This window comes from Pinus tabuliformis, chromosome 1_2 (genome assembly GCF_031772625.1).
Source record: "Pinus tabuliformis cultivar Carrire ecotype Pingquan chromosome 1_2, CPIR1, whole genome shotgun sequence".
Taxonomy (NCBI): domain Eukaryota; kingdom Viridiplantae; phylum Streptophyta; class Pinopsida; order Pinales; family Pinaceae; genus Pinus; species Pinus tabuliformis.
In genome coordinates this window covers 1,007,778,524-1,007,922,702 of record NC_142298.1, presented here as the reverse complement: position 1 = coordinate 1,007,922,702, position 144,179 = coordinate 1,007,778,524, and the positions used below count along the sequence as shown (strand labels likewise).

Below are 144,179 nucleotides of genomic sequence, written 5' to 3'. Positions count from 1 at the left end.
ATCGAAGCTAACGATAATTGACTAAGTTTTTGGTATTCCATATATATATATATATATATATATATATATATATACGGATAAACCCTAATTCCAAGGGAGTATCGCTGGAAAAATATACATGTCGAGATGACCGACACCAACGTGAAGAAAATTGTCAATTACAAGCTTTGAGGACAAATCTTTTGAAGGAAGGGGAAATGTTACGAATATAAATTATATAGAAGTAAATAAATGTAAATACTAAATAATCAAGTAATGATTATGTTAAGTATTTATTAGTTAAGTGAAAAATCATGTCTAAAAGACATGCCCAGTCACGAAAGGACACCGTCTTAGGTATATATGCGGGTCCTCATTGTAACATTCAAATCACTTATACATTTTTATATATAATAAATTATTACTACAAATACATCTTGTGTATTTTTACATTAAAGCCAACAAGCTATAAGTTTTGTTGCTTCAAAATCCTCCACTAGTTGATGAAGTGATTGATCCCAATCCATATTTAGTCAAACCTACTCTCTTTGAACGCGAATCCCATGAGTTCATTACCAACCAACCATTAGCTGAGAAAATGGTTGACTCGATTCCACCTTCATTCAATTTCACTTTTCCCATAGAGAGTGAGGTCGATACCGCTCAGGTTCTTCTCGTATCTTTAGATCCCATTGAATGAGAGAACATTTCTCTCATTCCTACGAAACCACCTCCAATTAATGAGGTAATTTCCTTTCATTGGATTCAATTAACGGAACCTCGTCTCCCTTCTTACATGCCTTTTCATATCATTGTGAAGGCTTGTGATAAAAACATTTGTCGTGCTATTATAGATGAGGGAACTTCTATTAGCATTCTATCCTCGACTACTTGGAAAGCTTTGTGTTCCCCTCAGTTTGTGTCTGTTGCTCCAAATCTATTAACTTTTAATAGAAGAAACAATCAACCATTAGGGATCCTTCCTCAGTTACTTGTTACCTTGGAAGTAAAAACTATATATATATATATATATATATATTGATGTTATGGTATTCATGGGCCCCTTGGATTTCAATTTGTTCATGGGGTGAGACTATATTTATGTTATGAATGTTGTCGTGTTCACACTCTTTCGAGTGATGCGTTTCCTACATAACAGAAAAATGGTGACTATTGATCAGCTTTCATTTGTTGGTCGTGATTTGACTACCAACCATCCAACTTCCCTAAACGTTCCAAATATGCAATTGGTATCTCCCCTGCCACACGTTAATTATGTGGCAACCTGTCCCATGCCCGTATCTACTGATGAAAATGAGCCTTTCACTATTTTCTCAACTTATTTTGACCTAGATCCAGTAGCTGATATGGTGAATCATTTACAGGGGGTGTTGGATTTTGATCTTTCCAATGGATCCCTTTATATATATCCCTTCCAGAGGGTTGTTTTTCGATCTGATGAAAACCTCTTAGTAGCCATGGTCTATAGGGGCCATGATTAAGGTAAACTCTGAGCATAGTTCCTTTGCTTGTGTCAATCTCATTAAAAATTGAAACAAGCTTCCATAAGCATAGTTGCTTTTCTTGTGTCAAGCTCGTTAAAAAATGAAATAAGGCACCCCTCAAGCAGATTTATTTTACTATGTCAAGCTCATTAAAAAATGAAACAAATCCTCTCTTGTTGATTTGACTCTCTTATTATGATCTTGATTTCGATCTCAGAGATGTTAGCTTCATTTGATCTTCCCATAATCCTCTTCCTTCCTTCCTGGAGAACATATTTCTATTAGTAACCAGCGGTATATTTGGTGTCCATGAGAAGAGTTGTTGGAAAAAACGAAATGGCATGCCTCTACCATTATGTTGGGGGAAATGTATTTATCTCAAGCACAGTTTCCCCATATTTCAAGCTTGTGTAAAAATGAAACCACTCTCAAGCATAGTTACCACATGCTTCAAGCTTGTGTAAAAATGAAACCAATTCCAAGCATAGTTTCCACATGTTTCAAGATTGTGTAAAAATGAAACCATATTCAAGTACTCTCAAGCATAGTTTTTCTTTTGTTTCAAGCTTGTATAAAAATGAAACCTATCCCATATTTTACTCTTTGCGATTTCCATTTTTATCATAATATTTCTGCCATATGAGCTTTGGTTTTCTCATGCCATCATCACCATCTTCTTGGTCAATCATACACTTTCACTTGGTTCTTACCCTTGCCTGAGAAACAATTATGATGAGTGGTCTTATTATCATACCTCTTGATCTCAACATGTTTTGAGCAGTTCCATAATGACTAGAACCAGTTTCTACCCTTTTGTTGTAGCGTCTACAACCACCCTCCAAAATTTTGCCTTCGCTTTGTTTTGGAGCCTCCCTCCTCAAAATATTAGTAGCTTGTCTTGCATTGCTCAGGTACTTGGGTTTTCATTTGAATTTATCTTTCGCTTTGCAGCTTGCGTTCGCTCACTTGTTTTATTGACCAACCAGAAGTTGACCCGTGACTTGCTTTACATCCGGTTCTTGCATTGTCTTGGAAAAATGCGCAGTCCTAGAGGGTAGCTTTCCTTTCTCTTAGGAATTGAGAAAAACATCCCAGCAGTCAGCCTTGCTCTCCAAAATTGTGTAGAGCATCCTGGAAGTGAGCTACGGCTCAGAAATTGCGCAGAACCGAGAATTGCGTAGAAGCTTTCCCTTAGTCATTATCTAATGCATGTGTCAGCAAGTTGCCCGATTACCTCCAGATATGTGCAATTTATCCATGCATGCATGGAAGTATTTCCCAAAAAATAAAAAAATAAAAAAAAAAAAACATCCCTAAAAAATAGGGATCTATTTTTAGCATTGGGAGTTACACTCAAGTCAATTTTAGAAACTTCCCGCCACTTGTCGCTTTTTCCTAGATTTTTGGCATGCGCGTCATAAACCCTGAATCTACCAAATATATTTAATGGATGCCCCAGAGCTCATTCTACACATTCGATCTTGGAGCTCTAGAATTCCCGAGGCATCTAGGAACCTTCTCACAACTTTTTTGGGTAAGTTTTGCTTTTCAAGTCTTTTGTTGCTTTTTTTGTCGCTTTTGATTCCTTGGCTTGTGTGAGTGTTGTTTTGCATGTTTTACTGAACGTCGTTGGAATTTTAGTTTTTTTTAACTTGTAGAAGTGTTGTTTTAAGTTTTTCATTGTCTTTCTTAATCTTCCCATGCATAACAATGTTTTTGCACTAACAGTCGTCGTTGCGGCGACTCTTCCTACCAGCTTTGTTATTCGTCTTTTTGACTAATTCTTGCATTAGTTTCGATTGCATGCATGATCATTCACTCCTATCTACACTAAAATTCGCTCATGCATTCATATCTACTCATTTTCAAGTCACCCTTTGGCCATTCTGGGCCGCCTTAGCTCAGATCTAGCTTTTCCCAGCATGCATTGCGCATTCCTGGATCTCAAGGTTATGCCTTGGCTCCAGGAATTACGCAAAAGTTACCTGTCACTAGCCTCCAGATGGGCTCTACGTAGTTCTGGGAGATAGTGCCCAGTCTTTCCCACTGGGATTGTGTAATGCACAGTCCCAGCCAGCAATCAAGCTAGACTGAAATGTGCATTGCACAATTCCAATCCACAGCCAACCTCATTGGATTGTGCTCTATGTAGTTCCAATCAGCAGCACATCTCACTAAAAGCTAGGACTGTGCAATGAGAAGATCAAGTTGACAGTCTTCCTGCCTCTGAGATTCACTACTGTGTAATCTTGCTGAGCAGTCACCCAGCTTGTTGCATGATTGATCCTTGAAGTGATTTGTTTTATTGAGCTAACACTTACTTGTCGTCACTGTCTAATCTATCTCTAGGTACTTCAGTTGGTGAGCGATCTCTCAGAAGTATAGGTTTCATGGTTTCCAAGAGAACTGGATCAAAGGACACTTTACAGAGTAGCACTAGAGATGTGGTTGAACAGCTTCCAATGAACTTTCCCATCTATGAATACACGTAGTTATTCGTAGAGAAGGACATGAAGATCACATGGCAAGAAATATAGGACATATTTTTAAGTATTTTCAAGGAAGATCTAGAAGATCGACAAGTCTATGTCAACATCCACAAGTCAGGCTTGTACAAGGTTGCATGCAGGTACCCTGTCTTCCCATGCAGGGATATCATTCACTGGGTTGTCTCACATACTGATCTCGAGACAATGACATTGAGAAATACCAGTGGGACACAGCTTTCCACCTTCAATTTGGAAAACTACCATCAGATGTATCACTTACGGTAGTTGGTGAACTACATGGATGCATTGTTTTCACTCCGAACAACAATGTAAACACTAGAGATATCAATAAGCATTGGGTAAAAGAGACATCAATGTTTAGGACGACACCCAAATAGGTCTACAAGACGAAGTCACTAAGGAAGGCTTACCAACTCCTGGTCATCTTCAAATGTCACTTGTATGGTCAAGAGAATATGGAGACCTTCCTGCAGAGTTGGGTTGTTATGTTAGATCAGTTGGAAAATGAAGGAAGGCCTTTCAACTAATCGTACATGTTGGATCTTCAACTAAAAGTGCATGTGCCTGATGCCTGGAGTCCACTTAAGGATGAGAAAGAAAGATTCTTTATGTTCGTGTACCTGCTTGATGCAATCTGTGCCCAACAGCAGTTCCCTGGCATGGGTTGGACACAGAAATCAGAGGATGTTGTGAACGTCTATTGCAAGTTGCTCTCTAAGTGCAGCTACCGAGGAGTCATGGCGAGGCTATCTTACCACTTCATTGCCCCACTATACAAGATGATATTCGAATAGGATCCACCTTGCATGTCCTAGGAAGCGATGCAGGAATTGATTAACATTGCAGATCGTATGCCTCACCCAATGGCACCTTCATCGGGATGTTTGGCGCGAAGAAGCCTCCGCATGAGCTACCGAGGTTTGCCACAGACAAGCTAGTCATGCAAGAGATTTCATGCCACGTCTCCACAGGGTTATCAACAAGAATACACAAGAGGAAGAAGGCACCATGGCCCACTCTTCCTTTACAGATTGGGTTGTACAAGATATGTACCTTGAAATATGTGGATGAAAACACCTAATGAATCTCTTTTGCAATTTTGTAATCGCTTCTGTAATCTTGCTTTTCAAATCCCAGAAGATGAAATTGATTGGAAATTTATCAATGAAAGATTTCAGTATCTTCTTCACATATCTAAAAATCCACACATGTTAGAATCATTCGAATCCCTCCCAGCATACCTCGGTGTTAGAGCTTCCAAACCCAAGATGGATAAGGTTTTTGTCACATGTGAACCTTCGTCCTCTCCTCATCAAACATCTCTAGCTCCGCAATGCGAGGTGGGAGAAGTTGTGAACCCATCTGTTGAACCGTCACATCCTCCCACCCCACCTGCTCTGTATATCTACGTAGATTTGTCTTGCAAGCCTATTGGTTGTCACGTGAACTCATTTTCTCAACCTCCGTCCTCTCTTTCTATTGATCCTCCAGATTGTATTATGTTGTTTTCTCCCATTCTGGACTCCACATTCGGTGTTCATGAGGATCATGTTGTTGATGGAGTTGGTGTTGAGCATCCAACCTGCACTGTCATTTTTTATGAGTATGTGTGGGAATTTGAAGAAGAACCTACGGTGAAGGATGACCTCCTTCCGTCCATGCCTCATCTGCTTTTTTCTGACATCTTTTTTTATTCTTCCATTTCTAACTTGTCTTGTGAACATTCATCCTTAGATGTTTCTACTTCCGATCATTCACAGAACACATTGGATGTCAATCTGTCATTGCATTACGGAGAGGACACATATTTCTTTCTGAATCCACCCAATCTATCATCTTTTCTTTCTGAAAACTCAGAGGGTGAATATTCTTGTTTCTCATAAACCCCTTTGTATGATTTGTCAGATCATGAGGATGTGGATGAACATCTCAAATTTTCTAATCTTGGTTGTCATGATCTCTTTACTCCTTCATTCGATCACAATGTTGATTCATTAAATGTTGATATTTCTAATCCACCATATTTGATGATCTACTTGTTGATGAAGTGGAAACCCCTCAAGCTGTCAAGGCACTTCAGCCCGCGCTAATGGTTATGTCAGGTCCTCGTTGTCTTGAGGTCAGTTCCACTTCTGATCAGAAATCTGTTGAAACACCCCAGGATCCTCATCACTCTCCTGTTTTCATTGAAGATCAGTCTGATATACAGATTTTACATCATCCACCATAATCACATGATCCCATTTCTCATGCATTGGAGGAATCATACACAACGAGCACCCTTGTTTAGCAAAAGTTGTCTTCCTTTTTCATTTTTGCTCATTTGTCATGGTCAAAAGAGTGTACATGCTCATTTTTTACAAATAGTGTGTTGCAACACCATGGTACGTCTACAAAGTGTTTGTCTTGCGCTTTTACTCTTTTCTTTTCTATGGATGCATTCAAACTTCAACGTGTTGGTTTTCACTGTCTTATATTTCTTGTGCATTGGTTTACTTGTATATCTTTCCTATCACCCATGCCTTCACAAACATGGGTCAACCAATGCATTGGTGCTTCCATTGGAAATATCACTTCATGTGAGTAGGCCCATGCACTGTTTATTTTAGGAGTAGGAGTAGTGTTTGCTTTCTTGTTTTCTTTGCTTGCATGTTTTTCTTTTATTAATTTTTTGACTTTCATTTTCTTTTGTTCTTTGCTTGTTTGTTTGTTTGCTTGTTATGCTTCCATAGGTTTAGTTTCACATGAATCTTTGTTTGGCTCTTGAGAAAAGCAGGGTGAAGTACAAGAGGACTTGTACAACTATCAACAATTGGTTATTTGTTATCCTCTCTCTTTATGAATATCTTGTTGTCTTCAGTCGATGATACCCTGATGGAAAATACACTATGTTCAGAGTGAGTCTTGGCGAAAACATAATGCTTGCACTTTTAACTAGTACTACCTACTCTAATCGGTTTTTCAATATTCGGTTAACCCCTTTCAGCTCATTCAAGTAGAGTAAGGTGAGGGGGAAACCTTAACAAGTATGTCAGAGGTATATATAACATACTTCTCTGGAGGGATAGCCTCTTTTTCTCTCAATAAGTTGAGATCCCTCTTTCACCTCATGAAATAAATAAGTGCCTATGCACAATTCTCTAAAAATGAAAAATGAAAAATAAAATAAAGGCGAAAGAATAGAAAGGCTTCCTGCACAAAGAGGTGATGCAAGTAACTCTGTCGGGGTGCTAACCAGGATTGCTGGAAATGGAGCGATGCTTGTGTTCCTGCATGACTCCATCATGGTACTATCCAGGCTTGTTGGCAGTGGAGCAACACCAGAGATGAAATTAAAAATCGGACAGTCATTTTACTTGTGCATCAATATACCCTTCATCCCCAATCGAAACAACTCAGTTGACTTGGCTTGGTATGCATGCTGACCAATCAAGAGAATGGCAGGGACTATATCTTTAACTCAGGCTAGTGAGGAAGCCATGATGATCAAAGAATCGAAAAATACTTCTGGAGGAGTTAGACTCTCTTTACACGAAACAAGGTCCATATAGAGAGATAGAGTTCTACTAGTGTCGTTAATGTTTTAGTGTCTACAACCACCCTCCAAAATTTTCCCTTTGCTTTGTTTTGGAGCCTCCCTCCTCAAAATCTTAGCAGTTTGTCTTGCACTACTCAGGTACTTGGGTTTTCATTTGAATTTATCTTTCGCTTTGCAACTTGTGTTTGCTTACTTGTTTTGCTGACCAACCACAAGCTAACCCTGTGACTTGGTTTACATATGGTTCTTGCATTATCTTGGAATACTACCAAGTCGTAGAGGGCAGCTTGCCTTTCTCTAGTGAATTGTGCAGAGTAGCCCGGCAGTCAGCCTTGCTCTCCAAAATTGTGCAGAGCATCCTGATAGTGAGCTACGGCTCAAAAATTGGGCAGACCCAGCTGACAGCTTGTCTTTAGCTGGGAAATTGCGTAGAGAATGAGAGGAAGCTAGAGCCACTAAGTGGAGGAAGTGCACAGAAGCACTCCCTCAGTCATTGTCTGAGGCATGTGCCAGCAAATTGCGCGGTTCCTTCCATAACTGCACAATTTCTCCATTCATGCATGGCAGCCTTTCTTGAAAAAGAAAAACAAAAAAGAAAAAAGAAGAAAAAAACATCCCTAAAAAATAGGGATCTATGTTTAGCATTGGGAGTTACACTCAAGTCAATTTTAGAGACTTCCTGCCACTTGTCGCTTTTTCCTAAATCTTTGGCATGCACGTTTTAAACCTTGAATCTACCAAATATGTTTAATGGACCACCCAGAGCTCATTCTACACATTCGATCTTGGAGCTCTGGCATTTTCGAGGCATCTAGGAACCTTTGGTATAGTCGGCATAGCTTTTCCGAGCAAGTTTTATTTTCAAGTATTTTGTTGCTTTTTCTATCGCTATTGATTCCTTAGCTTGTGTGAGTGTTGTTTTGCATGTTTTATTGAACGTTCACTGGCGTTTTGGTTTGTTTTAACTTGTAAAAGTGTTGTTTGAAGTTTTGAATTGTCTTTCTTAAGTGTAGAATGCATAACATTGTTTTTGCACTAACAATCGTCGTTGTGGCGACTCTCCCCACCAGCTTCGTTGTTCGTCAGTTTGACTAATTCTTGCATTGGTTTTTATTGTACGCACAATCATTCACTCTTATTTGCACCATCCTTCACTCATGCATTCATATCTACTCATTTTCAAGTTGCACTTCGGCCGATCTAGGCTGCCTTTGCTTAGATCTAGCTTTGCCCAGCATGCACTGCGCATTCCTGGATTCCAAGGCTCTGCCTTGGCTCCAAGAATTGTGAAGAAGTTACCTGTCACTAGCCTCCAGTTGTTCTCTATGCAGTTTTTGGAGACAGTGCCCAGTCTTGCCCACTGGGACTACACAATGCGCAGTCCCAACCAGTAATCAAGCTAGACTAAACTATGCATTACGCAGTTCCAATCCACAACTAGCCTCACTAGACTACGCTCTGTGTAGTTCCAGTCAGCAGCACATCTCACTAGAAGTCGTGACTACCCAATGCGTAGATCCAGCTGACAGTCTCCCTACCTCTAAGAGTCACTACTATGCAATCTTGCCCAGCAGTCACCCAACTTGTTGCATGATCGATCCTTGAATTGATTTGTGTTTTTGAGCTGACATTTTTTTTCCATGAGTGTCTGATTTGTCTCCAGGTACATCAATTGTTGAGTAGTTTCTCAGTAGTACAAGCATCATGGTTTCCAAGAGAACTGGATCAAAGGACACTGTACAAAGCAGCACTGGAGACATGGTTGAATAGGTGCCAATGAACTTTCCCATATATGTAGACACGCAGATGTTCATAGAGAAGGACAAGAAGATCACATGGAAAGAAACAAAAGACATATTTATAGGCAATTTCAAGGAAGATCTGGAAGATCGACAAGTCTATGTCAACATTCACAAGTCAGGCTTGTACAGGGTTGCATGCAGGTACCTCGTCTTCCCATGCACGGATACACATTGATCCTGAGATGATGACATTGAGCAATACAAGTGGGACATAGCTCTCCACCTTCAGGTCGAAAAACTACCATCAAATGTATCACTTTCCATAGCAGGTGAACTACATGGACGCATTGTTCTTCACTCCCAACAGAAATGTAAACACTAGAGATATCATGAAGTATTGGGTAAAAGAGTGATAGAAGTTCAGGATGACACCCAATCAGGTCTAAGGGATGAAGTAACTCAGGAAGGCTTACCAACTCTTGGTCATCTTCGCATGTCACTTGTATGGTCAAGAGAGCACAGAGACCTTCTCGCAAAGTTGGAATGTTATGTTAGATCAATTGGAAAATGAAGGAAGGCCTTTCAACTGGTCGGACATGTTGGCTCTTCAGCTAAAAGTGCATGTGTTTAATGCCCGGAGTCTGCCTAAGGATGAGAAAGCAAGATTATTTATGTTTTCGTACCTTCTTGATGCAATTTGTGCCCAACATCAATTCCCTGGCATGGGTTGGACATGGACAACATTAGAGGATGTTGTGAATTTCTATTGCAAGTTTCTCTCTGAGTGCAGCTACCGAGGATTCATGGCGAGGTTGGCTAACCACTTCATCACCCTACTGTATAGGATGATATTCGAACAGGATCCACCTTGCATGTCCCGGGAAGTGATGCAGGAATTTCTTAACATTGCAGATTGGTATGCCTTACCCAGTAGCACCTTCATCAATATGTTTGGTGTGAAGAAGCCTCCACATGAGCTACTAAGGTTTTCCGCAGACAAGATGGTCGTGCAAGAGGTTGCATACCACATCTCCACATGGTTATCAGTGAGACTACATAGGAGGAAGAAGGCACCATGGCCCACTCTTCCTTTGCAGATTGGTTTGTACGAGATTCATACCTTGAAAGATGTGGATGCCAAGGCCGAGGACTTGCAGAAGTTTGGGTTCGTCACTAAGAGCTTCAATCTATATGATCTCCACTGCATATGCAAGAACCACTGTGCAAAGGTGTACTACCCATGGATCCACGGGGCATGTCATTGGCCAGAGGAAGATCCTTAGATGTATTTCTACAACTCCTCTAGGCTCAATGAACCGGTCAGCATGGATGTAGAATGGAAAGCGAAATTGCAGGTAGAAGCACCACAGGAAGCAATAACAACAACAATAGTGAACAGCAAATCCACGCAAGACAAAGGCAAGAGGAAGATTTTCGAGAGCACACAGGCTAAGCAAAGCTACAAGTTCAAAGTAGATACCCTTGTTGAGAAAGTAGCTTTGGAGATAGAGGAGAAGAGGTGACAATGTGAAATGAGAGTAGAGCAAAAGAAGAGAGAGAAGCAAAGGTTAGAAGATACATAGAGGAGATTGCAGGATACAGAGAAGAAGCTAAAATCAGAACAAGAGCTCAGGAGGAGAGAAAGGGAAGAAAGGAATAAACAGGAACAGGAAGAAGGAAAAAGCACACTAACAGAGAAAAATGCACAGATACAATTTGAAGAAGAAGAGCAGCGAGAAGATGAAGATGAGGGTGAGCAAGTACAGATTCGGGAACTTGCTCAGCATGTTGAGAAGTTGGTTGAGGCAACAAACATGGAGATGGAACAAGAGCTACAGGATAAAAACATTGATCTCATGTCGAGGGCATCTGAGGTTGCACCACAATCTCTACTGCCTCTAGAATCACAACCAGTCTTGAGAGAGAAAGGATAATTTGTTCTCCTTGATGATGATTCAGAGACAGATGTGTACAATCTAGAATTTGACAAATCACAACAGAGGATTGTACAGGCACAAAGAAAGCAGCTCCCGGATGATCATACATCACCTAGGCACATAGAAGAAAGGGTGATTGTACCAGATGTTAGAAGACATCTAGTTGTCATGGCCGAGGCTTCTAAGGCTTATACAAAATCCACGAGTTCAACAATCAAGTTCTTAATAATAGATAATGATCAACTAGCGAAGGACTTGCAAGAGGCCAGGCAGAGAACATAGAAGTCTACAGGATCTTCCATGACAGAGATGAAGAAAGCAATAGTGGCAGAGATATCAACTTTGGAGGCCACCATGTGGATAGTGTACAACATATTTGTCACCGTGCACAAAGCAGTTGTCCATCTATACAGATTTCAGCAGCAGTGCATGCAGACATCCCAAACTCTCAAATAAATTCACATTTCTATTGGGCACATGCAAGAATGGAAAATGAGGTACAAGGGAGCCCCACTTTACTTGTAAAAGAGGATGAAGCCAAAGGTTGAGCTAGACAAAGCACGGATTCGAATTTTGATCCTGAACTATAAGCAGCTCCCTCCGCTCATCACTAGCATTGAGGTTTCCTATGCACGGTTGTTCAGGAGTCTGGATGTCATAGTGTGAACACACAAGAACCCTTTCATCGGAACCCTCACCCACGCCATGATGAAAAACAAAGCCATGTTGGATGTCGGCAAGTACATAGAGCATTTAATGTGCAAACCCACCAGTGATGACTTGCAGCTCAGCGCAGAGAACATGCAGAAGTATATCGGTGGTCCTACCACACTCAAGACAATGTTTTGCATGCTTCAGGTTGAGTGGGACAGAGGTTTCAGAACCATGTACCCAGAAGCCATGGAGACAAGAGTCTGCTTCGACAAAGATGTCACTAAATAGTACGGGGACACAATAACGTAGTAACAAGCTTGGTAATAGTTCATCACCGAAGACCATCGTGAGGAGGTTACTAAGTTGGTCTTTCCCCAAGAACCTAAGTGATGTTGTTTATCTTGTCCTGCCGACTCAAGCCTATTTTTGTCCCACATGGGTATATGTGGAAATTGTATTATTGTAAATATGTTGTAAGTGAAATTCCAAGTGTCACTAGTGGAATGTGAACAGTCACAATGTAATGTGAAGATTCATGAGGGTATTCCAAGACTCAAAGGGGAATGTCAAGGGTCACCCCACCCTTTTCTATATATAGAACCTCATAACTCATAGTACAGGCTTTTGGGAGCCAAGATTTTGGCTAGGCATTTCTTAGAGAAGGCTTGAGAGTATTGTGACGAGCCTTAGCTTCTCCATAGTGTAGAGCAAGTACATCTCTTTGGAGGAGCAAGCAGTGTTGATTGTAATGTTCCACTATTGGGGCTAGTGGTTGTCAATGGTGTATGTATGGATGGAACTTTCACTTAATATATATAACAGAGCCAGCACGTTTTCATGCATATGTTGTTATTGTAGTTGGATTATTCTTGTTTCTTTAGCAATATATGTTATTTAACTTATGCATTTGTGTATTAAATTGTATGAATCTTGTTGCAAATGTGTTTTTGGTTTAACCTATCACTTTGGATTGTGGACTATTCTGCTTTCCATCTTGTGATGTCATTCATTTCATGTGTTCCTTTCAGGCTGCATACTATTACAGGCTTCTAAGGGACACACTTCATTTTCCCCTTCGTGTGTTAGAACCTCCCATGCATCTGATTTGACTCACTGCAAGTTCACACACTTGCTTCCGACAAAGATATCACACTTACCTCTGCGCGCTATTGCAGTCAAGGCATTGCTTTACTACCCACTGTTGGGACTCCTACTCCAAACGGTTTGAGGTCTACTTGGGACTTCTTACATTTGGGACTTCTTTCCGAACTGGATAGACTATTTATGAAAAAGGAATAATTTATTTAAACATGGCTAAAAGGTTCTCCTATGTATTGTTTTATGCATTTTTGGGCCCAAGAGACAAATTTACGAAAAGGAACATTTTGGAGTTTTCTTTTTCACCTCTTTTTCAAACTCTCTAAACATGGAAAAGAAGTCGAGTTACACTTCCACTAGACTCAAAAAATTGTTAAACAGTATTGGAATCGTCAAGCATGACAAGGCTGAACCACTCCTTCCCAGGATTCGTTAAAAATACTCATGAGGATTCATCCGAAGGATGAACTTATAGATCAAACATATCATATCCTCCTAAAGCTTGTCAAAAATAAAAAGGTACTTGAAAGAAATGTTTGGGAAATTGGGAAAATAAGGCATCATGCCTATTAATGGAAGTGAGTTGATCTTGAACATGACACTTTTTCACTTCATTTCTGTGACTAATTTTGGTTGGGGAATCTGCTTGCCTCTTTGTTGATCACACCCTAATGAAAGCCTTCATGATGGGGCTTTGAGTCAATGTTTCCAACTCCACATCAATGTCTCCAATATGTTCAAGAAAAATTCCACCCTCAGTTGACATTTTCTAAAATACCCTCAAGCCTTCATGTTTGTCACTCCTAAACCAGCTCTACATCATCATCATTCCATCTCAAATCTTGATACTCGTTTTGTGTCATTGATGGGGGATACACCAAGGCCCTCCTACGATTGGTTTCTTCCTGTCGGCATCAGCATAATATGTAGGAAGTTGACTTGGAAACTCCCTTTTGTGTGTTCGAGTTTGCATACCTCAATGGAAAGTTTCCTCTCTTTCAGAAACAGATTCTCATCATTGGCCTTCGACCAAAATGTTTTGTGTGATGTTCAACTTTAGCTCATTCATTCACATCACATAGATTGTATTGTAGTGCCTTGAGAACCATTATCATTATTGGTGGTTCCTCTTGAGTTTGTGTCAGTAATCATATGGTGTCTATGATGTTCGACTCCAACACATTTATTCACATGGTTAGACTCGTACTATCAAGTGATGAGGTAGAAAATTCTGGATCTAGTTTCATCCATCCAGGATGCAATTTCAGGATTCATATAAGATCACAAAGTATGATGACTATGCTCATTCAGAAATTCATCCAAGCATGGGTCCATCGCCTCTCATTAGCTCTGCTTTAAAAAATGGCCAAGTCGGTTCTGACTCGGCTGAGCCAGACCCCCAGCTGGTTCAGATTGGTAGAGAAAATGGCCTGGCGGTCATTTTTTACCAAACTTGATGAGTCGTTCAATGGCTCGATCGGTTCAGTAACAAACCGGTCGGCTCAGCCGAGCCCAATATAACCCGGCTGGTTCGGATAGTCACACCCACGCATGCCCAACTTGACTTTTTGTGGGGGAAAACGGACCCCTCACTACATTCTAATTGTGTTTTAGGTTTCTTTGAGGTGCATTTACCTCTCCCAAGCCTATAAAAGCTACCCAACCCCCTCACATTTCCTCACAGCTATCTCATTGTATTTGTGTGAGAATTTGTGAGGAGTTTGTGAAGAGTTGTGGAGTTTGTTTTTGGAGCAGCAGTGAGGATTCTTGAGCAATCATTGAAGCAACATTGAGGAGCTTCTTGGGCAGCCATTGGAGCAGCATTGAGGATTTTTTTTGTTGGAGCAGCATTGAGGAGGCGATTTGTGGCAACATTGAGCCTAGAGGTATTTTTTTTTCAATTCTAAAATCTATTTTTGCTACTTGTTCTTTTGTGAAAATCTAGAAATTGAAAAGAGTAATTTTTGTAAAAGAAATGAACATTGAAGCAATGTTATTTTTTTTGTTTTTATTTTCATATTTTTTACTTTCATTTCCTAGTCCAAAAATGGGTCCTAGAGTGAAAGATGTTACTTGGGAATATGCTAAAATGATTGATAATCAAATGCATTGCAAATTTTGTCATAGAAAAATTAAGGAGGGTGGAGGGAGCATTCATAGGTTGAAACAACAGTTCACTGGTATTAGAGGCCAAATTACTCCATGTGAAGCACCATCAGAACAAATTGGGGAGATTAGGAAGGAGATGCTAAATAACTTTGAGAATTTTGAGCAAGAAAAATCTAGGAATAAAGAAATAGAGGTTGAAATTGGAAGGAAGAGGAGTATACAACAAATGATGGCTACGAACCCCAATTTTGATTATGAGGGCTTTTCATCTATCCCTTGCACCAATGCATCCAACCCCTTTCTCTATGTTCCTCCCTCTTTGGAGTCTATGCAAGAAAAGGGTAAGGGTAAAATGAAAAAGAGGGGTGATATCAAAAGTTATTTCACACCCTCCTCTCCATCAGATGCACATGGTCCTCAATCTAGTAGATGTTATATGCAGCCCACTTTAGATGCCCATTGGAAGAAAGAATTGAGAGAGACTTCATGTGATTACATAGCTAGATGGTGGTATGATTCGGATATCCCCTTCAATGCTTCTCATTCTCCATATTATGAACCTATGTTTGATGCCATATTTGTTGTTGGAAAGGGTTTCAAAGGCCCTACTTTGCATGAGTTAAGGGGATCTCTTTTACAAAAAGAAGATTCCTCCATTGATGAATATTTGAAGATTTCAAAAGCTCATGGGAAAAAATAGGATGTACCATCATGTCAGATGGATGGACTGATCAAAGGAATTGTACCATCATAAACTTTCTTATCTTTTTCCCACAGGGAACCATGTTTCTAAAATCAGTTGATGCATCTAATAGCCTGAAAGATGCACACTTGTTTTTTCATCTTTTGAATGAGGTTTTTGAAGAGGTGGGGATGGCTAATTTTGTTCAAATCATCACAAATAATGCCTCTGACTATGTTCTTCCTGTTAAAGTGTTAGAGGAAAAACAACAAAACCATCTTTTGGACCCCATGTGTTGCACATTGCATAGACCTCATGCTTGAGGATATTGGCAAAATAGATTGGGTGAAGGACACTGTAGAGCATGCCAAAATCATAACAAAATATATCTACAATCACTCATGGATTTTGAGCCTAATGAGGAAACAAATAGGGGGCAGGGATATTATTAGGCATGCCATCACTAGATTTGCAACCAATTTTTTGTCATTGCAATATATTCTTTCCCAAAATAGAAACTTGCAAAGGGTGTTTTCCAGTGATGAATGGAATGAATTCCAATGTTCTCACAAACAGGATGGAAAAGATGTGAAAAATAAAGTTAATGAAGAAATATTTTGGAAAAAGGTAGCAGAGATTATGAAGGTTGTTGAGCCACTGGTTAAGGTGTTGTGGTTTGTGGATGGGAAAACATTGGTTATGGGCTTCATTTATGAGGTTTTAGATCAAGAAAAGGAGAAAATAAAGGCAGTATACAAGGAAAGAGTGGCTAAGTATGGGCCCATTTGGGAAAAAATTGATGAAAGATGGAACAATCAACTTCATCGCCCTATACATGTAGCTAGGTATTTTCTGAACCTAAGGTATCATTATAAAGCTTTGGAGGCAGACGCTTTGACTAGGGAGGTTAGAGATCGATTGATTGAATGCATTGACCGCATGATCCATAAGGAGAGAGATCAGATGGAGATACACCGACGAATCACTTGTTTCACAGAGCCACAAGTACCTTTGGAAAGAACCTAGCAAGGATTGCAAGGGAAGCAGATGAGCCAGGTAAACAAAAAATTCAATTTTCAAATTCTTATTTTGTTAAATTGTTTATAATTTGAAAGTTGGATATAATTTTTTTATTTAACTCATTACACTACTATTTTTTTTGCAACACAATGGTGGGAGGGTTTTGGCAGCCATTATCCTCAATTGCAGAAGTTTACAATCCGTATTTTGAGTCAAACTTGCAATGCTACTGGGTGTGAGCGCAATTGGTTTGTCTTTGAGAGGATTCTCACGAAGAAGAGAAACCATTTGGAACAAAAATGGTTAAACGATATAGTCTATGTCTAATACAACCTCTGACTAAGACACAACCAATTTATGAACAAAAGACCTGATACAGATCCCATTATGTTGGAAGATATTGATCCAGCATCAGATTAGGTAGTGGAGAGTCATCTAGCAGAGTTTGATTCTGATGAGGATATTGTCCTTGATTTGGATTTACATATGGAGGCATTAGTTTAACATAATTTTCATTTGAATTTAGATCCAATTGTACCATACCCAGCCCCAAGTCCTTCAGTTGTAGGCACTTCCTCTACTAAGCCACGACAGAAGCACATATCTCATCTATATCAACGTGCAACTACTGCACTTGCTTGTGCTACTACTTCTACAGTTGCAGTTGGAGATGGTGATGAGGAGGAGGAGGAGCCATGGGTTTCCATGTCTGACTATGATTCAGAGTCTGAGCCAAATGATGTTGGCTTCTCTAGCAATAGCCAGTAGTACTGGTGACTAGTGATGTTTTACAATTTACTTTTATTATAGAGGCCATTTAGAGCCTCCTTGGTTATGTGTTTTTGTTTTGATCTCTATATCATGTATGTATTGGACAATGCACTGGGTTCCATTTTGATATAATGGACATATTCATGAGCCTACTTTGATCATATGTTGTCTTTTCTGTTTATTCTAATGCTTTGTGTTTGGAAACATGAATGAAAATCTTTAAAAATATGTTTTTTGATAAATAAAAATATTGTTAATGTATTTTTTACAACGATCGAGTGATTAAAATCAAATCGGTTGAGTCGATACCGCGTCAGAGTTAGATTCAGAGCCAATCCTTGGTCATTTCCAAACCTGAGTCCATTTTTTAAAACATTGGTCATTAGTGGAAGTGGCTTTGATTATTGTACATGTAAATTGGCTTATATGTTGAGTATGGGTATGCCTACCTCAGCAATGATATCATGATGATTATGCGTGATCTCAACCAATCTATTCTTGATCTGAACTTGTCACATGGTAAATAATTTCAATCCTCAGTCACTTCTTTTGACTTTGTACTTTAGGGGGAAATCTGTTACAGGTCATTTTGTCACATCCAATCAAATGCCCTGGAAACTAGATAAATCAAAATCCATTGATACTTTTCATTCATCCCCTTCAAAGCCTAGAACATTCTCTCCAATAAGTCTAATAATTTTGGGTTAAATAGATCAAAATCCTAATTTTTAGCCCCATTGCACTTTCCTTTTGAGAAACCTAGACTAGTGTAGGTTGTACACTAAACAACTGCAATGACCAACACATGTTTCCTATGTTGCAAGAGCGACGGCCTCTAGAACTCATTAAAAATAAAAATAAAAAATCATATATTCTCTTTCCAAAAGCTTCCAAGGTGGTTTTACCCACTTACTATTGATTAAGATCTTGAATGCATACTCTTGAGGTTTTATCTCTTATCCCTATAGCTTATCCTCCCTTATATGTGGATCTAATTCCTAGATTGGTAAATCCCAAACCACCCCATTTACCCATAAATTTACTACCTCCCATGGAGTCTAGATGGCTTTTGGATGTTAGAAAATTATATATTACAGAGAAATGGAACACATAAAATATTGTATAAACACAAACACAGAAAACACATAAAACAAGAAAGACACATATATACGTGTTTCACCCAATTTGGGCTACGTCCATGGAGAAACACAGTCCTTCCTTTATATTATCCAGCAAAATGAAGAAATACAACCTACAAGAGATATGTTGTAATTTCCCCTTCTCTCTCACAAAGTCTCCTCTCTCTTTCTCGCTCAAAATAATAATACACAGTCGCAATAAAATTCCCTCATATAAACTAAGGGTTGCCTTCTAGGGAAAAAAACCTAAATTAACATAACTTCTACCATCAGATCATCTGCCTAATGAATGGCTCATATTAACTACAAAATTACAATATTTTACAAGGCAATTTTCATTTATTTTTAGCTTCGGGGTTGTTTCCCTAGAACCCCTGCCAGTGGGGGGCTTATAAAATCATTGTCGCCCCCCATGGACCCAACTGATGGTGATTAAACAAAAAGAATTGCCACCATATTAGGAACTGGGGTCCAATGCACTGATACCTTTGAATAAAGAAGATAATCAAGCTCCATACCCAATAATCTCCCACTTGGAGACTAATTATTGCAACTCCACCGTTGCTTCATTTGTTGGAAAATTCTTCCACTTTGTACCTTGTTGTTTCTCATCTTCATCATCATACTTGAAGACCAGTTGAAACTGAGCAGAATCTCATTTTCTCCTTGGTTACAACTTTTGCTAACATATCTGAAGGATTCTTGCTAGTGTGTATCTTTTCAACCTTCAACTGTCCATCTTCCAACACTGACTGTATGAAATGGTACTTGAGTTGTATATGTTTAGTCTTGGAATGAAATGTTGATTTCTTTGCAATATGAATGGCACTCTGGCTATCATTATATAACCTGTCCATCTCCTTCTTCTTACCCAATTCATCCGTAAATCTTTGCAACCAAATCATTTCTTTACTAGCCTCTGTAGTAGCAACATATTTTTCTTCTGTTGTTGAAATTGCAATAACACTTTTCATTTTTGAAACCCAACTGACAGTTGTTCCACCTACAGTAAACGCATACCCTATGATTCTCCTTGTGTTATCTCTATCACCTGTCATATCTCCATTAACATATCCCTATAGAGCAATGTTTGAACCATCAAAGCATAATGCTTGATTTGTGGTACTTCTCAAATACCTGAGAATCCATTTCACTGCCATCCAATGTTCTTTTCCTAGATTGTTCATGTACCTACTTACAACTCCCACTACATGTGAAATATCAAACCTTGTGCATACCATTTCATACATTAATTTGTGATTTTTCCTATCTCTAGTTATTCTCATACCAAGGATTTGTTTTGCAGTACCCAAATCCTTCATTGCAAACGAATTTTCCAATTTTCCTCTGAGCACATTTATTTTTTACATGTTAAACCCTACAACAAGCATATCATCTACATACAATAACAATATAATATAGCTGCCATCATTTTTCCTTTTGAGATAGACACAGTGATTAGAGTGACATCTAGTATAGCCTTGTTCAAACATAAACCTGTCAAATTTTAGATACCACTGCCTTGAAGCCTATTTTATGCATAAAATCTCTTCTTCAACTTATACACTAGTTTCTCCTTCCCTTTGACTTCGTACCCTTGTGGTTCTTGCATATAGATCTCTCCTCCAAATCCCCATGGAGAAAAGTTGTCTTTACATCTAACTGCTCAAGATGAAAATCTTCTACTAATACTAGACTTAAAATAGCTTTTATTGAAGTCATTTTAACAACAGGAGAAAATATTTCATCAGATTCTATACCTTTCTTCTGTGCAAACCCCTTAACCATAAGCCTCGATTTATACCTTTTTCTACCTCCATCTTCTTCCTTCAACCTGTAAACCCATTTATTTTGCAATGTTGTTTTACCTACAGGAAACCTGACTAAGTCCCAAGTCTGGTTATGTACCAAGGAGTCTGTCTCTTCTTTCATGGCTAGATCCAACTTCTTCCTGGTTTCTACCTGCATTGCTTCTTCGTAACATTCTGGTTCACCAAAATCAGTCAACAATACATAATATAATGAAGCAGAGTATCATTCAAGGGGTCTACTTATCCTGGTAGATCTTTTGACACCACTTTCAGGTGTTTGAGGTGCATGTTGTTGTTGTGGTAGTTGTTTTTGTTTTGGTTGTTGATCATTAAGATTTTCATACACCTTTACTTTTTTTTGTGATCTCATCAAGCACTCTTTATTCTTTGTTTTCTTCTTCCTGTTTCTTTTCCTACATCTAATTTGTATACAAGACCTTTTAATTGAATATGACATCTTTGCTCCTAATGATTTTGTGATTTTCATAATCATATAAGCGATAACAAAAATCATTAACACCATATCCAATAAAAGTACTTTTCTTTGATTGTTCCTCAATCTTTGTTCTATTTTCTTTAAAAATGAGTAGTTTACCTTTTTACCTGTCCATGCCTTCTCTATAATACCACCATCCAAAGAACTTGAAGGCCCTCTGTTTATTAAATAAACTGCAGTATCTGTGGAATTTGCCCAAAATTGTAAAGGCAATCATGCATGAAATATCATGCACCTTGCGTGCTCCATGATTGTCTTGTTCATCCTTTCTAACACACCATTTTCCTATGGTGTTCCTGGAACTATCTTCTCTCTGTGAATTCCATGCTCTAAACAGTACTTATCAAACTCTTTGATGCAATATTCTCCTCCATTGTTTGATCTGAGACACTTCAACTTATTTCCTGTCTCAATCTCAACCAAAGGTTTTCATTTCTTGAAAGTATCAAATACATCATATTTATTCCTAATACAATAAATCTAGGTTTTCCAAGTTGCATCATCAATAAAGGTAACATAATAGCGAGAGATACTGAGAGATGATTCTTAAGCAGGTACCCATAAATCTATATGCACAAGCTCTAATTTTTTTCTTTTATTTTCTTTCCCAAATCTGAGAAACCTGACTCTCTTATGTTAAATTCCATAAACACAATTTTCACAGAAGTCCAAATCAACATGCTTCAAACCTGGAAACAAATTTCTTGAGTGAAGAATCTACATCCCCTTCTCACTCATGTGCCCGAGCCTATGATGCCACAATGTTTATTTTCTCTTATGGAGGTTAAATCATTAACATAATTAGAAATACCAATGCATAGATACAATGTACCAACCTTTTCTCTGTTTGCAATTACCAGGGCTCCTTTAGTGACCTTCCAAGTTTTATCTGTAAAAATAGTCACACAACCTTCACCACCTAACCGTCCTATTGAAATTATATTTTTCTTTGGATCTATAACATGTCTTACCTCCTTCAATATCCATTGGTTTCCATTCTACTATTTTATAAAAACGTTACCCATTCCAACGATTTTGCAGGGTTTATCATCACCCAGGCAAGCCTGTCCAAAATCTCCTTGAACATTATCATGAAAATATTTCCTATGAGGTGTGGCATGAAATGAGGACTCTGAATCTACCACCCAGGCATCCATAACATTTTCTAATGAAATAATCAAATCATATTGCAACACATCACCTATCACATTCACTTCATAATTGTTTTCTTGTTGTGTGTCTCCTTCTTTTCCCTTCCAAGACTTACGTTATCTCTTCAGGTGTCTTTTCTTCCAGCATTTCCAGCACACTATCCCCAATCTGGACTTGGATCTTCCTTTCCTTGAATTATTGTGATATCTTGGGCTCTTTTCTCTTTCCATTTTTCTTCCCCTAGTCTCTACAGTCAAAGCATTACCTAATGTTTCACCGAAGCTTTTATGTCGCATTTCCTCGCTAACGATGGCACCGAAAACATCATCAAACTTTAAAGTACTACATCCAAAGATAGAGTTACTAATGGCCATAAGTAAATCCTTCCAACTTTATAGAAATGAGAACATAAATAACAAAGCCCTAACTTCATCATCAAAATTTACCCCTACAGAACTTAGTTGGCTAGTAACCATATTAAATTCATTTAAATGATCAGCTAGAGATCCACCTTCTCACATATTCATATTAAATAAACTCTTCATAAGAATTCCTTGGTTTAAGCCGAGGGTTTTTCATATAGTTTGGCCAATTTCATCATTAATCCCTTTGTTTTTGTCTCCTTTGAAATATTAAAGGCTACTGACACTTCCAAGCACAACCATATTGTTCCAAGTGCCTTTCTGTCTAGAATCTCTCATTCTACGTCTTTCATACTCGTCAACTTCTTTTTTTTCTGCTCAATGGTAGGTACAAATCTTTCTAATACAAATAATATTTTATCTACATCTTCCATAGATCGTATTTTTGGCCATTAAATTTCTTGACCCTAAACCTACAATCTTCTGCCATTTCTCCCACTTGAACCAGGAACCCTTCTCTCCTGTAATTTTATCATCCAAATAGACCTTCGGCCCTGATGCCAATTGCTAGAAAAATATATATTACAGAGAAATGGAACACATAAAATATTGTAGAAACACAAACATAGAAAATTCATAAAACAAGAGAGACAGATATACGTGGTTCACCCAATTTGGGCTACATCCACAGAGAAAAATGCAGTCCTTCCTTTATATTATCTATAAAAATGAAGAAATACAACCTACAGCAGATTCGTTATAATTTCCCCTTCTCTCTCACATTGTCTCATCTCTCTTTATTTCTCAGAATAATAATACACATTCGCAATACAATTCCCTCATATAAATTGAGGGTTGTCTTCTAGGGCAAAAAACCCTAAATTAACATAACTTCAACCATCAAATCATACACCTAATGAATGGCTCAGATTGATTGCGAAATTACAATATTTTACAAGGAAATTTTTCATCTATTTTTAGTTTCAAGGGTGCATCCCTCGAACCCCTGCCAGAGGGGGCTCATAAAATCCTTGTCACCCCCCCCCCCCGGACCCCCCCTGACATTGATTAAATAGGCGGCGTTTCCGCCCCATTAGGAATTGGGGTCCAACGTGGCGATACCTCTGAATAAAGAAGATAATCAGTCTCCACACCCAACATTGGAGACACTTCGTTATGCCCTCAAGTTGTTGTGTTGTGCCTAAGGATACATTATCAATCCATGCACTTGAGTTGTGATTTAAGGCTTTCTTTGTGACAAGGAAAGGACATGATAGTTGGGACACATATAAAAATTCAAGATCTGTATAGAGTTGTAATTTCTCCTATATTCATTAATACAAAAAATGCTTTATTTTCCTATACTTATGTCTCATTGATGCATATGTATTACAATGCCTTCTTGACTCATTGTTTAGAGATACTAGTACATGTTATTTGTATGTTGTAGTGCTCTTTCTTGTTCTAGTTGTTTTTCAAGTCCTATTTATAGAATTTGGAGTTGGAGTTCAAGCTTACAAGCAAGGAGAAGAGGAGAACTTGTGTTGGATCCCACGTAAATCCTTCCTCTATGTTCTAATTTCTCTAAGGAAAACATAAGTCTTTTTGTCTATGTTGTTTCTAGATCAAGCCACTAGATATAGGGAGTTCAATTATGTATGCAGGAGAGAATTGTCCGTCAAACACTAATGACTTTCCCAGATATTCTCTACAACATCAACACTCCCTTCAACCAAAGGAAGAATTTGCAATCACTCCAAGCTTGTCCCAGAAGTATGTCAACTGCATCCAAGGATAGATGTTTTATGAGAATGTCAGCAACTAGTTTGATTATAGAGATACATAGGATCCTCACTACTCCTTTCGTACCATGTTATTTTCTTGTCATCACGATCATATCCCACACTTGATCAAGCAATTTTGTGAGTAACTTCTTAAGCAACATTGTTTCATGACTCGCCAAAGAAATTACAATATGCTCTGCTTTAGTAGTGTTTTCATCTTCCTACTCAGCATAGCATACCCCAAGTTGAATCTATGATCCCTATAGTTGTATGATACATGTACCAATCCATATCTAACTATGCTATGTTGGTACCTCAACACATGTTGTGCCCTATGCCTTGGCTCAACCATAAACTGACCAGCTTGAATCCATCACCACAGTTGCTTTCTGATCACCCCGACTAGGTGCTCCCTCTAATATTGAAACAAATTCTACTGATACAATCCAAGGTACTCCCTCTAACACTTAGTTTCATCAAATTAGATGCCATGGGAACGGGCTTGTAATTGTTCTCCATCATCCCAAATCTATGAAGGATCGTAATAATATATTTCCCTTTGACCAAGGAATATCCCACCTGACTTCTACCACACTTCTAATCCAAAGAAGTAATATATCCAACCAAGATCCTTCATCTTAATCCTAGATATCAATTCCCTTTGTCATGATTTCTCCCTCTATAACGAAAGAAAATATTCCTACCATTGTTGCTATCTCTAACAAGTGATTCCTTTTACTCTCATCGGAAACAAGATCAACCAAGATTTCTCAAATATACATACCAAGCCTGAGGTATGTGCAAAGATTTCTCCAGTATGAAGACATGAAATCCCCTCTCATGTACCTCAAATTACAGAGGTTTTTCACTATACACATATTATTCCTGACAACTAGAGCAAATGTCTACTCATAGTCCTCTCCCTCTTCCTCGGAGAATCCTAATTTTGTACTTATATATGTTTTCATCTACCAAATGCTTGATTGTGTAAATCCACTTTGAATTCATCACTAACATTCCATATATCTCAGCAAAATGATATCCTTCAAACTTGTTTTTGTCCCTGCTTCCTCTAAAGTAGGAGCCCTTTCAACATGTTTCTAGATATCAATACAATTTCTCCCTCTTGAACATGAATCACTCCAGGGAGCATCCTCCTGCCACAAACTTTTGCTTTGTTCTTCCAATATTTTCATTTTATCCTAAAGCCTTGGAATCCTTCACGATGTACCCTAAATTATCACTAGGAGGCCATGGAATAAATTATTATAATCCAACAAAAGAAACAAAGACAAGAGGCTAAATAATAGTAAAACAATAATAAACAAGGAAGAGAGATATAAAGTACTTATATTTTGAGGATTGTAGGGAATTTGTCGACCCCCTATTGATCTTAGCTTTCTTGTAGAAATCATTGAAATCCATCTGCAATCTCTTCATCCTCGTCTTCATCATCAAGGTGATGCTTTCCTTTCCTTCATTTCATGTCTAAAAGTTCCTTGTAGATTCAAAATTCTTATGTAATTTGCTAAAACAAAAGACTTGAATCTACTCTACTCATCAGTGGAAAGAAATTAATCAATCATGAAATCAAAACATAAACATGAGACAATATCCAACACACATACACAAAGATATATCTAGGGGAAAGCAACTACTCAAAACCCCTTACTATTTGTATTGTATTAATCAAAGAATCTAGATGAATACAATTTGCTTTGCTCAACCTTGAGCTCCACCTGCACAAGTATTTTCTATCCTCTACCTCACTAGCTGACTCTGGCCAATACTTAGCCAATTATGTTGCTTTCCAAGTTCCTATTTCCTTGCATTGTTTCTCAAGGAATAAGCCCCCTATTAATTAGGGAAATCCCCATCCTGAATTGCACAATCCACCTATAGGTCTTTCTCTGATTGCATGCACCGCATGTACAACTTGGAAAATTGTAAAAATGATAGTACATTGCCCTTGAACTCCAATATCAACTGGGTAAATCGAATTTCATGCATGCATGATTTAATTATAGTTGATTTATCAGTTAACTGGTTGAACACTAAAGTTGCACCCCACTGCTAGACCTCCTACTAGTTCCTCCAACAGTTGGAACTAGTTCAAATGACATTAACTCAGTTTAATTGAATTAAATTATTACAACTCAAATTAAACTCACCCTAGGATCCTAAAATTTAGGAACCACTCTACATGACGTAATTTAGGCCCTCAACTCAAATTAACTGATCTAACTAAGTGAAATTAACTTAACTCGTTCTTATTATCCTGTGAAGTGGAATTACAATTTTCTCCTAATTTAATTCAAGGGAAAATTAAATTAGGATTTTCTTGTTGCCATTTTCAACACTCCCTCTCAACAAGAAATGGATTCACATCTACCTCAATACGGAACTTTTGGAATGTATTGCATGCAAAACTTCTCATTGTTGTTGTTTCTACTGCAACATCTGTAACTGAAAAGCATCCAAATAAATAAAATTAATCATTGAATCAATCTGCAATTGTCTACTAGGAAAAATGTGTTTTTGTTTACTCTTCTAGCAAGGTAATAATCCATGAGACAAAAACACCTCAATGGACCCTGCCCAACTTTCTGTAACTCTTGGGACTATTGCTTCACATTGCCCCACCTCACACCTAGAGGTATGGATGCATGTTCTCCCTCTGCCCACTTAGCTCAAAATTTCCCCCTACTGGAGGTCTCTTCTTGAGTGGATGTTTCCACTCTGTCTCCTCTCTTCTTCTCCAATTGTGGATGCTCCACAACTTGTTGAGGTGGCTTTTGAGGCTCCATTTTGAGAGGTAAAGTATGCTCCCTCTCAACCACCAAGTCTCTAACATTTTCCTTTCTCCTCAAGGCTTTGCATGCATCTTCAACCTCAGGTGCATATAGGTTCTTGACTCACACATTGATCTGCTTCACCTATCCTGTGGCGATGTGTCTAAGGAAAACCTTTCGTTTACTCCTTTACTCAATATCACAGTGTAGCCATGGTCTTCCAATACCGCGACAGAAACAAGATTCTTCTTTATACCCAGAATAAACATCACATCCTTGAGTCTGAGAGGTGATTCAGACTCCCTCTGAAAAGTAACTATATTGATATTAACTATACCTCTCGTTGTCTCCAAACTCAATGTTATGATTGAGGTCTTTCTCCTCCAAGTCACTGAAGAGCTATATATTCACCATCACATGGAACAAGAAACCACTATCGAGATACCACATGCTTCTCATTACCATGCTTTTCATGCATGCAATGAGAGTAAAATCAAGCTCTAATTTTGAATCTAGAGCTTCACCTATTGCTGCTATTGTAGGCTCCTTCTTTCTTTCCTTCTTCTGTGGACATTTCGTGGCGTAGTGCCCTAATTCATGACAGTGAAAGCACTTGATGTTGGACAAGTATTTCTTCTTTCCCTTCTCACCTTGGGACTTCTTTCCCTTGGATTTCTTTCCTTTCCTAACCAATGCAAGGTCCTCTTCCTCTTCTTTGGATGAGGTCTCATCTCGATTGTCCCGCCTTATTTCTTCCTACACTAGATCAAACCATAACTGCTCCCAACTCGGTAGTTTGTCTCTACCATTCAAGGAATCTTGATAATTGTGTCAGCTCTTGGGAAGACCCAACAGAGCTAGAGCTACCAAATCTTCTTCACGGACAGTCAGACTGACCCCGCCAAGTTCATAATGACACTATGTAAACTTGCTCAGGTACTGTGGAATTGTGTCATTATTTTGCATCTTGATGCTATGAAGTTTGTCCTTCAGTTCCAGCTTCTTGTGTTCATTGTTGCTCTCAAACAATTCGTCAACATTTTCCACATTGCGAATGGAGTTTCTTTCCCGCAGATATTCAAGACAATATGATTCTCCTCGCTTTAGCTACATCCTTCTTCCACTGAGCAAGATTTTGGGCATCATTTTTTGGGGATTTAACTACATATGTCTTGATATAATATAGTATCTCGATATCATCTAATACCGCCTCCATATGGATCTTCCATACCACAAAATTTTTGGTTCCTTCCAAATCATACTCGAGCCTGAGTCCAATGGAAGTCATCGTCTCAGTCCTGGAGAAAACCTACAACATTGAACTTGTAATTCGAACCTCCTGCACAAAATTTTAATTCTCTTCTCTTCTGTTGTGATTATTGCTCTTATACCATGTAGAAATCCCTTGTAGATTCAAACTACTTATGTAATTGTCTAAAACAAAAGACTTGAATATATTCTACTCATCAGCGGAAAGCAAATAATCGATCGCTAAATCTCAACATAAACATGAGACAAGATTCAACACACATATACAGAGATATATCTAGGGGAAAGAAACTGCTAAAAACCCCTTACTATTTGTATTGCATTAATCAAAGAATTTGGATGAATACAATATGCTCTACTCAACCTTGAGCTCAACCTGCACAAGTATTTTCCACCCTCTACCTGACTAGTTGACTATGGCCAATACTTATCCAAGTATGTTTCCTACCAAGCTCATAATTTCTTGCGTTGTTTCTCAAGGAATTATCCCCCTATTAATTAGGGAAATCCCCATCCTGAATTGTGGAATCCCTATAAGTCCTTCCTTGACTACATGCACCACTTGTACAACTCAGAAAATTATAGAACTGATAGTACACTGCCCTTGAACTCTAATCTCAATTGGGTAACTCAAATTTCATGCATGCATGAGTTAATTATGGTTGGTTTATTAGTTAAATGGTTGAACACTAAAGTTTCACCCCACTACTAGACCTCCTACTAGTTCCTCCAACAGTTGGAACAAGTTTAACTGACATTAACGCAGTTTAATTGAATTGAATTATTACAACTCAAATTAAACTCACCCTAGGCTCCTAAAATTTAAGAACCACTCTACATGACTCAATTTAGGCCCTCAACTCGAATTAAATGAGCCAACTAAGTGAAATTAACTTAGTTAACTCATTGGTGTTGTCTTATGGTGTGGAATTACAATTTTCTCCTAATTTAATTCAAGGGAAAATTAAATTAGGATTTTCTTGTTTCCATTTTCGAGAGCATGAGCAAGAGTTTCTGTATACAGTGAAATTATTGATCTAGGTCCATCTCTAGGTTTTTTTTCACAAACCCTTGGGGCTTTCCAAGAAGGTCTCATAACAGTAGTGTTATGACTTATTTTTCTCTATGTGTGAGAGCCTTATTTCTCAGTTCTTTCTTGAATCAAATCAAATTCATCATATCTCATATGCTCAACAATAGCCAGAATCGAGAAATGACATGCTAGTACCAGCAACATAACTCATCTAGTACAATCATGATTACATCAGTACACTACAAGGAATACTATGCACACTAGACAAGAGCCTTTATTCATTCATTTAAGATACTTACATAAAAGTACAAGGTATATGGAATTAGTATTCTAGATGCTTAGATCTCTACAACAACATCTTACTACAGGTCTGTACAAAAAATTCAATCAGCATATCACACTTCAAGATGCCAGACTATCCCATCACAAGTGTATGGAACGCATTTGATCTATCCTCCTTAGCAAGAATTATTCTACATTTAGGCCTTATCGAACTTTGAACCATAATCCAAATTCAAAAAACTGAGATGATGTCATTACTACAAGACTATAGAACAATGGTTGTACATACATTAGTTGTGAGGAAGTGATCTTACAACATCTTCTTAAATAGCATTATGCAATATCCTTATTCAAGACATACCTTTCATATCTTCTAGGGTATACAAACCCTAAGTCATCAAATTTGTCATGTGCAAACCATAAGAGGACAAGAATGTGTTATAGAGTCCCATGCCACTGGATCAACATCACATTTGAGGGATCATTGATTTTATATCCATGGAGAACTATCTGACCCTTACAAGGTATGACCTTCAAAACCATTATGAGCTTATACTTATGAATATCCTTGTCTTTCTCAAAGATACAATAGTGATAGGACAACTTCTAGTTCTGAAAATAACTCAATCTTTATAAGGGAACTTTGGTCTCCAAACTTAATGAGGAACTCGACCTCTTCTTTAAGAATGTCCTTTACACTATTATGATATGTGCATGATCAACATCAAAACATGAGACAACAATGAATATAGCCAATGCTCCAAGCTTCTCCTTCTTCAAATAATGATAGGTGTTAATCTGAGAATTAGGAACTAAGCATTAGCTCCCTCTGGAATATTGAATCAAACAAACTTCCAATCCATTATGGCAATAATTAATGACACATTATTGGTACAACTTATTTTCAAAGTATCATTCAATTTCTCTTTTTTGCTACATCTTCATAGGTTTGAAGCATTTTCTCTTATTTTTCCCTTTGAATTGAGGTTACCTTTATCTTCAACCCTCTTACAACTAGGGTTGAGGCTATCAACAAAATCTCGGCTAGAAACTTCAAAATTTCACTTAAACCTTTGAGGCCTTTCAAGCTAAGGCCATTTCTGGCTCAAAACTTCAAAGCATATCTTGAACTTCGTTTTAGTAGATATATCCTTAAACATACAGATCTTAGGCACTTCAACTCTTCATACAACAATATCCAGGTTCCTTTAGGGCTTCTTCCCTGCCACAAAAGATAAGAGCAAGGTCTCAGACTTTCTAGGGCTTCTTGATGAGAAATATAGGGGTAGCAACCTCAGATGATTTCTCTTTCTTTTGATAATTGTTTGTGATATATTTTTACTTAACTTGATTTGCTTCTTATTCTACTTGTTTATTATTAGTGTTTTCTTCATCAAACAATTACCAAACCATAAAAAAACAATAAGACAAAGAACACAAGATATAGGTGATCATCCAAGGCCTAAACCTCTCCAACTGAGAGGAAAACCCACAAGAATTATTCTCTTCTTATAGACCTTCAATTCATGAATCCAAGACCTAGACCCTTAACCAAGACCCCTCCAAGACCAAGTCAAAATTCTTCCCTTTATGATCTTTTCTTCTTCCAAGTCAACGTTAGTCAACCTGACTGCAACACTACTGATTTTGGCTTCTCTTCAATTTTCAGCCTCTTTTCACAGGCCTTCGATTTTCAAACTGCCTGCATTTTTTTAGATTCCACACGTGTGGAATGATTAGGGAAAATTTTCAGGGATTTTATTCTTCGTTGGAGTTTCTATTTCTTCCTTGACAACTCGGCTTGGAAAATTGATCTTAGACACCTGATTTTTTGGCCTCCTGGAGTGACTGCAACTTTGATCTTCGCAGCTACAGAAAGTAGCCCTAACTGCCTTGCACGTGTGAGACAAATGACCCAAAAAAAATCCCTTTTAACCTTTAATTTTCTCCTTTTTGTTGGATTTTCTTGGAATTCTTGAGCTTCAGAATGAACATGATTGATGCCCTAACAAATGAGGTCAAGATCTCTATTTATAGGCTTCATGTCACTGCTTGTGGGTTGAATTGTCACTGTCCCTGGGCCGATTTTTCACTATTTGGTAGGCCGACTTGTTGATTAAATCTTAACAACGTCTTGGAGGGTCCTTTGACTCGAATAAAATTTATTTTACAATATGTAACATGCCCGAAATGGCTATTTCATACATGAAAATGACTTAATGACTTGTAGACTCAATGACAAGCCCTAGAAGCTCTTAATGGGAACTTGACCTATAAAATAAAATTTCTTAAGCATGAAACCCATGCCTCAAGAACAAAAATAATAAATTTATTTTTCTCTTTTCATCAAATACACAAAATCATGATTACATATGTCATTATGAAGACAGAACCTACTTACATATTTCAACACTCCCTCTTAACTAGGGAGGCATTCATAATCCATACAAGGTACTTAGACATTCTCAATCTGAATAATTCTCATAAGAAGGGTCAGATTGGTAACACATCTATTTAGCATTATATCAACCAGCATTGTCACATAGCAAGGCCTTGACTAACATCTATATCTCTCCATAAGATCATATCACAATGTTGTAGAGACCAATGACTGAAAAACGCCATCATCATTGTCTCTCAAGGCACATACCCCACCAAGATGTTCACAGGGTATGTCCTCCCAAGGCTATTCTTATCTTGAATTCCCAACCCTCAAAGAATATTTATCCTCTATGACTACTCTTATCTTGGATTCCCTACCTCATCCTCAAAGAGTATCATATTCCATATACTTACCCAATCCTCGATTCTTTCTTACATAATATGAAGAAAATAATGATGTTTCAATCTCTTCCTCAGGGAAGATATCTCCATTCCTATAAAAGGAATGTACCCAAGCTCCCTCTTAACTAGGTATTTTTCCATTCTCCCTCTTAACCATGGACTTGTTTCCAAGCTCCCACTTAACTAGGGACTTTCTTCCAAGATCCCTCTTAACTAGGGACTTGTTTTCAATAACATCTTTCTACCTTTGGTGGAGATCATGGGACCTTTAGCTGCTTATAGAGCTTCTCCTTTCAATTTCATTAATTTATTCTTAAACATTATGAAGCCTTCATATTTTCTTTGTAGGGCATCATCCATCCATCACTTTCCTTCACGAACCATGTTAGTCATGTCATCTTTTTTCTTCATCGGAAAGTGATATTATAATCCACATCTAGATTTTCTTCATACAACGTCCTCTTCCAAGTCATGTTTCCTCTACGATATTTCAACCAACCACATAAGTTCTAGTTGTGGGTGACATGTACAACTCTATTTCGGTATCCCTATATCAATCCAACCAGATATTGTTCAAAAAATATTAAAGTTACCTTTTTTGATGGCCTTTCATCATGACATCTTGCTTGCAACATCACCATCCTACACATTAATAACCACATCTCCAATAATTTCAATGTCAAGGGTCTCATTTCTTTACAAACCTTATCAGGGTCTCCATGCCTTCATTATGGAGATGTCATGGACAATTTTTTTAGTCATCGGATGTTGATTTCCTTTTCCATGTGACCATAGTTGAACCTTTCACAATCTCTTCTTTCTTTATTCACATATTGCTTCCGAGGAAATTTCATTCATAGTTCTTTCATATTTTTCAACCACCTCGTATTCCATATGAGGACATATTGTTTTGATTTCATCTAGTCAATATGTGAACCATGCCTGTATGCATCTTTCCAAAGGAGGAGATCCCTTTTCTTTGATAATTTTCATGAGATAGAGCATTTACCCATGCAATCATATGACATGACTCAAACAAATACATGCATGCATACCTCTTTTATTCTTTTAGTCATCTAGGCTTCCTTCAACATCTTTCTTTCATTGCTCGAAATTCCTTCAATTATGTTGCATTCTTCTATCATCATACCATCATCCTTCTTAAGCCATGGAACCCGTACGAGATGGAATTCTTAGTGAAACAAATGCTTATCCCAAGCGTGGTGAATCTTCTAATGAATATTCCAATGGAGGATCCCGATTATCCTCATCCTGCAAATGCTCCTTTCTAAGGATGAAGATGTATGATGAAATCTATACTAGATGACTTTGTTCTACCCATATGTATTCCTTATGCTTTCAATGAGGTTACCAAGAGCTACTTCCTGTCTATGATGACTAACTTCTCCTTCAGCTATATTTCAAGATTCTATAATGATGTCATGATCTCTTGCTTGAATTGTATTCCATCCCCTAAGATTATGCATCCTATCATGCTTATAATGTTTCCTACCATGTGATGAGCCTAAGTATTGCAACAAGAATGTTGCAACTCCCAAGGCTACCAACTTAAATGATCAACTCGAGGTTTGTACAAACTTAAGAGGTGTCGGAACTATATGTAGATCATGCAATTTGTCCTTCTTTCATTGGTCTGATGCAATGAAGTGAATATCATGAAATCAAACACTAGCCTAATTGCAAAATGTAAAAGTTGCACTAAAAAGGAAACCTAGTCTATGCAATAGAAATAACAATGTTGGAAATGGAAACCCTAGCTTAATATGTATGAAACAAAACCTAATAATGAAATATTTCTTTGATCACTGCATGCAAAATATATATTTTCAACAAATTTCATAAGGTACTTCATGAAGTACTCATGAAAATCATCATTATGCTCTTCAAGTAATGAATTTGTCCACTAAACATAACTGCAGAGGTGAATTGAAATGGATAAGAAGCAAATGTTGGTCTTAATCAATCATGTTCCAAATCCTATAGGTAATTATTTAAGCCTAAGGGACAAAAACCAAGTTTTTGGAGAAAATCTGGTCAAGTTTACATGTGCTACATGAGTACTAAAGGAAACCTTGTTTTGCTACAAGAGTGAGAAAAATTGTTGAATTCCCAAGTAAGTCAAATGTAAATGGGATGGGAAAAGTTTTTTTATTAATTAGGATGTCTTAAGACTCCATTACAAGTGGAATCACTCCAAAATACCCCAATTAACACGTGCCAAAAAGTAGCAGAAAATTACTACTATAAAAACCAGAAATTCAAGAACTAGTGAGCTAGTTAACCTACAAAATTCCTAACCTAATCAAGTGAAAATGATATGGGGTGAAAAAAATTATTAATTTGAATTTTTTATGACCTAATACATGTAGAATCAACTCAAATGGAGCTCATTAACACGTTCTAAAAAATAGTAGAAAATTACTACTATTTTGATACAAGGGATTTCCAGAAATTTTAGATTTATGAACTAGTAGACCAATCCAAGTAGATCAATGATGAATATGAATTTTAAAAGTTGTTCTAAGGATGAATCATGATTTTTAATTTGTAAATAACCTTCAAAACAACTCATTTCAATCATTTATCCAATGTAACATGCAACAAAATAAGTATGAATAGTAAATGCAGAGATAAGACATGCAAGTGAAAAAGACATTCAAAGGAAATAAATAAATTGTACAAGAGGGGTCTAAGGCTCCTTGAATGGCCAATCCCATGGAAACTAAGAGTCATATGAAGGAAACCAAGCTTTGGAAGTTAAAAATTGCACCAAACTTCATTATTTGAATCAATCCAAGTACATCCCTGCTAGAAATGAAAGTGGAGTTGCTAACTAACACTTTTTCTCCACAAGAAGACTAATAAATACCTTCCCCTAGAGGAAAATATGATCTGGTACTTATACAAATTAATGGGGAATCATTCTCCTTGCAAAGAAGAATATTTCCCCTCGAAAATCCCTCAAATAGTGGATCTAGTTCCCAACACTAAGAATTTGTATTAAATGACAGGGATCGCATTCCTAGATTTTCTCAATCACTGGAGCTCCAAAATTTATCAATAATTTAATGATATTTTGTTCATTTATTATCAAATATTTATCCTCCTATAGCAGGGAGTAAGTCCCTAGATTATCTCCTCCTCCAAATCTTCATAATTTGCCAAATATTCTCACAATATTCTACAAAAATAAATAATATTAGGCACAAATATGTAATTATCTCTAAACCTTCCTAATGAATATATTAAAGTTAAAAATATGTCATCTAATGCAAAAAGAGAGGTTTAATATGTTGAAGGATGGTCATATGGGCCTTAATTTATGTCTAATTTGGAGGCATATCACCACGATAGCTATATTTTACAAAAACTAAAAAGAACTTGGTGGAAGAGATTATCTCAATCATAGTAGAGATCTTTTACTTCCTCCTTTGATTTCTTCTTTTTAGCTTCTTCCACTTCTTAGGTGATATGGGTTTCTTCCCTTCCTCTTTTGTTATTTTCCTTCTTGATTTTAGGATGATTTCTCTTGTAGTGCCCATATTCATGACAACCATAGCATTGGATTTTCAATATATCCTTCTTGTTCTTTTTCTGAAGACCAAACCTTCCAAACTTTCCTTTCCTCCTAGCCATCGCGCAAATGCTTGAACTTGTTCGTTTGATCCTACATCGCTTTTTTCTTTCAACCTAGTTTCTTAAATTTTACATAATGACCAAAGTTCATTGAATTGGGTAGCTTCCTTCTTTCCATAGATGCTTGAGGTAAAATTTCTCCATTCCTCTGGTAGTGCATTGAAAACTATGGTGGTTATCTCTTTATCGGACATTATTTCTCCAAATTCTTGTAGTTGTCTCTTATTTCTGATACCCTCATAAAGTATGAGGTTATTCCATCTTCCTTTGATATCTTCATCTTGTATAGTTCTTATCTTAATGATATCACTTCTCCAGCAGTACTTACGGAGAATAATTCTACTAGCTTCTCTTATATTTCTTTTGATGTCTCCAAATTTGATACATAAGATATGAGGAGATATTTGATGGATTCGATAAGGATCCTTTGATCCCTTACTTCCCCTTTCATGTACTTTCCAAGAGCTTGAGCTTCTTCCTTTGGAGGTTTAGTGATTTAACCCTTAACATGATGATCAATGACTTCATTTTCTATGAGGACCAAATTTGTCCTTAGGTCTCCTTTCTTTATAGATCTTATCAGGGTATTCATGCCTTCTTTATGGAGATGTCATGGACAATTTTTCTAGTCATTAGATGTTGATTTCCTTTTCCATGTGACCATAGTTGCACCTTTCACGATATCTTATTTCTTTCTTCACATATTGCTTCCTAGGAACATTCATTTATAGTTCCTTCATCTTTGTCAATCACCTCATATTCCATATGAGGACATATTATGTTGATTTCATCTAGTCAATGCGTGAGCCATGCCTTTATGCATCTTTCTAAAGGATGAGATCCATTTTCTTTGATCATGTTCATGAGATAGAACATTTACCCGTGTAATCATATGACTTGATTCAACCAAATACATGCATACATACCTCTTTTCTTCTTTTAGTCATCTAGGCTTCCTTCAGCATCTTCCTTTCCTTGCTTGAAATTCCTTCAATTATGTTGTATTCTTTTGTCATCATGCCATCATCCTTATTAAATCATGGACCCATACGAGATGGAATTCTTAGCGAGACACTTCCTTATCCCAAGAGTGGTGAACCTTCTAATGAAGATTCCAATGGAGGATCCTGATTATCCTCATCCTGCAAATGCTCCTTTCTAATGATGATGATGTATGATGAACTCTATGTTATATGACTTTCTTCTACCCATTATTACTCCTTATTCTTTCAATGAGGTTACCAAGAGCTACTTCTTTTCTATGATGATTTCTCTCTACTTCAGCTATCTTTCAAGCTTCTATAATGATGTCATGAGCTCTTGCTTCAATCATATTCCATCCCCTAAGATGATGCATCCTATCATGCTTATAATGTTTCCTACCATGATATCTATATTTTATAAAGACTAAAAATAACTTGGTGAAAGAGATTATCTCAATCATAGTAGAGATCTTTTACTTCCTCCTTTGATTTCTTCTTTACAACTTCTTCCACTTCTTAGGTGATATGGGCTTCTTCCCTTCCTCTTTTGTTATTGTTCTTTTTGAGTTTAGGACAATTTCTCTTGTAGTGCCCATATTCATGACAGCCATAGCATTAGATTTTTGACATATCCTTCTTATTCTCTTTCTGAGGACCAAACCTTCCAAACTTTCTTCTCCTCCTAGCCATGGTAGAAAATGCTTGAACTTGTTCGTTTGATCTGACATCGCTTTTTTCCTTAAACCTGATTTCTTCAATTTTACATAATGACCAAAGTTCGTTGAATTGGGTAGCTTCCTTCTTTCCATAGATGCTTGATGGGAAGTTGCCCCATTCCTATGATAGTGCATTGAGCTCTATGGTGGTCATTTATTTATTGGACATTATTTCTCCCATTTCTTGTAGTTGGTCTCTTGTTTCCGATACCCTCATAAAGTATGAGGCTATTCCATCTTCCTTTTATATCTTCATTTTGTAGAGTTCTTGTCTTAATGATATCACTTCTCTAGCAATACTTACGGAGAATAATTCTACTAGCTTCTCGTATATTTATTTTGATGTATCCAACTTTGATACATAGGGTATGAGGGGATCTTTGATGAATTCTATAAGGATCCTTTGAGCCCTTACTTCCCCTTTCACGTACTTTGAACGAGCTTGAGTTTATTCCTTTGGAGGTTTAGTGATTGAACCCTTAACATGATCAATGACTTCATTTTCTAAGAGGATCAAATCTACCATTGGGTCTCCTTTCTTTACAAACGGTTAAAAACTAAAAGTTCTATGCAGAAATTTAAAAATACTTTGCAGAAACTTGAAAGTTCTATGCAGAAAACTGAATGTACTTTGCAGAAAATTGAATTTTCTATGTTGTTTCAATTACTTAGAATGCATATTTCTTCTTCAAAACTTTTCAGATCAGCAATTTTAGATAGAACCTAAATTTAAGGATCATGTGAAGATATCTAAGCACAAATATAAGAAATAGAGAGTTAAGTCCAATGACTAGGGGAAAACCCAAATGTTTCTTCTACTATTAGATTTCTTCAATTCTTCAGTAGATTATAGAGAGCAAGAGAATAAGAATGAATAAAGTCATCAATGCCTAATCAACTTGTAGCTAAAGTTTTCTCGTTATTTGCTTGAGTATCTCCTTCTCTTGATCATATATTTTCCTTCACACTTGCTCTAGTTATTCCCTTGCTCTTACTCTTCACTTTCTCTCACAATTCTCTTGCACAAACTCAACACTAGCTCTACTTCTTCACAATTAACATGATTCACTCAACTCTCACTTGCTCTTGCTTAAATAGGTGAGAAAGGAGAGGAGTTACAAAATGAATTCATTCCTTGAGCTAATAATAGGAGAATAGAATTCCATGCGAGAGGAGTTACTTGAGGAGGAGTGTAACTCACCCCAAGAATAGAGAGAAAGGTACACTTGTCTTGAGGAGTTACAATTCGAATTAGGGAGAGAGAGAGTTACACTTAAACATGATAGAATATTTGGTGAGAGTTACAAATTGAATTGAATAAGGGAGTTACAAGTGAATTTAATGAGGAGTTACACTTTTGACATAAATTGAATTAGAGAGGGAGAGTTACATTCTCTTAAGTGTGGAGTTACTATTTTATTCCAAGAGAGAGGTTCGATTTTCCGAGTAAGAGAATATCAATTTAATTTACTTATTCCTTGAGAGAAAATGTTTTTATTAATCCATTATAGGTGAATGACTTTAGACTATTTTATAAATAACAGTGTCATAATAATAATAATACTAGTAAGGATAAAAAATGTTAATTATTGACTTGTATAATCATGATTGATTTGATTCTAATGTGGATTCCATATGTCGAGATCACCGTTGATCATTTAGACATGAACTTATATTTTTGGAAAGTCACTTCCAAATTGAGATGTGACTTACTATTTTTGGAAAGTCATATTAGAATTGTTAGAAATGAAATTTTATTATAGGCGGTTCAAACATAACTAAAAGATATGATTTCTTCTAGGAGAAATTCATCCATGGGCTGTCAAATTTTAACATTCCCTCCCAGTTAGGGGGGGATTTCTTTCCGCATCAAAGATATTTGCTTCCTTTGATCTCTTTCATTCATCTCAGTTCAAATTTGTTTTGTAACATCTGTAACCATGACGTCGCAATCTAAAGAAGAATTATCCACTTGAAACAATTTGGAAATGAAAGGATCATCACATGTCACATAGATAAAGATTACACTCAAACAATTTTTATATCAAAAAATTAGTTGATAGAACACATGCATCACATAAACAAGACTCAAACAAGTCACATAGACAAGAATCAAACACAACCAAGTGTCAAGTGGTGTACACCTGCATCCTAGACAATTCACACAAACAAGTCTCCTTATAATCATTGGACAGATAGGTGGCTTTTCCCACATCCCATACTGTGGGTCGGATGTATACTGAGGCCTACTCTTGTGGCACACACTACACAAGAGGTCCCTCATCCTTAATATATTTTTGGCATCATTCCCTAATCATGTGAGCTCTGACAGGGGGGAAGGGCAGTTCAATGTTCTCGAATAGTTGTGACCACTTCCCAAAAGAGTCACGTCCATAAGTCCAAGTTGCTCTCTAAAAAGCAAGAACTTTCCTTTCGGTAAAGGCTTGGTAATAATGTCATCTATCTTATCATCAGTGGAGATGTGATGGAGCCTCAGTGCTCCTCTCTGCACCATATCCCATATATAGTGATACTTTATCTCAATATGCTTGGACTTTTCATGAAACACAGGATTTTCTGTAAGACGAATCCCACTCTTATTGTCACAATATATAATTGGTATGTCTGGAACTTTCTCAAATTGTTCCCCGAAAATATTTCTCAGCCAAACTATCTCACAACTAACCATGCTAATAGCAATGTACTCAGTTTCAGTTATACTCAGTGCAACAGACTTCTTTTTTCTACTCATTCAAGAGATCATGCCAGATCCCAAGATGAAGCAACACCCGGAAGTGCTCTTTCTATCAATAGAGTTACCTTCCAAATCAACATCACTATATCCATGAAATCTTACATTTTTAGCAGTATATTTCAATCCTAGATTGATAGTTCCATGCAATTATATGAGTACATGTTTTGCAACAATCTAGTGGGCATGAAAGGGATCAATCATATGCTGACTTAAAGTGTTTACAACAAAGCATATGTTAGGCCTAGTGTTTACCAAAAACATCAAAGCACCAATGAGTTGTTTATACTCTGTGGGATTTGCTAGACTAGGTCCTGCAGCTTTTCCACATAATTTCTTAAAGTTCATTTCCATAGGAGTATGCATAGACTTACATTCTACCATAGAAAATATTTCAAGAATATTAAAAACATATTTTCCTTGAGAAAGATAAATTTTACCAGGTCTTTGCCAGACCTCTAAACCCAGAAAGTAGTACATCAAACCAAGGTCTTTCATTTCAAATTCAGAAGCCAACTCCCTCTTACACTAGAGTATAAGAGGGTCTCCTCTTGTCAAGAATAAATCATCAACATACAATACCAAAATCAAAGGTATACCTTGGATTGTCTTGAAGTAGAGGTTTGGGTCTGCACTGCTTCTTGTGAAACCAAGCTTTATCAAGTAGTTATCAATGTGAGCATACTAAGCTCTTAGAGCTTTCTTCAGCCCATATAAGGATTTCTTCAATCTTCATATATAAGTTTCCATGTCATTCTCTTCAAAGCCTTGTGGTTGTTCCAAAAATACCTCTTCCTTGAGGAATCCATGCAAGAAATCAGTTTTCACATCCAATTCGTGAAGATTCCATCCTTGGCTTACTGCTAAGGCAACAACAGATCGAATAGTAGTATATTGAGCTACAGGTGCAAAAAGATTATCATAATCTATTCCCTCTTTCTGAGAGAAACATATAGCCTTATATTTTTCTATACTACAATATGCACCATGTTTAATCTTAAACAACCACTTGGAAGTGACAACAGATTTACTTTGAGGTCTAGGAACCACTTCCCAGACATCATTCTAGATGATGGACTCATATTCTTCAGTCATAGCATCTTTCCAGACTTTTTCTTTTGCAACTTCTTCAAAGGTGCATGGTTATGCTTGAATGATGTTTCTCATGGAAATAACATACCCTTGAAACTGACTTGGCTTCTTACCTTCTCTTAACGTTCCTCTTGGGGCAACATGTTCTTCAGCATCTTGCAAGGTATCTTGCAGCCATAGTGGTCTCTTTCTGGTATGAGGATCATGTGGCGGAGCATCTAAAGGATCCATGGAACCCATTGGATTATCAGCAAGCTCATTCTCAGGTTCCAGTTCAGACTCAGATGCAACCCCTTTTTCATTAATAGCTTGTCTTTCAACAATGGTAGGAGGAGGAGAGTCTCTTTCTTTTCTAAAAGTTGCATCTTCATCAAATGTTATGTATTTGTTAAACTCTATATTTCTTTGACCAAGTACATAAATTCTATAAGCTTTTAAATTATCACAATAACAAACAAATGTACCTTTCTTACCTCAAGTTTTCAGCTTGTTCCTCTTCTTTTTTGGCAAATGGAAGTATATAGGACAACCAAATATTCTCAAATGACTCATCTTAGGCCTTTTACCAGTGAATATTTTGTCGAGAGCCTTATTGTTTAAGGCCTGATGAGGATTTATGTTTTGCACATAAACAACAGTATTTGAAGCCTCGCCCCACATAAACTTTGGTAACTTTTGATCATGCAGCATCGCTTTGACCGCTTCCATAATAGTTCTATTCTTCCTCTCAGCGACACCATTTTGTTGTGGATTGTATGGCACAGTGGTTTCTTTCTTTATTCTAGTGTCTTTGCAAAGATCATTAAAATCATTAGAGGTGAACTCTCCCCCATTATCATATTTGAGAGCTTTGATCAACTTTCTAGTTTGATTTTCAATCAAAGCCTTGAAATCTCTGAACATGTCAAATGCTTCCCCTTTCTTTTTCAAAAACAATGTTCATGTCTTGTGAGAAAAATCATCAACAAAAATCATGAAATACAAGTAGCCACCAAGAGAAGTAACAGGCATAGGTCCACATAAATTAGAATGTATGAGCTAAAGTACCTAACTAGTTTTTGTTCTGCTTAAAGGGAATGGTCCCTTTATATGCTTTCCACTTGCACATCCTTGTAAAACTCCTTCATGATCCATTCTAATATCAGGAATTCCAGAAACCATATTCCTTACGTGAGGTAAGGTTTTGTAGTGTAGGTGAGAAAATCTTATGTGTCATAGCTCACATCAAAGATCGGTATCATGGACCAATGCATGAATGGGTTTACCATTGACTTTGTAAATCCCTTCAGATATTGATCCAAGAGTGAAGGATTCTCTGATACTTGAGTTCAAAGGCCTAGTTAGAACCTTTCCATTAATAAAAGAAAATTCCATTCCTTTATCTTCTGGAGAAAATATGGATACAAGATTATTTTTCAAACCAAGTACATACAAAACGTCTTGCAAAAAAATAGATTTTTCATCATCTAATTGAAATGAAACTAAATCATAACCTTTAACTCGGTGAGTAGAATTATCTCTGAGGATAACATTTAAATTAGTCTCCCTCTCAACTAGATTATAGAGTGCTTCTTTGTAACCAGTGAAAAAATTTGAAGCACCATTATCAACTAAACAACTATCAATTGAATCTGCAGAAGAAGAAATGGAAAGAGCAGATAAAAAGAAAATATTATGATTGTGTTTCTGCTACATTATTTCTATATCTTGGATATTTTTTTCTTAGGATGCCATTTTTTTTTTCAGAAGAATCTTTTATATAATCAGATTTGTTTTTTAATCTAGGTGCTCTTCTTTCTTTACATACACGACCAAAGTGACCATGTTTTTCACAATTAAAGAATCTAACTTTTCACATGTCTATATTCCCTTTATTTGATTTGAAAGTAGATTTATTTTTATTACCTTTCTTTCTCTTGTCATAGATTGTAAAAGCAGTAGGTTCTCCTTCTTCATGATGTGAAATTCTTCCTCTAGATATCATGTTGGCCTCCTCTTGGATACACTTTCCCAAGAGCTCATCAAACGTGGGAATAGTGTTGATGGTGGTGTTAAAAGTCTCACAAATAGGAGAAAGGCCTCCAAGCGCAATCAACACCATTTCTTTGTCGAGTACAACTTCAACAACTATTGACAGTTGATTCCTGATTTTAGTCATTCTCGAGAAGTATGCTTCAACTGTCTCTCATCTATTCATCTTGATGTCCTTCAGTTGATTCTTCCAAGCAATAATCTGGTTCAAGTTACTAATTGCAAACATGCCAATTAGTTTGTCATACATTTCTTTAGCTTTCTTCAAACTAAAAACATAAGTAATGAGATGGTCACTAAGAGAATCAAGGATAATATTCCTAGCTTTGATTTCATCGTTTTTATGTTTGGATTTGACAACAACACTTGAATTCTCTGGTGGATTAGATAATGTGCCTTCAACATACTCCAAAACTTCATGTTCTTCAAGAGTGATATCTAGCTTTGCTTTCCATAGACAAAATATTAAAGTATCATTCAGTTTATCCTCTACCTTGAAGTAAGATGAAGTCATCTTGATCAAAAAAAGTTAGGCAGCAAGTGGGGTCTCTTCAGGTGATCTCTAGTGTCCTTGGACTTATCTTCACTAAGGCTCTAATACCATGTTAAAACCTGAAATTTCTATGCAGAAATTTAAAAATTATTTGCATAAACTTGAAAGTTTTATGCATAAAATTGAATGTACTTTGCATAAAACTAAATGTACTTTACATAAATTTGAATGGAACTGAATTTATTTTGCAAAAATTTAAATGTAATTTGCAGAAAACTGAATTTTCTATGTTGTTGCAATTACTTAGAATGCAGATTTCTTCTTAAAAACTTTTCAGATCAGCAATTTTAGATATAACATAAACTTAAGGATCATATGAAGATAGCCAAGCACAAATATAAGACACAGAGAGCTAGATCCAACGACCAGTGGAAAAAACACAGGGGGAAAACCCAAACGATTCTTCTTCTATTAGATTTCTTCAATTGTTCAACAGAGTACAAAGAGAAAGGGAGAGAATGAGAATGAATAAAGTCACCAATGCCTAATCAACTTGAAGTTGAAGTTCTCTTGCTATTTGCTTGAAGATCTCCTCTTTATCAGATATTGTCCTTCAAACTTGCTCTATCGCTTCGCTTGTTCTTACTCTTCAATTTCTCTCATGCTTCTCTTGCACACACTCAACATTAGCTATACTTCTTCACAATGAACATGCTTCACTCAACTCTCACTTACTCTTGCTTAAATAGATGAGAAAGGAGAGGAGTTACAAAATGAATTCATGCCTTGAGCCAATAATAGGAGAATCAAATTCCATGAGGGAAGATTTACTTGAGGAGAAGTGTAACTCATCCCAAGAATAGACAAAGAGGTACATTTGTCTTGAGGAGTTACAATTCGAATTAGAGAGAGAGAGAGTTACACTTAAACATGAGAGAATATTTGGTGAGAGTTACAAACTGAATTGAATGAGGAAGTTACAAGTGCATTTAATGAGGAGTTACACTTTTGCCATACATTGAATTACAGAGGGAGAGTTACATTCTCTTAAGTGTGGAGTTACTATTTTATTCCAAGAGAGAGGTTCGATTTTCCAATTAAGAGATTCTCAATTTATTTTACTTATTCCATTAGAGAATTTGTTTTTATTAATCCATTAAAGGTGAATGACTTTAGACTATTTTATAAATAATAGTATCATAATAATAATAATACTAATAAGGATAAAAATATTAATTCTTGACTTGCATAATCATGACTGATTTGATTCTAAAGTGGATTCCATATGTCGAGATCATCATTTATCATTTAGACATGACTTTTTATTTTTTGAAAGGCACTTCCAAATCTAGATGTGACTCACTGTTTTTGGAAAGTCAAATTAGAATTGTTAGAAATGAAATTTTATTATAGGTTGTTCAAACAGAATTGAAAGATATGATTTATTCTAAGAGAAATGTATCCCTAAGCAGTGAAATTTTAACACAAACTTTATCAGGGTCTTCATGCCTTCTTTATGGATATGTCATGGACAATTTTTCTAGTCATTGGATGTTGGTTTCCTTTTTCCACGTGACCATAGTTGCACCTTTCACAATCTCTTCTTTATTTTTTCACATATTGCTTCCCAATAACTTTCATTCATAGTTACTTCATCTATGTCAACCACCTCATATTCCATATGAGGACATATTATGTTGATTTCATCTAGTCAATATGTGAACCATGCCTTTATGCATATTTCCAAAGGAAGAGATCCCTTTTATTTGATCATGCTCATGAGATAGAGCATTTACCCATGCAACCATATGACATGACTCAACCAAATACATGCATACATACCTCTTTTCTTCTTTTAGTCATCTAGGCTTCCTTCAGAAACTCCCTTTCCTTGCTTGAAATTCCTTCAATTACGCTGCATTATTATGTCATCAAACCATCATCCTTCTTAAACCATGGATCCCATACAATATGTAATTATTAGCGAGACACTTGCTTATCCCAAGAGTGGTGAACCTTCTAATGAATATTCCAACGAAGGATCCTGGTTATCCTCATCCTGCAAATGCTCCTTTCTAATGATGATGATGTATGATTAACTCTATGCTAGATGACTTTCTTCTACCCATAATTACTCCTTATGTTTTCAATGATGTTACCAAGAGCTACTTCTTATCTATGATGATTGCTTTCTACTTCGTCTATCTTTCAAGCATCTATAATGATGTCATGATCTCTTGCTTCAATCGTATGTCATCCCCTAAGATGATGCATCCTATGATGTTTATAATGTTTCCTACCATGATAGCTATATTTTACAAAAACTAAAAAGAAATTGGTGGAAGAGATTATCTCAATCATAGTATAGATCTTTTACTTCCTCCTTTGATTTCTTCTTTTCAACTTCTTCCACTTCTTAGGTGATATGGGCTTCTTCCCTTCCTATTTTGTTATTGTCCTTCTTGGTTTAGGAAAATTTCCCTTGTAGTTCCCATATTCATGGCAGCCATAGTATTGGATTTTCAGCATATCCTTCTTGTTCTTTTTCTGAGGACCAAATCTTCCAAACTCTCCTTTCCTCCTAGCCATGGCAGCAAATGCTTGAACTTGTTCGTTTGATCCTAAATCACTTTTTTCCTTCAACCTAGTTTCTTCAATTTTACATACTGACCAAAGTTCATTGAATTGGTTAGATTTCTTCTTTCCATAAATGCTTGATGTAAATTTACCCCATTCCTCTTGTAGTGCATTGAGCACTATGGTGGTCATTTCTTTATCGAACATTATTTCTCTCAATTCTTATAGTTGGTCTCTCATTTTTTATACCCTCATAAAGTATGAGGCTATTCCATCTTCCTTTGATATCTTCATCTTGTAGAGTTCTTGTATTAATGATATCACTTCTCCAGCAGTACTTATGGAGAATAATTCTACTAGCTTCTCGTATATTTCTTTTGATTTCTCCAACTTTGATACATATGGTATGAATGGATCTTTGATGGATTCTATAAGGATCATTTGAGCCCTTACTTCCCCTTTCATGTACTTTGCAAGATCTTGAGCTTCTTCCTTTGGAGGTTTAGTGATTGAACCCTTAACATGATCAATGATTTCGTTTTCTATGAGGATCAAATATGTCCTCTTCTTCCCTGAAATAAAGTTTGCTGACCCAACCAATTTGTTTCTTTCCTTGCAAAATGAATTCATTTTGATAGATTCATATGTGGACTAAAGATACTTACTTGTGAAGATACTCAACTTTATGTCTTCTTGATTTTGATGATGATGTTGATAATAGAAGATGTCTTGAACTTTTTATGACAATATCTTCAATTTTATGCCTTCTTGATTTTGATGAAGATGTTTGTTGAAATATGTAACTAGGTTCGGTCTTCATAATGGCATATGTAATCAAGATTTTTTGTATTTAATGAAAAGAGAAAAATAAATTTATTAATTTTTTCTTGACGCATGGGTTTCATGCTCAAGGGAAATTTATTTTTAGGTCAAGCACCCATTGAGTGCTTCTAGGTTTGTCATAAATTCAATTGATTCATTGTCATGTATTGAAGACCCATTTGGGCATGTTACATATTGTAAAGAAAAATGTATTGAGCCAAAATAGAGTCAAAAGACTCTCCAAGACCTCGTCATGGCACAAAGATCAAGTCGTCCTACATGAAGGGACAAGTTGGCCTCAAGATAGTTATTCGTACCCCTTACAAGCCTATAAATAAGAAGGAATTCAAACTCATTTGCACACTCACTCAAGCAAGTTTGATCTCCTCAAGATAGAAATTGGAAAAGGACGAAGAAGAAGATCAAGATCGAAGTTTTTGGGCCTCTCTCTCTCTTCCGTTAGGGTCTCTACAGTTTATGGGCTAAATGAAATTCTGAAGCTGCATCGTTGTGAAGTTGCAAGGTCGAAGTTGTGAAGTTGCCTCTAGGTTGAAGTTGTGAATCTTCCTTTAGGTCGAAGTTGTGAAGTTGCCTCTAGGTCGAAGTTGTGAAGCTGCAAGATCGAAGTTGTGAAGTTGCAAGTTCGAAACTATGAAGCTGCAAGAGCGAAGTTGTGAAGTTGCCTCTAGATCGAACTTGTGAAGTTGTTAGGTTGAAAATTCTAAATCTATCAAGGTCGAAGCTGTGAAGTTGCTAGGTCGAAGTTGCTCAAGCTTCTAGGTCAAAGTTGCAGGAATTGTTGTTGGGGTCGAAGTTGTTGGAGAAGTTGTTGGAAGGTCAAAGTTTGTTGTTGAAAGTTGTGTAAGGAAAGCTCATCAAGAAGGAAGGATGACTTGGCCTTGGAGGGTCTTGGGCAAGGATCATAGATCTCGAAATTCGTCAATTGAAGACCTATAAGAAGAGAAGGATTATGGTGGGTTTTCCTCTCAGTTGGAGAGGTTTTGGCCCTGCCTGATCGCTTATATCTTGTCCTATTGTCTCATTGTTCTTTATGATTTGGTAGTTGTTTGATGATATAGAACACTAATAATAATAAAGGAAATCAGTTAATCAAGTAAAGTAAAAATACATCACAAGCAGTTATCAAAGTAAGAGAAAACACTTACACTTGTTGCCCCTTAGATTTCTCAACAATGTCTTCCTTCAAAAGTGATCCTTTAAAGAGAGGGATATCACCTTGGTTCCTTGATGATGATGATGACAACGCCTTTCTCCTAGATTTTATTTAATGTAGATCCTTCAAGATGCTCCATTATGTAGTCATCCTTTCTTTGAGTAGAGGTAGGGTCTGAGGTCTCCTCCTTCTCGAGGTGATGATTGTGTGAGGTTCCCAAGAATGTTTCAAGTGTAGAATCCTTCTTTGAACAAACTGGGGCTTTGAGGTCTTCTTTAGTAACTTCCTTCGATGTGATGATATAATCTTTGTCCTTGTGGAGCCTTTGAGATGAGTAGTCCTTCTTGATGATTGAGGCTATTGATGATAGTCTAGTGCTTCAACCCTTGAGTGTCCTTCTTTAAGATGTATTTCCTTGTCTTGTCACCTTAGCTCTGATACCATGTTGAAGAATCTAGGGGCAACAACCTTAGATGATTCTCTTTCTTTTGATAATTATTTGTGATATTTTTTTACTTAAATTGATTAACTTCTTCTTCCACTTATTTATTATTAGTGTTTTCTTCATCAAATAGTTACTAAACCATAAAGAACAATAAGACAAAGGACACAAGATATAGGCGATCAGCTAGGGCCAAAAACCCTCCAAGAGGAAAAGCCACAAGAATTTTTCTCTTCTTATAAACCTTCAATTAACAAATTCCAAGACATAAACCCTTGATCAAGACCAGGTCAAAATTATTCCCTTGATGAACTTTTCTTCCTCCAAGTCAACATTATTCAAACTGCCTGCAACACTATTGATTTCGGCTTCTCTTCAATTTTCAGCCTCTTATCACAGGCCTGCAATTTTTGGCCTACTTGTAATTTATGAGATTCCACTTGTGCACCGATTAGGGTAGATTTGCAGGGTTTCTCTTCTTCGTTGGAGCTTCTCTACCTTCCTTCACAATTCGACTTGGAAAACTGATCTTAGACGCCTGATTTTTCGACCCCTGAAGTGACTGCAACTTTGATCTTCGCAATTGCATAAAGTATCCCTAATTGTCTTGCACGTGTGAGATAAATGAACCAAAAACAATCCCTTCTAACCTTTAATTTTCTCTGTTTTGTTGGATTTTCTCAAACTTCTTGAGCTTCAAAATGAACTTGATTGACGCCCTAACAAATGAGGTCAATTAGGCTTCATGCCACTGCTTGTGGGTTGACTTGTCACTGTTTGGTAGGCCGACTTGTTGCTTAAATCTTGACAAGGTCTTGGAGGGTCCTTTGACTCTATTTGACTCAGATAAAATTTCTTTTACAATATGTAACATGCCCCAAATGGGTCTTTCATACATGACAATGACTTAATGACCCAATGACAATCCCTAGAAGCTCTAAATGGGAGCTTGACCTATAAAATAAATTTTCTTGAGCATGAAACCCATGCCTCAAGAACAACATTAATAAATTTATTTTTCTGCTTTCATTAAATACATAAAATCATGATTACATATGTCATTATAAATCGATCAGGCCTACTTACATATTTCAATACTTCTACCCTATCACAAAAGATAAAACAAGTAAAAAACTTGAGGTCTTTCAGACTCCTAAAAACAAATAACTATGTGCTTCAAATTTAACTTGAAAACAAGCATGAATCTTACTTCAAATTCTACCCCATATGGTTTCCTTACTCGCACTTGTGAACGGATAGATGGTGATTTGAACTAGAGTAATCACAATCAGAGTTTGGACTAGGGCTTCCTCTAGGGATGATCTTCAAATTTGTGGCAACAAGCTAGCTTCTTCAAGGCTACTCCTTCACCATAGCTCTGATAGCATGTTGATTTTTCATGATTTTCGATACTGGTAATTACTTCCAATGATTTCTTTACTAGTTTATCTTATGTCACAATCATCATTAAGCAAGTATACATAGAAAAAATTTGATATTAAAACCAATGATGAGAATAGGATCATGAAGAGACAGCCAAACAAGAGAGACAAATTGTACCTTGGGAAAACGCTCTTCTAGGGAAAAAGCGAACAACCTTTTCTTAGAGAAATTATCCAATTCAATAAGAGATACACTCTAAAATTTCCAGTCAAAATAAAGTCAAATTGATTAGTAACCAAACTTAGGTCAAACCTGGTCAAACTGAGAAATTTCAGCCTCCTACACTTTCCTCAAAAACTCCAATATGTTTCCCAACGAAAATAATAAGTATGTTGCCTCATTATTCATTCTTCTAAACTCCCACAAGTGAAAAGAATATGTGTATATGTGATTTGAATTGATTGCGCAATGAAATAGGTCTGAATGAGTGTGACTCCATGCTAGGACAACTTGACCTTTGGAGAAGCTAACTTGACTTTTCGAGGTAAAATAAATTCAATTTTAAATTTCAAATATTCTTCTTTTCATTGTTTTTCGAGTCAACTTGACTACCGACCATAGTTATAAAAATTCAACACCTCCTACACTTGAATGGAAGACCTTCATTGTCGAAAATGTGTAATCTGATAGTGCCCTTCCCAATATTCATAGTTTCATGAAACTTCTTCTAGAGGCCTAAACTTACCAAAACCTGAGCCACTGACATGTATTTTGTTTCTTTAAAGGAGTAATCTGCATCCAAGAAACTCCCCAAGCTATTCCCTAGATTTTCAAAGCTTTGAGGGTTCCACATATGGGATGGCAAGCTAGGAAATTGAACCCAAACTAGCACCACATCAAGGTGTTCCCTGCTAGGATTGAATAGTGGTGTCCAAAACTTGAAAATAACAAGGGTGGAATCGATAGCCCATACCTCTTTCACAAGATGGTTTCCATCTCCTACCGCCAACAAACCATAAAGTTGCACTATATCCTTGAAGTTTTGGGGAGCCTCTCTAAACACATTAGGCATGGATCCTCATATACCAAAACCAAGTGTAACATAGCTTAATCCCCTATCACCATGAAATTATCAATGGAAAAATGATACCTTTAAAGAAATTACACCTTGTTTTGATTAAAAATAAAAATTGTGACTAAATAGGAAAAAATATAATTACAGAATCTTTGTAATAAACAACTTTCGTATTTTGAAACTAAAATAAAACATTCAATATCATTACCTTTACATAAATAATAATAATAAATTATATAATATAAATCCAATTCAGCCTCATCACTCTTCATGAACCACAACCCTTAATGATTAAGCCTTACCAACAATCCCCTGTCAAAGCAATCTTCTTGAGTTGGAAAGCAAGTTAAAACCAAATTAACAAATATTTAATAATCTTATTCCGTAAACTCTTTAAAATTTATTAATAATTATAACAATTTTTCAAAATTAAAATTTTATAACAAATCAATTTTCTCATAGTAAGAGGCACCAATAATTCATCAATTTGTGTCAAATTCTAAGAAAGTTTGGAATGTTTTTTAATACTATATTAGAAAGTTGGTTAACAATCTTATAATAGCTGTACACAAATCATATTGAAAATTCTCAATTAATAAAAATAAGAAATAATTCACAAGGTCTTGGATAGACCGTGATTGGGTGCCATGTTAAGGCACTCCTTGATGTGAAGTCATCAGTTTGATTCCATGCCCCGATCACGGTGATATATTAGACATGATGAAGATGTATTGTCCTGCCAAGCTTTTTAAAAAAAATAATGTCCACTTGGAGTAGCTCAATTGGCAACTGCCGTGGAAATGAAGTCTCACCAAACCAGAAGCCTTGGGTTCAAATCTTGTACTATCCCCCGATCAAAATGAGAAGTTAGATATGATAAAAATGTAATCCTACCAAACTTACAAAAAAATAAACAAACCAACATAATATAATAATAAAAAATTCTTAAATTAATAATTAAAATTTTGTAAATCTTAAAATAAAAAATACAAATAAATAAATAAATATATATATGAATGATATAAACTAAATTATTAATTAAGAAAACTTCCTATCTTCAACATATATTAAAAAGAAATAACATATATTAAAAAAAAGTCTTCTTATGGCCAACCTAAACATAAATCTGTGTTAAAAAAATATTGTCTTCTTTTATATATATAACCAACCTAAACATATATTAAAAAAATGTCTTCTTATGACAAACCTAACCTAAACATAAACATGTGTTAAAATATTTTTGTACATATATATATATGACCAACCTAAATCTGTATCGAAATTCTCAAACATATATTAAAAAAATGCATATATTAAAAAAATATTTTCTTACACACATATATGACCAACCTAAATCTGTATCAAAAAAATATATATGATAATTACTTTTAAATTAACCAATTCCATGAAATTACTTATAAATTAACCAATTCCTAGTCTCATAGGTTTAGAATAAAGTCTGACCAATCCCAATGAAATTACTTATAAATTAACCAATTCCTAGTCTCATAGGTTTAGAATAAAGTCTGACCAATCCCAATGAAATTTTCCCAGACGTTTAGAATGAAGTCTAAGAAATCCCAATAAATTTTTCCAATGAAAAGACTTGCATATTTGTTGAATCTGTCTTGTATCTTAAGAGTCTTTTTGTTTTATATTTCCATTTCAATTTTTTTAACTTTTGTTAAATATTTTTTCCATTTCTATTTATTTATTTTCCCATTCATGAAATAATTGATTATTTGATTTCACCTTGAAAAAAAAAAATGTAAAACTAGTTTATCCTATACCTACATCTTCTCCATGGTTTGGGTTGTTCACATCAAGGAGAAGTCCACATCGGTAACAACAGTTCCCAGTGCCTGGGAGTATGATCCAAACCAATATGTCCTAACTTTGGCCATGAGTGCGATGGCGAATATTTAACTCAAGAATTCATTAAGAACGAACTTCAAATTCATTAAGAATGCCATGGTAGTTGGGAAGGAATTCATTAACTAAAGAACGAACTTCAAACCATACAATGGTGCTCCTGGGTGACTTTGCAAATCACCTTCAAATTAAAATCAATATGTTGGTTGTGTGACGAGGTTTCCAGTTGTGCTAGAAACACTGAGTCCCCATTTTCAGCCACTGCAGAAAATAAAATGGTTTAGCCCCAAACTTGATCCCCTGGTAAATTTTGATATTTTCTGTCATCCCAAAATGACCCCTCCACCACCCTCCCCCACAAATTTAAAAGTATGAAAGGTTACAAACGTTTTGCCTGACAGTGCTACCTGCAATCTGAAATTATAATATAACACGTTCTAGAGATGCCAAATCTGTAATCTAATAAAACATATTATTAGAAAAGCCAGCATAAAACATATTCTAGAGATGCCAGCATTAATCAATATATCTTCTGAGCTTGAACCAACGATGTATCTTTCAATAAATAAATAGACCTTGCATTCCTGGAAATGTACAAAACCAACTATGTACAATAATACAGAATATGCCAAACACCTCCACATGAAACTGACTGGTGGCTCCTCATACATCAACAGTATATGCTACCTTCAGTTGCTACTGGTAGCATAAAGGCATCAACTAGGGGTAGCAGATGCCTGCCTACCTTATTTCTAAATCACCAAGCTCATGAGCGTTATATATTGTGGTAACTAGTAGCTAAACACCATGAAACACTGATGATTATACAAAATACGACCCAACCTTCAGACTTTGAAGTAACTATATTGCATCAACCTGAGCCTATCTGTCAACAAACTGACTGATCTTCCCCTATTCACAAGCAAGTTTTGTGTCAAAACTACTAAGGCATATGGCAAAAGCTTGAAAAGCTGAGAGCGGGTAGCGATAATCCATTGTGAACATGTCCTTTCCAACCTTTCCAAATTGGAGTATGACCTTATCACAATCATTCTGAGAAACCGATGGATTAGGCTCAGGTGCTGCAACAAGCTGAAAATTCTTAACAGAAGCCACAGTCACACGCCCCTTGAAATTCAAACACCAACATTGAAGTTGCTCATGCCACCTTGGCGCTTTATTTTTTAAAACCAATGGTTCATCTTTCAAGTTGCTACCGGTAAGTGGCTCAGAGATAGATGAACTTTCTAAAATGCACGACTTGGAGCCAAAAGTAGGACAAGATGCAAGAGACTGGTCTAGACTGGTGACCGAAGGTTCAACAGGAGTTGGAGCACTGCCTCCTGGCTGCACAGCAGAAGCTGGAATAGAATGCATGATGCATTGCATCCGTCTTGGACCCCTAGTTCCCAAGACATTCAATTCATAGCCAATGTGAGCAATATTATAGCTACCAGCTGGAACTCTTGGAGAAACTTGCTTTGCTCCTACCCGTCGACCTGCACGGCTTGTTGATGCAATTGCCCCACTGTGAGGAGGTTGGCTATCATATATTGTAAACTTAGTACCAAGAAAGTTTGACCTGCAAAAACAGGGGAGAAAAATATAATATAATTAACAGTTCAGAGAACCTGGAAAAAGAAACTGATAAAACCATCGAGCAAGCTTCAAAGATATAAACACCATGGAACCATTGCACTTTTAGAAGCTTCCAAGATATATCACCATGGAACCATTGCACTTTTAGAACAGAAATTAGAAGCATCTGACCTCAATTTTCCAACATATGTATTGCTACCCCTTGACATATCGTCTGCATTAAGAGAAATAATATACTCTGTACTTGTAGCCCGCCTGAATTTCCGAGCCGCAAGAAGAAATTTTCCATTTTCAGAAAGTGCTGCAAAGATAGTTCTCAAAGGTCAGGTCTCCATTGTTTATCCTGCATCTTCAGAATTTGCATATTTATTTTTAAAAGTTGTATACACGAGGCTACTACCCATTTCACCCAACACTTCCACAACAAAAATTTGAGGGGAGAGAAATTGACCACTCATTTCCTACAAGTAAATCAAATAAAAATAATATGTCACAGACTTAACATCCCTTGTTAATTTTAGGTGTGTTCTATGCTTAGAGCAATTTATTTCAATTTTCAGTTAGCTCAATTTATTTTCCAGATTAGCAATCACAACAGCATTAAAGTAAATTGCAGATAGAACATAACCATATAGATCGCAAAAGACAAGCCAAGGCAAGAGGACACAAGATGTGGCGCTAGCCAAGGACAAACCCCAATGTGGAAAACCCTTGATCAATTCTTCTTATATGTTCTTCAATAGTTCAGCAGAGAAAGAGAGAGCGAGACAGTACATATACAATAGAAGTCAACACTTTGACTTATCTAAATAAGAGCATAGATCATCTCTAAGAAGATGATACATGAGGTAGCTGAACTCAGTGGAAGACATGCTGCTTCAACTGAATTTCCAAGGTGACTCCATCGCCTTGCTGCACCTGTCATTGTGTTGCTCCTCATCATCATGCTGCACCTCAATATGCTGCACCAAGTATCATTGCTGCTCCATGTGCCATTGTTGCACCATGCTGTCTCATTGCTTGTCCCAATGTTTAGCACTGCTGTACCTTGCTGCCACACATGCTGTCCCAATGTTTAGCACTGTTGTACCTTGCTGCCACACTTGCACTTGCTGCACCAAGTACCATTGCTGCACATGAATATTGCTGCACCATGAACTGATCTAAATCTAGTCACAACATTGACCCAAACACACCACACTTGCTGCTCCAAGTCTGCTGTTCAATGGTCCCTGGTTAGGGCATGTATGCGCAGCAACAATCCTTATCAACTCATACAAATAGCCTCCAAATGACTGCAGCCTAGTCAAGGGAGATTGCTGCCTTCACATGCTGATGTTCTGGGCATATGGCAGCCACTAACACTTCCACGCTGGCCTGTTTTGGAGTGGCTAGGCCTGCGGCCTACCATTCAACGCACCTTACATTGCCCTCTAAACTGCTCGTAGTGCTTGCAGATTACCCACAGCAACCTACACAGCTCATCACCAAGAGTTAGACACTTAAGAACTCCTCCACACAGGCTGCAACAGCCTTTCCTTGTCTCGGCCCTTTAGGGAGTAATCTCGGCCTCCCTTACAACAAACTTGGCCTCCAAAAGATCATGAAACAGGCCTCTATAACCATGCTGTTCAGCTCTCCTTTGCTGCGGCAAAGACACAGTTTCCTTGCCTCCAACTTAGGGCTATCTCCTTAACAACATTACTGTGTCTTCTTGGATTAGGGCAAACTGTGGCTAGACATCACATCCTTAGGACTGTTGCTAGATCATCCTCCTTAGGACCGTGGCTAGGGCATCCTCCTTAGGACTACGGCTGCATCCTAGGGTGTTTTCCTTGCTAGGGCATCATCTCTAGGGCAGCTCCCTTAGTCTCCTTTCCTCCTGCGTCTAGGGCTTCATCATCTAGATTTCTCTTGCCACTAAAACCCAAAACAAGTGGAGAGAAATCAAGAGTGAAGTGTGTGTAGAAATGACTATCAAGTCACCTCCTTTTATACTAAAACGTTGAGCACATGTGTGGGTTATTTGGTTGCTGGCTGACCTTGACGAATTGTCTTATAACACAAATAAATTCATAACTCCATGAATACTTATCGGAATCAAATAATCTTTAGATCAATCCTACACCTCTCGATGAAAGGGATCCAAAAAAAATATCAGCTACCATAAATAAGATGACCCACATGGAGTTTGGCCCTAGTTGCCAATTTTAACACTCCCTCTCAACTAGGGCGAACTCCATCCGCTAATCCATCTGCCAGACTATACTATCTCTGCCAACAGTGCCCTGCACTTCTCTACTCTACTCTTGCTCTGTTGAACCATGAAGAAGAAGAATTGATCGAGAATGTCTCGTACCATTCTCTACTGACCCGAAGTCCGTTCCATATGAAGTGAGTGTGTCATACCACTCTTACTGATCCCAGATCAGTTCCAAAAGAAAGCGAGTTATGTCACTCTTACTGATCCCATATCAGTTCCAAAAGAGAGTGAGTTATGTCACTCTTACTGACCTGAAGACAATCTCATTGATCCCATATCAATTCCAAAAGAGAGTGAGTTATGTCACTCTTACTGACCTGAAGTCAATCTCATTGATCCCAGATCAATATCAAAAGAGAGTGTCTCAAACCACTCATATTGATCCCAGATCAGTTTCATTGATCCCAAATCAATGGAGGTCATCCTAGCATAAGGAGTAACAGTAGATACAATGATGCGTCCATCAATAGTACTACTATGGTCCCTAACCCCATTTCCCTACTCATTGGCCAAATGAGAGGTACTTCCCATGAGTCTCAGACTACATGGGTAGGATGACTCGACAGGAAAACCACTCATCCTATCCATAAGTCGCCACGGGGTATCATAAGGAAAGGTTGAACCATTCACCATGTACACAGCACACCATTAGGGGAGCGTGAGTCGCCCTATGGTCGCTTGTTGCTCCAATAAGTACCCCAAGCCCCCCGGAGCTCCCATAGCTCAATGCATGCATCATGCAGGACCCTCATATGAGGGTCTCTCAATGACTCCAAGTCGTTCGGGAAAGTCACAAATTTGACCATTCCCTAGGGGTTCGACAAAATATCTACGACCTGTACATCAGTCTCAATGCAATGGAGCCTTCTCGCTCATCAATGTACCATATCACAGATAAGGTAGTATCTGATGTCTATATGTTGGAGCAATCATAGAATACGGGATTCCTCAACAATCAAATCCCGCCCTGGTTGACAGAGAAGATCACGGTGGTATCCATCATGTGTACACACAACTCACTGAAGAGCTTCCACAACCAGGTAGCTTCACACGAGATCATACTCGTAGCTATGTATTCGGTCTCAGCGGTGCTCAAAGCAATCGTCTTCTGCTTCCTGCTCATCCAGGATGTCGAGCAGAACCCAAAGAGAGTCAGCACCCAAAAGTGCTCTTGCAATCCTCCACACTGCCTGCCCAGTCAGCATCCGAATAATCATGCAGCTTCACATTTCCGGCAATGTATCTCAATCCATGAGAGATTGTGCCCTAAAGATATCTCAAATGATTCTTGGCATCAATCCAGTGAGGCTCAACCAAATATGAGCCCAACATGCTAACTGCAAAACATATATATCCGAACGAGAGTTCACCAAGAACATCCATGCTAGAACGAGTTCATGAAACTCAAAGGCATTTCCCAAATCAGGGCCACTCTCCCTACCACATAACTTATTAAAGTTAAGATGCATCGAGGTAGTCGCAGGCTTGCAGTTCACCATTCCAAATCCGGAATCCAACTCCCTCTTACATATGCAAATGAGAGGGTCTGCACCTGTCAGAAAGAGGTCGTCTTCAAAAGGTGTTGGTATGAGAGGTCTATCACCACAACCTTCAAGCAATGGTTTGGATCGGCATCACTCCTAGTGAATCTCACCTTCATCAGACAGTTATCAATCCTCTCATATTGAGCCCGGGGTGTTTAACTTCAAGCCATAGAGGGCTTTCTTCCACCTGCATACATGAGATTCTCGATCACGAATCTCAAACCCCTTGGGTTGTTCCAAACCTGTGGACCTACTACATGAGGTGAATGGTCCCCTTGTAAGATTTTCCTTCGGTAAATCTAGGACATGTACCTTCATGCTTTTCTTCAATTCAGGCATCCCTGTCATCATCTAAGTCACATCGAGTAAGGCCCCATAAGTAGACCTTCGGTGCTATAGATGAGATGTGTCAACTGACATGGTCCCCAATGGACTATCCTGCAACTTGATACAAATTGCCAACCCTGAATCCATGAGTAAAAGCATCATTGAAAATTCTATTTTCAAACATTTACCTTTCCATCGATGAATGCCACCTTGAAACCTTTGATTTCCATTGCCGAAATGGACACCAAGTTCTTCTTGCGATCAGGTACATAAAGAGATTCTCATAAATGAATCGAGTTACCCTCATTCAATTGAGGGGTAACATTCCCTACACCTTTTCCAGGATAGGTGGCATTGACTCCAAGTATAATCCCAAGATTGTTTCCATCTCTACCAAATTAGAGAGATCACCCTTCTATCCATTGAAGTGCCTTGAAGCACTACAATCAATAAGCCAGATTCCCAAAGAGTCTGGAGGAGAGGGCCAATATAAGATAACGCCGCTTTATCTTACCATTTGATTCTTCATACCTAGGGTTCCTTGCTTTCTTTGAAGAGTCACCTATTTCCTTGACGACCTACATTCCTTCGATCATTGAAGATGTCCCTTGAATGATTGTTATCATCATCAAGTGATGTGTCCCTACCATTCGGGCACTCCTCAGCATAATGGCCGAACTTATTACAAACAAGGCATCTCCTTTCCTTCCACCCTTGATCCAGACTTCCCATTGAAGTGATCTTTAGGTAGGCCATCAAAAGCTTCTGTTGCGCCACTTTGATAATATTCTCTACTTCGACTTCACCCTTGGCAAATTTGAAGAGGGATGAGAAGCCCATTGAGCCTTTTGTCGTTTCCCCATTGTCTTCGGTGATTGCTCTTTCACTCTTGCTTGGGCTTTGTCTTCACCTCAACTCTGATACCATGTTAATGTTAGGTATGTTCTATACTTAGAGCAATTTATTTCAATTTTCACAGTTAGCTCAAATTCTTTTCGAGATTAGCAATCACATCAACATTAAAGTAAATTGCAGGTAGAACATAATCATAGATCGCAAAGGACAAGCCAAGACAAGAGGACACAAGATGTGTCGCTAGCCAGGGACAAACCCCAATGTGGGGAAACCCTTGATCAATTATTCTTATATGTTCTTCAATAGTTCAGCAGAGAGAGAGAGAGATAGTACATATACAATAGAAGTCAACACTTTGACTTATCTAAATAAGAGCATAGATCATCTCTAAGAAGATGATACATGAGGTAGCTAAACTCAGTTGAAGACACGCTGCTTCAACTGAATTTCCAAGGTGACTCCATCGCCTTGTTGCACTTGTCATTGTGTTGCTCCTTATCATCATGTTGCACCTCAATGTGCTGCACCAAGTATCATCGTTGCCCCATGTGCCATTGCAACACTATGTTGTCAAACTGCTTGTCCCAATGTTTAGCACTGTTGTACCCTACTGCCACACATGCAGTCCCAATGTTTAGCATTGTTGTACCTTGCTGCCACACACGTTGTCCCAATGTTTAGCACTGTTGTACCTTGCTTCCACACATGTTGTCCCAATGTTTAGCACTGATGTACCTTGTTGCCACACTTGCACTCGCTGCACCAAGTACCATTGCTGCACATGAATATTGTTGCACCATGAACTGATCTAAATCTAGTCACAACATTGACCCAAACACACCACACTTTCTGCTCCAAGTCTATTGTTCAACTGTCCCGGGTTAGGGCATGTATACGCAGCAACAATCCTTATCAACGCATACAAACAACCTCCAAATGATTGCAGCCTAGTCAAGGTAGATTGTTGCCTTCACATGGTGATGTTCTGGGCATATGGCAGCCCCTAACACTTCCACGCTGGCCTGTTTTGGAGTGACTAGGCCTGCGGCCTACCACAGACCTCTGCTGCCACGTACAGCCCATTCAATGCACCTTACGTTGTCGTCTAAACTGTTCGTAGTACTTGCAGCTTACCCACAGCAACCTAAACAACTCGTCACCATGAGTTAGACAGCTAAGAACTCCTCCACGCAAGCTGCAACAGCCTTTCCTTATCTCGGCCCTTTAGGGAGTAATCTCGGCCTCCCTTACAACAAACTTGGCCCTCCAAAAGATCATGAAACAGGGCTCTATAACCATGTTGTTCAGCTCTCCTTTGCTATAGCTAAGGCAGAGTTTCCTTGCCTCCAACTTAGGGCTATCTCCTTAACAACATTACTGTGTCTTCTTGGATTAGGGCAAACTACGGCTAGACATCACATCCTTAAGACTGTGGCTAGGTCATCCTCCTTAGGACCGCGGCTAGGGCATCCTCCTTAGGACTATGGCTGCATCCTAAGGCGTTTTCCTTGCTAAGGCATCATCTCTAGGGCAGCTCCCTTAGTCTCCTTTCCTCCTGCGTCTAGGGCTTCATCATCTAGATTTCTCTTGCCACTAAAACCCAGAACAAGTAGAGAGAAATCAAGAGTGAGGTGTGTGTAGAAATGACTATCAAGTCACCTCCTTTTATACTAGAACGTTGAGCACATGTGTGCGTTATTTGGTTGTTGGCCGACTTTGACGAATTGTCTTATAACACATATAAATTCCTAACTCCATGAATACTTATCGGAATCAAATGATCTTTATATCAATCCTACACCTCTCGATAGAGAGATCCAAGAAAAATATCAGTTTCCATCTAAGAAACTGGATTCGCTGAAAAGGGGCCACGTGTCTGAATTCTGCAAATCAGACACGATTCGTTGGGGAGTCGAATCACAGAAGGGGACACGTCGTGTCCTAACGGGACACGTACGAATCCCGTATGTGTCCCGTTAGGACACAATGTGTCCTGATTTTGGGATTCGAATCCCCAAAAATGAAACCAGCGGGCATGACAGATCTTAGTGATTCTGAGGGAGATGACACATCTTGGATTTCCTAGTTTTGTGGATTAAAAGGAAATGAGTTCTTCTGTGAAATTGATGAAGATTATATACATGATGAATTTAATTTATGTGGTCTTAGTGGACAAGTGTCGTACTACGACTATGCTCTTGATATGATTCTTGACAATGATGCTTTGAGTGGTATGGTTTTTACCTTTAACTCTTCATGAGATTATTATTCCTGTCACATCTGTTATGTGTTCCATTGCTTAAATTTTCTGATTTTGTGTTCAAAAATTGCCATTTTATAACTATACATCTAGTTGTGTGTCCAGCTATTTGGAATCAAATCAATGATTCAAGTGGATATCTTCAAAAACTCTATTGTTTTTATTATGTCGCATGTAGAATTGATTTCTGTGTTCATAACAAGGACAAGAAATAAGGGATTATCACGTAAGTGTTCTTCGTTTTTGAGTTACATACAGGACCTATTTTCTGGGACACTGGAACTTTCTACTTGACAGAAAACAATTCAACTCAGACCATCTAGAGTGTTATATCAACTGTTACAGTGAAAATGAATGATAGATTGTTGTTGTGATTTTTATCCAGAGGGTGGCGATTGCATGGTGTGTAGCAATGCAGGAGCCTACATCATACTCGCAGGCACTTGAAATATTCTTAACAATTCAGGCCATCAAACAGTTCTATTTCTAGTCTTAAGTTACCATCAATACGAGAAAAGAAACCCACTGATTATTTGTGCACATATAATAGTTGATTGGTAATGAATCTATAGTTGTTTTATATTTTCTATTTCTATTTGCCATTGGCATTGCACTACCTATGTAACACATTTTGATTTGATGACTTAATGAGAAAACTACAGTTGTCAGTGTCTTTATCTTACTATCTTGTAAGTTGTCTTTCATTTATGAATCATGATTTATGTGACATGTATTTGAATTTTGTACGTACTATGCATGCTATAATGTTACTAACTTACTTTGTAAACAATGAAACTAACATCTAGATGAAGATCTATGTTTGAAATCAATGAATTTGTATCATTAATGAGAATTTGTGTAAGAAATATCTAATTTAATATATATATATATATATATATATATATATATTTAATAAAATATTATATGACGAATCCTACGTGTCCTGTTCCGGGGGGTCAACATGTCCTAATCCGACTCTCGAATCTTCGTATCCTAGGAATCTCGAATCCCCGTGTCAGGTGACTTAGGCTGCCATAAACAAGATGACCCACATGGAGTTTGGCCCTAGTTGCCAATTTTAACACTTGTCAAATAAGGCAATGTGATCAAGCTACCAATGCTGATGCAATCCTAAGATGAACATTAGCAGAAATCAACAATTTAATATTGAAGAATATTATTATAAAGCTAGACTAACTCAAATAAGGGGAAAACAAGCGTTCTCAAAATGGGTATGGAAGACTCCATGAGCCCATTTAGCTTTAGTTTGTCTTTTCGCATGTTGGTTGGGCATGTATTATCCAGTAATGGGTAACCTGTCCCCTAGGAGACATACACATACTGGGTATATAACTTGATTATTTGATAGTAACAAATATCCCAGAAACACCCATAAAATTCTCATATCTGGAAACTGATATCCCCGCAAAATAAGGGAATAAAAGAAAGCAAGCATGGAAAAAAGACAAATCTCACCAGCTCTAAAGGCAAATTGCATCACAAAATGCCATGGTCACCAAGTAAATGAATTACTAAGGATAGCAACTAAAACAGAGATTGAAATTGTATTAATGTCCTTGGACCTCAAGTGACCAAAAAATAGTGAATGGGACTGCAAGCCAACAAAACATGAAAGGTGCATCCAATGAGGAAGATCAATTTATTTCCATCGAAAACAAACTTAAGTATATAAAAAGCATAGTTCCACGTGCAACTGTCCCCACAAAAAACCCCCTCGTCCCGTGTTCCGACATTCTGGGGACTTAGAAATGCCCCGAGAACATTTGAAAATCGGTAGTGACATCAAGAACTCAGGCAGTTCCATGATGTTCCCAATCCATCCCTCTCAAAATTTGTGAACATTTAAGGTATGGTTCCATCGCCCCCCAAAAAAATTGAGCACAATCGAGCATCCCTCATGGCCCCTTCTTCCTCTTCACACTCAGACAGGGTCACTCATAGGTTACAGTCTTCCTACAACACATTCAACTACTCTTTTGGTCGAAGGCTTCTCTCACAACAATGCATTCAGCTCTCTTCAAGTTGTGGGTTTCTCCTATGGTGTGTGCTCTCTTCATTTGGATGTGGATTCTTCTCTATTCATCACACCTACAGATTTTTGACCATGTATTGGGAATTGACCCAGCGCTTCTCCTCTGTTTATCATCGACAATCACGGGCTAAGATCATCTCATGAATTTTGAAAATATATATTACTGTCTCCTGAAAAAGCTAACCCGAGCCATTCACCCACTTTCCTTTAAGTGGCCACTAGGCCCTAATTGGATCCGTTACCATTCGTTGCCCTTTTCCTCTAGGTGGGTGAGAAAAGAGAGATGCCTTGGGGGTGGATGCCAAAACCAAAGGGTGGAAGCTTGAGGCTCGTGGCTACCCATTTGGCATGCCACCTTTTAACATTGCAACTTTCATCACATCAATGGATATTTGCAGCTATAGTACCTTGGAACATTTGAGCAACTTTGTGTAAAATTCTAGAGAAATTCTGCCCTGGGTTCTCTTTAGGCAACTAGGGTTTTCAACAAAATTTTATTTTACTGTTCAAAAAGATGTAACCTTCAGTAAACAGCCTGCTCTTTCAACAATACATCAAACCAAACAGTACAACTACAAGGCTACAGTTTGATTATCCAATAATTCAACAGTATTGATATAGTCCGAATTCAACTGTTCAGGTAAATCCTACCAGTTCCACTGCAATTGCAACAATTCAAGCTAATTCTGGATCCAACGAACTAGATAATTGATCACTGACTTCTATCAACGGACCCAAGCTACACTATTTTTTATTGTGACCAGAGAAAACTGCCAAACAAGCTTTAGGACGAACCTTTGTCTTGCTTCATAAACTGTCTGCACTGTGACTGTAACTCAGAATTGGGGTGCGAGTTATGGCATGATGTCAGAAGGATTATGCGAACAGTGGTCTGCCCCTGAAATTTGTTCTGAACCCAAAATCTGTCTCTGTGTTTGCTTCTGGATCTTCAGCCTGCTTTAGACATCTGTCTAGAGTGTAGACTTAGAGAAGGCTCGTACCTATTCATTCCACTCATATAGAACCTCAGGTGGCCGTGGGATGGTAATCACTGACCCCATCCTTCAATTCGACCATCAGAAAGCTGTCATCTAGTTTCAGAAGGGTTTCACCCTGCTTCAGAATGTTTCTCCTTCTTCCACAGGATGATCCACAAGGGTTTGGACCTCAGACAGATTAAGATTACTTTGTTGTCTCAGGGCTATGATCTGATCATGAATTTGGCCTCCGAAATTCGTCTAGCTCCAGGTGTACTTCGTTGCATCAGGAAACTTCAAACTGACCACGAATTAGCCTCAGAAATTTCGTCCAGCTTCAGGAAACTTGATTTGACTTGTTGCTCCTTAGATAGAAAAATCCATGTTGCCAGAACAAAATAGAAAAAAACAAAACAAAACAAAACCAAATAGGGTAGAATCTTTCACCACTGAAAATAGTAGAAGAGAAGGGGTCTTAAAACTCTCGAGCTCCGTCTCAAGAAAACAGATGAGTTGATCCACAATTGATGACTGAGTTGATCTCAACTCTTCTCTATTTAATAAAAGGGTTTGAGTGCAACCCTCAACATTGGGTTTTTTTAGCCCCAGCCAACCCAACTTTTGCCCAATGTTGCCCCAACATAGGAAAAATTGGGTTTTTACCCCTTTATCAAGACTATAGTGTATGGGATCAGATAGGCTATTTCGTACTCATCAATTTAAAGAGGACATTACACTTTGGAGGATTCATCTTTCTGGAACCATAGTTGTAGGAAGTGTGTGCCCCAAGCTCCAACCTTGAACCATGCTCCAACCAGGAGTGCGCTTCCAAAATCCAGAAGCGCACTCCAAGCCTTTTGGGCACGGGCTCCCTACCAATTTGAGAGTGTGGCACTCCCAAATGTTGAAAATGTAACTAGTGTCGGTCTTCATAATGTAATGTAAAACAATCATTGATGTATTTATTATTTTCATTATTATATTTAGTTTTGGTCAAAGCATGTTGTTCATGCTTATAGAGTCAAAAAAAATATCGTTTGAGTGAAAGAAAATGTACTTGAGTCATGTCCCATTTGGACATCTGTAAGAAAAAGAAAATTGATTTTTTTGTTTGAGTCAAAGTCTATCAAAATGGTCAAAGTCAGCCCTCCTTGGAACAAGTCGGCCTGGACCTCCAAGAGACACCTATTCAACCTCCTGGACAGCTATATATGAGAAGGTGGTTCAACCCTATTGGAGCTTATTCATTCGACCAACAAGAATACATCTGAAACCAGCGAAGAAGAGGAGTCAAAGCAAGTCAAAAGAGATAGCAAGATGGAAGTCAAAAGCAAGAACAATATTCCAAGTTTGACTGAATTTTTTTACCTAGTGACAGCTCACACGTGTGTACTGTAACTTCTGTGTAGAAGGCTGAATTTTCTGAGGTTGCCACGGGGACGAATTTCAGCCTCCTAATGCAAGTCTGAAATTTCAGTGTTGACCAGATTTGGACAATTCGACCATGGTTGACTTCATGGAAATTTTTAGGGGCTAATATTCGCAAGTGGGCTAATTTTCCATGTTTTTTCCAAAAAAATGATTCACCAAATTTCCATTTTCTCTAAAATTTATTCCCCTAAATTTTATAGCATAAATTATTTTACTTTAAAAATTGCTAAAATTACATAGAGAATGATATTAAATAATTAGAAATTTGAATATTTTTAGAAAAACATATCCAAACATTTTACACTTTGCATATTAGGGACCAGCAAAATTCGCCAAGGTTTCTAAACATTAAGAAAAAATTCCTTCCTTAAAATTTTCCTTGATTGACTTTGACAACAGTTGACCAGATTTGGAGGTGACTTGGAGGAAGATTGGACTTGACATTTTGGTGGCAGTTTTGGGTCTGGGTCTTGGTCTTGGTCTTGGAAATCTTATTTTGATCTGATTCTATAAGAGAAAGATTGTTGGGTTTTCCCCCTTGTGGGGTTTTGCTTTGGCTCAGAGCCTAATTTTTGTCTCGTCTCTTTATTTTCCTGGAAGATTGAACATTTTGTACAATTGCTAGATGAAGAAGACACAACAAATAATAAAGAAGAAATCTGGACATTCACAAGTAATTATCAAGTAGAGACATCAAGCCCAATTCCATTACACTTGGTTTCTCAACATGGTTATTAGAACTATGGTAAAGACAGGAGCACTATTGAGGAAGCCCCAAGCCTGAAGGAAAAACAAAGCAAAAGTCTAGTATACAGAAAGACCTAAGAAGCCGAGATCATAAGGGTTCTTGAGATCAAGGACTACTCTTATTTGCTATGTAAAGTATCAATCTATGGAAGTTGTGATCAATCTAATGAAGAACGAAATATAGAAAGACAAGTTCTGATCCATAAAAAGAATCCCTGTGATCTGTATTAGAAGGACTAATCATCTCTACTCTGCAAAGATCTGATGCTCTGTAGTTAATGCAAATCCGAGGCACAAAATTCACTGTTATATGCAAATATCTGAAGCATTGTTCATGTGATCAATGCAAAGGTTCGGTGACAACATTTCTCTATGACATCCAAGCTTACTATAGCCTCACAGCTCTGAATTTCAACACATCTATGATGGCACCAAACTATACAAGAAATCCGAAATTTTCTGAGCAGTCAAATGATGAATTTCTTTGCGGAAGGAATCTGAGTTCTGTGGCATCTTATGTGTGGCACTATTCTCTGTGATCATATGTGGGCTCTTAGGGACGTTACTCTGTGGTATATACAAAGAACAGAGTTGATATGCATCATCTCTGTGACAGATTCAAGGCAGATATGCAAAACCTCTTAACATCTAAACTACTGAAGTAAGTTTCATCTCTTTGAATTATGTGGAAGTATATCAAGCTTCATCTTTGTGTTATAATATCCAAGTGAACCCAAATTTGTGGAAAAATAATCAGTCTGAGCATGGAAGAAATCTATGATATAGTAAGTCAAATCTCTGTGATAGAACAATAACATTTCAAGAATTGAACAAGGTCTGGAAAAGAGGCTCTCTCATGAGTCATAATCCCTATAAAGTTGTAAAGGCGTCCGAGTTCTCTCTGAAACATGGCATCCGAATTAAGTTATGGCATATCTAAGATATCTCTGTGAAATCCGAGCTCATTATGGCAACATACATCTATCTGAAGTTTGCTATGACATCCGAGCACTACATATCAGAGGCATCCAAGTAAGCTCCTGTGGTTATAATGTTCTCCCATGTGAAGAAGTATAAACATAATTGAAATCAAAAGTCTGAAACTATCTCTAAAAAGGTATCCAAACCTTCTGTGGAGGCATCCGAACCTTTCTTTGGCACTATGGTTTACAAAATTCTGTGACACTGAAAACTAGATCTTTTGAACAGCGCTAGTACTGTCAAGGTGAAAGCATTGTTTTACCAATGTGTGGTCGCAAGTTTTAAGCATGAAAAAGTGCTTGGTATATCTCCTGGACACGTAACGGTACATAGTATATTCCTGCCGCATGAAAAGAACAGTGTGAAGTATGATACATCAAAATCAAAGGCATTGTTGTTTATAGTCTATGGAAATACAAATTGTACCAAGCTCATCTCTATGGCACAAGTCTTCCTATACATAAAAGAAGAACAAATTGCATCAACAAAGCCAACCTATCTAATACAATGAAGTCCACAAGATTTGAGAAGGAAGATGATATAAAGACAAACAACCGGATCCCTGTGATATAAATACTGCAAGGATGAACAGGTAAGGCTGAAAGAGGTACATATACTTTTTGTTCATTTGCAACTAATGACCTATGTCAACTATATTGCATATGATGCAAGTTTCCTAGGTCATGATGAAATCACATTTAAAAATGAACATGAAAAGTGTTCAAAATTTGAGTAGCTGCAGTCAGTATTTTTCCTTGGCAAGCGATGGAGAAAATTCAAATTTGATGGTTGACCAAGTCAGCCCCACATGTGCTAGTTAGCCCTCCTCACAGTCATATAAATATGGCATCATTGGAATCCATTTGGAATTTTGGAGCATCATCACACAACACAATTTGATCTGCAATTTCAGAGAGTCATCACATTTGTGAAGGAAAGAGGAAGTTTTTCTAACCTGTGTTGACTATCTTCTTTGGAGTTGCTTTGACTTTCTTTGACTTGGGCAATTCAGCATCTATTTGACTGAGGTTTTGACTGTGTTGGAGGGCCAAAGACTGCAGAGATACTTTGATTGGTTAGGTTTTCCCCTTGTGGGTTTTGCCCTAGCTGTGAGCCTAATTCTTTGTGTCCCTTGTCTATTGTTTACTGTTCAATGTGATCTCTATATTGCTCTATTGATAAAATGAATGGTTGAAGTTTTTCATGTATAGCTATTTGATGATTGGAATATAAAGCAAAGACTGGTTACATCATCATAAGTAGTTATCAATTGTGCAAAACTACTCTGGTCTTGACTGCACTATAAAATCAACAAAAAGTAAGTTAACAATTTATTTTCCTGGAAGATTGAACATTTTGTATAATTACTTGATGAAGGCATAACAAATAATAAAGAAGAAATCTAAACATTCACGAGTAATTATCAAGTAGAGAAATCAAGCCTAATTCTTTTACACTTGGTTCATCAACACCAAGGACACTCCTGGAGTCAATAAGCACTCTCCCAAAGTGCTCCTTGGACATTCCCTAATTGTAATGTTAAATTCTTAATGTAAAAGGATTAAATGGATCTTTTCTTTTAAATTTTAACATTACCATTAATTATTTCATGACATTTGAGAGTGGTTCCAACTTCATCGAACTTCATACGGAGAAAATAGAATTCCACATTCTATTCAAAATTCAACAGATTTAACAATTTTTAGGATTATGGGCTTGATGGGACTGCAACATTTTCATTGGATTCTATCACATATGAGGTCATGTGATTGGCATTTAATCAAGAGAAGCGAGCCCTATATATACCTCAATGTTGGTGGTGTTGATTGTTGAACTCCTTGTTAATGGCCTTAGCAAAAAATGTACCCATCATCAAACCAAAATCATTGATCAAGCATGTTAAGCTTTTTCTACCATTTTTTAAGGCTTGGATTAGGCAGCTTCATCCAAATTGGGTGGTATCGACTTGTCCCTAGAGAATCAAGGTAGAGGCAAAGGCTAGACAAGATGCGAAGAAAGACAGATGATACTAATGATGACAAACCCAAAACAAACAATAGTGGAATATTGCTTCTGAAGGAATGGTGGAACATGCATGTTGGTGGTGCTACCCCATAGCTACAACAGTTAGCAACATGGGTGCTTTCACAATTGGTGAATACTTCTTCTATAGGGAGCTGTTCAGCAACTAGCTGGACTTATTGTTTGGAGTGGCTGGACCTTTCAGTCTTCATACTTAAGTGTGCAAATGGCCTATTTTATAAACATAATTAACCTATTTCATTCCATAAGTTAATTGTATACTTTGGCTAAAAAAATTGTATGTTTGAAATTGCTAGAATCTAGATTCTAGAGGGTTGATACTTGAATGATAAATGATTAATGTACTATGGATGTCATTTCTATTTCATTAATATACAAGTATGCATTTTTTCATATATTCCGCAATTAATTTGCCATTTTTCATTTCTTTTAATATAAATGTAATATAGCATGTGTGTATGTGTGTATGTGTGTACGTGTGCAGCTGTGTGTCTATGTGTGTGTATGTTGTTGAAAAGTGTAACTAGGCTCGGTCTTCATAATGACCTGTAATTGTGATTTTATGTATTTAAAAGAAGAAAAATAAAAATTATTATTGATGTGCTTGTCTCATGGGTTTCATGAGCAAGGAATTTTATTTTAGTGATGGCTCCCATTGTGAGTCTTTAGGATTTGTCATCTAGTCATAAAAGTCAATTTGGGTCTATGTCATGTATGAAGGACCCTTCTTGGGCATACTACATTTATGTCTGTCAATAGAAATGTCAAGTAGCCCTCTAAGACAAGCACAAGGCATCCCTCTTCAAGTTGGCTTCAAATGGAATTAATTAACTCCTCCAAACAGTCATGTCAGCTCACCCTATTCAAGTTGGCAGAGGCAAACCACTATAAATAGGGCCGTCTGAATTTCATTTAGACACAGAAATTTCAGTGATCAAGTCTGCAATGTGAGGTACAGAAAAACAGTCGAAGCTGATCAAGAAGGGGCCTAAGGATCAGCGAAGGGAGAAGGAAGTCTTGGGTTTGTTTTTGGGTGTTGTAGCTGTCGTGTGTGCAAGGAAGAATTAACCATCAGCTGCAGTAAGGCCAAGTTTCAAAGGCAGCCAATTTGAAGTCACAAGGAAGATCGAGTTGCCTAAGAAGTATCCTCCACCTCAAGCAAAGGAGATCAAGTACTGTTATCTACACGTGCAAGGGTTCTGATTTAGGGCTGAAATGTTGCAGGCCTGAAAACAGAGGAAAGGAAGCCTAGATCTGAAAGGAAGTCGAAGCAGAAGGAAGGAGTAGGCAGTTGACCATCGTTGATTCAAGAGGGCAAGATAGGAAGCTTGGTGTCTTGGTCTTGGAGAGGTCTAATAGGTCAAGGGTCTTGGTCTTGGTATTCATCAATTGGAATCTCTATAAGAAGAAGAATTTGTTTCGGGTTTTCCTCTCAAAGAGTGAGAGGTTTTGGCCCTGGCTGATAGCCTATATTCTGTGTCTCTTATCTCTTTATGGTTTATGCATTGGTAGTTGTTTGATGAAGAACACTAATAACTTAAGTAAAAGAAAATCCTAATCTAAAGAAGTAAAAAGCACTCAAATTACTAAAGAAGATACTAATAGAAGAGAAATCACATAATTACTATGCCCTAGATTTATCAACATGGTATCAGAGCTAATGTGACTAAGTCAAGGAAGGGCATCTTATCAAGGGACACTCAAGGATCAAATCCCAAGGAATGCATCAAAGAAAAAATAATCTTGAAGTCAAAGGAAGCATCATAACCCTAGATCAAAGAAGTCTACAAAGAAGTAATGGGATCATCATCAAAAGGGAGAGGGCCAAAACCCTACAACTACTCAAGTCAAAGTGTTTTGAAGACTATTCGTTCAAAGGAAGCTAGGTCAAAAGGCGGTATCATCTCCTTTTCTCTGAGGGATCAAGGATCATTCTTGAAGAAAACTAACTTCTTCAAGGAGAAGTTTTCTATCCTCTATATCATCATCAATATCAAGGAAGCAGCAAGAAGAAGGAGCATCCTATCAAGTATATGAGTCTATCAAAATGTCTCTTTGCAAGGAAAGCAAAAAATTGGTTGGGGCTTCAAACTATCTTGCATGGAAGAAAAGGACAGATTTGAATCACATTGAAAATGAGGTGGAACATGTCAAAGGATCTATCACAAAACCAAAAGAGGAAGATGCTTAAGCTCTTGCCAAGTATATGAAAAGGGAAGTTAGGGCTCAAAGGATTCTCATAGAATCCATCAAGGATCCCCTCATCCCATATGTATCTAAATTCGAAACTTCAAAAGAAATCTATGACAAACTGGTAGATTTGTATTTCGTACACACTATTGGAGAAGTCATCTCATTAAGGCAAGAACTCTACAAGCTAAAAATGTCTAGGGAAGATGGAATAGCCTCATACTTTATGAGGATATCTGAGATACGGGATCAACTACAAGATCTGGGAGAAGTCATGTCTGATAGAGAAACGACTACAGTGGTATTAAATGCACTACCGGAGGAGTGGGGTAACTTTACTTCAAGTATTTATAGGAAGAAGGAAGAAAAAAGCTACTCCATTCCAAGATCTATGGTCACTATGCAAGATTGAAGAATCTAGACTAAAGGCCAAATCTGATGTGGGAGCAAATGAGCAAAATCAAGCTTATGCTGCAATGACAAAAAGAAAGGGAAAATTTGGAAAGTCTGGTTCTTGGAAAAAGGAAAGGGACATGTCTAAAATTCAATGCTATGTGTGTCAAGAATATGGACCCTACAAAAGAGATTGTCCTAAGATCAAGAAGGACAATAACAAAAGAGGAAGAGAAGAAGCTCATATCACCATAGAAGTAGAGGAAGTTGAAAAGAAGAAGTCCAAGAAAGAGGGAGTAAGAGATCTTTATTACTGAGATAGTCTACCTCACCTAAGTTCTTGTCAAGTTCCTAAGTCTTCTATTATAAGATATGTCTACCATGATTCACTAAATGGGATGCATCAAGACATCATAGAAGCATTGGAAGCAAGAGCTCGGGAATCTATGGAAGTAAAGGAGATAGCTCTTGGGAATCTCATTGCAACATAAGTGTCAAGGTCATCTAGTACAAGGTTAATCATACCTCTGTCAAAACAAAACATCTGCTCATGGGGACACTCTAGTTCCTCAAGATTCTCTAATGGAATCTTCATCGAAAGGTTCATCGATCAAGAAAGGAAGAAAGTATTTCATCAACAATTCCAAAGTTGTATAATTCATGGGATGATGGTATGATGACATAAAATTAAAGCAGATCAAGGGATTGAATCTCTTTCAATCAAGGAAGTTGTTGCAGGAAGTCTGGATGACCCAAAGGAAAAATGAGGTAGGTATGCTTACGTTTGATATCGTGGAAGTCATGTCATATGGTTGCAGGTAACATGGATCAATGCTCTATCTTGAGAGCACAATCACAAGGAAGGATCTCCTCCCTCAAAGGGATGCAGCAATGCATGGGTCACACATTCACTAGATGAAATCAACATAATATGTCCTCATATGAAATATGAGGTGGTTGATTGCAATTGAGGAACTCTGATTGGAAGCTCCTGGGAATGAAATATGTGAAGAAAGAAAGGAAGAGGGCATGGAATATGCAACCATGGTAAAGGCAATCAACATCCGAAAGACCAAGAAGATTTGAATAGGATATCTCCATGGAAGATATGAAGACTCTGATTAAGTCTGAAAAAGAAAGAGACCCTTGACAATATATATATCTTTGGGAGATGTGTCGATATGTATGCAGGATGTTGATGCAAACTAGAAGATGTCATGATAAGAGACCATCACAAAAGTTAATGTTGATTTTAATGTTCATTCCTTTATTTTTTATCAAATATCTGGATGGGTTTATGCAGGGCTACCAAGGGAAGATCTATGGATGTCTTCCACCATCAATGCACATGTAGTAGGATGAAAGATCCTTAACTAAACATGGCATGAAGAAAGCAGTATGGCATGAAGGAAGGCCAGATATGGACTGATGGATCACTTTTCGATGATGACATGACTAACTCATGGATGAAAGTGATGGATGGTTTGTGCCCTAAGAAGAAGTCCCAAAATATGAAGACTCCTGAATGACGAAAAGAAGTTCATGACATCGTGAGGAGGAGTTCTTCAAGCAACTGGTTGTCCCATTATCTCCACCTAAGGAGTTGTTGTAGGTCCCTAATTAAGAGGGAGCCTGGAAACAAGTTTCTTACTAGGAAAAAACTTGGAAATTCCTAAGCCAAGAGGGAGCTTAGGTACATTCCTTCTGTAGGAATGAGTACATTCCTTTATTGGAATAGTTATGTCCCCTCTAATGGAGAGGGAGAGATACACACATCATTCTTGTCTTCACTTGGGAAGGCAAAATGGTATGTGGTAAGCATCTGGCATCCAATGCTCTTTGAGGATGTATAAGGGAATCTAAGATAAGAGTAGTCGCTGAGGACCAATATTCTTTGAGGACTGGGAATCCAAGATAAGAATAGTCCTGGTGGAACACACCTTGAGAACCCGGGTTGGGTATGTTCCAAGAGAAACAATGATGAGGGTGTGTATACATCATTGGTCTCGCTAGCATCGTGCTCTGATCTTGTGGAGAGAGAGTTGTTAGTCAAGGCCTTGTTATGTGACAATGTTGGTTGATATGATGCTATACAGATGGGTTACCAATCCGACTCTTCTTATGAGAAATTCTTCAGATTGAGAATGACCGAGTACTATTATGAATACCTCCCTAGTTAAGAGGGAGTGTTGAGAAGTGTAACTAGGCTCGGTTTTCATAATGACATGTGTAATTGTGATTCTATGTATTTGATGAAAAGAAGAAAAATAAAATTATTATTGGAGTGCTTGTTTCGTGGGTTTCATAAGCAAGGAATTTTATTTTAGTGATGCCTCCCATTGTGAGCCTTTAGGATTTGTCATGTATGAAGGACCCTCCTTAGGCATATTACACTTATGTATGAGTCAATAGAAATGTCAAGTAGCCCTCCAAGACAAGCACAAGGCATCCCTCTTCAAGTCGGCTTCAAATGGAATTAATTAACTCCTCCAAACAGTCATGTCGACTCACCCTATTCAAGTCAGCTTATTATAGAGGCAAACCACTATAAATAGGGTCGTCTGAATTTCATTTAGACAGAGAATTTTCGGTGATCAAGTCTGAAATGTGAGGTACAAAAAACAGTGCAAAGGTGATCAAGAAGGGGCCTAAGGATCAGCGAAGGGAGAAGGAAGTCTTGGGTCTATTTTTGGGTGTTGTAGTTGTCACATGTGCAAGGAAGAAGTAACCATCTGCTGCAGTAAGGCTGAGTTTCAAAGGCAACCAGTTTAAAGTCACAAGGAAGGTCGAGTTGCCTAAGAAGTATCCTCCACCTCAAGCGAAGGAGATCAATGATTGTTATCTACACGTACAAGGGTTCTGATTTAGGGCCGAAAAGTTGTAGGCCTGAAAATAGAGGAAAGGAAGCCTAGATCTGAAAGGAAGTCAAAGCAAAAGGAAGGATCATGCAGTTGACCATTGTTGATTCAGGAGGGCAAGATAAGAAGCTTGGTGTCTTAGTTTTGGAGAGGTCTAATAGGTCAAGGGTCTTGGTCTTGGTATTCATCCATTATAATGTCTATAAGAAGAAGAATTTCTTTCGGGTTTTCCTCTCAAAGAGAGAGGTTTTGGCCCTGGAAAATAGCCTATATTTTGTGTCTCTTGTCTCTTTATGGTTTATGCATTGGTAGTTGTTTGATGAAGAAGAACACTAATAACTTAAGTAAAAGAAGATCCTAATCTAAAGAAGTAAAAAGCACTCACAAGCAGTTACTAATAGAAGAGAAATCACATAATTACTATGCCTTAGATTTATCAACATGTATGCGTGCATATGTGTCTCTATGTGTGTGTGTGTGCGTCATATTACATTTATATTGTCACTTGACTGGATGACAAGGAGGACACAAAAATATGAGGGTCTGATACGAGACACGACGACCCCAAAAACAAGATATATATATATATATATATATATGTATGTATCAAATTAGTGAATTATCACACATACAAAATTGAAATATAGATAAAGATTCAATTCTCTTTAAAATTTAGAAACTAAAACATTTGTAATTTTACATGATGATACAAATTCAATCCAAAATACATCAACAAAGAGGCTTTAGATGACATCTAGAGTCCAAAAAGATCATGCTACAACAAATAACTAGTACTACATATCCTCGTAATCATTGCCTATAATATCAACATCCTCATCATCAATATCACCCTCTAAGCATGAGAATAAGATAGAAAAAACTTAACCTTTCAAATCAAGATTTTGCAAGAGTGATGGTACATTTTTACTAAGGTCATGATAGAGGAGTTCAACAATTATTGCCACAAACACCGAGGTATATAGAGGGCTTGGAGCTCTTGATTAAATGCTAGTTCCATACCCTCCCTCATACATGAAAAAAATTGAATGGAAACATTGCAAACCCCCAAATCCTGAAATCCTGAAAATTGTTAACTCTGTTGGATTTTGAGTGGGATCTATAATTCTACTTTCTCCATATGGAATCCAACGAGGTTGAAACCACTCTCAAACAACGGAAACAATTGAGGGTAATGTTAAAAATTTAAGTAAAAGGATTTTTCACATAACATTACCATCAATGTTTGCATGAAAAACGCCAGCTTTAGTGGCGTACTAGTACTCGGGAAGGCCCAAAACGCCAAAACTTGATTGAAACACCACTGGCATACCATACAAGGTTTCGGGATTTCGAAACGCCAAACACTACGGCCAACAACGTTTCAGTTGAGTTTCGACTGCAACGGGCCAAGTTTCGGGAACCAAAAAGAAAAATAGAATTTTTTTGGGCCTTTTTCGGCCATCTCAAGGAGTGGAAAGAGGGCGTGGGCTCCATCTAACACCAAAGCACACTAATTAACTAATTTTTATGTGGTTAGCCAAATTTAGTAAAAAAAAATTACAAATGAAATTCTCTAAAAGATGATGAGAAGAATTGAATTCTCTAGAAACCCTATGAGCCTCTTCTTTTATTTAAAAAGATTTAGTGGTGTACCAGTACCCGGGACTGCCCAAAACGCCAAAACTGAAATGCCACCGGCTGTACCGTACGGCGTTTTGGGATTTCGAAACGCCGGACGGTACGGCCAGTGACGTTTCAGCTAAGTTTCGATCGCAACGGGCCGATTGGGCCCTTTTCAGCCATCTCAAGAAGTGGAAGGAGGGCGTGGGCTCCATCTAACACCAAAACACACTAATAAACTAATTTTTATGTGGTTGTTATCCAAATTTAGTAAAACAATTTACAAATGAAATTCTTTAAAAGATGAGAAGAATTGAATTCTCTAGAAACCCTATGAGCCTCTTCTTTTCTTTAAAAAGACACTTCATTCACTCAGTTCTCACACATTATGGACCTCATAAAGAATGGGATGTGGATGCAAAATGTCCAAATGTAGAGCTCTCTCTTTTTGCTTTTGATATTTGTGCCAGTGGTTGATGCAAGTGCAGCTGGAAGCACTAGTAGAGTTGCCTCTTTTGTCGAACAAGCATCTTGTCCTATCTTTGTTGATGAGGGTGAGGAGTTTTATTAGTAATGATATGTTAATGTAGCCATGATTCTCTTTAGTTCATGTTTTATTTCAGTTTTAGCACATATAGCCTCACATATAAACGCTGCTTTTGGAGTCTTGAATGTGAAGCCTCATCTATAAAGGCTAATTTTGGATATTTGCATCATGCAATCATCTGTTGGAGTTAATATAAATTTGGATTTCCTTCTAAAATGTCATTTATATGTCTCGATATTTCTTTTCTTGCAAAATAATGTGTTATAATTTATTTAATATTGACTATTTAGAATATATATATGTATGTATATATATATATATATATATATATACGATGTTTCGATCGCGTTTCCATTTTCTGGGGGTCACGTTTCGGTCCGTCCCCATTTCGGAAACTTCTAGATGTTTCGCTCTATCCCCGTTTCGGAAACTGCTAGACGTTTCGGCGTTTTGTGCAACTTCGATTACCATTAATTACATACCATTAGTAGAGCCTACACTAATTCAGTTCCCAACACTTGAAATCTCTTCTAGCACTACTTAATCACCCTTAGCTGCACTTCAAAATTCTAAGAGCTCCAAACTTGTAACTGAATTGCATGAGAATGAGGCAAAAAATCAGTTTTAAGAAGATGTGGGCCACTTTTTCATAGGACATGTGAGTTTCAAGATACGAGTAGGGTTTATGTCCAACAAGAGTCAAACTTGTGTCACGCACATGTTGTGTCTGACATGTGAAATACCTAACACAAGGGGAGGTAAGGATGTGTCAAGTAACTTAGCATATATATATAATGACATTTATATAGCAGACGCTCCTTGGACACTCTGCTCCCAAGGTCTTTTGGGAAATGATGCTCCAAATGCTCCCATTCCCTAAAACACTCCCACTCTACTCCAACTCCCATTCTCTTCTTGGCATTAGATCATTTTATGGAGGTTTTGGGTTTAAAGAAGTGTCACTTCTCCTTGTTTGGATAATTGTACTTTCTAGTTTGGTAGTCTTCTCACGTGTTTGCCTTGTTGATTAGTCCTTGGTTGCACATTTTATGTTTATGGAGAATGTTATCTCATCATGGTGTGGTTTTCGTATATATGCTTATCTTGGATGTGTTGCATCTTTCTCTTGGATGATGGGTTTAGCCCCACAAGGGGCTAGATAATGATGGTTCAAGGTAGATGTTTTCATGATGTTGTTGGAGATTTTCAATGACTAGGTATTTCGATGTTGTATTGTTGGTTTGTCACTAGGAGCATTCTACGTGGCCCTCTTGTATTGGATGTGGTGGAGACATACTTGAGGCTTGTTAATTTCTAAATTCCAAACCTCATTTTAGTTCCTCGTAATTTTTATAACCCAAAAAATACACTGGAATTTTAACTCGACAAATTTAGACAGCATAAGCAAAATATAGGAAATCAATCATACATTAAAAATTTTATTCCAATTGATCTTCACTTTTAATTATTTGAATAATAAGGCTCCCTTACTAGGAAATTGGCCCACGAAAAAAAATTACAAAAATTATTACAACAAATAAACCTAGCAAATCTGCCCTTAAGAAATTTGATTTGCACCACAAAAGCATTGTACAACCCAGTTGCTCTACCTCAGTGGCACATGTAAGCTATGGCCCTCTCTGTGACTTGTGCTCAGAAATTGGTAGAGCCTCCTTGCTGGAAAAGCCTCCACTCAATCTCCTCCTCAAATTTTTCATCTCGTTGACGCAGAATTCTTTTTCTTTTCAGCCCTTGAGAAAATCACTCTCTCAAATCTCTATCAACTATTGTGTCTTTCTCCTCTCCTTAGGTTTGTTTTTATATTTTCTCAATGAGCTAATCCCTAACCATAATCTCCAAGTCCAAAGCAATGGATGGCTAGGATTATATCCTAATACACTTGAGATTAATAGTTGAGATTTAAAAAAAATCACTGATGTAATTAAAATTACATTTCCTTATTTTTCCTAGCCAACACTAATTAATTAACTTAATTAATGTGCTTTTCTTACTAAAAAAAATGAGCAAGTTTATTACCCAATGAAGAAACACCCATCCGTTGTTACAAACATCAAGGTGGTTTGGATAGGCTAGCATTTCTATTGTTCCTTTCTCTTATGATGCCAATGTGGTTGGAGGATGTGCTATTGTTGTCCACTTTACCTTAAATGGGATTTTCTTAGCCAATATGACTAGACATTGTGACATTTCATGCACATCACCTAGGCAAAATGTGTTTGATGGTGTTAGTACCCACATTTATGTTATATTCCTAAGTTTGGGTTAAAGTAAAGGGGTTCTATATACATCTTATATGAGCAAGCCTTTTTCTCAAGTTTGATGAGGTTTTAGCATATTATAGTTCTTCAGTGGTTCACGCTAGGTTGGAACCTAGGTGGAGCTTCTATTTTGTGAGTATGTTGTTAGCATGGTGATATTTGCTAGGTGATACAACTTAATTCCATTGTAAAACAATCATTGGAGTACACCCCCTCTCATTCATACACTTGTTCATGTTGATTTAATAAGTTGGTCACTACAAGGAGGTTGGACTATGGTTTTATTTAAGCATTAACCTTTGTGCATTCATGTGAAATTGATTTAACCATATAATGGTTAAATTAATCGATTTTATTACCTTGGATGTTAATGACTTGAACACACTACTTTTCTTGGTAGTTGTTTACACTTGGAGGGGCTATTTAGATGTTAGTTGAGGTTTGTTTATGGAGCATTACTCTATTTGGCAAAGTTCCAAGGCTTTATTGGTTATATTCTTACTGATGGATTGGTTGGCACATTTCTCTAAGGCGCAGTCTCTTGTACAATGGTCTTTTGGAAATCAATTGATGGTACTGGGAAACAACACATAGTTTTGGCATGAGCATTTATGCGGTCTAAGCACTTTGGAACTTCTTCTTATAGTGCACTTCATGTGGAGATTATTTTATTGATTATGGGTGGTTGAGGTAGTTACATGGCATAGTTTTCCAAGGCACACCTCCCCTACCCGCGCTCTCATCATTATTCCATGATATTTCAGCTACACTTGTCATCTTTTGCCCTTTGTTGGGAAGTAACCTACACTCTTTGACCTGGCACATATGTCATTTTATTTGAGGTGATTATGAAGGATTTTATGGAGAAGCATGTAGCATACTTGGAGGGCCACACATGGCACACTACTTGCTCGTGCTTGGCATTATTTCTCTTATTAGAGAATATTCTTGAAGAACACACTTGTGGAGATGGTCGACTTGTTATTTTGGGGTTTGACCACTTTCTTTTCTTGTGGAGCACTCCATCTACTTGGCATCTTAGACACTCATTCATGAAGTTGGTTGCCTTTAAATTCACACATGTGAATTGAATATGTGCATCTTACATACCACTTTCTATGTTTGGAGTTTGGTTATGGAGCATTCTCTTAGGAAGAGTATTTTATTGTTTTATCTCTCATGCAACTTGGACAATTCATTTTGTGAGATTTTCTAGGTGGACCCTTTAGAACACCCTCCTAGGTTGACCATTATTTTATTATATTTAACATTCATCCATTCTTGGAGTGAAAATTTTGTGTGGACATCTTGCATGTTGACTCAATTATTGTTGCCTCAAAATCTAGCAGGGCTTGTGAGAGGCCTCACAAAGCAAGGGCTAGACCTATATGTAACACTGAGGTGGATTGCCATTATCACCTCAGCAATCCTCCTATTGCTCTTTACTGAAATTTCGCCACACATGAAGCTTCCCTATTTTCACCTAAATGATATTCAAAGTTATATGGCTAAAGGCGATATGAATCAAAGGCTAAACAAGGTACTTCCTTAACGAATAAAGGGCACAATTCTCTATGTGTAGGAGCAATTTACCATGTACAAAGCCTTAGAGAGGTACTTAACACCTAGGGTTTTAAGATGTAGTTCAATAAAGACATATCTAAGCATGCAAGCAAAAAAGAAAGGTTTACTACTGATGAAATCAACAAAAAGAGATGGCAAACCTTCAAAATTAAACCCCGAGTTTAAGCCTTAATTAAGATTAGGGCTTTGTAGGGCACAAATTACCGAGGGTTGATGACATCAGCCCTACTAGGGCTAATTCAACCATGAAAAGAGTTAGATTTTGAGTTAAAAGGTACAATCAAGGTGAAAACAAGTTATAAAAGCTTCAACATCATCCTAATAGATCCCCTAGTTGAATTTGGCGCTAAGCCCTAGCCCTAGAAACTTGCCTTAAAGGGCTTAAGAAAGTAGAAAAGACAAAAAATATAATAATAAAAAATATAAGCTTTGACAACCACAAGGCTTTCTAATGTGTTTCCCAACTTGGGTGATGGAGACTTTAGGGCTAAATTTAAAAGAAAACAATTCTATGCTTGGAGTAAGAGGAAAACCCTAGTTTTCACTTGGCAAGCCCTAGCTATATTTTTATGATGGGTGAAATTAAGTAGAGGAAAGCTCATTAGGAGGTCCTATATGGAATTCAAGGAAAATAATTTTAGCATGCAATGATCAAGCAAGATTTTCCAATAAAGATATGCATTTAGACACAAAACAAGTGAAAAACCCTAGCATAAGATTTTCCAATAAAGATATGCATTTAGACACAAAATAAGTGAAAAACCCTGGCATACATTCATCACATGAAAAACCATTAAAAATCTGCAATTGGACTTACCAAATTTCCAAAGAATAACCTTCTTTCAATCCCAAAAAGGTATCTCCAAGACACAAATTAGTCTTCAGTAGTAATAGCTCCAAAAAGACCAAATTTCCAAAGAATAACCTTCTTTCAATCCCAAAAAGGTATCTCCAAGACACAAATTAGTCTTCAGTAGTAATAGCTCCAAAAAGATCACAACTCCGCAAGTAGAGAGTTGCAAAAAGGCTAAGTACAACTCTCTAAAGGAGGCCGAAATCCACAAGTGATGAAAAAAAATAAGACCAAAGTGACCCTCCATTTATATGATGTTTATCACATCCATTAATCCATCTAAAATCCCTATAACAAGTTTGATTTTGAGTAGACATGAAGTAAATGGGTTACAAGCCAACCCAATAGCTCAATAAAACAAAATATGCCACCAATTGCCCACACTATGAGCCAAAAACCCTCTCCATGCATGACATCATGCCCTTTTAGGGCTAATAAGGCTCTAAAAGTCCAATATAAAGGCTAGATGCATCTCCAACCATCATGATCAACCATAAATTAAGGAAGAATCCTCAAATCAAGCATAAAATCATCTTCACGTGTACAAAAGCCAACTCTAGGTGCATTATGTCATCTCCATGGATGTTCAAGACAATATGGTGCAATCTCTCTAGCGTTAGGGCTTCATGAGGTAGTAAAAGCCTCCCCTAATCATCTTGAGGATGATCGTCTGGACTTTAGATCAAGGCATGCTCATCAAATAGTGTTAAGGTTAGAGTAGAGGCTTGTTGGGTCCACTAGGTATATCATCAAGAATCACCAATGCTAAGCAAAGTGGGCTTAGCGTTTCATCAACTCAAGTTAGCATGCAATGTTATATATGCAATTATGCCACTGAATTATATTGATCATAGTATCTTGGTCCCCAAAGATTACATGCCTGAGATTCATGCATGCCCGATCTTTGATCCCAATTGCATGCAAACGATCTTTCGCCCCACATAATTCCAAGAAATTATCCAATACCTCTCTGTGGGAGAGCAATTTTATAGACTTCCCATTATAGACTCACTATCAACAAGAACTTTTTCTCGAATTGAGAAGAAAACACATCTACCTCAGCTAATGCAGCCACATGATCCTTACTGGACTCATGTTGATTAGGACACTTAGTGGCATAGTGTTTGAACTCATGACAATGGAAGCACTTGATCTTGCTCAGATCCTTCTTCTTCTCGCCCTTTTGACTAGACTTGGCCACTCCTTGGCCCTTCTTTCTCTTGGCTTTGCTACCTTTGCCTGTTAGGGAAAAGTTCTCCTCGTCCTCTGTCATAGTTGATCTCCCAGCTCTCGTCCCTCTGCAGATTTCTTCCTGGACATAATCACTCCATAGGCTCTCCCATCCTGGTAGATTTTCTCTACCACTAACTGCATCCTAGAAATTCTCCTATGACTTATGAAGTCATAATAGCGTAAGACTCACAAGGTCTTTATTTACTAAAGTCTCACCCACTCCAGCTAGCTCATCCTGACCCTGTGTGAACTTGGAAAGATACATGGTGATAGGCTCTTCTTTGCTCATCCAGATATTCCTTAGCTTGTCCTTGAGAGCAAGCTTCCTGGCATCACTAGAACCTAGATATAGATCTAAGAGGGCTTTAAACATCGCATATGTTGTCTTCTTCTCTTGAAGATGAGGGATAATATGATCTCTGACCCCCTCTAAAATGATCCTGCTCACCTTGGTGTCATTCTTGTTATGTTGGATCAATTGTTTGGCATATTTATGTGGATTTATTTGACTCACCACAAATTCTAGCACCCCATTATCTTCCAACACCATTGAGATCTACCCCTTCCATGAGAAAAAGTTTGAGGCTCCCTCTAAGTTGTGATATGCCCTTAGTTCTAGGAACGCCATATTATTATCCAAAGAACTGCTCTTCAAACTCTAGCGCAAGCCTCCTGCTTATATTGTGCTCTTCACTGATTGATCAATTTGGTGTAGGTCTTTACATTGATCTCTACTCTAATACCATGTTAAATTTCCATGAAACTCTGCAACTCTACTTATATGAATAACTAAAAACAAGGCAACTGAAAACTAAAACCAAATTTACTTTCATCAAGATTCAGAGTTTCTTAATAATTTAGAAGCAACGAAATAAAAACACCAAAGATAAAAACACATCACACAAATCGACACACTTGTTTACTCATGAAAACCAACAGGGAAAACATGCTTCCTTAGTTGTGGTATTCTATTGATTGTTCTTGAGCAATTGGATCTATTACAAAGCATTTTGTCTTTGAGAAAGTGTTTTGCTTCTAATCACTAATCTCAGTTGAGACAGTTGATCTTGGCCTGCGTTGATCACTACTCAATTTCGGCCCTGTAGCACACAATTGATCCCATGTTGCCTCTTGCTTGATCCTACTCCTCCTTCCTTGCACATTAAGCCCCTATTTCCTTGCGCACAAGGAGCTCCAATTCTGTAGCGCACTTGTGGCTCCTATTTTTTAGGACGCAAGCTTCCTCAAATCTTTGCACAATGAATTTGCTAAATCCTTGTGCACTTGTGATCTCCTATTTCTTAAGACACAAGCTCTTTGCGCTCTCTATAATCAAGGATTATCTCACAAACTCGTGAATTGTCTTGTCTTACAAACCTTGTGTATAAAACTTATGATTTCTTGTGCCTTCATACTCCTCTTTATAGACCTAATTCGAACATGCAAGGAGGCCCAATTCTATTTTAAAAGTAGAGTTTTGACTGAGAGCTCACTGAGAGTTATTCTCATCCTTTCTCCTATCAATGTTGAATTTCTTAACTCATTCTCTCTCCAATCAACACTAGAGACTAACTTGTTCTTCCTTCAATCAAGACTGAAGACTAACTCACTCTAACTGAATCAGTAACTGCCACATCTTTCTGTAGTCAAACTTACAAAGACTCCACTTAACTGAAGATCCAATACTACGCATGCTAACTTAATGATTATTCCAGTAAACTAGAAATAACTCATCCTCACTGAAGTCTAAATCATGAGCTTGCACTCATACTGGGAGAAGGACAATTTAAGGTCTTCATTGGCGAACAAGCCAAAAGACCTTGCTCACTACATTTTCAACAAATTTGAACTAGCCCATAAGAAATCCCAACCCATGTGAGATGTCAAGGTATTTGTAGCAAAGGGGGACTAATATAATCCTCCACGTGCAAAAATTGTCTATGATACAACGTTGAGCTTGTATGTCAATTCTCTTTGAAGTGAGATCATGTGATGTGAACATGATCAATATCTTCTTCGGCAGTAGCATTTATCTCACCCTTAGAGAGAGAGGTTGAGATTTAAGGCATCGAATGAGAGAAGAAAATGATCAATGTAGATGCTTACTATTTCTTGAAAATAATAGGCCTAAGTATAGTAACAAATTCATTGTTTACAATTTGTTTATATAAGGAAATATCCCTTGGAAAACATAGAAGGTAAAGGTTGTCCATCCCTTCAAAAGGGACATATGCATCTTGTTGTCGTTCTGTATTTTTGAGGTTGAGAGAGTAAACACATAGGATAGAGCATCAAAACCAATTTGGAAGCCAGGATCTAGCCCTGCCAGCTTCAGAGAGGGATCTCTCTATAAAATTTAGCTATGTTTTATGTGAATTTTAGGCTAGCTATTACTGTACTGATTGTTTTTTATTGGATTGTTTGGTTGATTAAATTGTTATAATTCCATTAGGCTATGGAGTCTAAAGATTAATTGGGTTTGCATCAAACTTTGAAGGAGTTTCACAGGGCAAGCTAGGTTGCACTAGTCGGATCTTTTAGAATTTTAAATGAATTTTGAAACAGAAGAAATGGAAGATTCAGTAGAAGTTAATGAGCAATGAAGAATTCCTTAATTTGACTTCAACAAAAAACATATAAACTATTAATAGCCAAAATAAGGTGCTCTTGATAACAAATCCTATTCATCACAGTTTCTGTTATGTAATTAAGATTTTCGAAAATAACAGAGAAAGAAAACAATGATTAAACAGATGAGCAGAAGAAGAATATCACCAATTGGTACACCACATGAATCTTGTGAAGAATGCCCTTGTATTATTGATGCTTCCAGCAAACAGAAAATTACAATATGCAGAGGAAATTATATTCAACAATCAACCTGTAATACTTCAAACAGTGAAGTATTTATAAACATAATTACAAAATCGTTGTCTGAACTGACAGTGTATTATTAGTATTATCCTAAACAATAAAATCGATCTTTGGCAGAATGATAAGCAAGGTGGACAACTGCATGAAGAGGTGGCTCTATTATGGTGGATTCGATTGCTAAATCAGCTTGAAACTGTGTTGCGCTGGCTGTTGTTTTTACTGCATCCGAATTATTTTTTTAATCCAATAAATCACATAGTTCCTCCCACCTTTTTTCATCTGGAATGGTTAACTTAATTACCCTTCGGTAAATCTCATCAACCTCAGTATACTTTGCAAATGTTGGCTTTACTGTGAAGACATGTTTTACCTCATTCTGGATAAAGAAGTCATTTGCCATAGTCTCTAAGAATTCTCTTGTTGTCATGTTGTCTTTTATACCACTAAATTTGATACTGCTTCTGGCCACTTCCTTCATCTTCAGAACATAATCTTCTTGAGTAATCAGTTTATCATTAATCACATATATGTTGGGCAATCCTTTCTGAATTAATGCTTCAATCCTGTTGGAAAACCTGTTCACTCCCAGCTCTAGTGTTTCACATCTCTCTTCTAATTGATCAATGAGATTTCTTTTAGTCAAAACTTTCTTGACTTCCAAGATGGTGGCAGTCCTGTCACTAATTACTAACTCTTCAAGTTCATGTTTATTCTTTGAATTCAGGAATTTGATAATGTTGGAAGCTTCTGTAGGCATGTCTCCCATCTTTTTCCTTACTTCAGTAGCTCTTTCTATCAGTTCCTTTTGTTCAAAGATGATTTGGATGCATGGCCAAATCTCATTTATGGAGTCCAAAATACCCATCCAAATGGTTTCCTTGGCTTGGGCCAAGGTTTGACCAATTGATGTATCCTTCTCCACCTTCTGTAACCTCTCTAACAACCTTTGTGACTTCTGCACTTCAACTAAACGAGAGGCTTCAATTTTGTCTTTCTTTTGTTGCAGAGCTTTAAGTTGCCCATGCAAATTCTTGATTTCTTCTAACTGGATTGACATATTTTCTAGTGTCTTTGTCACCTGTTCAACACTTGTAGTTTGAGTGGAAGAAGTTGTTGCAGTTGTTATTCCTATAGTTGGGATTTGAGTGATGGGTATATCATCCAAGGGGACTATGGCTACCCTTTGACTATGTTCTTTCTCTTTGATTATTTTCTCCATTTCTGCCTCCATCTATCTAATCTAAATATTCTACTTTATGATTAGCTTCATCATGTCAGCCTTCTGTGTCTCATTTTCTTCAATATCTTTAGTCAAGGGATCCTCTATGGCTGGCAGTTTCAGCTGCTTTCTCAATGTTGCAATGTCAAGATTTTTCTTCTTGATGATCTCCTCTGCAGCATTAATATCTTTAGGATCATATCCTATCTTGACTACCAAATCTTCCAAAGATTTGATCCTATTGTCCTTTGCTAAAGAAGATACCTTTTCCATTTTCAACTGGGACTGAATGTTTTCATATGAAACCTGCAGCTTAGACAATGACATGGCAGTATTAGTTAAGGTAGAGGAAATCATCTCACCAGTTTGTTTATGCATCTCCATTTGATCAATGGGATGGATATCTTTGGTGTTGAATTCAAATGATGTGCTTTTGTAATATGTTGGTGTCTTTGGATGTGGAATTTGGGCCTCAAGGAAGGCCATCTGCATCTATCCTTGTTTTGTATCAAAAACTGATAGTAGTCTACTCTGTGAAGTGGAAGTTTGCTTCCAAAACTGATTGTAGGTGCTTTTCTTAAGAATTTCATTCTTAAGTTTGATCTCTTAGTACCTGTCAAAAACACTTTTTTCCTTTTCTCCTTGGACATCTTGCGAAGATAGCTATGTTTCTTTTTGACCATGAGAAATTGAAGGCCCAGTAGGAGATGCAACAAACTTGCTACCTGTAGGTGGTGATTCTCCAATTATGATGGCAATTTGGTCTTCTATCTCCTTTTCTGCATCTGTCCTAGGAGTGATCTTTGTTGTTTTCTTGTAACTGATTCTGAAATCTTTGGCTTCACTACCTGTAGTTAATGATGATCCCTCCTCTCTCTGTGTTTTACTTGTTTTCACCTAAGGAGCGAGAGTTTGTAAATTGGAAGTAGAAAACAATTGTTCTTCAGATTCTTCCAATGTATTATTTGCCCATTCTGACTCGTTCACATATTTCTCTACCTCAAGCCTTGAGGTATGGATATATGGACTATGGAGTACTTTTGTTTTCTACTCTCAGCTTAGAAATGATACCCCAAGGATCATAAGACCATGTGAAACTCAGGTTGAATTTCATCTCTCTAAGGATCTTATCTGCTTCCTCTCATGTTGATCTCGTGTTGCATATGAAAGGGCTCACTTGTGTCTTTATGTGAAACTGGGCCTTCTTCTTTGCCACCACAAAGTGAATATCATCTGAATTTAACATTTGTCTGATGTATTCAAGGGCAAAAATCCTCATAGGGAGGTATTTCGAGAGCTTGTATGGTGCTAGCTCGCATCCATAAACTTTGATTTCTGTGTAATTCTGGTATAAATACCAGTCTTTAGTCCTTGCATGATCTGTCAAATGTAGAATCCTTTTGATGTCTTCATTGATTCTGGGTTGTGCTGAGTTGTTTAGGATATTCATAGTTGGGTGAACAAACTCTTCAATGAACTGTTTGTAGGAGAATTCTTGTTGCTCTTTCATTACTAAAGAAGTCCAAAATATCACATGCAGTTGGTTTCCCTCTTCATCTAGCTTCTACATGGCAAAATTGAACATGTCTGCTTGATAATATAGAAACATATAGATTAAAATTGAAGTGTAATTAAACACTTGTTCTGTTGGAAATTTAATATACTGCCCATGGATGTTATCAGCTAGGAATTGACTAAAATTAAACAAAATAGATGGTTTGTTATCTGTGGAAAAGATGGAAAGGAAGCCTAGAATGGGTTCATCTACCAACTGATCAGAATAATAACCTAGAATGTATGAAATTATGGTTATAATTTGTTTAGCTTGATCAAGGAAGATTGAGGAAGGCTATGGAGGATTCTTCTTTGGTAATTGGGCATTTCCTGGTAAGAAGATCTCAAAAATCTTGGTTCTTGTAGCAAAATCAAGCTTCTGATAGAGTTGGGTGAGAGCTTCTAAGGAAAATGGGGCATTGTTTTCCACAAGGGGAGCTAGCATCATTTGGTTTATAGATTGAGCAGTAATTGTGAAAAGGATCTCACCAGAAGGGATCATAATGGCTCTTTGGTTGGGAATATAATAGGCTTGGCATTTCCTGGTGAATTCAGGGGCATGGAAGGTCAAAGGGAAAATATAGTGAGGAAGATTGGACTCCCAGAGTTCAATCTCATCTGTTTTGTCAGCATGTTTGTCCTCCAGCCAATAGTAAAGCTCCAAAAATTCACAAACGCATTGTGTTTCACAGAGCCTATAATCCCTATCAGCGAATGGAATATGATCTAGGTCCATGGATGGAAAGATTAATGGATTAACAGGGTTCTCCTAGTTCTTACTCTTCGGAGGCATATTTAGATCAGTGGACAATAACAGTGATGGAAGGAAAAGCTTACCAAGAATAAATTTGAGGTTATGAGCCGCCAGGGTAAAAGAGAAAAAACACTAACAATTTTATCTGCTTTCAATAATCTTTTGAACCTGGTCGCTTTGCAGAGAAACCTGGGAATTAAGGAGAAAAAACTAGTGAAAGGGACAAAGAAGATGGTTTAAGGTTTTTTAAGGAAGAATGGTAATTTCCGTTGGAGGTTGGCGCGGGGCTGTTGAAGTCGAACAGTTACCCGGGAAGGAGAAATGAATGCTCAACAATAATTTTGCTGGGAAAACGTTTAATTGGGCAACAGCTAGGAAACATGGTCAGATAGGATTGGCGGAGGTGTCGGGTAAGGACTTGGTAAAGAGATGAAGGGAAGACAGTTTTCGGAGAGGATAGGAGGCGGTAAGGGGAATCGGCTAGGGGGTGCGAAATGACGGGAAGAAGCCACGTAAGGATGGGGCCCAGCGAAGAAAACTGCCCTTTCGGACACAACCCCCCCCCCCCTCCACCCCAGCGGTAAAGGTAGGATGGAGAGGGGGGGCCGAAAATGAATGAGTGTCGTTGATCGTGAAAAGTGGGGAATCCTAATGCTCTGACTGTGGCCTGCTTTAACCATAAACAACAAAACAGCCTTTTGTCCATATGCGCCTTTGCCATTGCTTTTGAAACTTAAGATAACATTTGGTATACAAAACATGTTATGAATATACATTATCCCATCATACATTTTCTTTTTACAATGTCATTGAGACTTAGGGTAAAGGGCATAAAAATATTTTTATAAAACCAACTATTTCTACCTACACTTTAACTAAGCTGGGTGCATTTAAACTAGCAAACCCATATTATTTACTTTTATGAAAAATGAAAAACTACTTCAATCCTATCACTTATTTCTCCTATTGATTCAAATTAAGCAGTTGAATCAATGTCATTTTCTACCTAACTACTAATTTACCAAGATTACACTGTTTGGCAAATCTTTATTCTCTATTCTAATTTACAAAAATTCAAACATGTTTAAATAACTAGTCATTGTGGCATTTTAAACAAGCTGCACACAACCTTTATTTATCAATAACGAAGAAAACTATCTAACCGCAGTTGCATTTAGATTTGCAACACTTTCAATATTATTTTCTTTTTGTTTTTCTTTCTTTTGATGGGGTTCTATCTTTTATTCTTTTTTTTTAATGTTTTTGTTTTCCTTTTTCTTTGTTTATACCCTCTTTTCATTTTTTTTATTGTATTTTCTTTTGGAAATCATTTGCAGATTGACAATTATTTACAATATGAGATTTCTGAGATAAAATACTCAATTACCTTGAGATCCTATAAATTATAGAACCCTAACACATCCAAACCCTATGGAGGTGACAAACAACATTGGACATGATCACTGATAATAGTGGGTGAGCGCAAATTTCGCAAAACATGTGGATGACACAAGTTGGGCTTGTATGCCAATTCTCTGTGAAGTAAGATCATGTGATGCAAACATAGACCTTATATTGGTGTTCTTCGATAACAGCAATAATCTCACCCTTAAAGAGGCGTTGAGATTTAGAGAATGATCAAAATGCAAATAGGATGAACGTCAACGTAGATGTCTATTAAATGCTTAAAAGAAGGGGCTTTAATATAGCAACAAAATCATTATTTATGATTTGTATAAGCAAAGCAAATGTCCCTTGAGAACATAACAAGGTAAATGTTGCCCATCCCTTCCAAAGAAACATATGCATCCAAACCCTATGGATGACAAATAATGTTGGGCATATTCACAAAGCACATTGGATGTGCCCCAAATTTTGCTTTGCCAATCTCAAAGAATGTGGGAGAGCGCAAGACTTTGAACCTTCTCAACACAAGCTTTCTGCCCTAAAGGAAGACTTGGCTCCAATATCAAATATCTATAGAGAATTGTAGTACCAAGAAGGGCATCAAAAATTCACTACTTATTGTGCTTGCACTTAAATAGAGCATGAAAACATCATCCTACTAAAATGATGAAGAATAATCACCCTTTTAAAATTTAAAGCCTAAGCCTTAGTAATGACCTCAAGAATCACACATTGAAGTAAATGCAAAGAATTAATAGGGACTATCAATTGCTTGCAAGGGTAAAAGTGAGATGTTACTATCAGAAATACTAAGAGGGGGGTGAGTCAGTGTTTCTTACTTCAATTACTATTTTCCTTTTCAGAGCATTAAAAGTTATTAGCATTAGTTAATCATAAACAATCATTAACACCATTCAACAATGCACAAAATCAAGATAGTAGACACTAGAGATTTTGAGGTGGAAACCCTTCCCAGAGAAAAACCATCGAACGCTTCTTAATATTTGTGTTCAATAAGTACATCAATAGGAAGCTCCAACTTCCATCATTTTCAGCTACAATTGAGGGAGACTCCAACCCCTTGGTTTATGGGCTACAACCTTACAGATGATTTTGAGGTGGAAACCCTTCCGAGAGAAAAACCACCTAATGCTTCTTAATATTTGTCTTCATTGTTCAATAAGTACACCAATAGGAAGCTCCAACTTCCATCATTTTTAGCTACAATTGACAGAGGCTCCAACCTCTTGGTTTATAGGCTACAACCTTACAAATGCTCCAACATCCTGTTTACCAACTGCTACTAGAAGGGCCTTCCAACACCCAAGTTTACAGGCTTCAACCTGAAGGATGATCCAACACCTTGTTTACCCGTTGCTACTGGAAGAACACTCCAATGCCCAAGTTTACAAGTTGTGACCTGAAGGATGCTCCAACACCTTGTTTACCAGTTGCTACTGGATGGACGCTCCAACGCCCTACACAGGTTCCAACCTACCCTAGCCCTGCCCTACCACCCTGAAGTGTTCTTAGACTCTTAGACTCCGACCTAAAGGAGACTCCACTCTCCTACCCTGCACCACCCTGCCACCCTGATCAGCTTGCAAACCATGTTTCACAATTTTCAAACTAGATCCACTTGTACTAAATATCAATACAAAGGAAACTACAATACAAGAAACTGCAAAAAATCCTCGTCAAAAATCTTCCTTTGGTCACCTGTGCATCAACCCCTATCAAGTTCACTATTATTATAGATCCTCAACAGTTGCATCATACCTTTCTGCTCATCAACATGACAAACCCTAGGCCACAACAATACTTTTACTGGCAATGAACATACATCAATGTCAATCATACATCAGTAAAACAAACCCTTAGCAGCAATTCTGCTTCTGCATAACATAACAAACCCTAGCTGCTCCACTACTGATCTCTGCAATGCATATTATCGAAGTATCATCTTGTGCATAAAATCTTAGCTCAACTCATCCTGATCCCTCTGCTCAAGTCTTACTTTCTGCAAGACAATCTGAGAGATTGACCTCAACACATATCACTGACTGCAACCAAACACAAACCCTAGCTTGCCAACATATATCTAATGCATCAATAATGTCAATACTTAGCATCAACAAATGTTGTCTATCACAGAATCACAATGTCTCTCAGCAAAACCCTAATGACAGAAAATCTGCTCAACACCTCCTGCGGTATCAATAGTGTTTTCAATAACATCATACAAACCTCGGTATCTTAGTTCATGCAGTAACGCTTGCATCATATCAATTCAACCCTTAGAATTTGCTCTAACTGATATGCCAGCACATTATTGTTGCCCTTGAAATGTTGCAACAAGATAACTGACAACGGTACCAATCCTCTGGAATAATCTCAACAATAGCATAACATAGACTTATAGCATATATCCTCTGATCAAGTATCAGTATACAGCCTCTGACCTTTGTACTTAATAATGATGTTGTCAAACGTTAGCTTACAACTTTAATCAACTCCAAAGAAAACATAACTCTTCAATTTGCTGCCAACATAAGTATAACCTTCTTTCCTCTGCTCTCAGCATACAAACTCAATAGATGATGCAATGTACAGCATATTTTGTCATTATGTTATACAAAATATCTCAGTACATAGCAGCAAATTGTACCATAAGACTTCAGCTAAATGTCACCCTGAACTGATCATTGCAAAATCTTTAACAATATCCTCATATAGCAGCTACAGCATTTGGTCAACTTAGTTCAACACTGTCATTTTATAGACAGTTCAACACATACAGGTATATGTTCCTTTAATCACAGAGTGTTATGCTTAGATCATGCATATAGGTTGTATGCAAGCTCAGCCCCTCGTACAATGATCATAAGCTTATCATATTACAGAGACATATTTATTACAGAATGATATGTTTTCTTGCTAGTATTGAAGTCACTTTCTGCATTAAATTAAATGTAACAAGGATCGATCCTTAGAACAAAAAGAAATTACCATGCCCAAAAAAGAATCGAGCTTGTAGCATCCGAAAGTCTGGAACTCGTGTAGAATCACACTCGTTCAAATACTGATCCAAGTTTTATCGTTGACTTAGTGCAGAGTAGTTTGAACGCACAGCAATAGGTGAATTTTCTTTAGGCTTCTAATCGCACTTTGGTAAGGTCAACTATAAGATGCCCCAGTGCTGGAGATGCCTCAGAGGTTCGGACTTCCATCAATATTTTTTTAATCCAACTATGACGTTTTTCAAACGTTTGTCTCAGTATGTTCTAGCTACCACTAACATGCTCATACAAACATCACTAGCAACTTAGAACAAGTATGTGCATACTAAGTTGATTTGTTTTGTTGTTTGATCCTTGACTTCAGCACTCTGGATTTCAATTTTCATTGCACAGAGCTGATACGTATATATTGACCAATCATCCAACATCACAAAACTCTAATTTTATCTCAATGCAACCACTTAGACAGCCTTTAAATAAGCCCTGTGGTTAACCTCCAGAACAGCCCTGAAATTGTCTATTTGGAATAATTTGTCTATTTGGAACAATTCACACCGGTCACAGATCTCCTGTTCAGAAGGCCGAGAACCTTACCTCAAGACCTGCGGTTCTGTTTTGGACGGTTTCCTCAAAGAAGGCCACAAATGTATCCAAAAAGCTTCAAATGAAGGCTAGCAAAGGATCCAATACGCTCCAGAAAGCACTGCCCAAAAGCTCCACAAAAAAATCACATAGATTATGCGCTACCACAGCGAATCACCATAACCCAAACAAAGAAAAATATATCCAACAAAACTCTCCAAACATCAGCGTGCTCCTTTAGATTTTCAGGACAATTCTAAGCTGCAGAGAATAGACGAAATTTCAGAGAATTCTACCTTAAATGCACACCCATTTGTGAAGGATTCGATCACAATTCATAATAGTTGAAGGGACACCAACAGGGGAGCCGACTTGCTTTAAAATTTAAATTTGAATTATCAACTAGCATTGGAGCCAAGAACCCACGCTTAAATGAGACCATCTTGCACTTAGGAAGAAGCCATTTTAATTTGAATTTTGATCCCCTTTATTTTGGACCATAGTATAAATAATTTTCCTCATATTTAATACATTTTCAAATGTTAACCTTAAGCTTTTGACAAAGTATTGGGTCCAGCCACTAATTCTATTGAAACTGATTTGTCTTAGGGGTCAAGGATTAGTTATGAAGTTGCCCAATTAATTATTTTCATAGACCACATTTAAATCTTTCCTTCCAAGATATTAAAAGATTCAATTTGACACTTTCAACAATTATTTAGCCTTTTAATATGCTGCCATATCATTAACTTATTTAAGGCTTTTGATCACACAGTGGACGCACCAACTTAAATTCGACATAACTCTCAAACCGTAAGGAGTCTCGTGGCATGCTATATATCGTTAGAGTTGTGATGACAAGGAGAATCCACTAAAGGTGATCTTAGTAGCAAAATGACTGATCTTCGGCCTCAAAAATTCGAACAAGTGCGGGGCTTCTACAGCTTTCCAAGGCTTCTTCCTTTGGAGCTTCCAATTGATGCAATCCAAACAAATATTAAGAGCGTTCAGTAACCGATGTTGACATCAATGACAACATCATTCAACAGCTACCTTACTAGCATTCCATTCATGGTATGAAAACTATGATTTTGATTTTACCAAGCTTAGCCTCCAACTATCTAGCCTAACAAAAGGTCGCAAAATCATCCAATTGTCACAGTATACAAGTATAATCATCAAGACTACAAATAAACAACATCCATCCTTTGTATCAATGTTACAAATAAAATAGTTCGTCAATGTAGAACTCAAAGTGTTGGGAATATAGGCCATAACTACCCAAAGAACATCTCTAGAAAAACCCAACTATTAAAGCCACTCTATCAACAAATGTCAAGGAATATCAAAAGCTTCCTAAAACCCACAAAAAAACAACACGCTTTTGTGTGGTAATGCTCCATCCCCTGAATAACACTCCTCAAAGTGAGAATGTAGTCAAGGATTTGATAATCTCAACAAAAATTCAATAATCATTCCCTAAAACTTATCTATATCTGCATACGTTGATATATGAGCGTCTAAGAGAGTGGAGTGAAGCTCGCCTAATATATGTCCTATTATAATGGTTCTGCAATGTGCAGGTACTTGTGTTTAATGCATCACTGAACTTATGGATGGGATGAATAATATCATTGCTCCAAGATGGTCGAGCAAAGGCAAATAGCTTAGCCATGGTTGAGGCAAGAGGTTTCATGCCATGAGTCAAACACTCAAATTATAAGCCTTCAATATCTCTTGCCTTATTCACCTATAGTTTAACAGAATTTTGCTAGGATTTCTATGGAGGTGGAAGAATCACATCAAATGAATCAAGGGGAGCACAGATTAGGTGATTGGTGGGGAATTTCATAAAGTTAGATGCATGTGAAAACCCAATAATGAGATCAAAGATGGTGAAGATGGAATTTTTTGGTAACAAAGTTTACCTGAGGGCTTTGGCTAAATGCCTCAAGGCATGCAAAAGTTCAATCCTTTGTTGGGATATGAAATGGTGTTTCGTCCTCCTGCAAAGAGAACAATATTTGAGGTGGGAGACCACTGCTAGTTCAAGGTAATTCGCCATGGTGTGTGAGAGGAATTTGCATTCTTCCTCGAACTACTTGGAAATTAGAGAAGTTCCATGAGATTTGGATGCATAGAAGATTGGAGCGGCAAAGTTGATAAGACATTCCAAAGCTCTGCACCCATGACATTTTTGCAAGAAGTTAAGCTTTGTCTCCAAGGATAATTAAAGGTGGATTGCAGGCATGAGCTAAGTCAAACACTGTAAATGTGCCCAAACGTAGAAGGGCTAAAAATCAAAAATCAATGATACATATGAAGTCAAGGAATGACATTGAGAGACAAGTCACAGGGCAACAGTCAACCAAATCAAGTAATGGGTAGACATCAAAATTCTAAGTCCAAGAAAGGAGCAAGGTGGGAGCCAACATGTAGTCAATTAATGTTTGTCGACCATCATGGGAGTAGCTAAATTCTAAGTCCAAGAAAGAAGCAAGGTGGGAGCCAATATGTAGTCAATTAATGTTTGTTGACCATCATGGGAGTAGCTGATGCATATGTAGCTAAGAAATTATGCCAAGGAATTGACAGTTAAGAATGCACTTCACTTGCCTATGGCAATTAAATATGTGCAAATGCATCCAAATGGCTACCATCTAATTACTTCACTAGTCCAGAAATAAAGGAGCTAGTACTTTGAACCATAAATCATCCTTTGTAATGTCATACATAGGTGTTTGAAGCCAAATTGTGTAAGCATTTGAGTTGCCCAATTAAAAAAATGTTCCCCACTTCAAATAAGCACAGACCAAGATAAATATATTCACTGTCTAATTTAAGATGAAGCGAGAGTCTGGTGGCAAATTATAAAGATGGCATCCCCATAAAGTTTTATCTATGTACAAACATGTCCCTGTTTGTAGAGTTATACCAACTAATGAGATTGTACTGAGGGAGTCTTTAATAAGGTGAGCTAGCCACTTAAACACTTCACACCATGGAACTCTAAATTCCAATTCCAAATTGAACGACAACAAAATCTTGAAATTGGCCATAAACATCTCATGAGCCATAAGACTTATTCTATTAGGAACAAGAAGTCCCTGTAATAACATTTTGCATTGCAAATGGAGGCAACCATAACAAGACTTTGACCCAAGAGTTTTGCTCAATTACTACTACTTGTATCTTCTCTAGGATAGAGGCCAATAACTTGGGTGCGCTAGTGTTAAACACAACAAAGTAAAATCAGTTGTATCATCATAATTCTTCTCTAGTACATTATTCCAAGGAGTTAACTTGAAGCTAGAAGAGATTTGACAAGTCCAACGAAATAAAAACAACAATTGTCTTACAGACGTCACTTGAAAAATTCAACAGAACCAATACAAATAAAAAGCGTCATAACCAACTTGCAATCTTCATAACCAACACAAGCTTCTGAATAATTCAATAGAACAAATGCCAATAAAAAGCTTCACAACCAACTCACAATCTTCATAACCAACACAAGATTTTGAACCAAGGCATCATAAGCATCAGAACCAATCAAATCGTATGCTTCAGACGCACTCATCAACTGAAGACCCTAGCACTATCAGCTTTGAACCTAATTCTTAGTGCATTGTTGACTAAAAAAGAGTAACAACCATGTAGATTTAGTGCATGGTTACTCAGTAAGGTTATTTTTTATAAGATTCATGGTTTTACACAATGCATAGTTCAATTCCTTGTTAAAATTTCCACGAAACTCTGCAACTACTTAGATGAATAATTGAAAATTGAAACTAGTTTACTTTCACCAAGATACAAAGTTTCTTAACAATTCATATGCAGTGGAATAAAAACACAGATAAAAGCAAATGCACAATTTGACACACTTATTGTTCTCAGGAAACCCAACATGGAAAAACCTGTTTGCTTGATGTGGCTATTTTATTGATTATCTTGGTGCAATTGAATCTATTACAAAGCAATTTGTCCCTCTGAGAACATACTTGCTCCCTGTTGATCTAGCTTGGACTTCTCCTTCCAAACCCTTGATCCCAACTCATAAATCCTATCACACCTATGATCTCCTATTACTTAGGACACAAGCTCTCTACACTCTCCACAAACAAGTCTCTCTCACAACTTGTGAGCTTTGTCTTGTCACAAACCTTTGTGCACAAAACAATTCATAATCCTTGTGCCTTCATCCTTCCTTTATAGGCCCAATTCGAACGTGCAAGGAGGCCCAGTTCCAAATTTAGAACTCGAGTTCTGATTGCGAGTTAACTGAAAGTGTTACTTGTTGTCCTTCCAATCATCACTAGAGTTGTTAACTCGTTCTCTCTCCAATCAGCACTAGAGATCTAACTCTCTCTTCCGTCAATCAAGACTAAAGACTACCTCGTTCTAACTGAACTGCTAACTGCCACCTCGTTTTGTAGTCAAACTCATGAAGACTCCACTTAACTGAAGCTCCAACTCTACGCATGCAAACTTGATGATTATTCCAGTAAACTGAAAATAACTCATCCTAACTAAAGTCTAAGTCATAAGGACAATTCGAGGTCTTCAGTCACAAGCCAGGAGACCTTGCTCGCTACATTTTCAACACTCCCTCTTAGCAAGGAAGGTACTTTTGGAAGAACCTCTTCCACCTGGATCTGTCTTCAACACCACCACGTTATCTGATGTTGCAGTTGCTTCATCTAAATGAGAAGACTTCATTGCTTCTTGCTACGGAATCTGATCTAAAGACATGTTCCTTCCAACCATGCTCCTAGGATCCTACTCTTCAGAATCTATCAATGTTAGCTCATACCAATTGGTCCTGACAAATCTGGAAGAGGCCTCCTACTCAATTTCTATCACTAACATCGATCTTGTGCTATAAGTTCTTCTAGCACTGTTATGGATCTATCTCGGTCCTTTGAGACACCCACGAATACTGCTGCCAATCCCTCGATCAGTACAGTCTCCCTCTCTCCCTCTAAGGGCTGACCTCCGCCAATATTGTTGGTTGTTAGTACTATATGTTGACCTCTGCTCTAATACCATGTTAAAATTTCCACGAAACTTTGCAACTACTTAGATGAATAACTAAAAACTGAAACTAGTTTACTTTCACCAAGATACAAAGTTTCTTAACAATTCATATGCAGCGGAATAAAAACACATGCACAAATTGACACTTATTTTTCTCAGGAAACCCAACAAGGAAAACCCTGTGTGCTTGATGTGGCTATTTTATTGATTGTCTTGAAGCAATTGAATCTATTACAAAGCAATGTATCCCCCTGAGAACATACTTGTTCTCTTGTTGATCTATCTTGGACTTGCCCTGCCAACCCTTGATCCCAGCTCCTAAATCCTAGCGCACCTATGATCTCCTATTACTTAGGGCACAAGTTCTATGTGCTCTCCACAAACAAGGCTCTCACACAACCTGTGAGCTCTGTCTTGTCACAAAACATTGTGCATAAAATAATTCATAATCCCTATGCCTTCATCCTTCCTTCATAGGCCCAATTTGAACATGCAAGGAGGCCCAGTTCCAATTTAGAACTCGAGTTCTAATTGCAAGTTAACTAAGAGTGTTACTTTCTCTCCTTCCAATCATCACTGGAGTTGTTAACTTGTTCTCTCTCCAATCAACACTAGAGATCTAACTCACTCTTCCTTCAATCAAGACTAAAGACTAACTTGTTCTAACTTAACTGCTAACTACCACCCCATTTTGTAGTCAAACTGATGAAGACTCCACTTAACTAAAACTCCAACTCTATGCATGCAAACTTGACGATTATTCTAGTAAATTGGAAATAAATCATCCTAATTGAAGTCCAACTCAAGAGGACAATTCGAGGTCTTCATTGGCTAAGGCAAGAGCTAGGAGACCTTGCTTGCTACATTTTTAACATTCCCTACCAAGATGGCTGCAATAAGGCAATACTGAAAGTAGAAGAAAATAATTTTGCAAAAACATCCATTAAAATGTTTTCCTGTTTCTAACAAAAATATGGGACATTTACAAGAACTACTTGCTTACAAAACATTTACAAGTACATGAATCGGCAAGAAGTCCATATTTTAATGGGGTCACCTAGATTTTTAGGGACAAGAAAACTAGGATGGCACATTAAAAGGATGTTCATCTCCGTGTTTAAACATTAGGCAAGCAGCTGTTCCTTGCCTCTTTTTATGTTATGTCAATGGACAGTAATGTAGACTCGTTATGAGTGGTTTGGCCAAGGGCAGCCCACTTTTTTTACTTTTGGACTTGCTTGCGGAGTCTGCAGTTGCGGCCCTCCTTTTTTGTATTAAAGCCTTGTATATATTACTCTTATTAAAAGTTTATAATGTGTAAAGAAAAATTCATATAACTAATCACAAAACCAGGAAAAGAGTCTCGCCTTCTTATTCTTGAGTCTTGCCTAGAAGAAGAGAGACCATATTCAAGTATTCAAGTACACATTTTCACAATCATGGAGACTTTATGGCCTTGTACAAATTACCATCAACATCAGAAATTCAGAATAGTCATGCTTGAGGAATGCAAACTTCTGATGGAACCTTATTTCCTACATACAGAACAAAATAGTTACAGGCTATGATCATGGCAAAAATATGAAAGTTCTAAACTTACTTGTAGTCAGACTGAGAAACAATTGATAGGTAGATGTAGCCCTATCTCGCTTGATGAAACACTGTACAGAGGGCTCCCTTGATCCAGGCTGCACACAAGAAATAAAAGACAGCCATTCAAAGGGAGACAAAACAGCTAATTAACAAATAACCATCATGCCAAAGACTAGAACAATGTCACAAGTAAAAATTACATAGGAGTAAAAGCTAATATGAAGGAAACTAAACAGTGCCCTTGTACCAAATCAGGTGAGTAAATAATCAGGTAAATGCAAGAAATGCTATAGCAAAACAAATCTGAAACCTCAAATTTCAAAGCATTCAAAAGGCTATTTTATTATTATGTGTCATTGAAGGGCTTCAGATATAGTTACAAAGAAAGTTTCCACTCTCTTTCATATTTTTTTAGCTGAAGATTGCTGCCAGTTGCAAATCAATTAATGCAGAAATTTTAAAAGTCTTACTAGTACCAAATTGACTGCCTTAAAATGGGCCTATGCTACCATTCATGGTCCACCATCCAGAATCGCCACCTAATATAGAGGGTTTCCTCTTTCATTCAAGGGATCTTCTATCAAACTATTGACCACCTTAATAACATAAAGAGGTTGACCATTGTCATTCCATTGAATAGGCCATTATACCTAAAATCTCCCCTCAACTTGTGAGAGGCTTATCTCTGATGAAAACCTTCACTGAAATGAACAATGCAGTCTGCAATGCAAAACAGAAGCAGGATTTTCCCTATTTAGTTTCTTCAGCTCTGGATATAATTAATCAACAAAATAATAACATCACATAACTTATGAATAGCATGGGAAACTTATCAATTAAAACTGAACACACAAAACAAGAAGGTGAGGTGTCAATACGTTGGAACCAAATTAACAAAACCTTTGGGCATTGGCCTACAAATCTGCAAATTTCACCCAGGGCAAACTTTCCTGTCATTTCTCTTTTGGTTCAATCAGCACTACATAGGTATTAATTCTCGAACAAAGTTAAGTCTTCCAAAATTTTTCACAAAATAACTTCAGAAATGAAATGATATTAATGTCCTTTCAGGACCAAAGAAAGGTCAATGGGATCAAGAATACAGTCAGTACAACACATCTCCTGAAAAAGAACAAATACAGGCTAACAATAATGCAGGAAGACAAATAAGAAAAAAAAAAATAGGAGGATTTAACCATTGAAATGGACCCTGTACAATGCATATAAGGAATAGTCAGGAAGAATAGGAGCACGTAGAAGAGGGAAACCAGTCTTAGTCTCATCACTGGAAGAATCTTTAATATTGTTGATCATAGGGTTATTTTTATTACGGGGCATTTGGCAGAATTTATTCAGTCACTTTCCACAAACAAAAGTAGCAATTTTTGCTTCACAACATCCTATATATAGTTTCTGTGACTACACTCTGCTTGACTTCCTATCACAAATCATGCAGTTTTGGTGCACAGACTCCCTAAGATGCAGTCCATAAACTCTTGATCATAAATCCAAAATACAAATATCTTTGATCTTGACCCTAGACCACATCCCATGCACTTGGGGCTGTTGCTCATTCAAATTTCAAATTCTCTTATTGATTTGCATCATTATCAATTTCTCATCTTAACTTTTGTATGATAATTTTTTGTCAAAATCATGAAATTTATTTTGTCAAGCATATTTACTCAGTGCTTTTTATCCATGATAACAAATGTATCCCGTGTGCATTTATAGTGTCCTACTTGTTTTAGATTTCATCCCAAACTACAAAGAAAACTAACAAAAATGAAACTGAAACCAAACTGTGGTCCAAAGGCTACACAAATCGCTGCATATCATATTTATGACGTTTCCAATATTATTATGACTTGATTATTTGACAAGCTCTCTTCAACAAATAACTACTTTTTCCTTCACCAAAACAGGCTTTTTCCCTTGGTCCAGATTAAGAGCTACAAAGACAACAAAGCATTACTTCAGTCCAGAAAGGTGAAAATAAAACAAACAAAATAAAAGCAAATCATGGTCCAGAGGTTTACACAACTTGTTGTATATCATATGTAGGACAATTCCAGTATTATTATAGCTTGGTTATTTGACTAGCATTTTCAACAAATAACTATTTTTTCCTTGGGATGAAAAAGCACTTAGCAAATTATTCCCCCCCGGTATTCATTTTCCATCACAGGTCAAGAAGATAAGACCATTTAATCAAAATTTTCACTTAGAAATTCATAAGACAAAAATGAGTTAAAAATGAGCAAAATCATAACGGACAGAGTCACAGACCATGATGATCAGTGATTGACATGGGAAGCAGATAGACAGTAATGATTCAAAATTAACATGTAGACAGGGCAGATGTCCCAAGCCACAGTAAGAACGTGGGTGCCTGATAAGCAGGGAGATATTTCTAGCCCCCGAGCTTCACAACCGGAAAATTAAAATCAAAAGCTAAAAGACATGTTTTAATTTGAGTAGGAAAATGATCTGAATTTTCGTAATCTTGGACGCATATATGGAAAGTAGGAAAGATCAAACCCAGACCCATTTCTTGTGTTGTCCGCAATGTCTTTCCAAGACAATGCACCAGGTTGCACTTCTTCCAACAAGAAGAACAAAACGAAGACGAGCACCTTAAAACCCTTAGGGCTTTATTGAGTTATTTACCATGAAGCAGAAAACCAAATAGAAAACGATATTAAACATTAAAGAAACTGAAGAAACTGCAACATATGGGCATTTTATAGTTTTTCATGGGTAACGAACCCAGCAAAATAAGAAAACAAATGTACAAAATTTAATGAGCCTGTTAAAATACAAACCGTTTGAAGAAATCGATAAAGAAACGGAAATACAATGTAACCCCAAGAAAATGCAAATAATGAACAGAAATGGGTTTAGGCTTTCGTGAATCAGAGAGAATTTAACCCACACATAATGCAATGCAGTGAAACATATGAATCCCTATGCTAAGAATTGAAAACCAGAATTTTAAAATTAATTTCTAATAACAAAGGGTACCCACCTGCTTCAAAGAAATGGGGAAGGTAAGCTTCCCAAACAGCTCAGGTGTCGGAACAAGCTCCTTTGTAATTTGCCTCCATGTCATACAAACCCCAGCACATGCCACCACACTCTTCCTGCAAGGCCAACTGCTCTCGCTCTCCTCAATTCTCTGAATAACATCTCTTATCAACTCAGGGGGCATATTCGCCCACAAACTGCACTGCAAGCCTCCATTATTACTATTATTCTTATTATTCGCATTGCTTTTATAATGTAAATCGTCCACAGCACTCTGTGAACGAGATCTAAGGAACTTTACTTCAAAGCTCCGCCTGGAGATGCTCCCGATACTGCCTTTCATGTCCTGAAAAATGTTTTTCACGGTCATAGTAATGATGTTAGAAATGATAAAAATAACAAAAATAGCACTGCCGGCCTCGTTGAAACCCTGGTTCTGCGCTACAGGCGGCCGTTCATGGCCGAATTCTTAACAAAGCGGCTGGATTTCGAGATTTTAGGATACCCAATAGAGGAATCTCTGACGACTCTGCCGTCGCTAGAGGCTATTTCTGTACAGATTCCATCCATTTTGAGGTACTGGAATCGCCATGGCAGACCTTACAAAAACCTCGTTTTCCGCCGTTAAAGCCATTAGGTAGACGATCTGTGTCAATTGTGGTTTCCAAAAAAAACCGCCAGTTAGAAAACCACCAGTGGTGTCGAAAAAACCCGCCAATTAGAAAACCACGTTTGAGTTCCTCTCTAAACCCCCCAATTCTGATTAACGAGCACCCCAAATTAATCCCGCTAGGGTTATGGTTCCACCAAGGCGGCTCTAGGGTTATTGTGCACCTACAATTTTAAGTAAATTGAATTAGCATATACATTTTCAACGTGGGTCCAAAAAAATGATTTAATATTTATATTCTCTAACACTTTGATTATTGCATTCTTATTATTTATGATTTTTCCATAAAAATTAAATCAATAAAGATTACAGCAATATTAAATATTTAAATTTTAATACTGAGAAATTCATATAAATATTTATATTTTGTAATCATTATAATTTAATTTTTATTATAAATTTTAAATTAATAATAAAATATTTAATTTTTAATATTATGAAGAAAAAAAACAAATACCGGCATATTTACTATTACATTAAAGTGTACAAAATATTGATCTATTATAACATTTGGATAAGTTTATCAAGAATTATGGTATTCTAACCATCTAGAACATAAAATAGTTAAACATAAAAATAAGGAAGGTCCTAGTGGTTACAATAGCTTCGGTTTTAGAAAATGTTGTTGGCATACACTCTAAGGACATCAACAACATTTTTTGTAATCACTAAATGTCTTGCAGGCTAGAGTAATGCTTCATTTGATCTTATATCTACATCAACTTTTTGTTCCCTATGGATGTGTGATACCTCCCACTCCTTAAAAAATCTTGTAATTTGCAAATCCTTTGTTGCCAAGGATTTAGGACCAAACTCTGTAATGTATTGATCCCCAAGGACCAATAAACAACCATTCAAGAATCGCTAAAGATTTGTAAGCGCTTTACCTGCCTGGACATTCCAAAGTCAAGGACAGGTCAAAGCCCAATTAATTCTACTTTATTATTAGTTACAAGCCCCATCCCTAAGCTAAGAAGGAAAGTATGATGGTTGTTTAGGTGAAATGTAGCTTATGCTTCACATACAACCTTGACATGACTTTTGGCTCCATCAAAGAAAGCCCAAACCCTTGAAGTATCTATCCTGGGCCCAATAGGAATTTGGTTCTTCTTCTTTAAGCCTTTTGTGTTGAATTCCTTCATTATTGTTTTTGTTTTGTGCACTACTTATCGTATATTTGGGACATAACTACCAAAGATGATTATATTTTGATGTAACCAAATATGTCACGAGACCAATCCTGGAAGGCTAGAATGATGCTCCAAGGTTGGGGTTTTTGTCCACTCTATGGGCATTCCCCAACAACCTACTCGACCACGTCCCCGTGAAGGTCTCCTCAAACAAGATTGTTTCCACACCGCCTGCGAAAAAACACAATCCATGAATAGTTTTGTCACTGACTCTTAATTATCACAACACAATGGACATCTTGTAGGCCCTTTTGAGCCTCACCTCTGAAGATTTTATTGCATGAGGATTCTGCTAAAAAAGTCATGATTAATTATTGGTGTTTTTCAATCATTGTGTCGAAAGGCGCTCTCCAGACCAATATAGTAGAGATGTTGTAACGTAATGTTTAACATTTTGATTAAGTCAAATTACATAAAAATAAAAATAAATAAATATATTATTCTTTGAATTCAAGCTTTTGTGATCCATAGCCTCGATGATGAACCACATTTGGTGGTTCGAAAAGGTCAACAAAGTCAATGTGATTTTACCGAAAAGATTTCTCAAAAAAATATATTAATGTAATGGAATATAAACATTTTAATTGGGTCAAAATAAAATAACAAAATAAAAATAACCATATAAAAATAAAAATAAAAATGACTATACGGAATATAGCCTATTTAAAGGGGATTAAACTAACCTAGATCCATCTTAACTCTAGATCTATTAAGTGTCGAGAGAGATCAAATCTCTTTATCTAAGAGGGAACAAACATCTTTTAAAGTAAAAAGAGATTTGATTACTCTTGACACTTGGTAGATCCAAAATTAAAATGAATCTTTACATTTCAACTAAAAAAAAAAAAATCTGTATTCAAGCTTTTGTGATCCATAATGAATTAAACAAAGTCTTTCGGTAGAAATCACATGAGAGAATTTTTTGGTTGACGCGTTTCGAACCAACAAGTGTGGTTCATCATCGGGACCAGGTGAAGAGGCAAACCATGGCAAAAACTTAAATAGGCAAACCATGGCAAAAACTTAAATAGAGAGCAATGTAGAGACATAATTTCAAGTAATGGCTATATTTGAACAATAACGTTTAAATTATAATATTAACTTATTAATATATTAAAAACAAATATTATTAAGCAACGGCTATATGCTAGTTTTTGGGAAAAAAAAAATTATTTAAATAATGATATTATTTCATTAATTTATTAAAAATATTAATAAGCAACCGCTATATTAAATGGCTAGTTTTTGAAAAATAATATTTAAATTAATTTATTAAAACCAAATATTATTAGTTCTTGAAAAACAATATTTAAATAATGATATTACTTTATTAAAATATTAATATGTAACGGCTATATTAAACGGCTAGTTTTTGAAAAATAATATTTAAATTGTGATATTAGTTTATTAATTTATTAAAAACAAATATTAATAAATAACCACTATATTAAACAGCTAGTTTTTAAAATGAATAAATAAATAATCAAAGTCAAACTTTAAAAGAGGGGAGTCAAAAATTATAAAAACGAGTGAAAACCGTAATCGAGACAAAATCATTTGATAAATAAAATAACTAATGGAAATAAAATAAAATAAAAATAATTAATGGAAAAATAAATAAAATAAAACAAAAATGTGCACAAGTCAATATATATATATATATATATATATATATATATATAAACACACACATATATATAATCAATAAATAAAACGGGGTCAACAATAAAATATGGGGCTCAGACCCATTAAACAAATAACAAAAATACTAAAACGAGTTAAGAACGAATAAGATAATAAAATACATAAAAAAACATGAATGATCAAGAAAATAAACTCTAATGAAGAATAAATCAACAAGAAATACTATGAAAAGGATGTCAATACCTACATAGATAATAAATTATTAATTAAATAAATAAATAAATAAGCCTAAAAAACTAGGAGGACAAGATAGGGATCCAACTTCTACTAATATTCCAACCATCATCTCTATTCAAATTATTTGGTCCTTTTTCAATTTCTAGGGCCTCCCTCAATTTACGATGATGGAAATGACTAACCTTAGTAACGACTTGGGCCTCCTCAATGCAGAAGTGATGGAAATGACTAACCTTAGTAACGACTTGGGCCTCCTCAATGCAGAAGTGATGCTTAGATTTATCTGCATGCTCCACCAAAGCAGAGGAGCGGGTGCTGACACCAAGGCCTACTCAATGCAGATGTGATGCTTAGATTTATCTGCATGCTTCGTCAAAGCAGAGGAGCGAGTGCTAACATCAAGGCCTCCTCAATGCAGATGTGATGCTTAGATTTATCTGCATGCTCCGCCAAAGCAGAGGAGCGGGTCCTGCCATGCTTGATGTCAGTAGCATGCTCACGAATCCTTTGATTGATCGAGTGACTAGTCTCACCAATGTAGGGAGTCCCACAAGAGCATTGGATAATGTAAACACCCTTCATATTCTTGGGGTCCACTGGGTCTTTTACAGATTAATTTATTTGGTTTTAATAAATTAATTTAAATATTATTTTTCAAAAACTCGCCGTTTAATATAGTCATTACCTATTAATATTTTTAATAAATTAATGAAATAATATCATTATTTAAATATATTTTTTCAAAAACTAGCCATTTAATAGAGCTGTTACTTAATAATAATTGTTTTTAATATATTAATAAATTAATATTATAATTTAAACATTATTGTTCAAATATAGCCATTACTTGAAATTATGTCTCTACATTGCTCTCTATTTAAGCTTTTTCCATGGTCTGCCTCTTCACCTGGTCCTTATGATGAACCACACTTGTTGGAAATTATGTCTTTACATTGCTCTCTATTTAAGTCTTTGCCATGGTCTGCGTCTTCACCTACCTAGTCCTTATGATGAACCACACTTGTTGGTTCAAAGACGTGAGTCAAAAAATTCTCTCATGTGATTTCTACCAAAAAAACTTTGTTTAATAAATAAATAAATTAATCTTACTTTTATTATATTTTCGAGAAATCCATATTAATTATTTATAATCATCCTTACAATTTTTCTCAAACTTTTTTATGAATTTGCTTTTATAAATATTTAAATTGATTGTAAAAATATAATAATATATTATTTTATTTTATTAAAAACATTAATATAATTAATTTGAAATTTAAATTAATTTTTAAAATATTATAATAAATTATTTTAATTAAAATATAAATATTAATTAATTTAGTATTTAAATTAATTTTAAAATATAATAATATAAAATTTTAGTAAAATTATAAATATTAATTAATTAATTTAATATTTAGATTAATTTAAATAATTAACAATTTGAAATTATAATTAACTTAATAATATTAACGTTTTCATCATTAAATAAAATGGTATATTATTTAGAATATCTCATACCGAAACATCATTGAATCAAAACAAAAGAGAGTATACCAAACAAAACCATAACAACCAATCCATCCTTCTCAATATCGTCGATAACTTGAATTGCAGACATCGAGACAAATATATAGGGTATAAAACATGATCAAATTATATGGATGGAATTAATAAAATAATGTCAAATAATAAATAATATAATATAATAATATATATATATATATAAATAAATAAAGTTAAATTACAAATGAAAGAGTAAATTAATAAATGGATAATATATTTTCTAATAAATAAATTTATATATGTTTTTGAATTTTTTAATGGAATTTTTTGGGTTTTAATTTTTTTGGTATGAATCATGTTATTTTTTTATTTTATTTTTCTAGAAATTATAGTTTTGGAATATATAAATAAATTCAATGCCTTAAAAAATCTATAATATTTGAATTATGTAAATTTTATAGTTCAAATTTTTTATTTCAACAAATATGTAAAGAAATTTTTTTTCAAATCTTATAGAAATTTTCTCATAAATTATTATTCTCCTAATTAATCACAATTTTAACGATAAAACTTTAAAAAATGGTTATTTTAAAATAATCTTAATAAAAAAAATAATTATTCTCCTAATTAATTACAATTTTAACGATAAACTTTAAAAAATGGTTATTTTAAAATAATTTTAATAAAAATAACAACTTTACTTTTTGGTATGAATCATATTATTTTTTTATTTTATTTTTCTAGAAATTATAATTTTGGAATATATAAATAAATTCAATGCTTTAAAAAATCTATAATATTTGAATTATGTAAATTTTACAGTTCAAATTTTTTATTTCAACAAATATGTAAAGAATTTTGTCATAAATTATTATTCTCCTAATTAATCACAATTTTAACGATAAAACTTAAAAAATGGTTATTTTAAAATAATCTTAATAAAAATAATTATTATTCTCCTAATTAATTACAATTTTAACGATAAAACTTTAAAAAATGGTTATTTTAAAATAATCTTAATAAAATTAACAACTTTACTTTTGTTTATGGAAGTGAGGCTTTGGAGAATGAGAATTTCTATGCTAAGTCTACGAAGGCATACATAATCTACCCCCTCTGGTTTTGAACCTGTGACCTCTTAATAGGAAAGACATGCTCTTAACCATTAGACCCACTCATGCTATAAACAAATATATCAATATATAAATTAAAATCAAACTATTTGTATGAATTTATTAACCATCACATCTTTGTCATATCTTTATCATGAAAATGAACCACATTAAATGATTTGAAACTAATATGACTAATCCAAATTTCTTTTATCGAAAAATAAATAAATTTATTTATTAAAAATTAAATATATCATTAAAAAATTATAATTCTATTTAAATAAATTATTTATAATTAAATGTAAATTTTCATCGTCATCACTACATACTATCCTCAATCATACCATGAGCCAACCTTGACAGCTAGTGGACAACAATAAATTAAATTAAACAAATATATGATAATGTATACAAAAAGTCAAAAGGCTTGTTGAGAGTTTCATGAGAGGTGTCGCTATCTAAATGTTGACGTGAAGGATGTTGACGTGAAGGATTTTAGCGTAAGGTTCACAAGTTTTCTTTCCATTTAGCCTGGCACGTTTTAAAAAGCTGGCTTGATTAATGTGTGATTATCCTTAATTGTCGATAACTATAAATTTTGGTTTAATACGGATATTATATGAATGTTTATAATTTAATATTAATATTAATATTGTGTAAATTTTTATTTTAAAAAATAGGAAAGATTTGAAACTTATATCATTTTATATATATTTTTTTAAATATATAGGTTTTGCATTTTATTTTAAAAACCAAGTTTTATATGAAACATAAAGGTTTAAGTGAAGTCTTAAAAATTTTTAATAGTGAACTAAATTTAAAATGACAATATCAATAAATGATTAATAATCTCATTAACAAATACAAAAAAGTTAAGGTGTTGGATTAAAAACACCATGGTCCCAGCATGACTATAGCAAACTTAAGTAAATGCACAATATGAAAACAAAAGTTGACAAACATAACAACTATTAGTGATATGTCCCTAATATTGAAACATTACATTAAGTAATCTTTAAAAGGCCTTGCTCCCATAGCCAAATTAAATCTCTAAGAGGATACCCCTTACACAACAACAAAATTTGCATGAGAAGGTATTTTGCAGATGCATCAAAACCATTTACATACCACAAAACAACTGTAACTTTGTGCATCATGAGTTTATCAGCGTAAAAGTACCAACAAAAAACAACCAAAACCAAGAAATCACTTCACCATCCACATCACCTAAGATAGGATGCAACAAACAAACAGCCCAAGTAGATGACCACATAAACTCAGATCATCAAAAGATTGAAATTCCAAATTACTTGGTCCCACCATCTAGGTCTTTATTGGACGAAATCACAGCAAGAGTCTAGACATTATCCGGTGGAGGATCAGTTAAATCTCTAGGAACAAAGTCCCTGACGAAGAAGTTTTTCCATCCACAATAGCCAAGAATCAACATTATCCAAACAAACCCTCAAGCTTCGAAGCATCCGTTTAATATCTTCTAAGGAAGAAAAAATATTGTAGTTATGTTCGTGCTTGTCTAGGAAAATGAGATGTAACAGGGTAGACAATTGTTGATTCTAGGCTAAAGAACTCATAAAATGCAGCCTCGTCCTTCTATATCTTCCAAGAGATGGTAGCCATTTCTCCTCCTCCCCAACCAATTATAAATCAGACAAATAAATACGGTCCCCTACCTCCTTATTTTCCGGAATTAAAATCTCCTTCCTCACTTGCAAAGGAACGACACCAAAGGTTGAATCCATGAAATCATAAGCAAAACGGAGACCTATTCTGTGCCCTATGTGACCTCCAACCCCTCTCTATCTACTCATATTTTGTCTAGAAGCCATGCCAACAACTACAAATAAACATAGAGGGCAATGACTGGACATGTCTCTATTGATAAAGTTGGACGATGGACAATAAGGGAGACCTTCGAAACTAGACCTGAAAACAATTATGTCATCACCAAAAGACTATTCCAGAGGTCCAAAGCCCAGAAGATTGTCCAATTCACTACACTGCAAACTCGTAACTGAGCATAAACACTTTTGAACCCCTAAAACAATAACTAATTTGGGCTAGCCTCAAAGTAAAAGCCAGCCAAAAATTACTATTTAGAATTACTGACACCACCCAAACCAGACCCAAAGACGAATACCTGAATGCCCAAATTAACACTAAGGTCCATCACGGCAAAAAATACAACACCTGAATCACAAGAATATTCAATAATTGACTCCAAAAATCAGGAAAGCAAGGAACAAATATAAGATCCTCTCATGTCCAGACCTAAACTTAAAACATTGAACCAATAAACCCCATATATGAATTAAGAACAACAATTCTATAATGAGCTCAACCATACCAGTGAGGACTTACCAAGATCAAGAAAAATTTATTTAAACTCTTATGGACACCAAATGAGTACCCACCACTAGAACAACACCAACAACATAATTCCCTCATGAAATTTGTAATCCCCAGCTTGCTTGCACTTCAAAACAGAAGGAACACCCACCAAAGATCCCACCAAGCATATATTTTCCACCCTTGATTCTCAAACACCTTTATTTGCCTATAAATTAACCAATGTAACATACACCAAAGAGTACACCACCCAATGCCAATTATGAGCTGGAAGAAACCTCCAATGGAGGTCGAGGGACGATCCTCACCTCCCCTCGCATCAAACGTAAAACCATATTCTGCCATGACCTTACAGCCTCCTTTAAAATCCCACACTAGCACACATTCTTATGCATCAACATTACCCATCGCCTACCTTGCCCGCCTGAAGATGAACCAATTGTTCATTTGACTCTGTTTCCAAATCCACCAAAGGAGTTGTATTAGCACCCCTATTGAGGATTCTCCTATTTGCTTCCAATAAACTTTGAATAGCATCTTGTTCATCTTCTAGTCTAGTAGATGGCCATTGCTCATCCAAATCCAAATCCCTAAGTCTGCAACCCAAATTTGCCAAAAAATCAACCACTTTATTGCCTCTTGTTTTAGTATGTTGAACTACCACATATTCTAATTTATTGAGCAAACCATTTATAGTTTCCACAATCCCCTCCAACCTCCAGCTCTTCACAGTCTTCCTTGGAGGTTGACCATTCAAAAGTTTTTGAACACATTGAACCGTAATCAAAGAATCATCCTCATCTATAGAAATTTAAACCCCCCTGACAACAATTTGAATACCTTTCTCCAAAGCCATAGGCTTAGCCATATTATTACTTGCAACCCCACAGTTCTGAGTAGAAACTCCCGGATTCGAAGAGTTATTATCACAAAATACTCCACCAAAGCTAGCTAAACTAGGATTATCTTTGGAAGCATTATCGAAGTTAAGTTTAATGAAGTCTCTAGGAGGAGGAAGGAATGAGTCTTTCGAGGAGACTTGTAAATCCATGATCGATTTTGCTTTTAAAGTAACTATCTGCTTGTCTAAGTTCATTTTTTGCATAATCCTTATCTAATCACCATCAACCTTCCAATCTTCATTGGACCATGATATAACAAGAAGAGTTTATCTAGTGTTGGACAAGATCATCTCTCCAAGCATTATATCGGTTCTTCTCTTCTCTCAAAAAATTATGTTGTTCCTTTCCTTCCATAAAGTCAATAAGGTAAATCCTTTCACTAGAATCGAGGCCCTGTTAACTATAGGGTTCTTGAATTTCAAATAATTCCATTGTTCGAAATTCCAAATAGAAAGGCGAGTATAGACCATACATCCACCACAAATGGATGGGAAGAAGGAGATGATCCATATTATCTTCATCCTGAAAGCAAAGAAAGCATATAAATGGGACTTTGTAACCTTTATTTCTTTTCTGATCCCAAGTAAGAAGCTTGCGCTTTCCATCCAACTAGAGAAAGAGAATGATTTTTGGCCAATGGACTCCAGACCATACCTTATGTCAGATAACATCCTTAGCCAGAAGTGGGTGACACACTAAAACTTCATAAGCTTGTTTCAAAGTAAAAGTACCACATGGGCTCATACACCATCTCATAATATCCCTTTCTGGAGAGAATGTAATCCTTTGTTTCCATAAATTCTGTTCAAAAACCTCCCAACACAGCTCTTGCAAAGAGGAAGGCCAATCCAGTTTATCCTTCCATTTCCTCCATAACGTAGAAGCCAAATTTGGTTGTCAATAATCATAGACTTGTACTGCTCCGTGATTCATTTGAATGATTTTCAAAAGATGAATATTATCATCTTCATTCAAACAAGGTAATTGTTGCCAAGCTTTGTCCTAGAACAACGTCGAATCACCTTTCTTGATTTCCCAAAAAGTGTGCTTCTGCACTACCACCCTGTTTTCTTGTGCCCATGTCCACAAACTTGAACCAGCTGAGATTAAGTCATATTTCCTCATCCATGTTCTCTTCCATAGTTCATTTCCTCCTGCCACCCATCTCCACCATAATTTCGCTCCAAAAATCTCACTTAACACTTCAGGATAACGTAGACCTAAGCCCCCAGATAATTTTGGTTTCACCCACATTTCCTAATCCACTAAAGACCATCACATTGCCTTATTAGAACCTTGAAAAGAAAGCCTCGCCACAACAACCTAAGTTTAAAACAAATTGCTTTAGGAATCAGCATGGCCGACATCTGATATATTGGAACAACCTGTAAAACCGATTTAGTTAGAATCAATTGCCCAACAAAATTCAGGGTCCAAAATGTCGAGTTAGAGATGTTATTAGAAAGTTTTTGAAGAAGATTCTGCCAACAAGAAATTATTTTAGGGTTAAAACTAATGGTACCCCTTAGACGAAAAATTAGCTCTACGAAACTCCAATACATGTGCTAAATGAGGTTCTTTTAACATTATTTTTCATATTTAAAAACACAAACAAATAAACCATATTTCTTAATATTTTATTGGAAATTATGGTTTATGACTTCTAATTATAATTTCATAAATTAATATATATTTTTAATTATTTAAATTTTATTTGGCATAAATAAATGTTTTTTCTTAATAAATGAGAATTTATATAATTCTTCTCTATATTAATACATTAAAATCAAAATTTTCACCAACTTTTTATGACATTTGGATATGGCTTACATTTATATTAATGTTTTTTTAACTCATTTTTAACTATTTTATTTCTTTTCTATATTATGCCATTTGAATATGGTTTACATTTATATTAATGTTTTTGACTCATTTTAACTACTTTATTTATTTTCTATATTATCTAGATTTAGTAGTTCGTAACATTGAGAGAATTTATTGACTTTATGATTTATGGCTTAATGATTGAGGATTCAGATATAATTCCACGGCACTCATTTTTATTTCGACATTTTGAGTCACAAACAGGACTCAACATTAAGATATAGAGTAAAGGTAAAGTGAAGGCTGACAATATAAAATATCAACATACCTTTTCTTAATTTTAATTTTGGGTTTTTCAATTAAACAACACCCATTCGAGGTATCCCTTCCGTATAGAGATACAAATTCTGTTTGAATATTTATGTGGTAGAGTTTTAATGAGTGAGGATTCAAAATAATTCCACAGTAGTCATTTTTTATTTCAACGTTTCAAGTCACAAATAGACTCATCATCAAGATATAGAGGAAAGGTAGAGTGAAGGCCGACATAATAAAAGATCAACGAACCTTCTGTCAATTTTAATTTTGGTCTTTTCTGAGTAAATGACACTCATTCCAGGTATCCCTTCCATATAGGGTTACAATTTTTGTTTGAAGATTTTTCTGGTAAAGTTTTAATGAGTGAGGATTCATAGATAACTCCACAACAGTCATTTTTATTTCGACGTTTCGAGTCACAAACATGAATCATCATCAAGATATAGAGTAAAGGTAGAGTGAAGGTCGACATAATAAAAGATCAACAAGCCTTCTCTCAGTTTAAATTTTGGTTTTTTCGAATAAACGACACTCATTCCAGGTATTCCTTCCATATAGGGTTACAAATTTTGCTTGAAGATTTCTGTGGTAGAGTTTTAATGAGTGAGGATTCAAAGATAATTCCACGGTAGTAATTTTTATTTTGACGTTTCGAGTCACAAACATGACTCATCATCGAGATATAGAGTAAAGGTAGAGTGAATGACGACATAATAAAATATCAGCGGACCTTCTCTCAATTTTAATTTTGATTTTTTCGAGTAAACGACACTCATTCCAAGTATCCCTTACGTACAGGGTTACATTTTTTGTTTGAAGACTTTTGTGGTAGATTTTTAATGAGTGAGGATTCAGAGATAATTCCACACTAGTCATTTTTATTTTGACGTTTTGAGTCACAAACAAGACTCATCATTAAGATATAGAGTAAAGGTAGAGTGAAGGCCTACATAATAACAGATCAATGAACCTTCTCTCAATTTTAATTTTGGTTTTTCCTAGTAAACAACACTCGTTCCAAGTATTCCTTCCGTACAGGGTTACAATTTATGTTTGAAGAATTCTATGATAGAATTTTGATGAGTGAAGATTAAGAAATAATTCCAGAATAATCATTTTTATTTCGACGTTTAATTCATAACCTATCTTGAATAAATAATTAAACTAATTAAATAAAATCATAAATAAACATCCATATACATAATTTTTTTATTAATCATCATAATTTAGTTCAAAATTACAATTTATTTAAATATCAAATTCATAAGCAAAAACAAAATAAACAACAACTTCTTTTTATTACTTAATATAAAACAATATATAAATTATCTTACTTTAAGTTCAAATCTATTATTTTAACCCTTCAAAAATTACCCATAAGTAATAAATAAAATATTTATTTTTAATTAAATAAATACAAAGTTCAAATCTCATTGATAAATATGAGAAATGCTATATTTTATAAGTATAATTTTCAAATCATTCTCATTTAATAGAATAGAATAATTAAAAAACATGTACATGGTTAGATTGATTAGTAATATCGTTGATTATAATGTTATTAAATCAAGATTGTTAGCTTCATTTTAATATTTGCATAGAAGAATACATGGATCACATTTCTCACATTTAATATAATAAAATAATTATAAGAACATGCGGTAGAATTAGATTAATTAATAAATTAGTTGGTTATAGTTATGTTGTAGTTGTTAAAATATCATCTAAAATTTTGGTCTAACATTAAATTTTGGGTTATTTTATGCTTTTAAAAGTTCTACACGTTAGGTTTGTGTTTTTGAATGGGTCAAACATTTTAATCTCTTAGTTTTCATCGAATATTAGGGAAGGTTATACTTTCACGATGTAGGTTTCTTTTATCCATTTAGAATCATGTTGGTTCATGTTCTTGTAACCGTCTTAGAGTTTGAGGATTTTTATAGACATTTATGTTGTACCTTAATTTTCACTCTCCAGGATGCAACTTTAACTTTATTCATCAACATAGTAGTTGTATGATCATAATTGGAATTGTATTGTATAATAGTGTTGCCTTTAATTATTGGGCCAATTCATATGCTCGAGAGTAAAATAGGCTTGAGGAAAATGTTTGTTCACATGTTCAATTATCCAAAAGCACCTCTTATAGGTTTACAACATCTCATTTTGCTATCTCATGCTTGTAATCTATTCTGCATTTAATGGTTTTAGCATTTAAGATCATAGAGGCTCATGTCACATAATTTGACAAAACCTTAGAAGAATAGTATTTGTGGCACTATAATCATGCCTTAGACGAGGCTACTTATTGACAAAGGCCTTTGGAGAAGCCTCTTCAAGCATTAAAATAAGATTCATTCGATGACCCTTGTAGCAACCCAAGTACCCTATTATTTACACACGTTGAAAGGTCATGACAAGGATTGTAATAACACATCAAGATGAAAGATGATGTGATGACATAGAGGTAATTCAAGAAGGTAAGTTTGTCCAAGCTAGAAGTTATAGCAATATTCTACAATCAAGTCCAGACTTAGAGTTCATTGGTGCACACCAAAACACTTTGGATCCCATGGATGCTAACAATAGTTCTTATAACAAAAGGTGCATCATCACGTAATTTGAATGCTAATATAATAGATGAAGCTAACCTAGAATGACTATAAGAGAATGATAATACTCCATATACAATAGATGAAGGGGATGATTAGGAAGAAGAAAATGGAAGATCAAGTGGGTTAGATACCCCGAATAGGACAACGCAACTTGTGTAGGAAGAAGAAAGAGAGATAGGCAGGGTTAGTGCATCTGTCTGTTGGTCTTACATCATTGTTGCATACAAAGGGTGCTTAGTACCTATCATGTTATTATCACAAGCAATATTCCAATAGGCAGTGATTATTGGATGGTAAGAGTGAACCTTTTAACACTTGATAGTGACCCCCAATTAACAATTCTCTTTTAATTGGGGTCTATGTTGCCTCAACATTAGGCAACTCATTATTTGTTTTGTTAGAGCATTCCTTCTTTCGGTTGTTGAATTTAAGGGAGAAAACTCGTTTTTTAGCATCATGCATAAGTGCATCTTCCACGCACCAATGTCATTCTTTGATGCAACTCCTAGTGGGCGCATTTTGAATCGGGCATCACCAGACCAGAGTGCAGTAGACCTAACAATTCCTTTTCAACTTAGAGCTTTAACTTCTACATTTATACATCTTGTGGGGATCACTAGAGTTATGTCTCAGGTTGTTTGGTAGGCCTCTCTTGTGTTTTTATCTGTTGCTACAGTTTCCATATGGTATTGGAAAATATCATATAGTGACAGTCAGGGAATTGGCACGTTTGATGGGGTAAAGCTCTAATTCTTCAACATTTTTTTGAATCAATCTATGGTGCGGTCACAATCAAAGGTTTTGATCAGGAAGACTGACTCATCAACACAAATTTACATTCAATTAATGTTTTTTCTAGACTTACTTTTCACAGTGTTGCATCCACAGAGTGGTTGTAACTTGTGCTTGAGGTTGGACCTTCTGTCAACTTTTGTATTTGATTTTTCCTTGGTTTTCTTGGTTTCTTTACCACAAGATGCAATTGATGCAAGCATTGCTAGGTTCACAATAACATATGGGTTGAACTTGAGTTCATTAAAATCTCGGATGATTTGGCTCTTGTGTAACATAAAGAATGAAGTTATTTCTGTGGAAAGGATATTGTAGTATTCACATAAGCAAGGCACCCCTCTCCATAGAGGAGTCAAGGTCAACTATGATTGGCTAGTAAAAAGAACAATAAATCCTTGTGATCTTCAGGTGTGTTATGTTTCACATCTTCCATTTGTTTTGAAAAGCATTATGTGTATTGTTCTAGGAGGAATGAAGGTGGGAGTAGTGGGGCGGACAAGAAGTGGAAAATATATTCTTATTCAAGCACTCTTCCGGGTTATAGAACCATCAAGAGGCAAGATTCTTCTTGATGACATTGATATCTCAAAAATAAGCCTGCATGACATAAGATCCAAATTAAGTATTATTCCACAATATCCAGCAATGTTTGAGGGCAATCTATGCACTAATCTCAATCCTCTTGGAGAGCACTCAAACATAGAGATTTAGGAGGCTTTGAAAAAGTGTCAACTTGAAGAAACTGTGAGCGTAAAGGAAAATAAGTTGGATTCTTTGGTCACTAAAAATTAAGAGAATTGGAGTGTAGGATAGACAACTCCAACTTGTTTGTTTGGGTCGAGCATTACTGAAGGTACCCGCATACTGGTCCTTGATTAAGCTATTGCCTTAGTGGACAATGCAACTGATAATTTTATGCAACAAACATTATGTCACTCTTCGAAGATAAGTCTCCATCATTCTTGAAGCTTGTTTCAAAGTACTCCTTGAGATATATATATATATATATATATATATATATATATATCAACCCAAATTAATCAGAGACTATAATTTCAAATTGGGGAACCAATATAACATCTTTGCTAAGTTTCATTCCATGTTGATTCATCTCCATGTCATTGTGCAACCTTCTATAGAAGGAGAAAAGAGCATGCAGGGCATAATGCAAAGATATTCGAGCCACAACACCCTTAGTCACAAATCAAAACTATAAGTCATAGTGATTTGGTACTTCCCTCTGAAGATGTGACCTGCGACTACACTGTCTCTAGCGCATGCGATAAAATTAGTGCACACTTCAGACTTGCGACCTCTCGGGTTCTAACTGGGAGTCACATAAATACAACTAGTGGCCAAATTTGGAACAAAATATCCCTCACATTGCTAATGTAGGATTTACATATGTATGGTTGCCACTTGCTTTTGATTTCGTTGCACCCCAAGGTTCCTTGTCTCGAAACAGTTATTCTTTGAACTTCGCATATAGTTCAGAATACTAGCTGAAAAGCTTACTTGTGATAATGTGAAATATAATGTGAGAGCCATGGTTGATATAGTTATTAATCATCATGTCATAAACTCTCAGGAATTTGGAGGCTTCTGTAATCACTATGATGGCTTGTCACTACCTTGGGATGAACGTGTTCTTACTCGTTGTACTGGTGGACTTGAAAACTGGAGCATAGGGGATAATTTACATGGAGTACCAAAGATTAATCACACCCAAGATTTTGTACGCAAAGACATTAAAGATTGGTTAAGGCAGCTTCGGAAAAGTGTTCGTTTTCAAGATTTTTTGTTTGACCGTGCTAAGGATTTTGCAGCGAAATTTGTGAAAAAATATATTGACCCATTAGCCCCCATGTTTGTTGTTGGGGAATAATGGCATTTGTATAAGTATACTCCTAGTTATCATCTTGATAAGAACGAAGATAGGCATATACAAAGAATAATCAATTGGATTGATAGCGCTAATGGCATCTATGCAACATTTGATTTTACAAAAGGGCATATTCAAAACCCTGTGATATTGGAACTCATAATTATGACTAGCACAGGTGCCCTGTACCTTCCAATTTGTAAATTGAATTTGTAACTTCTAGAGAAGCTAGTCGTTGTTTCTGCAATTAAACCTATCCTCCCTTCATCCTTTAATTGTTGGTAAAAATCTTTGTGCTCATAGAAATTACAATCTCAAGATGTGACTTGTGCTAAATTTTTTAACTACGAATAAGGTTCCAGTCATAAATGACATTTTCATTTTTAAGTGTCACTACGAATTTAGAATGTGATTTTCTCTATCTCTTGAACTTACGACTTGCAGAGAAACCTCAACCTTAATAAGGATGATCATCTTAACCTGGCATACACATATCTGGCAACCAATGCACATGCATTTGTTGGAGGAGATGACATGATTATCAAAGTGGCAATTAATAGCTAATAAATATGGATTGCCAAAAAAATGAACAACTAGGATATGGTTTACTGAGAACTGTGACTAATCATGTATGCCCTATTTCCACAAATGTTTGAGAATCTCACTGACTAGGAAATCATGGGAAGTTGCAACCTCAAAAGGCATTTTAATGTGTTCAATGGATGACTCTCTTATCTTTAACCTAACCGATCTTGACATTGATGTCACACAAGAGGTAGTGAATTTAACACTTAGCCAAGGCTGACATTTGAAGGTATTTATACCTTCTCTTTGGCTAGTTGTGCAAACTAATTGAAGCATTCACTAAGTATTTGGAAGGTTCTCCATGCCTTGAGTTTCTCCTCCAATGGTGCCAAGATTTTTTCAAAGTTCATGATCATATAACTTGACAGCGTTACAAAGATTATCTTCCAACATTGTGGTCATTACAAAAGCTACTGACTAGGTTCCATCATGACCTCTTAGACACTTATCCCTCTAATGGATATCTACTTTTTTATTTATGTACACCACACTTGCCTAATTAAAAGACTGGAAACAAAGAAAGAGGCACACCATTCATTTTATATCATGCTCATGGATACAGTAAAAACTTCATTTTATGGCATGTATGTAAAAGTTCTTCAAGTGTACTCATTAATTGGGCCTCAAACTGAGGCCTAAACTGTTGGACGAGTTCAAGAAGTGTAGCTTTCAGTGCTTCATCATAGAGGATAGAGATATCAATTTATACTCAAAATGATCCTGCACAAACCACATACACTAATAATATTGTGGTGCATAAAAGAATTGTACTTGGGTCCAAATTAATATCTTGCTTCTAGTGAATTTTTTATATCATTATTCTTTGACTGCAAATGTGTATGACCAATGTAATTTGCTTGTAGGTAAAACAGAGGGAACAAGAATGTTGACCTACACAAAGGAAGATAAGATCGAGTTAAAGGAAGTAAACTCTGATATTTTCAATGCACTAGCAAAACTTCCGTAAATGCTTTTTTTTTTCTAAGCTAAGAAAGGGGTTACTCTTTCCCAAACCAAGAAGCATGTGGGCCATTAATGTCACCTAGGGGGTCCTAAAATATGTAGAGACAATTTAGAAGATACCAAGTGCTATATTTTCTAACTAATTTTAATGTGTTTGGGCTCCAAACTACTCGTATCCAAGTTCTTAACTTAACCTATTGATTTGATATTCAATTCCATGAGAATGCTACGCAACTAAGGTTTTGACAAGCAAACGAATTGGCTCCATGAAGGCTTCTAGGACCATTTAACAATACCAAGGACAATTGTCTCACGGCTTTCAATAACATTCTCAATAGGATTTTGGCTCAAAATGCATGTGGATACCTCACAACCTCCCTTTTGTTGTAAACATTGTTTTGTCATTATCAAAATCCACTAGACATTAGAGAGTCATGAAGAAGTTCAAGAGTCACGAGGGTAGGCAAAAGGTCACGATAGGTAAACAATCATCTAAGCTTTATAAATATACCCTCATACTTCATTTGAACATGACTTTAGCACTTGAGCCAGGGCTAGCTTTAGATAGTTGTTTTGTGCTTAAGGATCTAAAGGCACTTAGCATTAGGGGAATTTTGAGGTCTAAAATGGGCCTCCTAAGAAAATTATAAAATAATAGTGGAAATAATAAAATAAGATTAGATTACATCATCAATTTTCATTTTTATTTTATATATATAATTATTTTTTAACTTGTATTTTCAACTTATCTCCCTATGGGTTTACTCAAATTCCAAGTGACAACACTCATTGGATGTAGAATTTGATTCTTCATCCAAGGAGTACACATGTTGCATACTTTCAATGGATCCTACTACACGAAAAATGAGAAATTAAAAACGTAAACGTAATCACATTTTTTCATGTATTTCTTATTTTTCCTATAGAAGGGTCCATCGAAAGTATGCAACATGGGTACTCATTGGACCAGGAATTAAATTTTGCATCCAACGAGTACTCCTACTCAAAATTTGAGTAAAAACTTAGGGAGGTAAGTTGAAGATACGAGTTTAAAAGGTAGTTTTATTATTTTATTATTTTTTAATCTTTTTACCTTTTTACTCCAAAAATGGAGAATCATCCCCCGTGGTTGACATCATCATCTTGAATCCTATTGGTTCTTATAAAGTTTATTTTGGTTGTACATTTTTTTTAGGACGCCCATTTTAGACCTCAAAATTCCCTTAATGCTCATGGCAACTAGTAGGATGATTTATGGTGAGGCTAGGGTTTTGCTTTGGAAGATAGTATGAGCAACCCATGTTCCACAACTAGGACTTGATGGACTTGCTAAATATGTACTTGAATTTGCAACATGGATAATGAGAAGTTCTTCACTTTTGGCATTGACTCTTGTGCATCTTTATGGTGGCTATATTGGTTATCCTGTATTTGTGTTTTTATGTATATTGATGGATTGCATGTTTGCTCTGAATCATTACTTTCTTGTTTCATGCTATGTTGATTACTTATTGTGAATTTATTTGTAATTAACTTCTAACACGTTCATGTTCATTTATGTATGAGATGGTTTTAGATCACTAACTCTTATTGATGCATGCTTCTTCTTATTGTTTTGTTGTTACATTCTTGTATCATGTTTTGCAGGTTATCAATCGTGGGTTGATCTCCTCCCCTTTCTATGGGCATTTCATTCTTACCCTTGCTATAACATCTCCACATTTGACAACTAAGAGTAAAATTTACATGGTGGCAATTGGGACCATATACTAGAAGAGATTCATACTCTAAACAATATAAAGCCTAATTAGAATTTCACACTAAAAAAACATTTTTTCCTATCAACGAATTATTAAACTAATTTTGTGAGTAGAAATAATTTTTATCTAAATACTTATATGTTATATATTAAAACAAACATTTTTGTAGTAAAAAAGTATTTTAAAAAATTAAACAAAATTGTAATTATAATAATATATATATATATATATATATATATATATATATAGATATATATATTAATTATTACCATTTGCCTCCGAAGATAAACAAAATGCTTTGATGGGGGAGTATAAATTATATTTTCTCCGTGACTTACTAATATCGATTCCAAGTAATTAAGAATTATTGTAAATAAATATTTAAAATATTTATTAGTGTGTTTTTTTGGGGCTAATGGTAAGCTTTTTAGACATTATATAAAGGCAGATGGTAAGCTTTTTAGACAATATATAGAAAGTGAAAAGGTGGCCAACAATTCTACACTAAATAAATTAGAAAACATGTGTTTACTTCATTGTGAGATGTGTAAAGGATGAAAAAGGATCATACACAAGAGATATATTGTCCTATCTTTTTTTAATTTGATATTTTTGGATTCCGTAAATATTTCGAGCTAGTAAGTGGGGCTCATAGTTAGGATATTAATAAGAAATTTGATCAAAGATAAATAAATGAGATATGTAATGTTAATAAATGAAAAATAAATGCTAAGTAAATGTTAGATAGTTAAGAATAATAATAATAAAGAAATTTATTATTATTTTTATTCATTAAATGTTAACTTAATATCTTTTTTCTATTTCTTATTTTACATCTCTCAACGATTTATTTTTCAAAACCTAATCAATTTTTTTTTATGAGTATACTCTTAAGCTACACTTGCTAGCTTAAAATGTTGACTAAATTTTTTAATGTGATAGATCTCAAAATATTAGATCAAAATTTACTTTAATTTTGATATTTTTTAATTAAACTTAAAAAACCATAAAATAATGAAAAATGGGAAAAACTTGTTTATGACACTTACGGATATCTTTCTAAATAAAATGTAAATTACTTTACATTTATCTTCTTTAAAATTTTAAGTATTAGACCTCAATTTTTCCTATTAAAAATTACCACATTAACCAATTAACGATGTGTTTGGTTGCTTTTTAAGATGTGTTCACATTCAAGTTTGAAGTTTTCCCTCACAAGCTTAATTCATGATATTGGATTAGCCCTCTTTCAAAGTTGAGATTAGTTGTGGTGTTTTCTAAATAAATTAATAAAAATAATAAGAATTTAAGTTTTTATTTAAGTTTGATTTTATATTTTATATATTAATAGAAAATTATTTGTAATTTGGATTTATTAAGAGATGAGAGGAATTGAATTTTTTAAAATGTGAATATTTTTTTAGTATAAAATTTGAGAAAAAATTTGCATTTTTTATTATGTTTTGCTCCTAATATATATAGAGTTAAGATTGATCTATCCTAATTTTTAATAATAATATTATCTATATTTATATAAATTTCACACTTATATATATATCTTAAATTCAATTCAAGTCTTAAGAGGGTGCTCCCCAATCCCGAAATTATTTGTACTAGTGACTACTCTCATTTCTTTAAGTCTGTATTGGAAGCCAAAAAATGGGGAAAATAAAAGCACGTGGACTTATTAAATAATGGATTAGCAGTGACTAGAACGTTTCTTGAAGTTTCTTCCTCTAAGATAATTCTTATGTGCTCAAAGAAAATTCACCTTGGTTGATATATTGAGTTGGGATAAGGAAGGTAATTAGATTGGATGGAACTTTAGAAATATTATATGAAATCATTAGCACTTGACCTTTAAGCTTCGTGATTGACTAGTGGGATGTGTGCCATAAAGATTAGAGGAAGCAGATCAAGTAGGATGGAATGCCTTGGTTTTTTCAGTGAAAGAGGGATATATCATTATGCTCTTCTAGTCTCGATTTCCACTAAATCTCAACATTTGGAGAATATATATATATATATAATGCCAATCCAAAGGTAAACACTTTTTGTTGGTTTCTCACTCATAGCAAAATTCTAACAGTTGAGAGTTTAAGAAAGAGAGACATTCACGACCAGTGTCGATGTCTTCTTTGCTCGCATCAAGTAGCAAACATCCCCCATAACTTTCTAGATTGTGATTATACAAAAGTAGTTTGGATGGAAGTAATTTCCCTACTCTATAGTAAGGTCAAATGACTCTTTAATTTTCAAGAATTCTCCTCTTCTTGGACAAAAAAATTATGTTGAAAGCTTTTCGATGAACCTCTCTTAAAAAATTATTGGGAAGCTCTCCCAATATGTTGGAAACTATGGTTATCAAGGAATAATGTAATCTTTAATAACATGAATACTCCTCCCCATAACATAACGATGAAAGCAATATCATTATGTGTTGAGTTTGGAGCTCAAAAGATAGATCAAATCTCTTCTCAACAAACCTTAGACCAAAAGGATCGATATTGGCTCAAAAAGTTTATAGTTTTGGATAACTTTTACCAAAACACATGATGGAACAAGCCTGAAACAAATGAATGTTGGAAGCTAAGACTAACAGAGGTAGAATTAAGAGCATGGAAGAGATCACGACAAGGTTGGATTCTCTATTTTGATGGGGCACCCAAACAAAGTCTTGGGGTGGCAGGAGGGTTAGGGGTACTCTATTGCCCTGAGGAGGACAAAGTGTTCAGGTACTCATGGGATCTTGATCATATGACAAATAATCAAATAGAGATATATGGTCTCTACCAAGGACTTTTGTTAGCCAAAGAACATCAGGTGGACACACTTATGATTATGGCTCCTAATCATGCGTCATCTAGTCAAAGGCTTATTCCTAAAGGATAAATCACCCACAAAGCCCCTCTTTTTGTTTCTAAGATATTTTTTCCTCTTGAAGAAATCGTGTATTCCTATTGTAAAGGATAAAATAATTGGAAAATTTGATGAATTAACTCTGCAATGCCTGATTTATTTGTTATAATAGAGAGAGAGCCCTTAGAAAACTAAATAAATAAATAAATTTCACAAACAAACTATTGTAAGATTTGAGTTTTGATATGTTTATTAATTAAATTTAGATAGGAAGCTTTGAAATACAATGATTATGAATATGAATTATTATTTTAGTTTTATAGTCAAATGGATCTTAATTTATAATCATTATGTAGATCTTATATATATTTTTCATCTCTATATCTAAAAATATTCTTATTTTTTAACGGATGGTAAAATCTATCATAACTCAGTTGTCAAACCAGCAGTGAGGACAACCATCTCAAGTTGCTAATCGCAAATTCAGGCTTATTCATTGACGTTATTCAAGGAAAACCACACCACCTGGAATAACCCGTTGTTGGTCCATAAGGAGGCAGAATTTCACTATTGTCAAACGCCTCTGGGTCTTGGGTCGTTAACCTGTTTCCTCACATCCGAGGAAGACGAGCTCTTAGCCAAGCAAAAGTAGTTTTAGGGCATACTTCGGGCCCATAAAAATATTCTTATTACTAATTATATATTTATCAACTAAGTTGATTAAGATGTTATATGTTTATTAATTATATGATGCATGCATCGCGTTGCTTGCCATTAAAATCCACACCCATATAATGCAACAAAAAATATACACTCAAAAAAACTCACATCACATAATAAGCAAGGTAACAAAATTTTCACCCTATAATTCCCTCGTAGGGGAAATCTTTATTAATCACACATAGAGACTCTCATAATCATACTAAAGATTACAAATGTTCTCCTTATATATTATAAGGGAATATAACATCCATTTTCATATTTAGTCATTAATTCCAATCCCCTCCTTAACCATCTCCTAAAATATTTCAATAAATCTCCACCAAATCCTCTATCGTGTCTCCATGCATCTCTCCATTCTATCCTAATTTCTTCATTTCTCCTTTATATTCTAAGCGATATGTTTTACCTCAATTTTTCCATTTTCATTCATTAATAAATCTTTCATATGCGTTAGGTCTCGTATCCCTTTCTAATGAAGACTTTATAATTTTTTTCCATTCCATTTCCTTTGGTCCTCAAACTTTTTCCCTTACATCTCTTATGGTCTTTTTCACATGTCCTCCGTGCTTTCACCTCATACTTGCAAAAAAAACAAGTGTTCGTTGACATCCATACAAAAAACAATCCATCTATCGGAATACATGGCTAATCAACTACTGTAACCGCTAGTTTGCTAGGAACACCTTTCATATATATGGTTAATAAACTGCCTTTGTGTTGCAAATACCTTTTACCTGTACTTGTTTTTTCCCTTTACATCTTTGTCGTCATCTTTCACCTATGTTTCGGGCTCACCCATAATCCCATCGTCGATGCCCCTACATCATTATATGTTTTGAAATATTATGATCATCAATATGAATTATTATTATTTAAATCTCTCTCTATGTCTATATATATATATATATATATATATATAGATAGATATGTTGAAAAATATATTTGTAATTTTATTAATAAAACAAATTACAATAAGGGTAGCAGGAGGGGGAGGAATTCTTTGCAATCCCAAAGGAATAATAGTCGACAAGTATGCTTGGGGATTATGAAGGAAATCCAATAATTATATCAAGGTGTATGGTTTCTACTTCGGACTTATTTTAGCCCGACATCGGCGACTTAGAGACATTTTTATCTTGGGAGACTCCTTCCTTGTCATTAGACACCTGAGAACAAGTTCAGTTCCTAAGGACAACACACTAAGTTTACTGCTCCAACGAGTCAGAGGTACCCTCCTCTCCTTTGTTAATACTCATTCCTCTCATATCTTAAGGAACCTTAATGCAAATGTTGATCTAATGGCCAATAAGGCTTTCTAGATGAACAAAGGCAAAATTAAAATTAATGGAGTTGATGACTATTCCACTATCCCTTAATGGTAACTATGAGCATGATCAATACTTATACTCCCTACTTAAGTTCCAATCCTAAATGGAAGCTTAATAACATTCCTATTATTCCCTTCTTAAGTCCCCCGGCCCCCATGATCTCTCTGCACCTTAATCTCCCCGATAACATGCCTTGTACCACATTCCTTCATTACCTAATCAAGCCCTCTCTCATCATGATGATGTTGAGAGCCATCCGCCGAATCAACATGGAATTATGTTGGCACAAATTGCATGCAAGTGTGATGAACTTATTGTCTTCCTCTCAGACCAAGGATCATATCGAGAGACATCAAATGCTCCTGTTGCGAATCTCCGCCACCAACAAGCCACATTTACTCCCACCACTAAGGATTAGACTACTAAACCATTTGACGACCAAGTTGAATGTGAAAGGAGTCCTTTCAATCAACAGTATAATAATAGAGGCATCTTGGGATCCTCGTGGCTCAGGTACCACATTCCAGATTCGCATGCAACATCTAAGATAGGAAAATGCATAAATTAGCAAGGGATTGTTTTTTTTTTTTAATCTGCCGGTTAAAGAAAAGCTTTTCCTTCGATTGGTGAGACTATGGTATTATATAATTCTCCCTATAGAGAATGTTGGAGGGTTGCAGTCAATGCCTAGCAAAACCCTCCAACTTGTTCTTAGTCATGCCTCCTTTTTTAGTGTGATTGATGAAGGGTATGGTCAGAAGATTACCCTCTGGTCTATACGGAGAATTAAGGTTGGTGTAATCTTATTTAGAGAACTAGAGAACTCTCTGGGATTTGTTAAAGCTTTTTGTCTCTCCACTCGAGTTTCAGGTTCTTCTCCCCGACATGCATCTTCCATCATGGCATCTGGTGGCTAGGGTCGATGTCAAGTGCATTCAGGTAGGGTGGCGAGAAGAAACTTCAAGAATTTCACCATTGATGGGAGCTATCCTGATTCTGCATCCTTAGCCCCCTCTGTCTGTGAGCAATGCAAGAAGGAGCACGCAAAATTAAAGGCAGAGATATACGGTTTGCAGGTAATATTACACCAACAAAGCAGTTTGGAAAGTGAAAATATGAACACTATAGAAAAGAAAAATCAACGAATCACGCGCTTAGAGGATGAAGTCGAGGCTTGAGAAGCATAGTAGTGGATCCCCAACTGCATATTGCCAAGCCGATCAACCCACCAGAAGAATTGAGCCTACGAATTGATCTGAAATGCCCAATTGATCCTTCCAACTAATCTAATATTGTCATGACTGGGTTTTACTGTATATTTCTCTTGTCGTAATTTTCTCGCGTATACAGTGGTAGAAAAATAAGAGTATTGTGGTTCACTGTCGTTAGTGATGAAAATTGAGCATAGTTAGATAATGTGGAAATGTCAAATTTGATTCCCAAAGGTACAACTGCAATGTAAATTCCCCAGGCATCAGCCACGACCAAGTTCAAATTTAATGGAAAAAGTACTCACTTTTGTTAAAAGAAATAAAAATAAAAAATAAAATAAAATTACAATATAGCAAAATGAGTTAGAATCAATTTATTATGAGTCAACGTTATGTCTTAATAGTATTATTTTTTGATCTAATGCTTCTTTACACACTAATATAGGCTATAAAGCACTTCTCGGCACACAAATTGTGATGGTATGTTTCGAATGATTTCTAGAGGCTCATTCTATTCGAAGGGAAAAAAGTTAAATTACACAATGAAATGCAAATGGGATAATAAATGAACAAATTCAACATCTTTCCCATGGAAATTCTTTTCCAAATCACATAGAAAATTTGTCCAAAGCTATAGATGCACCTTAATGATGGGAATTTTGACCACAAAATTTCATTGTTAGGGGGTTTTGTTCATTTGAAAATGACACAAATTATGAATTTTTCAAAGGAATAAATTAATTAAAATGAAATTTAGCCTTACCAACACTCTGCACAGTCTACCAATAGTCAACTCTATTGAATTGTAAATATCAAAGAATACTAATATATAAAATAATACCAAACCATATATTATGTAATACCCCCAGTAAGTTGTAAATATTATAATTACTTTTATTAAAGTTACTTGGCAGACTATGGGCCCATGCTAAAGGCCTGGTATGAATAAGTGATAAACATAAATGTTTTTATATTTTTCCATTAATAAAATATTGCATACAGTTAACCTTGAAAATTTCAGTGGGAAAAGATGTTGAAAGAGAATTTCACATTCCAGACAGTTATGGGTAGAGGTGGTTCCCTGCCTAGATTCCTCTCCCTAGAGATAAATTATCTCAGTTAGGGAAAAGGGAGCCAAGAGGGTGAGAGGGGAAAAAGCCCGAGGTAACCTTGTGAACTTGGAGATTGGTTGGATGTTGTTGAGGGAGGCATGACATTACCAAAAAGGAATTATTGAGTTGGTTGGCTAGTGGAATTGCAAATTAAACCCTATGTGGTTAGTGAAATCATAGGCTGGACTTGGTATGGTCAATGAATGTCCTAGGTTGGACTTGGTGTGGTCTCTATCAAGGAACACTGTTATGGATGTGAAACTAGTTCGGGGGGAGTTCTTGTAGACGGTACTAGTTCTTTTTGGTTGGGTGGAGCATTCTTTTTTCCACTATGATTTTCTAGGAAGGCTCAGTTACTAGAAAACAAATAAGTGAAATATGTTCTAGAATGATTTTTTGGGATACATTTATTTTATTTTATGTTGTGCAAATGTTTGAATTTAATTCTAATACTGTGAAATGGTAATATAATACTATTGGATTAGGTTAACTCCAAGCCTTAATGGATAGCCATCAACTTGGAATAATCCTAAATTCTTTGGTACATAGGTTTGAAAGGTGGATGGCAGGTCATGAAGACAGGTCCCACCAGCCTACCATAATATAAATATTAATGTTGTATTTGTGAATAGAGAACATAACAAAGTTTGTGATTAAATATAAGCTCTATTGTGTTAACTGTAAATATTACTAATAAAAGAACTTATATTGATGTTTTTTTTAACAAGGTCGGATATTTTTGTATTATAAAAAATAGAAAGAGGACTGAATCCTATTACATTTCGAGTGCGAAAGGTCTTTTATGGAGGCGAAAAAGGGGAGCGCAGTCCCTACCTCGACATAAGAGACCTTGTTTCTAAAATGCTGGAAAAGAAAATACCCATATTGCCAAACAAACTGACCAAGAAGCAAGCAAAATTTGCAGTGCATAAGAGGAAGGAGACATGGAGTTCACCAAAATTGGTTTACAGATTCCTCAGGATAATGACCCTTCTTTTTACTGTATCTTGAGGAAGCTTCACCCTGCTCACTTTGGTTCAAAGAGTTTATATAATCAACTGCATCCTCAAGATGCTTACACTTATCCTTCAGTGCTTCAATCTCAGCTCTCTGGTTCTCGATTTCAGTTTGCTTGTAGTTATTCACACTCTTCATCTCAGAACGGAGGTCTTTGAGTGTTTGAATAAAGCAACCAATCATGAAACGGTTGGCATGACACAGAGCGCAGCTTTCATTTTTCTCCACTTTCTCTAATGGATTACAAGACATCTTGATTGGCTTGTCAACTGTATTACTCTTCTGATCTCTGTTTTTATGCTGGGAGCTTCTGTGCTTGCTGGAGTGATAGCCTTCAAGAAGATTGTTTTGAACTCTCTTTTTCCCTTTTGAATAATTCCTTTTGATTTACCCGTAGGAATAGGTTCTCTTTCCGATGTTGAAAGCTATTTGGATCTGCTTATGAAAGATGGAGAGACGAGAGGTGAAAGTCTCGGGCCTGTTGGACTGGGACTTCCAAGAGGAAGAAAAACTGAGAGAGCTAGAGAGGTCTGGGGAGAGCGACTAGTGACCAGACACAGAGATTCCTCTGAAATATTGAAACGGACCAAGAACGCAGCTGAGAGGGAAAATGGAGGAGGGATACGGAGAAGGAAGAGCACACTGGATGAGCAAAAGGGGAATCGAACTTCTTTTCAACAGAGAATGATTCTGATCAAAGGGGTCAGTATTAATGACCTTAGAAGACAGGATTAGAGGCCAAAAGAGAAGAGACAGAGCCTCTAAAAGCAGGAACCTGTACACTCTTAACACAATGGTGAGTCTGCAGGAAGAAGCGGCTTGCAAAACATGACGAATTCTATAAACTACTTGCTTACCTCTACTCGGCTCCTGCGCGTTGGGATTGCTACAGAGAATGCTGATCACTATTAGCTCACCTCCCTTTTGAGCCTGAAAACCCGAGCACTCTTTTTTACTTGAGAAACGATGCTCTCTCCCTTCAGTTGCGCGATGATGATACTGATGGATGTTCCTGAACTTGGGATGCTTTTATAGGCTTGATTTAGCTTGCTAGGCTCGTGATTCTTCTCTGCTTTCTCTGAAGTAATCCCCTGAAAACTACGCTTGCTCGACTTTCTGTTCAAATCAGTATGGGCAGTACCTTGTTTGATATGACCTGTATAAGCTATGTTCTGATCCTGGAGGTGGTTTCTTTTCTGGAGCAGATCACGAAGCCGCTGTTTCTTCATGATGAGGATTTTCCTCTCTGCACGAGAAGGATTGGCTAAGATATTCCTGCCAGACAAGTGCAGGAGGATCTCCTGCTGTTTATTTGTATGAGGAAGCTTTGCTTCTTTCGAATTGATGTGTTTAGCTGTGTTTTGGACCTCGTACCAATCCTCCTACAGAGGTAAATTATGGGATTGCTTTTTCATAAGTATCTTGGGTTTCTTTCACTGTCCCAACCCTCCTATCCACTGCCTTGTTGGCGAGTGAATCAGCCTTATGATTATGATTCCTGAGAACATGTTTAAAAACAACATTTCCCAGAATTTTTAAGTTGTCCAAAATTCTTTGCCTGATTTTATTTAAAGCTTGATTTTTGAAGTCTCTCCCCGCTTCCATTGCAGCAATTATAATCGCTGAGTCTCCAATTATGATTGGATCTTTAACCTGGAGTCTTTTGAGGATATTGGAGCCCATAAGCAAACTGTAGGCCTCCGCCCTATTGTTTGTCATAGTCCCAAGCCCCCATTCATAAGTAGCAATTGTCTCACCATTCGGATCAATTATTAACCCGCCTGCCCCTGCTCTTCCAGGGTTATTCTTAGAAGCTCCATCGAAGTAAAGAGTGTATTTTCTTTGATTTTTGGTCCAGTCCTCTATCTCCTTTTCATTTCCACGAAGTTTCCACTCTCTAGTTTTCCTTCCTATCTTCTTTAAAAATTGTATCTTAGCTGAACCTTCAATGAGGGCTTTGCTATACCAAACCTTTTCTTCTTGCTTCCAGCTGTTTTGATCCATGATTAGCACACCATTTGCGCTTATCATCTTCGAAATTTGCCCCCAAGTTTTGGCTAAAATGGACCCGGAATTTGGCTTTTGACCTTTAAAAATGCACTTGTTCCTAGCTAACCAAATTTGCCAACAAAGAGTGGAAGGAAGGCACTTCCAGATTCGAATTATGGCATTTTTTTTTTCTTGACATATGGATAACTTTGCACCCAATTTTTGTTTAAGGTTATCAACTACTCAGTTGTGTCAATGTTCATTTCAAGAGGACTGATGAGTTGCTTCCAGCAATGCTTTGCAATAGTGCAATTCAAGAAGAGGTGTTGAATGCTTTCTTCATCTTTTTGACACAAGACACAAATAGAGGGGCCATGAAAACCTTTCTTCCCTATTTGTTCTACCGTAAGGATCTTTCCTTTTAGAAGAGTCCAGGGGAAAAATTTAATTTTGGGGAGACACTCATTCTTACAAACAACTGACCAAAGATTCCAATTTTCGTGATTGTTGTGGTTTTGAAGAAAGTTGTAGCCTAATTTAACTGTGAAATTGCCTCCGCTTGGATCCCATATATAATTGTCCTAGCTCCTTTTATTTATGGGAGCAGCTCCTGCAAGGAGAAGCTTTAAATCTTCCCACTGATTTTTCAGTCTATTAGGGAGAGACTGAATTCTCCAAGCAATCCATCTGTTTTGTTCCCAGTCAGAGATGGAATATAAAGAGGTTGTGCCTTTCTCATCCATCCACTCTTTCAGATCTCTTAAATTTTGATGTTGGTTCAAGGGTGCTGCTCCCATTAATCTGTCGTTCCAAGTAGAGGTGTCTTTCCCGTTCCCCGGATTCTTAGAGATATGGTCTCTAATTTGAGGAATAATTTTCTTGATGAGTTTCCAAATTTGGGTGCAAGGGCGGTCTGGAATAATTTCTGTAAGCATCTTTGACCGCTGACAATTAAGATATTTCTTTGAGAGAGCTTCGCCCCACCATTGGTCCTTCCCATTTAGCATTCGCCAGACAAGCTTGATACCAAGGGCCTTGTTTGTCAAACCTGGAATCCTGATAGATATGCCTCCTTTTTCGAAAGGGAGAGTCACTTGATCCCATCGAACAAGACTGAATTTTTTTGAATCTTGTTTTCCTCCTTACCAAAGGAAGCCTCTAGTGATTAGCTCCATTTTTTGTGACTGCCTGCCAGGGCCAAAATTAAAGCATACTGATAAATTGACAAGGCTGAGAGGAGAGCTTTAATTAAAATTGTTTTTCCTGCTAGATTTAGCCACGTCATTCCCCAACTTTGAATTCCCCCCCTCATTTTTCAATTTGTTTGTTCCAGACCTCTGTATTAACCATTTCTTTTTCCAGTGGTAAACCAAGATAAGTAAAATGACACCATTTTAACTGGACTAGGATATCCATAATTTGAGAGATCTTATGCATTATATTTATTGGCACATTCCAAGTGTATATTCTGCATTTTTTATTATTTAGAAGGCCTCCTAAGACATCGAGAAAATCATCAAGAACTTTTTTGAACCGCCTGGCTATGATACTAGAGGCTCCCCCAATGAGAAGAGTGTCATTAGCAAAGAGCGAGTGGTTTATTTCTTTAACCCCGCGGGCTATTCTAATGCCTGTAATTTTCCTTTTTTCTCTTTGACTTTCTAGCTGAATACTCAACGTTTCTGCCATCAAGATAAAGAGGAACGGGGAAAGTGGGCACCCTTGCCTCAAACCTCTGGTGCTTCAAAAATATCTGCTTGGCCTACCATTGATCAACGGAGCAATCCAAGGATTGGAAATGCAAGCCATAATAATATCAATGAACTTGGGAGAGATATCGAACTTCTGGAGAGTGGCCGCAAGGAAATTATGGTTCACTCTGTCAAAAGCATTGGCCATGTCCAGCTTTATAACCATGCCTTTTTCCTTACTTTGGATGTTACTATGGATGGCTTCCTGAACCAATATTACATTGTCTGTTATCTGTCTTTTTGGGACAAAGCCACCTTGGTTTTATGAAATGATACCAGGCATAATTTTTTTCAGTCTATTTGCCAATATTTTTGTAATGATTTTGTAAGAGGAATTGCATAAACAGATTTGTCTATATCTATCAAAAGTGATCGGATTTAGTTCTTTCAGGATGAGAGCCAAATGGGATGCTTTGGTGTTTTCTCCCACTTTATTTTTTTGAAAGCATTTTTTTATCATCCTTACTAAATATTTTTTGATAGTAGCCCAATGGTTCTTGTAGAAAGTGATGGCGAACCCATTCGGTCCAGGAGCTTTTTCTGGGTGCATGCTCCAAATTTCCTCTCTAATTTCCTCCGCTGTGACCTCTTTCTCCAGCTCTCTATTTTGCTGTTCATTTATTTTGCCGCTGATTTGCTGAAGGAACTCTTTGCTATCCACTTGCTGATCCCCTGCTGAAGGGAGGTTTTTGTAATAATTATGAGCTGCCTTTTTTATTTCCTCCATTTCCTTTATTTCCTGTCCTTCCACTTGAATTTTATCAATTTGGTTGCCCACTCTTCTTATCTTTAAGTTGTTGTGGAAAAAAGCGGTGTTTTTATCCCCCACTTTAAGCCATAAGCATCTTGAATTTTGCCTAATTTCCTCTTCCTCTTGTCTGTTTTTCTTGTAAAGATCCAAGAAGATTTCTTTTTCAAAAGCCTGCTCTTGCTCGGTATCTTGTAGATTTTCTTTCTCCTTGCTTCAGTTTTCAATTTTTTTTTTGCAGCTCAATTTTTTTATTTTTTTCCTTGAGAGCGTTTCCTCTTGCCCAAGCTTTTAGAACTGATCTTAAATTTTTTAGTTTAGTTTCCCATACGTAATGGGGGGAGCCTAAAACAGAGGTTTCCCAGCTTTCCTTTACTAGCTTACCAAAATCTTCCTTGCTGTCCCAGAGTTTGTTGTATTTGAAAGGAATCGGACCGAGATTCTCCAGCCTATCCAAGATCAGCACCACCGGCTTATGGTCAGAGGCTGAAGCGTGCACTATTTTACTTTTGATGGTTGGGAAGGCTGCTGCTATATTCTCTTGAATCAAAATTCTATCTAGTCTTTCCTTTATATTATGTGCTCCCGATATTTTATTACTCCAGGTAAATTTTCCATTTCTTGGAGGGATGTCAAGAAGTTTGTGCACTTCTATGATGTCTTCTAGGGCTGCTCTTTAGGGGTCATTGAAGTAATTGCCTCCCATCTTCTCATCTATATGTCAAATCAAATTTAAATCCCCTCCTATAGCTATATTTCTCCTTGGGCCTTCTTGTGCTTCTTCTTTTACTGATTCCCAGCACATAGCTTTATCTCTGTAGTGGTTTGGAGAGTATATATTTATAACGGTATACTCTTCATTCGTTTCCTTATTTTTTAGATCTGTCCTGACCCAATAATTATTGAGTTTTTTATTGACAAGTTCCCATTTCCACAATGTGCATATACCGCCTGATGCTCCAATGGAGTCCATAGCTGTTCCTCTAATTTTCTTTTGAGTCTTAATCAATTTTTGAACCTCTTAGTTGCTGACTTTGGTCTCTTGGATCATAAATATGTCTGGTTGTTCCTGTTTTATTACGTCTCGTGCTACGTTAGTTTTGAAAGAGGAGCCCAGACCCCTGCTATTCCAAGAGACCATAATCATTATTTATTCGATTTGTGGTGAGTTCCGCCCTTTTCATTTTGCTGGTTTTTTCCCCACTTCCCTTTTCTTTACCGAGGAATGAGTCCATTGGCTGTTGGGTGCCAATGGCCATTTCCTTTGCTGCTGCTTCGTCTCTTATTTCTTTGTTGGATTTCCTTCCTGCTTTTTTCGGCTGATCCCACACATGGGTGCTTTCTTTGACTTTGTTTCTAGTTAGTATTCTTTCAACGGTGGGTGGAGGGGAGGATAAGCTTTGGGTGGGAGAAGAGATGATGGCTAATGCATTGACTTGGGTTGGGGAACGAGGGGATGGCAGGTCTTCCCCCAGAATTTCAAATGAGTTTGGGGTCGGGTTTACTGGAGGGTCCTCGATGATAGGAGGGATAGAAGTTGAAGCTAAGGTTTTGAGGGGACGAGAGGGGTTCGGAGCAGCTTGTTTATTATGGGGCTTCTTTCGTTTTACTTGTTCCCAAGTATCTTCTTGTGTCTCAACATTCTCAGAATTCTCTACTTCTTTTAATTTACTACACCTATTTGCAAAATGACCGTATTCATGGCATACCTTGCATTTGAAATGGATTTGTTCGTAGTCCAGCTGCTGGATGTGAGTCCATTGGTCCACCTTGATTTTTATTGCCTCTGGTAGCCCTTTCCCCAGGTCTACTTCCACGCAGATTTGAGCACAGGCGTGCATGTTATCTTTTGGCTCACATCTGTCTATATACTTGCCAACCGCATTTCCGATAGCTTTCACCGACTCATCGCCCCAACAGTGGAGGGGAAGGTGTGGCAATCTGACCCACATTGGCACAATGCTTGGAATGTCCATCTCTGGGTCAAAATCTGGTGACCATCTGTTCAGATGCAAAACTCTAGAGTCCATAAAGTAAGGATCATTTATGAATATTAGATTCCTATCTTCTTTGGTTTCGAATAGGAAAGTGAAATATCCCCTTCCACAGAACCTTATAGCTATTTTCCCTTGTATATTTACACTCCAGTTTCTCTCCACCCATTTTTGAACTGCTCTGGGGGAGGGCCACAAACCTGTAAATTGTCCTACCAACCCATGTTCAGCTAAAGAAATAACGTCTTTCCTGGGTAGAGTTGGGGGTAATGAGATCTCTGGTATGTTTGCTAACTTCTTCACAAATTTCCTAGTAGTTGGCTTGGCTTTTGGAGCTCCGTTTTCTGCTGCTTCTTGTTCATCTATTCCATGTTGAGAGGAAGAGTTTCCCCCTGCAGAGAGGGGCATGGTGGAGGAAAACTCAGCAGTAGGAGGCTGTCGAGAGAAGGGAAAAGAAAGGGAAGCTACCCAAGGAGCAGAGAACCATCAGGGAGGGGCCGAGACCGAGCTCAAGGAAGCCCAATAGCAGGGGGTTTCCAAGCAGGAAAGCTGCGGGAGTCAGCGAAGACGGCTAGGTCAAACCAGCGCGCGCGCTAGAACTTATCTTGATGTTACAAAAAAGAAAGATGAAGTTTTTATAAACAATTGAACTAAGACTCAGTTTTAATTATGTAAAATAGGAATCTATTGAACTGAAACCCTTTCAGGTAAATAAAACAAGAAAAAGGTTGTAACAATTATCAATTGCATATAGGGTTCGATGAATGTTTGATTTGGATAGTTAGAGGAATGATATTTAAATATTGACACAAGAATAAAAAATTAAACCTTCCCAACAAGTCACCCATCCCGATACTACTTAGGTTCGATGAATGTTTGATTTGGATAGTTGGAGGAATGAGACTTAAATATTGACACAAGAATAAAAAATTAAAACTTCCCAACAAGTCACCCATCTTGATTCTACTTAAGAAAAAGGTTGTAATAGTTATCAATTGCACATAGGGTTCGATGAATGTTTGATTTGGATAGTTAGAGAAATGAGATTTAAATATTGACACAAGAATAAAAAATTAAAACTTCCTAACAAGTCACCCATCCCGATACTAGTTAGGTTCGATGAGTGTTTGATTTGGATAGTTGGAGGAATGAGATTTAAATATTGACACAAGAATAAAAAATTAAAACTTTCCAACAAGTCACCCATCCTGATACTACTTTGGCCGAAGCGCACTCAACTACAAAGTGCTAATGAGATCTAATGTATTAATGTCATTGTGATCCAAGTTGTTTAATAAATGAAACTTCATGAATGGCAAAGGAATATGTCACAATGCTTAAGAGAAATATTATAGAACAACAATGCTTAAGAGAACTATTATAGAACAATAGTATAATAAAAACTCAGAATATGGCATGATGCATAAAAGAGATATTGTATACAAATATTATAATAAGAATGTGTAAGAGAAATATTGTAGAATATAACACAAGAGGAACTCAAATATTTATTGAAATGAGTAATATACCATGAAACTACATTATGAGAAAAAGTATGATTTGCTCCACGATGAAGTTCCGTATTTATACTTTTTATGGGTATCTTTCACTCAGATTCATGCCTCCTATTACATTTCAAATACCATGGGTAAATATAATAAATTATGATACCATGGTTTACAAAATGCATAAGTGAATACCATGGGTGAGTATCATGATTACAATCGTAAAATTGAAATAATTGTGCTATTAGAATCTCACTTTAATATTATGATTTATTGTGTTTATTATTATGCATTATCCATGGTTTAAACAACCATTGATAGAAAATTAATCATTAACTGCGGTAATTATTTTCCACATGGATTAAGAAGCAATGGTCCCCATTGCATAAAGTTCTCTTCGGGGTAGCCTTTGTTGAATGTGTGTTGAATAGGAGAATAACTATGGGTTTGTGGATGACCCAAAACCAAGTGTTGTTGAAGACAAGGGTTTTGTGTGGTTGACCCATAATTGTGTGCTTGTGGATGACCCTTAAGCATGATGAACATATATATGAAGACAAAGATACCCTGTAATGCTTATGGGCCAACTGTGATGCTGACAGTGTGCGGTCTAATAAATGGAGTTTGGTGGCAAGGGTTTTGGGTGGTTGACCCATAACAATAATGAACAAAGATAGAGATACCCTGTAATTCTTGTGGGCCAACTATGATGTTGAAAGTGTGCAACCTAGAAAATCGACTTCGGTGGCAAGGGTTTTGTGTGGTTGACCCATAACCATGTTGAAATAGTTTTCTTGTTAATCCACCTGCTAGAGATCTGGTGGCTTATCTTTGTAAATTTTGGCCATCCAATGAGATGTTGTAAAGGCTTCCACCATTTCACTCCTCTGTCATGTAAGTGCTTCCTCAAGCAATAATTTAATAAGATCTCCTACTCTGTCATTTTTCTTTTTGTCTGCCATGTGAGGTTGTTGGGGTCGATGAAGACAGTCTTGCAAAAGTTGCAATAGTTCAAGTCTTAGCTCCTTGTATCTTGACCTCATTGGGAACATGTGCAAAAAAATATACAAGAGCAACCTCATTTTAATACCACTGATCTGAATTGTTGGAGGAATGAGACTTAAAAATTAACACAAGAATAAAAAATTGAAACTTCCTAGCAAGTCACTCATCCTAGTACCCCAATACTATGGTGGTGCAGACACACTCAACTGCAAAGTTCTCATGAAATCTGATGCATTAATGTCATTGTGATCTAAGTTGTTTAATAAAGGAAAGTTCACTGATGGCAAAGGAATATGTCACTGATCCAGGAGTATCTTGTCAGATCAGTTGCACAGGTTCAGTTCATTGTCAACATGCAGATCATGATCAACGTTCACTCTTCATCAATAGTGTTGATTCAATAATGTGGTTCGTGGTTATCATCATGTGGGGTTGTATGAACCATTGTAACAATCTGTTGTAAATGCGTTTTTTTAGATCAAAGTGATGTAAAAGTGTAAGGCTAACACTAAAAAAAGACATGACCTAAGTCTTTATATAAACCTGTGCTAAAAAACCTAGCCCTAAAAAGCTAAGGTACAAACCTAATACAACACCTAGCACTACAACCCATTCAGGCCATGGCAAAACATTGTAAAAACATTACAACACACCCACAGGTCCCGAACCGCAGGTTTAAACCGCGTCGGAACCGCGGGCATGTGAGCAGGTAAGCGGGCGGAGTTACAACTCACCGTGGCAGATTATGGAAACCATAACTGTAAACATGTGAGAAAACAATTCAAATAGGTGGAGTTACAGCTCTAACCATGGCGGACAGGACAAACCGGGTGGAGGTTGTTAACAATAGCTGTCACATGAACCAACCGCAGACCAGAACCACCGGGAGGATAAACCACTATGTGGCAGTCAGCCAGTTGACCGCTAAAGGAACCCAACTGTTCACATGGGTAGTCAAGCCAGTGCGCGCCGTTTGTAGACCGCTAGGATAACTTATGCTCTATTTTGGGTCTTTGGGTTGTTTTGTTGCATCAAAGTAATTTGAAAACCATGTAAGCTTATCCCTAGGTGGAAATTCATGACAAGATGGAGTACTTGAACCCAAACTTTCAGCCAATTCATGACAAGACGGAGTACTTGAACCCAAACTTTCAGCCAGTTCATGCCAAGCTTGGGCATAAGAAGTTAGAATGCATCCAAAAACTTATAAAGCCTCAATTCGATCATTGAAGGAGAGAGGAGTGGTTTTGGAATTTTTTGTGCAGTTTTTAGAGGTCATAGGATGTTTTGTTTTCAGTGTAATAGGAGCATCATGAGTCGGAATTGGGAACTGTGATAGGCTTTGGAA

At 36.5% G+C, this 144,179-nt stretch overlaps 1 protein-coding gene and 1 pseudogene across 1 annotated transcript; one reads left to right on the top strand and one right to left on the bottom strand.

Annotated features, from left to right (window-relative positions):
- Positions 1 to 54,056: 54,056 nt before the first annotated feature.
- LOC149209499 (tubby-like F-box protein 3) lies at positions 54,057 to 105,898 on the bottom strand. The gene is made up of 4 exons (XM_089396380.1): positions 105,224 to 105,898; positions 102,203 to 102,290; positions 55,289 to 55,418; positions 54,057 to 55,100 (listed from the first exon to the last, which is right to left on the bottom strand). Exons 1-4 carry the CDS (start codon positions 105,590 to 105,592, stop codon positions 54,431 to 54,433), a joined length of 1,257 nt encoding a protein of 418 aa, XP_089252506.1. The 5' UTR covers positions 105,593 to 105,898; the 3' UTR covers positions 54,057 to 54,430.
- A 14,192-nt stretch (positions 105,899 to 120,090) lies between these two features.
- On the top strand, positions 120,091 to 122,497 carry LOC149209498 (putative alpha-amylase 2 pseudogene; annotated as a pseudogene).
- Positions 122,498 to 144,179: the final 21,682 nt, after the last annotated feature.

What these genes read in the sequence shown, in the direction of transcription:
- LOC149209499 (XM_089396380.1), bottom strand. Translation starts at nt 105,592, where the DNA reads ATGACCGTGAAAAACATTTTTCAGGACATGAAAGGCAGTATCGGGAGC. An exon ending in GTTTCTCAGTCTGACTACAA is followed by an intron (nt 55,419 to 102,202) that starts GTAAGTTTAGAA and finishes CTATCTTTGCAG; the next exon opens with CACTTTCTGAAAATGGAAAA. An exon ending in ACATATGTTGGAAAATTGAG is followed by an intron (nt 55,101 to 55,288) that starts GTCAGATGCTTC and finishes CTGTTTTTGCAG; the next exon opens with GTCAAACTTTCTTGGTACTA.